The following is a 144,179-nucleotide window of genomic DNA, read 5'->3' as shown; positions in this document are numbered from 1 at the left end:
GTGAAGAAAAGCTTCCTTCACTTTTTTGTTCTCTCTTTGTTTGAAGGCAAAGTTCTATGATATCGTGTTTTACTTGATTCCCCTTTTGGAGAAATCCTCTGCAAATTCAGGAGTGAAACCATATTAAGTCCATCCTTCCAATGTTAGCACAAATCCCTTGTACCAGGTGTGAAAATCTGCAATCTGTTTAGCTCTCAAAACTTTCTTGAAGAGTGAGACATGAGTGTACGGATCCCTTGATCCATTGTACTTTATTTTGACACATTGGGACACTTGAAATGGTCTCGTTTGTTTTGGTTCAGTCACCCATCTGACCAATTTGTGGTCTCTTTCAAAGACACCTCTTGATCTCTCTTCTCATCTTGGAGAAAATCCTGGTGGAATCCTCTCTGACATATGCTATGGCCTTGTTTTTGGCTGAAAGTAAGTAGATATCAGAGTACCCTTGTATGTATTTCTTTCTAGGTCAATTGGATCAACAAGTTGGTACTCTCATCCATACTTATCTACCATCAAAAATTGCACTCCTTGTTCATCTGTATACGTGAATGCATAGAGGTACTCTCTAGCATTGGGTTCTACACACTTATAGAAAGTATATTGATCTCCATTCGTGACTCTATACAAGCCTTCATGAGCATAATCCATTGGAACTCTCATGCCTTGATTGGTTTTGATGAATCTCACATTTGGATTGTTGATCAAAGGATGCCTCTCATCTAGATATTCTCCCAATCCCACTTGTGGTTTCCATATATCTGAGCAGAAAACCCTGGTGGTGGATGATTGTCATGGTCAAGGCTGACACAAAACTCTCAAGAATGTATGTGGAAAGCCCACTTATCTAGTGAAACCTACCCAGTTTTGCCCCAAGTCAGGTCTCTCATAAGTCAGTTCTTTGTCACCTTTTGGTCTATGGAAACTGGTTTTGAGTACCCTAAAATTTACAGTTTGAAAACCTAAAAATTTTCAGCTTTAAAACCAAAACCAATATAGGTGTGTTCTATTGCTTGCAAGATTATTTCGTGGCTATACCTAACTCAATTTGGAGTTGTGTATCAAAAGCTAGAGCAATTTTGGTGAACTACACTTGAAACACCTCTCAAAACAGTCTCAAGACCAGGACACGGGAACTTTGGCTTGTATCTTGGTCTCTAAAAGGTACCTTTAGCTCAGACTTGAGATTTGGGATGTAATCAAGTAGTCTACAGATTCATCATGTTAGATACCCCCACTATGAAACATGGATCACAATCCATGTTCCTCTATCAAGTTTTGACTTCAAATTTTGACAGTAGCTAGACAAGGTCATGCACATGCTTTCTACCAATTTGTTACCATATACATGTGGTAGTGATGTGTGTGAACACATTAGTACTGCTAGGACATTTTTTCCCTCTTTAGGAGGTTTTTTCCCCCAAGCATTGTATATCCTATCTATCTTTCCATTGCACACTAAGTAATACACTCTCTACTATGTGCCTTGAGCTTCCTTTGTCTTCTCCAAGCTGTGTACGTTTCTTTGCAACCCTAATTCCAACAATTGGTATCATAGAAGGTTGCATCCTCCCGGGCTCAATCGCCAGTAGATCCAACATAGATCCCACTTACTGCTAACCCATCTACTAACTTAACCATGTATACACTTATTCTTTAATATAACAGAATAAGGAGCTGCAACAGGATAACGTTGCTATGCGCTCCACCCAAAGATGGTCTCTCTCTCTACTCTCGCACCTGCACTCGCACACGTTCCCTTGGCACCTTCAATTGGGATCAGAACAGGGTTTGTACTTGTCGTTTTTGGGTCCACGCGTGCGCACTTTCAAAAGTGCAAACAGGTTTCCAATTTTGGCATCAGCAAATTTAGGTTCCGAGAGCGTTTCCAATAGGAGTCCTTGGGTTTTACCCCCCTTTCGAAGCAGTTTGTGCAGTCGTAAGATTCATGTCAGAGCAAAGAGGATCTGCTTGTACACAAGAAAGCCAGATGATGGCTCAATGATCATTCTAGTTTTGTATGTTGATGACATGCTTATAGCTGGGAAATCCATTGCGGAAATTGCCAACTTGAAGAAAACACTTAGCAATAATTTTGCAATGAAAGATTTGGGGGATACTACACACTTTCTTGGCATGCAAATCAAAAGAGATTGCAAGCATCGTATTCTTGAGTTATCTCAGGAAACATACATTGAGAAAGTTTTGCATCGTTTCAATATGTAGGGGGGAAAGCATTGAGTACCCCAATGCAGGCATTCTTGAAACTCAGCAAGGAAGATGCACCCAAATCTGATGTTGAGCGAGCTGAAATGGCTAAGGTACCATATTCTTCAGCTGTGGCCAATCTCATGTATGCTATGGTGGCCACAAGACCAGACATTACTTTTGCAGTGGGAGTGGTGAGACGATATTATAGCAAATCCTGGTAGTAAGCATAAGGAAGCAGTGAAGCACATTCTTAGGTACCTCAAAGGTACAATCGGCAGGTGTTTACGCTTCGGGAACAGTGATGCATCCATTGTGGGTTATGCAGATGCAGACTATGTGGGTTGTGTCAACAATAGGAGATCGACATCTGGCTATGTCTTCATATTTTCTGGAGCAGCAGTATCTTGGAGGTCATGTCTTCAAGGTTGTACGTCGTCTTCCACTACGGAAGTAGAGTACGTTGAATTGTCGGATGCAAGTAAAGAGGCTGTATGCTTATCTCGCTTAGTAAAAAATCTTGGCATTGATGAGACTCTAGTGATATATTGTGATAGTCAAAGTGCTCTTGCATTGGCAAGGAATCTCGTGTTTCACTCGAAATCAAAATACATTGAAGTCAAGTATCATCTCGTGAGAGATTTCTTGGCCAAAAAGTTCATTGATTTGGTCAAGGTACACACTGAAGACAACCCAGCAGATGCTTTGACGAAAGGCTTAGCTTTGGAGTGGTTTACACATTGCAATGAGTTGATGGGTATAGGTTGAAGCCACTAGATTGCTTCACGGTTGTACATACCAAGTCACCTGGGCTATGTTGGCCTTCAAGTGGGAGTTTGTTGGGATTCAAGCCAACTGGCCAGACATCCCACTTACTACCAACCCATCTACTAACTTAACCATGTATACACTTATTCGTTAATACAACAAAATAAGGATCTACAATAGGATAACATTGATGTGCGCTCCACCCAAAGCAGGTCTCTCTCTTTCTCTCTCTCTCTCTCTCTCTCTCTCTCTCTCTCTCTCTCTCTGTCTCTCTCTCTGCTCTCGTACTTGCACTCGCACACGCTTCCCTTGGCACCTTCAATTACCTCACATCGTGAATTGTTTACCTCTCTCAAGTCTGTCCCTCATGGGAATTCAGTCACTTGTGCCAACAATGCCTCTTATCCTGTTCAAGGAGTTGGAAAGATTGTGCTTACTGCTGCAAATGGCAGTTCTTTCACACTTGTTGATTCACTTTATGTACCTGGGATCAAGAAGAATCTTGTCTATATCTGCACTTGCTACACTTGGACTTGTAGTCAAATTTGTGGATGATAGATGTATAGTTCGTGATCTCAGTTTTGATGATGAAATTGTTGCATCTGGGCTTTTGTGTCGTAGGCTGTATAAGCTCACTTTGTATGACAAGTGTGGACAAAATTTTGCAAATGCAGTTGTTGCAGATTCAAGGGCTATTTCAGATGCAAAACTTTGGCGTTTTGGTCATCTAAATTTTGCCAGTTTTCTACGTTTGCAAAAATCTGATATGGTTGCTTCTTTGCCGCCTCTTGAAGCACCTATCAAACATGTTTGTGAAGGCTGTATTTTGGGTAAGATGCAGCATTTCAAGTTTCCAAAGGATGGTTCAGTTAGGGCCACATGCAGATTGCAGCTTGTGTATAGTGATGTTTGTGGGCCCATGCAAACTCCGTCCTTGGGCAATTACCTTTACTTCATGACATTCATTGATGATTACTGCACGCATGCATGGGTATTTTTGCTTAAAGAAAAGTCCAAAGTTTTTACGTGCTTCAAACAATTTCTAGCTATGGCTGAAAATGTCTCGAAATGTACTATGGGCACCCTCCGTTCCAATCGAGGGGGGAAGTATATGTCTCATGAATTTAATGCATTTTTGGCTAATTGTGGGATAAAACGCCAATGTACAGCGCTTTATACACCTTAGCAAAATGGTGTTGCTGAGAGAAAAAATAGGTCACTTACAGAAATGGCACAATGTATGGTCAAAAGTCAAGCTTTGCCGCTTCTTTTTGGCTTGAGGCCATCATGTGTGCCACTTATGTACTTAACATGTGTCCTACAAAAGCTTTGTAGTCTATTACTCCATATGAAGCATGGCATGATAGAAAGCCTTCTATTGAGCACATGCGTGTTTTGGCTGTTTGGCATATGCTTTGTGCCACAAACATAGCGCAAAAAATTGGATGATATGTCTATCAAATGTATTTTTGTTGGTTATATTGCTGAAAGAAAAGGTTACAGGTTGTATCATCCACAAACAAAGCGTATTCTGGTTTCACGGTATGGAGTGTTCATGGAAGATTCTGTTCAGACCTTGCTGTCATGTGCTAGAGACAGTAATGTAAGCTCACAGGACATTTATGACACTTTGTTGTCTCTTTTCAGTGATGGGAATACGAATGTAAATTCCAATGAGGCAAATGTACAGCCTATGGGGGTTTTGAAAAATGTTACAGATCAGCCTATTACTAATGCAGATGTACATGATGTACTTGATGAGGAAAGGGCTAAAAATGAGCAGGCTAGAGGTATGCCAAAATGCCTGGTGCATACATTGCATGACAAAAAATTGGATGCACCTTTATCTAGTCGTACTCGTTCAGGCTCTTGCCATGCATCTTATGCATTAGATTGTCATGCTTTGGTTGTGTCTAGCTTACATGATATTGAGGAGCCGCTGTCTTTTGATGAAGCACAGAATTCAAAAAATTGGATAGCTGCCATGCAATCAGAATATGATGCACTTATAGAAAATGACACATGGACTTTATGTGATTTCCCTCCTGGCAAAAAGGCCATTGGTATGAAGTGGGTTTACAAGTTGAAATGCAAGCCGGATGGTGAGATCGATCACCATAAGGCTCGAATTGTTGCAAAGGGTTATGCACAACAAAAAGGGATAGATTATGAAGAGACTTTTTCTCCCACTTGTCATATGACTACTGTGCATTTTCTATGTGCATTGGCAGCTGATTTTGGTTGGGATGTACATCAATCAGACATTGTTACTGCTTTCTTGAATGGTGACATATTTGAGGAAGTTTATGTAAAGCAGCCTTGCGGTTTTGTCAAGAAAGGACAAGAGGAAAAAGTGTGTAGATGTAAGAAGGCTTTGTATGGGTTGAAGCAATCTCCTTGTGCTTGGTATGAGAAAGCTGACACTCATTTGGTCAAACAAGGCTTTCGTAACGATACAACACACTGTATGTAAAGCGTGAGGGTGATGTACTTCCTATCGTGGTTCTTTATGTCGATGATCTGCTGATCACTGGACCAAATGAGAGACATATTGATGAACTTAAGGCTGATTTGAATGCTACTTTCAAGATGAAATATTTGGGGTTGTTGCATCATTACTTGGGTATACAGTTTAAGCAGTGTGATGGCGGTATTGCCTTGTGTCAGAAAAGTTACATAGAGACACTGCTATGTAAGTTTGGACTTGAGGATTGCAAACCTATTGCTACTCCCATGGAAACAAGTTTGAAGTTGAGTCTACATGATGCTGGTGATCCTACTAATATCACTCTTTACCAAACTGTTGTTGACTGCCTCCTTTATGTATGCAACACGAGGCCGGATATTCAGTTTGCAGTCTCACAGGTCAGTAGATTAAAGCATACCCCAGGGTCTAAGCATCGGCAGGCTATCAAGAGTATTTTTTGCTTTTTTAGTGGCACTTTATATCTTGGCTTGTTTTATCCCAAGACTTATATGCTTTTTCGGACTCGGATTGGGCTAGTTGTTTTGACATGCGAGTGTCCACAAGTGGTTTTTGTTTCATGCTTGGCAGTTCATGTATATCATGGTTGAGCAAGAAGCAGCCTACTGTGGCCACTTTGAGTTGTGAGGTTGAGTACAGGGCAGTCTTCACAACTACAGTTGAGTGTGTATGGCTGAGACACCTTATGGCTGATTTGGGTGTTGGACAGGACATTGCCAATACTATCTACACTAACAGCCAGAGTGCATTGGCAGTTGCGAGGAACCCAGTTTTTCATGCTCACAAAAAGCACATTGAGGTGCATTACCACTATGTTAGGGTGAGGCTCTCAGCAGGTGAGATCAACTTGGATTATGTGCCAGCACAAGATAACCTTACAGATCTTTTCTCAAAGGCTTTGTCTCGTGAGAAGCTAGAAGCTTTCCGCAAAGCTTTGGGCTTACTCCCCTTTGTGGACTAATCATGTCCTCATGGCAGGGCACTTCCCTTTACTCCCCTTTGTGGACTAATCATGTCCTCATGGTAGGGCACTTCCCTTTACTCATGTACCCCTTACCTGGGCGACCACAGGGTTTATTACCATATACATGTGGTAGTGATGTGTGTGAACACACTAGGACCGCGGGGCATTTTTTTCCTCTTTAGGAGGTTTTTTCCCTCGAGCATTGTATATACACCCATCACTCTAGGTCTATCTATGTTTCCATTGCACACTAAGTAATACACTCTCTACTGTGTGCCTTGAGGTTTCTTTGTCTTCTGCAAGCTGTGTGCGTTTCTTTGCAACCCTAATTCCAACACAATTTTCACTCATTTCTGAGGTTGGGGTACATGGATCGTGATCCATGTTCAATCACATCTGGATTTGAACTCTGGCGAGCTTGTTGCACACTATGTCCACAAGTTATATCTCAAATCTTTTTGAATTTAGACTTGTTTTGCTAGGTCAAATGCCCAACCCTAGGTTTGTTTTGTGTTTTTCAGTCTATCTTCTATTTTGATGTCTTTTGACCTAATTTTGCTCAATCTTTTTCCAAAGCTAAACTTGGAGATATTTTTCCTTGTATATGCACTACAAATCTAGAAACCATAGGTACATGGATCGTGATCCATGTTTGGAGCCCACATTGACTTTTCTTAGTACCCTCAGGATTAATATGTGTTGGGGTATAAAGCCCAATGTGTCGCCCAGGTAAGTGGGCGGGCCGCCAGGTATGTACACATATTCTTTTGTAAAAACCTAATAAGAACTCACTATGCTCTACACATTACAGTAGAGCGAGTTCACCATATCGTCATGCTCTTCTTCTCGCACTCTCTCTCGCGTCGCACTTCCGCTTGTTCTCCTTCAACTAGTATCAGAGCTCAGATCGAGGCTCGGGGCAGCACTGCAGGTAGCCAGAGTCACCTGCTCATATTGGAGTGAGATTCTACAGGCGAAGACACGGCCCCGAATCCTGTGTGGCAGCCCAAAGGGCTTGGTGTTCTCACAATTTCATTCTGAGGTCATCTCGGCCACCGTTCGGCTTCGACAAAGTTCTGCGCAGGCCATTTTCGACTCCGTGGTCTCGGAGGGTGTAGATCCGACTCTGCAAATTTGGGGTTTCTGCCTAAAACTGTAGGTGCTGAGGATATCTGCACTTCCAGTGTGCTGATTTGTGGCTATCTACACATCGAAGGACGGCTCACAGTTCTTGGAGGCGTGTCACATACGACACGGGCGCATCTACGCACAGATTGTAGGCGACATCCACTAGTTCATCAGGTAGCTTGTGTTTGCTGCTTGATATTCCAGATTTCATCCTGACATTGCAGGTACTTCCACATGGGATGTATTGTCAGAGATGATGTATGTCTGTTGAGGGTTTGCTGGCTGTGAGTCACGCAGCAAACAACCGCCGCAGCGGTTACAACATACAGTGGGAAATTTGTGGATGTATGACTTTGTGGGAAGTCTATGTACTGTCAGATTTACTGCAGCCTTTATTGAGGGTCGAGTGAGGTTTTATTGAGCTGGGGGATTCTCGAATGTTGAGATCCTTTCGGTGATACAGGTCTTGGAGCGATCCCTTGAGCACCCTTAGATAGGCAGCTAGGATGTATTGACTGTGAGTTAGACAGTTGGGATTGCATCTTTGCTTTACTGCCGTTGAGGCATTGTCGCAGTCTATGCTTACAGGACAGTGACAGGACAATGAGAGACAATACAGGTGCAGGACAGGTTTACCCACAACCCACAGTGTTAGAGAGACAGTGGTTTTTTGAGCTGTTTTTGGTCTCTTTTTGAGTACACCAGAGCCATTTTACAAAGGAGACTTTGTCGAAATTTCTGCAGAATCTGAAGCTTATTGGTTCATTTGACAGGTTGATATTGGTTCAGAGGTCAGTTTACAGGAGAAACTCTGCCGAATTTTTCCCAGGAAAGTAAACTACTATGAAGCGTAGCTATGGCTGGATCACAGGACACTTCTCTTTACAATATCAAGAAGCTGGATGGAACCAATTTCCCATTGTGGAAGAAGCAGATTTGGCATGTGTTGGTACAAAAGAAGCAGATAAAACCTATAAAGCTCAAGGGGATAAAACCACAAGATATGGACGAAGATGAATGGAGCAAAATGGATGAATTGGCACTTTCTACCATTATGCTGACTTTGGCAGAAAGCGTTTACTTCAATGTAGCAGGCGAGATGTCGGCTTATCAAGCATGGAAAAAGCTGAGTGATCTTTATGAGAAGCAGAGTGCAGCTTCACAGGTATACTGGCTTAAGAAGCTTGTTGACTTGAAGATGAAAGAAGGGACACCTATGTCCAATCATCTGAATGAATTCAACACCATCTATAGTCAGTTTTCAGCTCAAGGTGTCAAGTTTGATGAACCTGTTAGAGCTATGTTCCTGTTGATCACATTGCCGGAAAGTTGGGACACTTTTCGCACAGCTTTGAGTAATTCTGCACCTCCAAATGTTTTGACCATAGCAGGTGTAGAAGGCAGTCTACTTACTGAAGAAACCAACAGAAAGACAATGGACAAAGGCAAAGGAACAACCTTAGTTGTCAGGGGAAGGACCAAAGAAAAGTACAAAGGTGGAAAGAGGGATCAATCTCGTAGTAAGTCCCGCAGTGCTAAAGGCAAGAGTGACATAGAATGCTACCATTGTGGCAAGAAGGGTCACATGAAAAGAGACAGCAGAGAATTGAAAGCAGAAAAAGGCAAAGAGAAAGCAGAAGACCATGGTGAGAAGAACAAGTCCTCAGTGAAGATTCAAGAAATAAATGTGACAAACACTGTTGCAGAGGATGACAGTCTAGTGTCAGGAGATATCTACTTCTTGAAAAATACAATGGACTTAGCTCTTCTTACAGCATCTGATGGAAATGCACTGAGTGACTGGATTATAGACTCAAGGGCATCACTTCATGTGTCTCCAAACAAGAAGTGGTTTACCTCTTATGTGACCACTAAAGATCATGTTCGGCTAGGCAATGGGCAGACATGTGAGATCTTAGGTGTTGGAGATGTTCAATTGAAGTTTCAAAATGGCTCTTCTTTCACGCTGAAGAATGTGAGACATGTTCCCGCAATTACAAAGAGCTTGATCAGCACAAGTTTACTTGATGATGCTGGCTACGTCACCACTTTTGGATAGAATATGTGGAAGATATCCAAGGGTTCTATGATAGTAGCACATGGAGTAAAGTCTGGAGGACTTTACATGATTTATGTATCAAATGTCTCTAAAAATGTAATCAATGTAACCGAGCAGCCGAACGTTTCTTTGTGGCATAGCCGGTTAGGACATTTGTACAAGAAGGGAATGGAAATCTTGTCTCGTTCTGGTTATTTGCCTGGCTTGTCATTTAATGATTTTGAATTCTGTGAACATTGTCTGTATGGTAAGCAAACACAGCAGCCACATAAGCATAGAAGCAGTAGAAGAGATACACAGTTGGCACTTGTTCATAGTGACTTGTGTGGACCTATGCCTAACCTATCTCTAGGGGGAGCTTCTTACTTTATGAAATTTATAGATGATTACTCGAGGAAAGTATGGGTTTACTTTCTCAAGCACAAGGATGAAGCGTTTAGTGTTTTCAAAATGTTTGCGACACTTGTGGAGAATCAGAGTGGCAAGAAGCTTAAATGCTTATGTACTGACAATGGTGGAGAGTCTGTTTCAAAGGCCTTTCAGGACTTTTGTGAGTCAAAAGGTATAAAACATGAACTTACTGATCCTTACAATCCTCCTCAAAATGGTGTTGCTGAGAGGATGAATAGGACCATACAAGAGAAGGTCAGAAGTATGTTGTCTAATGCACAACTGCCAAATGGGTTTTGGGCTGAAGCTGTATCAACAGTTGTTCATCTGATAAATAGATCTCCTAGCAAGGTTTTGCAGAAGGATTCAGTGGCAGAGATGGTATGGTCAGGCAAAATGCCCTCATACAAGCATCTCAGAGTCTTTGGCCAAGGTATGTCTTTACATTGGCTGGTGGAGCAGTATCATGGCGTTCTAGATTATAAGATTTTGTTACTCAATCTACTACAGAGGTTGAATATGTTGCAGCATCAGAGGCATGCAAAGAATCAATTTGGCTTAATCGACTAGTAACAGATTTGGGAATCAAAGAAGAGATGCCTGTGTTATATTGTGATAGTCAAAGTGCTATACAACTCGCTCGCAATCCAGTTTATCACTCAAAGACAAAGCATGTGGATGTGAAGTATCATTTCATCAGGGAAATGCTCGAGGATAAGCAACTTCAGCTTTTCAAAGTTCACACCATAGAAAATCCTGCTGATCTACTTACAAAAGGACTTCCCTCAGAGAGCTTTGCGCATTTTCGCAAGCAGTTAGGTGTAGGGTAGTACATCACTTCTCTACATCTCTTGTATATTAGCTTGTATAGTAGCTTCTCTCACACTTAAAGTACCACATTGGACTTTAAGTGGGAGGTTGTTGGGGTATAAAGCCCAATGTGGTCGCCCAGGTAAGTGGGCGGGCCGCCAGGTATATACACATATTCTTTTGTAAAAACCTAATAAGAACTCACTATGCTCTACACATTACAGTAGAGCGAGTTCACCATATCGTCTTGCTCTTCTTCTCGCACTCTCTCTCGCGTCACACTTCTGCTCGTACTCCTTCAATATGATCACTAGATGCTATGGTATGCGACTTTTTGGGTTTGGACCTTTGGTTTGGAAATTAGGTCAATTCTTGCACTTTCTCTGAGTACTTGGACAATTTTGTGATTTTGACTTGGGTTTTGATGTCCAAATGAGATGAAACCTTGGGGTTAGGCTAGAAATAGCTTGTAGAATACAAACAATGGTTAAGTTTTGGTTTCAAGATTTGCAATAGCTTTTGATCTCAAATTTGAACCACTTATAGATTAAATGTATTTCTAGGCTATCCCCAAAATCTTTTTGGATTTGGACAAGAAAAAGTCATCCGAAAGTGAAACCCTAGGTCCGTTTTGATAGGTTTCCACTTTGAACTGTTTTTTGCCGTTTTGATGAGTTTTTAAGACTTTTTTGACAACCCTCCTTTTGGAAGTTTTGTTCGCAATGGTCTCTGCTATAGGCTAATATAGTTTTTGTCAAAAAATTCACATGAAGTACATGGATTGCGATCCATGTTCCATCACTTTTGTATCTAAAATTTGGTGTGCTGATAGACTATGATGTTTGTAGCCTATCCCCCAAAATATTCTTGAAATTTAATCAGTTTTGCTCAACCAAAAGGGAAATATTCAGTCTGATGATGTGACAATTTTTGACAATGTTTTGTTTTTGGCTCTTTTGACCGTTTTTTACAATTTTTTTGTCAATGAGCCTTTTGAGAAAAGTATTTGTCTAGGTTTTAGCTACCTATTGTTCAAATCTCATCTAAATATCATGATGAGGCGTATGGATTGTGATCCATGTTCCATCAGATCTGGACACCAAATTTGGCATGTTGATTACTTACAGTGTCAGTAGTCTACTCCACAACTTTTTTTTGAATTTGAAAACAAATTGGTCAATCAAAAGAAAATTTTTGTGGCTGTCCTGCGGTTTTGACTAATTTTTTATGTTTGGCTTTGATCAACTTTTTGCAATATTTTGCTATTGTGCCTTTTGGGAAAGTCCTTCCAAATGATGTCAGCTACCCACTGGTCAAATCTTAGCCCCAAATGATGAAAAGGTACATGGATCACAATCCACGTTTGACAGCATTTTGGCATGAAATTTGGCCAGGTAGTTCTGTCTTATCCTGCATATTAAAAATCCCAGTTTTTTTGAATTTGGATCACAAATTCTCAAAATGTGCCAAATTTTGTGTCTAAAACCCTTATTTCTACTATTTTTGCCCTGTCAGCCAAATATGATGCGATTTTTGAATTTTTCTTGCAAACAAACTGTATCACAGCAAAGTTTTGTTGATACCAAGGGTCATTGACAACTTTTCTGCAAAAATGGCCTCTGAGGATCATGGATCATGATCCATGTCCCTCCAGAGATTCTGCTCAAACTTTCAAGATTGCCTATGATGAGTATTGTAAAGCCCTTGGTCAATATATATTTTTATTTGGATCACTTTTGAAGTGTCTACCATCAAATTTTCCCTTTTTCAAAGTGGCCATTTTTGCCAAAATATAGTTTTCACTCTTTTCTTCTCTAATATTTTTAGCCAAATTTGATTTTGATGGTTTCTATTTACCCTACTTCTATGTGCTAGAAAGAAAATAGGAAGAAAAAAAAGCAAAACAATGCAAATTAGAAGCAGTACAAAATACGGGACATCACTCTGGAAGTAATGAGAAAATCGGAGAGTAAAATTATTTTGGTTATCTCACTCTCACAACTCTCTTCACCTCTCAAGAATAGATCTAGCAAGTCTTCGACTTCTACACTATATTAAGCACCAAACCTCGTGTCTAGCTGCTTCACTACTAAGGTGTCAATGGAATGGAAAGAAAAATCTTCAAAAAAGAACGCTCTGAATATGCACTAGGTCACTCACCATCTAATAATCATTCCCCAAAAATGGTGCCAATGTTAGCAGGTCATGGCAACGGGCATCTGTAGCATGCTATCTGGCACTAATATAATGTCAACACTCAAGGAAGTGACTCGGATGGGGCACGAAGACTCTTTGAGGTTGTTAGTCCTCAAGAAGTGAACCTAACAAGCAATGCATCAGTTCAAGAAGCAAATAACCACTCTATGATTGAAAAATTTGCATAGGTCCTTTCTCTCACCGGTCTATGTCATCACACCATTTTGGCACTAGAACGGACTCGAAATGCAACAAAATTTTAAGAGGAGGTCTAGGAAGTCTAGGGCCACTATCCTGCCAAGTCTAGTTGCAATCAAACAAGGTACCAAAATCACAATTCATCATGATCACGGTCCTAAAAATTACAATAAAACTATCCAGAAAGATCACCCTATGGTCTAATAACACTGTCCTATGGTCAAAACGTTAAAAGCAATGATTTGAGCACTCAAATTTGAGCATTAATCGCACCAACACGTAGTCATCAAAACTGACAATGCTTACACTTGATTGAAAGATCAAGGAAAGAGAAACACAATGCAAGTTTTGGAATCAAAAAAAGATTACCCAGTCATTAGATCTATTGATTAAAAATTGTAGCTACTTGGCCTCTTGAGCGTGTGTACAACATAGCTCTTTTCTCTTCAAAAGCTAAGTCTGTTTTCACATTAAGGCTATTGGATTTTATACCTAGGTCTTTCTAAATGGCCAATGGCCGGCTCACATGGGCCTTTAAACATATCATGACAGAATTACAACTCAAGGAATCGACTTGCTACTCTAGAATCAAAATTTACACAAATGTACCTGCACTAGCTCGGAAAAATTATAAAGTACAAATGTGGTGTCTGGATAGGTGTCCGTTTAGTGAATCCGCAAACATCTATCCCACCCCTTTAGGGCACTATTGTACCTAGCCCTACTTGGCCTTCAAGGCTAAGACTCAGGTAGGCTGGTCAAGCTCCTGTCGAGAGTTCCTGGCTCGACTTTCCTTCGAACAATTTTTGTTACACTCCAGCCTTTGCCACTTTCAGTGACCGTACATCAAAACTTCCACCTTTTGCAAGCCTCTCTTCAAGACTTTACGACCTCTTCTTCACTACAATCTCCCTGGGATGACACCTTTGCTCTGATACCTCTTGTAGAGCTCACGCACGGAAGCAAACAATGTCTCGTATTAACATAGCTATGGGAGAGGGTGAGTCTTGCAGAGAAGAAGAGTGAGAGAGGTAAGATAAGGTTGCAGACCACTCGATCAAAATAAAAGGGAATTATCATTAAGTTTTATTAGACCTTTATAGGCTTTACAAATGTTCACACACTCTTGGATGTCCAAGTTTGGGCTAATCCTAATAGGGGTGTCCATGATTTTGATAGCATCTTTTGCAAGGTAGATAAGAAGTCTATTATGTGTAAATGCATCTAGCTTCTTACAACTTCATAGCTTCCTTTTACTTGATAAGGTGGAATCGAGTGAATGGCCATTTGTTAGCTATTGATCAAGATTCGCATGATGACATGAATAATCCTTATAGGACGCTTAAGGTGTGGTGTGGACCTTAGTTGTTGACTGTTCTTAGCATTTGAGGCAGTACTACAATAGGTGCAAGAGGACTTGGAGAATGAAGTTTACCTCAACCTCATTCTCCAAAATTTCTTTTCTAGGTGCTCTAGGACTTGGAGAATAAGATTGACCTCAACCTTCCTCCAAGATTTCTTTTCCAGTGCAACATATGAAAGGTAGTATGTTTTGCATGTACTATTTCCTTGTTTGTCATTGTCAGAAAATTTAAGTTTAATCTAAATGTTGGATTATACAAGTCTCTCAAAGAAAGGAGAAGGAGATTGTCTATGCAGAGATATATCATTACCAACTATTTTTGGTGCAGTGCAACTCCTAATTGAAGAAGGCGGCTCACACAAAGCAGCATGATGTTCTAAACCCCAATTCTATAACGAAGTTGTAGTTAGCATTTTTGTAATCGTTACTCATACAAAAATGAAATACAAGTTTTCTTGCAAACAAAGTCTGAGCACAAAAAAAAAAGTCCGAAGCAACTTGTCTTTACATTGGGTACAATCATGTACACTGTATTATCCAATCAATACATTGATTTTTAATTCTCGTTATACAATAGTGGGCAGATCCCTTCTTACCGTGATTATCATGACTAGAATGTAAAGGCTTGCTCAAGGAAGGAATAGATTGAGAGTTAGCAGGGATGGAAGGTGAGCGAGAAAGTGAATGAGCAGCCTTGGCAGCATGAGGGACTGAGGGTGTTGGGTCATGCTCAGGAGACGGTTTGGTTGTTAGATGATGGGCTGGGGTTTGAGAAGAGGATTGTACAGTGGTATTAGCATCCTCTATAAAGTTGGGTATACAAAAAGGCTAGAGCTGGACTCATTAGAGAGATGAGGCAAGGCAATTGTAGGTGCTTGTTGTGTTGCTTGAGGTACTACTTTGTACCTCTGAGGTGGAGGCCGTGGTTGTGACCGTGGTTGTGGAAAGACAAAGCGTTGGGGATCCTTCAAGATATGTCTCCACAAGGTTGAACATATTTTGGATCATCGTCATTCTGAATACCTCGACTTGGACATCGGAATAATCTTACCAGGTTCCTTGCCTGCAAACAAAATTCCTATCCTACGTAAATATAGTAGAAATCGCTTAAGGAGTGCAAAAGAAAAAGAGTACACTTACACTTCTACACTCCTCAACACAAGTGCACGCTAATAGAAGCTCTATATTTGCAAGAACTCTCCATCCAGAATAATAATCGTCGTCTTCTTTGGGCACCTTGAAACTCAAAATTAGCATGTCTTCCCAGATATTTTCCTAGGTCAACGCTTCCCAAGAAGCCACATAGACCTATAGGACATAGCAGATGGTGATAACATGCTGCATATAATTTGAAAAAGTGAATGATAGAAAACTACCTTCCGACATTCCCATGAAACCCGTGAGTAAAGTTTGCAAGGTAGCAACGCTTGCACTCGATGTTTAGTCCAAAAAGTCTCCAGTGTGAACTATTTGCACATATTTAGGAATTATGTTGTTATTCATCCTAGACAAAATATTGAAACAATGATAAAATAGAAAACACTTACTCTTCATTGTAAGCTAGAACTAAAACCTTCACTCTCTCCATGTTGATTGATTGAAATCAATCAATGACATTGATCAAGGATGTGGATTCCAAGATAAGCAACACTAAAAGCTGTGTATCTAACACAGCTACCTCGGATTGGAAATTCCATGGGAAATTAGAGGCAAGCATGATGTGAGTTGGAAAAAAAAATTAGTGAGTAGCCTAAACATGTTAGAAACACAAAATAATCTCTACAAAAAAAATTTCACGTACCAGAGACCAAAATTTATAATCTGGTCCATCAACTCCCTCATGCCATCTTACAATATGGTTATCTCTTAAGGGCCAAAGAAAAAATAGAAAATCTATCCCTAGACAAAAAGTGCAATGTCAAAATTGAGACATGGGAAAAGTAGGGTTTTGTTGTTAGCTTCATCAATAGCCACTAACATTTCCAAGTCATTTGACTCGGCCAAGACCACTTCCTCTTCCTCCACTTGTTCTTGGAGTCGTTCCACATTCAAGTGTGTTATATGTGTGCTGGGTGGTGCTCACATCCTTCACCTTGACTTTGTTGATTAATGGTAATGTCAAAATGCTATACATTCTCTTATCAAAAAGATGGATTGGTGCAAGTGTCTTGCCGTACCTCAAGCATAACAACCTAAAGGAACAGATATCCCAGGCCTTCATATTCACTCTAGTATGGGCATGAACTATAAGGACATAGCTATCTTGGAATAGCTCGATGAAAAATTCTTTGATTGCCTCATAAAGGCAACCCATCGTGCTTTTTTCCCATCAAAAATTCAGGTCCTCTCTCACAGATCTCGTGCACAACTCTCTAAAAAGGTAGCTTAGGGATAGCTAGGGATATATGCCTTTGGAGTTTGAGAAGCTCAAGTAGTGCACTTTGGTTTTGCTTGTACCTTTGACTCCACATAGTTGCCCGTAAATTGGATACGGTTTTTCCTGCAACTCATGAAGTTGAAGGTTGGCTACCTTGCAGGTATACCTTCCTAGCTAGCTGCTTTGTGTGAGCCATGAAAACCTGAATTTTTCATGGAAAAGGAAAGGTCGTAGAAAAAGAATAAGAACAAGAAATTAGACATCAAAATTGCAAATGCCGGCTTTGAGAGGTGAGAAGAGCGATCAAACAATAGTGGGCTCTACAAAAAATAAAAACGTTATATATTGGGGTAGACAGCATCATCATTAAATCATACGATATTAATTATGATGGCGCTCGCAATTAATTGCCTCGTTTATTGTCACTGGGAAGACTGAATCATCACATGAACAACAGGATCATGTTTGCCAAAGAAGCCATCGGGGTGCAAAAAGAACCTAGCTACTCAGCAAACTCGCATCACAACACGATATGAATGTGACTACGATCGGCATGCCTCCATATCATGTTGTGGTGCAACATAAAATGTCACGCCACAACATGATATGGAGGTGTACCTACAATTGACGTGTCTCTATATCGCTTTGTGATGTGAAATTTTTATGTCACACCACCATGCAATATGGAGGTGTGCCTACAATCGACATGCCTCTATCTCGCGTTGCAGTGTAATAGTTTTTCTATCCTGCCACAACATAAGATATAGGTACGTCGATCATAGCTGATATAGAGGCATGTCAATTGTAGGCACACCTCCATATCGGGTTGTGGGGCGTGACATAAAAATGTCACGCCAAAACGTGATATGGAAGTCTCACAAGAAGCCTCTTGCACTATTTGTGTTGTAGCATGACATTTACCTTTGTCAAGCCCCCTTATATCGTGATCTGGAGGTACCTCTCCCACAGGCAAAGTACATTCTTGCATTGTGGCACGGCACAAATAAGTGAAGTCTTCGTGTGCAAACCTTTTTTTTGTGTTGTGCCACAAAAATCTACAAGATGAGATAGTGAGGGGTGTGGCACGTAGACCTACTCCTCGCATTGTGGCATGACACATTTTGACAATAACTTTGGCATCACCACCAAGCATCAAAAAATGAAACACAGAGGTGCAAGTATAGAAACAAGATAATATGACAATTACGTAATTTCAAAGAAAAATCTACAATGAATCCTTCATTAGAAAAGTCCAGAGGTGATCGATGCACTGACTTGTTTATCCCTTCCTACTATTCTCCCTCTTTATCATTTGTGGTTTCTTATTTGCACTACTATCTACCACAGCCTTCGCCTTTTGGGTTGCTTTGTTTTTTTTTTCTTCAACTCCTTTGAATTGTTTTTGCCTCAACCAATGTTTTCTCAACCTCCTTCATGTCCACCATTGTCTTTCAAGGGAGAGCTTTGTTGTTGCCCTCTTCTTGTCCTTTATATCTATGATATGTAGATGTGGGTGAGTCCAAGATTGTGCACTCAAGGTGCTTTATATAACTACGATACTCACCCAACCTGGACACTTGTCATATGGTGTGGTTGAGCTTGCCTCGAGCTATGTCTTGCATTAAATGCATCAGTATTAATGAAATCATTATGGCGGCATAAATGACATCGTCAAATTCTTGAGGTGAAATTAAATACGAGATTATTCTTTTGCCTCTTCGTACTCCCCAGTCCTAGCCAAAGCCTTCTTACTCCCACCCTTACATTTGACAATTTTCTTGCCTCCTTCCACAAATGGATCCCTTCCAGATCGAGATAGACGTGGAGCTACCTTGCTCTAATGAGGCACCCAAGGATAAGCTCTTTCCCTTTCTCTACCAAATTGGCCTTCAGCAATGGGATCAAGAAATCAAGACAATTTGATGTAGCCGCATGTGCCGCGACACTCCTAGCGGAGTGAGTTCAAGACAATACAGGAAAGGCTTGGAATCGTAGGGCTGGGGAGAACTACTCCATCAATGACGTTTGTGCCATCCTCATCCTCTACAACCCGAGAGCACACTTGACTTATGGAACTGTGCATTCATCAAAGAAGATGAAAATCAAAAGGGACACTTCTATGTAAATAGATTTTTTCATCATGTTGCTAGTGCATAGATGAAGAGTTTCATGTGTATATACCAACGCTTAAATTTAATTTGTCATAGCTCATAGTCTATGATGATAAGTTCATTCTTTGTCCAAATGGACAAGGAAAGGCAGATTTGGGAATGAATTTCTCCCTTGGACAGTATTTAGAGAATTTGAGCATCCCAAACTTTCTTTGCTTTCATTTCAGCTTCTCCGAGGACAAGGCTAGATTTCCTCCTTTTGTATTGAAGACACTCTTAAGATATCTAGGAGGTGTGGCTATCAGATGAAACATAGACAAGGTCATGATGCTAGAGAATCAAGCAACAGTTTCAATGTTTGGTGTTGGATCAAGCATCTATGGCCTTTGCAGTCCCTATTTTTTGACACATGTTGCATATGGTCTAGATTTTGGAATTACAACTCCACACCAATTGCATCACAGTCAGATTGATTTCGTATCAAAATCTTCCAAAGTATTTTATTTTGTTGCAATCATCATTCACATAATGGACAATTGAAATAGCATAAAGTCGTCTAGATACATTAAGGTTTGTGTATGGAGTTCTGGCACAACTTGAAATGGTGTTGTCTAAACCCTTCCCTCGCATTGTTTCTATAGCCACCAATATGCATGTCGTCTTGCTGCAGAGGATAACTCCCATATCTCCCTCCACTGTTTTTTAGCTAATCTCATGCATGGCCAATCTGACTATCTTTGACTTGTTTCTTGCAATGTGACTTGTGCAATAGTTTTTTCTACATCCATTGATGTAGCTCCTCTAAGCTATTGTCTTTGTCTACACCACCTCCATGTCAAGTGTGGCTGAAATATCTAGTACAAGCTTGTTTGTGGGTTCTCTCCATGCCTTGTGTAGACCAAATACCCAAGCTTCCATATTCCCTTGCAAACTAAGGCATGTGATTATAGATAATGTGTTGCACACAAAGCAAGCACAAATATTATAAGGATACATATTTTCAATTCAAAAGATTAGCATATCATCAAACCAATTACATTACCATGTAGTGAGTGATATGTTGATTTGTCCACACACTTATGAATGTTTTTTGGAGTGTCTTTGTAGCTTTTTGGAAATTCGCATAGTCCTCTTTAGTCCATGATTTCAATTCACAAAACTTGAATATTGTATCCAAGGTTCATGTTGTGAGTCCTTGCTGCACCATTTTTTGCATGATCAACTATAGCATTGTGCAAATTTTTCCACATGTTGTATCTCCATGCTTGTTTTTCTAGTGCATTATGGCTTTTGCATTTTCTTCTAGTTGTAGACATTGACAGGAAGAGTCGGGATTTCACACCACCAATAGACAACCTCTTTGGAACATCCAACCATTCTTAGACCTCTTTTCATCTTGCTCTATCTCAACATGTCCTCCATGCAAACCCATCTCTGAGAAGGCTATCTCCAAAGCTGAGATTGCCCACTGCTCTGCAAAGAGGGGTTTAGTGGTCCAAGAAAAACAGATGTAGAAAAACATTAATTTTTTTATTATCCTACAAAGTGCATGCATTGTGCATATGTGCACTCTGGAAAGTGGGATATCCAAAATGGGTCGAAAGTTGGGGTCGCGAAGATGTCTGTCCAATGCTTTTCTCCAATATGGTTTTTCCATGATGCAAACACCTCCCGTGCAATATAAGAAATGGCTTTTTCTTGTTTCTCCTTCAGAAACGTTGTACGTGTATTTCAAGGTCTTTAAATATTCCGCCATGTGCCACTCCACTATGTAGGGGCACATGCCCTCCACATCCAGCTTATTTCCATTTCTTTGTTTGCTTATTATTTCTAGGATGCTAGTTTGATAAAAAGTCCAATTCAATATATCGAAGTTCTCAGCTGGCACACCTGAAAAGATAATTTTAAGCTTTTTGGAATGCATATTCTAAAGCATACAAGTAAAACATAACGTTAATTGAGCTTCAACATAACATTAGCTCACCTTGAAGGTTGCAAGAAGAAAAAATTTGTTCTAGATTGCACACTAAAGTTTCTGAGATCATCTGGTCCAATGCTTGCATCCAGAGCTCTATTCATGAGTATGATTGTGACTCGATCAACCTTCGTCTCCTTTACAAGCTCGCACTCATCTAGCTTGATGACAAACTTCAAGATGCCATTGCACTCTTCAAGAATAACATCGAGCATCAAATCATAAAAAATATTGTTATACTTGTCATATACCATTTCCTCCCCTTTCAGAGATATTTATTTTGAATCAATGTAAAAAGGACTTCCAAGAGTTTGAAGCACCTCCTCGTTCACTTCCCATCTTGTTTTTTGAATAGTGAAAGGGTTTGGAAGTAGGGTGTGCTTGATATGAATATTTTTAACACTAGGTTGGTAACCTAACAGGACATAAAAGTGTCCTTTCAGGGTTTTGAAAAAAACCTCCAAAACCATAATAGATCCACTCATTTTGTGAAATCCTTTCATGAGGTTATAGTTCAAGGAAGACTACACATGGAATAAATAAGAAACTTGTAAAGTTTCTCATATTTTGGTCACACCAAGCCTCCACAGTTGATGGACTGGTACATTTTCATCAAAACAGTCATTTCTTACGTTTTGTTGCATAAAAATAAGATTAGGGATTTTTTTTGACTTGAGATAAGTTCCCTAGTTAACTTCAATGGGTTGGTGATCAGAACATATGATTTCTTCTCACTCACTATTTTTTGTTTTGCCAAAAGAAATAGGTACAAAAAAGTTGATTTTTTAACATTCTGCAAATCTATCATCAAAGTTTCTATAGCCACGCTCAATACAAATAATATATGCATGTTTTCTTAGTTCCCTATTGTCCTTTAGGTTCATAAGGAGCCATGGAGAATGTCAAAAGAATAATACATCTCTTACCAAGGGGAATCTTGGGGACAAAGATGAAGTGCTAAATACAGCAAACATGAAAAAACTGGGTTCAACATTATGAGTTGTAGAATCCCATAGAAACTATTCAATAACTAGCCAAATTTGATTCTTATGACTAGATATGGTTACTACCTACAAAATGCATGTACTTGTCACAAGAAACTAACAATATTGAAAAAGTTATACTTGATATACTAGAATGTTTCGTTTTCTTCTATAATTGGAAAAATCAACCATCGTTGTCTACTATGCAAAATAGGGTATTAGGTGCCCCAAAACTCAAGGAATATTAGATTTATGTTACAATATGAGACATAGAAAATCAAAACTGCATTTGAATATCATGAAAGCCACCAAAAAAATCATAGAAGAGCTAAAATTGGCTAAAAAACAGGATTTGACAATTTTTGTAATTTGGTCATAACTTACAACTTTAACATTTATTTCTCCCTAGAAGTATCAGGACATGTTGAGGAGTACTAAAGATAGTTCTCTAGCATTATAGACCTCACAAACATGAATTCTAGAGTGGTATAGTTGGAAAAAGGTGAAAAAAGCCAAAAACAAGACCCGTTTTTTCACACAGTTTAGGTTGTGAAATGTTGTACAAGGACAAGGTTAAAGATGGAATTGATATTCCAAAAAAATGTCAAGTTTTTTTAAGCTCATGAGACAACTTTCTAGACAGATAGCACCTCAAAATCCATTTTGAAACTCTTGACATAATTCAAGGAAAATGGTCACTTAACAGGACATAAAAGTGTCCCATTACCAACCTAGTGTTAATTAACCTCTATCTTCATAGACCTAAGTACAAGGAGTATGGATGCTAAATCCTTTTCTAATAAAATGAAAATTGAAAATGACGCTACATACTTAGAAATTGTAGTATATCCCTTACTGGATATTACAGCTTCATCCAAAATTGACTCAACATCCCGTGCATGGGGTTGGTTCCCCTTTAAAAGACTGCCACAATGATTGGCAACCATCTTACCATAGCGCTTGTCATCCAAGAGGCCATTGATTTTTTTGTGATTCACTATGACATCGTAAGGTGCCAAGGACATGGTTATGTTCTGCTCCACTTCCTTGTTGGGGTGAATCAAAGATATGGGCATGCATTCCAAACGTAAGAGATATTTCTGAGAATTTAGGAGTATAAATCTAGCAAGGATAGATGCATAGATGCACTTACTTGATGGCTCGACTTGTTGCAAAGGGTTATGCACAACAAAAAGGCATAAATTATGAAGAGACCTTTGCTCCCACTTGACGTATGACTACTGTGCGTTTTCTATTAGCATTGGCACTTCATTTTGGTTGGGATGTACATCAATCAGACATTGTTATTGCTTTCTTGAATGGTGACATATTTGAGGAAGTTTATGTGACGCAGCCTTGCGGTTTTGTCAAGAGAGGACAAGAGGACAAAGTGTGCAAATGTAACAAGGCTTTGTATGTGTTGAAGCAATCTCCTCCTTCTTGGTATGAGAAATCTAACACTCATTTGGTCAAACAAGGCTTTCGTAACTGTCCAACAGAAAGCACATCGTATGTAAAGCGTGAGGGTGATGTACTTCTCATTGTGGTTCTTTATGTAGATGATCTGCTTATCACTAGACCAAATGAGAGACATATTGTTGAATTTAAGGCTGATTTGAATGCTACTTTCAAGATGAAAGATTGTTGCATCATTATTTGGGCATATAGTTTAAGCAGTGTGATGGTGGTATTGCCTTGTGTCAAAAAAGTTACATAGAGAGACATTGCTATGTAAGTTTGGACTTGAGGATTGCAAACCTATTGCCACTCCCATGGAAATAGGTTTGAAGTTGAGTCTACATGATGCTAGAGATCCTGCTGATGTCACTCTTTACCAAACTGTTGTTGGCTACCTCATTTATGTATGCAACACGAAGCCAGATATTCAGTTTGCAGTCTCATAGGTCAGCAGATTTATGCATAGCCTAGGGTTTAAGCATTGCAGGCTTTCAAGAGGATTTTTTGCTACCTTTGTGGCACTTTTCATCTTGGCTTGTTTTATCCCAAGGGGGGATCATTTCCGCCAGACTTACATGCTTTTTTGGACTCAGATTGGGCTGGTTGTTTTGACATGCGAGTGTCCACAAGTGGTTTTTGTTTCATGCTTGGCAGTTCATGTACATAATGGTTAAGCAAGAAGCAACCTATTGTGGCCACTTCGAGTTGTGAGGTTGAGTACATGGCAGTCTTCACTGCTACGGTTGAGTGTGTATGGCTCAGACGCCTTATGGCTGATTTGGGTGTTGGACATGACACTGCCAACACTATCTACACTAACAATCAGAGCGCATTGCCAGTTGCGAGGCCCAACGTTTCATGCTCGCACAAAGCACATTGAGGTGCATTACCACTATGTCAAGGAGAGGCTCTCAGTAGGAGAGATCAGCGTGGCTTATGTGCCACCACAGGACAACCTTGCAGATCTTTTCACAAAGGCATTGTCTCGTGAGAAGCTCGAAGCTTTCCGCAAAGCTTTGGGCTTACTCCCCTTTGTGGACTGATCATGTCCTCAGGGCATGGCACTTTCCTTTACTCATGTGCCAGCTCTCGTTCACCGCATCACTCTTGGGTGGATTTGTTACCATATACATGTGGTAGTGACATGTGTGAACACACTAGGACCGCCAGGGCATTGTCCCTCTTTAGGAGGTTTTTTCCCCCGCGCATTGTATATACGCCCATCACTCTAGGGCTATCTATCTTTCCATTGCACACCAAGTAACACACTCTCTATTGTGTGCCTTGAGCTTCCTTTGTCTTCTTCAAGCTGTGTGTGTTTCTCTGCAACCCTAATTCCAACAAAGTAAATAATTGTGATTATTTACTTTCAACTCAAAATTGACCAAGCTTGATACTAGTGACTCATTGCATGTGTACCAACAACTTTTGTAAAGGCACATTTGATTTGGATCACCAAACTGGTAAAAAGCAGATAGAAACTAAAGTTTTTACTGACTTTTCAGATATGATGAATAACATGCAAAAAACACCTATGAGGGGACCAGGGCATGGGATACCTCAACAGGGAAAACTAATTAGACCGTGGAAATGGTGTGTAATTGAGGGCAAATGGACCAACCATGCCTAATATGGACCCAGCTCAAAGACCACCTATGGGTATGGAAAGACCTCAACCCGTGTTGGGTCAGCAACCTCCGTATCCAGGACATAATGCAGTGCCTGTAAAGTACATGCATTCAAAGGCAGTCATAGATGAACCAGCACTAGTGCATGTTACACCCCATGATGAGCCGAGTCCATCTACAGTAATGGTAGAAGGAGATTGGTATAATTCACATCCACCACCAATGGAAGAACCTGTGACTTATACTCCACCAGAGCTTGCACCAATGTATTATGTGGCTAATCAAGGTGTTAGACCTCCTATGGTAGGACCCATGATTAAGCCAAGAACGGGAAAATGCCATAACTATGGTGCAGATGATCATTGGAAAATTGAATGCCCAGAGCTTGACAAAAACCTCAAGCTAGTTGAAGCTTAATGCATACAATGTTGCAAAAAGGGAGGACACTTTTCAAAAGATTGTCCAGAAAATCCTAAACAAGGATAAAACAGTAGTGAACGTAGTGTTGCGATTCAGGCCAATTGGCCGGACATCCCACTTACTACTAACCCATCTACTAACTTAACCCATGTATACACTTGCTCTTTAATACAAAAGAATAAGAAGCTGCAACAGGATAACGTTGTTGTGCGCTCCACCCAAAGCAGGTCTCTCTCTCTCTCTCTCTCTCTCTCTCTCTCTCTCTCTCTCTCTCTCTCTCTCTCTCTCTCTCTCTCTCTCTCTCTCTCTCTCTCTCTCTCTCTCTCTCTCTCTCTCTCTCTCTCATTTGCACTCGCACACGGTTCCCGTGTCGTTTGCAACATTTGCTTGTCGTTTTTGCGTCCGCGTGCCGCGTACTTTCAAAACTGCAAACAGGTTTTTGATTTTGGTATCAGCAAATTCAACGTTCCGAGAGCATTTCCATTAGGTGTCCTAGAGTTTCACCCCCCTTTCGAAGCTGTTCGTGCAGTCGAAAGCTTCATCCGAGCTACACTTCAGGAGTTGTATTTTTCATCTCCACTTTTGCTAGAGGTACAAGTAGAGGTACAGGACACAGGTGCAGGTTTTTTAGAGACTATTTTGGGATTGTATATAGCTGTTTTATGGCTATTATGTGCTATTGAGACGGTGTTTATGGGCTGATTAGGAGTACTTTTTGGCATCGACATTGTCTCGGGTTTTTCAGGCATCCATCTCCTCACAGGTTCTTGCATACATACAGTACATCCAGTTTTCTTACAGGTTGCAGTGTTTTGCATCAGCATAGATTTCAGTGGGAGTACTTGATGTGCATATGCATTGTTTGGCACTTTTGATAGTGCTTGAGCTCTTTTGAGAGCGATTCTACTCCCCGTTTACTGCTTGCACATTTTGTTTGGTGCTTGTTTGACCGTATATACTGCACCTTGCAGTATTGTTGACAGTGGATGTACGTTGAGTTGCAGAAACGGCCATATGTACCTTTTGTGGACGCGATTTGGCTTGTTTTTGGCAGTCCCAACCGTTTTTGAGACACGGTTCGGAGGCCCTTTCTGAGACTCGGTTGGTTTCTTGTCTGCATAACCTTTTGTGAGGGTCGATAGTGTGACGTTTTCTTGAGTTGGGGGATTCTCGAGAATGTTGAGATCCTTTTGGTGATACAGGTTGCTGGAGTACCCTTTTTTCATGGCCTTGCCATAGGACATGTATAGAGAGGGCTAGGAGAATTTGACGTCGTGTTGGTAGTCTTGGGTCAACTTTTGACTTTTTATGTACAGTTAGTGGTTGATGCGCCTGTCTTATGCTTTAAGAGCATTACTTTTGATGCGTTATTGATCTCTTGTGACAGTTTTGGATTGAGATTCTGTCAATTTTTTTGGGGAAACCCTACCGAATTTTTCCCAGAATTACAAGTGTTTATCACCATATTATCTTTAGCTTACAGCCATGTCATCCAGTGGTGAAAAGGATATTTACAATATCCAAAAATTTGATGGGATGAATTTTGCTATCTGGAAAGAGCAGATTCAAGATGTTCTTATACAAAAAGGCCAATTGGATCCTATCAAAGACGCCCAGAGGGCGATTATACAGATGTTGAGTGGGAGAAACTTGATGCTAAGGCCAAATCTACACTCTGTTTTCATTTGGCCGAATCTGTGTATTTTACTATAGTTGGAGAAAGGACTGCTAGAGATGTATGGGATAAGTTGTGTTCCAGTTACGAGAACAAAAGTGCCACTAATAAGGTTTTCTTGATGAAGAAGATGTTTGACCTTTCTATGAAGGAAGAGGGAACTATTTCAACTCACATTAATGAGTTCAATATCATTTTCACTCACTTGACCACTCAGGGTTTCGTCTTAGATGAGGAAATCAAATGTATATTCTTGCTATGCATTTTACCCTCATCTTGGGATACGTTTTGTACTGCAATTAGCAACTCATCACCTGGTGCCGGTCTAGTCTATAATGACATCCTTGGGAGCCTGTTTACCGAGGAGATTCGCAGGAAATCTATCGAAGGCAAGAAGGATGGTGATGTGTATGTTGCTAGTGATAGACAGAGGGGTCGCACTCAAAGTCGTGCCAAAAGCAAGGAACGTGGGGGCTCACGCAGTAAGTCTCAAGGTTCTATGCACAATGTCAAGTGCTATCGCTACTATAAAAAAGGGCATGTGAAGAAGGATTGCACAAAATGGAAGCAAAACAAGAAGGATAAACAATCCAGTGAAACTTCTAAGTCTGATGATTCAAACAAGGGCAAAGAAAAGTTAGAGGAGATCAATGTGCTATAGTCTTCAAATGCTCCTATTGTAGAGACTCTTCCAACAGTTGTTATGCCACTTACCTCTGACATATTGGTCTTCACAGTGATAGCCGTTTTTCGGCTCTCCGTAATTGCCATAGTGAGTTACTCCACCCTACCAAAATCACCTAAACACTGTGGCTATTTTTACCTTTTCATTGTACATAGGCGTGTGTGAGTTAGGAGGCTTTTCCCATATCTTCTTAAAACCCTCAGTTAGCTAGTCATTGGGCTAGTTGAGCAAAAAAATTAAAAAAAATAAGATATATTATGGCCCATTTGTGTGTAAATATTTCATTGTATATAGGGCCTAAATATAAGGAATTTTCATAATTATTTTGGTATTTATTTAAATATTTCTACCTAGGTGTGTTTATTTGCCTATGTATGCTATGTACATTGACTCACCATCACCACAATTTTCTTACCATTTTGCATGCTCTTTATTCCTTATAAAAATATCTTCACACAAGCTTCTCTTATTTTTTAGGTGAATCCACTCCTAAGAAAAAACCTCAAAAATACTTTCCACCATCAGTCATTGCCTTTCACTAAATTCCTATTTCTTACAGGTATTATTTCTTACCTCTTGTAAATAAATATACATTAAAAAAAAACAAATGAGGGCCCTCCTCATTTGATTCCCTATATTTTCATATATTTATTTTTTATATATTTATAGCCCACACTATTTTAGATTCCATAAATTGTTTATATATACTAGCCTGTCTTTTTTCATCATATCCATGTATTATATTTGTGCAAAATCCACAACCATGCACATTTTCAAACCCTTAGGAGACAATTATGTCATGCTCTCATGCAAGGAGGGGCTCCCCTTTGGAGCCATATGCAAATTCAACAAAAGGGGGGCCACTGAAGACTTTTTGTGAAGAAAAAACAGGTCTTTTGGTGGGATTTTTAATATCCATCTCCACTCTGAATTTGAAGCGGTGGTCAGAAGAGAAAATGTGTACCAAGAGCTGAGTAATCACCTCAAAAATTTTGGTGATTTTTGGAGCAACCACCAGTGAGCTATGATTTTTTGAGTGAACCCCAGTCTGCCCACTTTTCTCACAAGTAGCCCATAGTCTTCTCTCACCTCTTTCCACACTTCTACACACACACACACACATTCCTCTCAATCCCTCACTCAAACCTGCACCTTCAATGGTTTCCCTCACCTTATTCACCATTAACCTCTCCTCTTACTCCCATAGCTCTCATATGAGCTCCACATGTACATACACCATCTCTATGCCTCTCTCTATTATCTCCAAAGTACAATTCCATCTTACCCCTTCTCTATATACATGAAATTCAGCATGTAAACCATGCTTAAACTCTACAAATCAAGAGATCTCATCAACAAATTATCATTTTCATCGCGATAATCAACCTTGGCAACGGTGGCGTAAAGAAGAGAGACAAAGAAGAAGATCGATAGTCATTTTGAGAACCTACATAAGTAAATCCTTCTTCAAGCTTCACCATCACAAGGATTTCCTCACTTCATTCAACCATCCACCCCATTCTACCCATTGTAAATATAACTTTCTAGTGATTACTAACACTAACCACTAACATACTAACACAAAATAGCCATTGACCTAACCATAAAAGACACCTCACCTCAAGACATGTGTATAGTAACTCTCTCTCTCTCTCTCTCTCTCTCTCTCTCTCTCTCTCTCTCCTTACTTACTTTCACCTTATCTACCATCAATAATGCTCTCTTTTGAGCCCACACCCATGACTCAAGAAGACAAAGAAGGCCCGCAATGTTTTGATATTCAAAAAAATCATAATCTTGATTTGTTAGCTTGTAAATTAGGATTTCCAATAATCTTAATGAGGGGTCTCCAAACTATAAATAGGCCCCTCTCCTTCTTGTAAAACAACCTCCAATATCTCACATAGCACCCCAACACTCTATGCGTGAGGAGAGACTTAGGTGTAGCAACCACTTGTGAGCTTCACTCTTGGTGTGAGAGAAGCTTTCAAGCTACACATTGCAAGTGAGAGAGTGTGAGTTCCACAAATCTCAAAACCACTATTGTATATGCTCCTTCATCATCAATAAATTGAGGTTTGGTGCATCAAAGGCGTGATTCGACGTTCAAATCTTCGTCCTTCCATTTGTGCAATACGGTTTGATGAATTCAAGGTGACTTGTGTATTTTGAGTTTTTATCGGTTGATCTTGATTTTAGGAAGTGTTTTAGTGTGTTGTTCATTGCCAATTTTGTGTCCATTATAAGAGGGTATTGTGGTGAGAGGTCTCCCACACCCTAAGAGAGTGTGTGTGTCTTGGCAATGTTTAGCAATCACTAAGCATTGAGTGAGTTTTATGCAAGTTCTACGATAGCATCATAACGAACCATCTCCATTTGCAAGTCACAAATAAGGTATTACTCAAGATCCTTTCCTCTCTCTCTTCCCTTTGCTCTAGCTCTCTCTGGTCCATTTTATGTGTGTCTTGGTGTGAGGTTTCTTGTGTGTGTTGTGTGGTGCATCTTCTTGGTTGTGCCAAAATCTCTCTTGCGTCCTAGTTCGCATACCATAACTAGGTGGTGCCCTTTCACTTGTTTGGTTGTGGGTTTGTTGTTGTTGTTTCTGTGCTTGTGGTTGCCCCAGCCCCAATTGAGCAACACGGGAGCCTTGAGGGGTGTTTAGAGGTCGCCTCTCTTGTTGCCCGCCCCGGACAGCCTCAACAGCAGATCTACCTGTCGAGGCTCTTGTTACAAAAGATGCGCAGTATGCACAAAATTGGATAGTAGATTCTAGTGCGAGTTTCCATGTGACACCACATAGAGAGTGGTTCTCTACTTATTCTCACTCTTGTGGCAAAGTGAGACTTGGTGATGCTTATGAACTAGCCTGTTGAGGGTGTCGGAAATGTCAAATTGCATCTAAGGAATGGCACGCACATTACTTTATGTAATGTTAGACATGTGCCCAAGTTGACTAAGAGCTTGTTTTCTGTTGGCCAGCTTGATGATTTGGGCTATAACACCACATTTGGCAATGGTTTGTGGATAGTACTCAACGGTAATCTTGTTGTACTCAGAGGTCAGAAGCATGGTACCTTGTATTCCATGCATGTGTCATATGTTGGTCATGATTACATATCTATAGCCAAGCTGCCGTCTATTGAGTTGTGGCATTGCCGGCATGGGTCATATTAGCCAAAAAGGAATGAGAACTATGACTCATTTTGGCTACTTACATGTCTTGTCTTATGTTGACTTTCCTGTTTGTGAGCACTGTATTTATGGAAAACAGACTAGGTCTATGCACTTACCATTGGGTCAAAAGCAAGTTGAACCTCTAGATTTAGTACATAGTGATGTTTGTGGTCCTATGTCAACCAAATCTCTAAGGGGGGGGCAGCTATTTTGTGACATTCATAGATGACTCTACTTGAAAGGTGTGGGCATATCCTTTGAAACATAAGGATCAAGTTCTTCACCTGTTCCAAAAATTCTTAGCACTTGTTGAGAATCGGTCTCGCAAGAAACTCAAGAGGTTGCGGAATGACAACGGTGGAGAGTATGTCTCCAAGGAGATTGACAATTTATGTGCTAAAAGGAGGATTAAAAGGCGGTTTATTGCACCATACACACCAGCTCAGAATGGAGTTGTTGAGCACATGAATCATATGATTTAGGAAAGAGTCATATCCATGCTTTCTAGGGCAAATCTCACACAAGACTTTTTAGCAAAAGCCGTCTTGACCGCAGTGCACACTATAAATCGTTTGCCTAGTACGTCATTGAATTATGAGATTCCAAAAGGGTTATGGTCTAAAGTAAGCCCCACTATGACCATCTACGTGTTTTTGGTTGTGAAGCTTATGCTCACGTGCCTAAACAACTTCGACAAAAGTTAGAGCCAAAGTCACACAAATGTATTTTCATTGGATATGGTGCAGATGGAGAGATGGGATATTGTCTCTGGCACCAGGAATCTCGTCGAGTCATCTGTAGTTTAGATGTGATATTCAATGAGTCGAAGATGCATAAACAACCTATCAAGGAAATAGAGGTTTGGAGAGTCACTTTTGAGGATGTTGCCTCAGAGACAGTGAAAGCATTTCAGCGGGCTAGTGATGTACCTTCCACTACCAATGGTCCAGAAGGAGCGGATAGCAATGGTCAAGAAGTGAGACGGTCTACTAGAGTCTCTCCTCCACCTGCACGTTTTGAGCCAGGTCTTGATTACATCATTTTGATCGATTGAGGTGAGCCAAGATGCTACCAAGAAGCCATGATGACGGATGATGTGGTGAAGTGGGAGCAGACTATGGAATCTGAGTATAATTTGATTCTGGCTAATGACACTTGGGACTTGGTAGAACTGCCAAATGATGCAAAAGCTTTACCTTGCAAATGGGTTTAGAAGAAGAAATTTACCTCAGGTGATCCAAATCCAAAGTACAAGGCTAGACTTTAAAGGGTTCAAAGAGCAAAAGGGAGTCAATTTTGATGAAATCTTCTCACCTGTGGTCAAGATGACAGTGCTTAGAATCGTACTTGGTCTTGTAGCAATTGAGGACATGGAACTTGTCCAAATGGATGTGAAGACAACATTTCTTCATGGGGATCTCGATGAGGATGTTTACATGCAGCAGCCTAAAGGGTTTATTCAGGAGAACGCATCTCGTGAGGAGCTAGTATGTAAGCTCAAAAAGGCACTTTATGGCTTAAAGCAGGGTTCAAGGCAGTGGTATCATAAATTTGATGCATGTATGAGGTCTCAAGGGTATAAAAGGAGCAAAGAGGATCACTGCTTGTACACAAGAAAGCTAGATGATGGCTCGATGATCGTTCTAGTTATGTATGTTGATGACATGCTTATAGCTAGGAAATCCATTGCGGAGATTTCCAACTTGAAGAGAACACTTAGCAACAATTTTGCAATGAAAGATTTGGGGGATGCTACACACTTTCTTGGCATGCAAATCAAAAGAGATTGCAAACTTCGTATTCTTGAGTTATCTCAGGAAACATACATCGAGAAAGTTTTGTAGCATTTCAATATGCAAGGGGGGAAAGCATTGAGTACCCCAATGCAAGCATTCTTGAAACTCAGCAAGGAAGATGCACCCAAATCTGATGATGAGCGATCTGAAATGGCTAAGGTACCGTATTCTTTGGCAGTGGGCAGTCTCATGTATGCTATGGTAGCCACAAGGCCAGATATTACTTTTGCAGTGGGAGTGGTGAGCCAATATAAGGCAAATCTTGGCAGCAAGCATTGGGAAGCAATGAAGCACATTCTTAGGTACCTCAAAGGTACAATTGGCAGGTGTTTACTCTTTGGGAACAGTGATGCATCCATCGTGGGTTATGCGGATGCAGACTGTGCGGGTTGTGTCGACAATAGGAGATTGACAACCGGCTATGTTTTCATATTTGCTAGAGCAGCAGTATCTTGGAGGTCATGTCTTCAAGATTGTACGTCATCTTCCACTACGAAAGCAGAGTATGTTGCATTGTCGGATGCAAGTAAAGAGGTTGAATGGTTATCTTGCTTGGTCAAAAATATTGGCATTGATATGACTCGAGTGATATATTGTGATAGTCAGAGTGCTCTTGCATTGTCAAGGAATCCCGTGTTTCACTCCCAATTGAAACACATTGAAGTCAGGTATCATCTCGTGAGAGATTTCTTGGCCAAAAAGCTCATTGATTTGGTCAAGGTACACACTGATGACAACCCAGCAGATGCTTTGATAAAATGCTTAGCTTTGGAGCGGTTTACACATTGCAGTGAGTTGATGGGTATAGGTTGAAGCCACTAGATTGCTTCACGGTTGTACATACCAGGTCACTTGGGCTGCGTTGGCCTTCAAGTGTGAGTCTGTTGGGATTCAGGCTAATTGGCCGGACATCCCACTTACTACTAACCCATGTACTAACTTAACCCATGTATACACTTATTCTATAATTCAAAAGAATAAGGAGTTGCAACAGGATAACGTTGTTGTGCACTACACCCAAAGCAGGTCTCTCTCTCTCTCTCTCTCTCTCTCTCTCTCTCTCTCTCTCTCTCTCTCTCTCTCTCTCTCTCTCTCTCTCTCTCTCTCTCTCTCTCTCTCTCTCTCTCTCTCTCTCTCTCTCTCTCTCTGCTCTTGCACTTGCGTTTGCACACACTTCCCGCGGCAACTTCACGTAGTCCAAGTGATACCTAGTAGTTCATCGGAGAGTGAACCGATTTTTCCAATCAAGGTAATCACTAGAGCTCAAGGTAAAAAAAAGAAACATAACTCCTCTGATGATTCGAAGAATACAAAAATTTCCTCTCAAAAGACCAAAAGAAGCAAAAGCAAAAGGTATGAGATGAGAAAACAGAAACTGTTACCATATACATGTGGTAGTGATGTGTGAACACACTAGGACTTCCGGGGTTTTTTTTCCCTCTTATGGAGGTTTTTTCCCCCGAGCATTGTATATACACCCATCACTCTAGGGCTATCTATCTTTCCATTGCATACTAAGTAACACACTCTCTATTGTGTGCCTTGAGCTTCCTTCATCTTCTCCAAGCTGTGTGCGTTTCTCTGCAACCCTAATTCGAACAATTCGTATGAGAGTAGGTTGTATCTTCACAAGCTTAGTCACCAGCTGCTCCAGCACACGCTTGCTCAATTTCTCCAATTTCAGTGAGCTTTGGCAAGCGTTTGCAGGTCGAAATTTTTTTTGGGAGAACTCGTAGAGCTCAGTCTGCTCAGATTTTTTATTCGGGCTCATTTCGGCCTCCCTTTCCACTACAGGCAATACTGCACAGGTTTTGTCATTTTGTGCAGAATTTTTGTCAGTGGCATTTTTTGCATAACAAGTGCCGCATAGTCTTCTATGGTTTGTGCTATATAGCATGTGTTGTTCCCACTCCGTTTCTCCTATTTTTGGAAAGTTTTCACATCAGGTGCAGCATTTACCCTGGCTGACAACAACACAGATGTGTTCAAGATGTTTGCTGTTGTTGAGGACAGGTTGGATGGGGACAACTACCCTATGTGGGCTTATATGATGCAACATGTTCTTGTGTCAAAGGGAGTCTGGAACATTGTGCAGGGCATTGATGTATGTCCTGGTTCTGAGGATGTAGGCGATGTTGAGGATGTTGCAGGTCTTGCTGCAAGGATTGCTGCTATTAGAGTTGTTTTGCCTACAGCAGAACAAGCTCGTTGGGATGTAAAGGATGTGCAAGCTCATGCATTGATTGCGTTGTCTATGAAGTGCACCATTGTTTCTCACATTCGTTCAGTAAAATCTGCAAAAGAGGCTTGGGATACTCTAGCAGGTCTTTATGCAAGCCGCAATGAGGCTAAAATTGCTTTGCTACGTAAAGAGTTGGAGTCAAAGATTATGCATGAGGAAGATGATATGGACACTTTCCTTGCTGGTGTCAAGGATATCAATGAGCAACTTATTTCTGCAGGTGAATTCATTTTAGATAGTTCCCTTGTGCAGACTGTTCTTGATGCCTTACCAGATTCCTACCAGACTTTTGCTAGTACTTGGAGACTGATGACCCAAGGAAATTCTGAAGTTGTCAAGTTTGATGCATTATGCACGTTGTTGTTGCAAGAGTCACTTTCTAGAAAAAACAGAACTAGGCAGCGTGCAGTTGAACAGGCTTTTATTCCTTCTCAAAGAAAGGGTAGTAACAGCAATGCGGCCACTTCTTATGGTTCTTCTGCGAGTGGCAAAACTTCTGTTCCTAATGCTTCTGCTAGCAGCAATCGTCTGGAAATTTTGGTGATAAGGGCAAAAAGAAGATGCGTTGCCATTATTGTAAAGCTAATGATCACTTGATCAAGTCGTGTCCTAAGTTGAAGGCCAAAGAGGCTAAGAAGAAAGAGGGTGGTTCCACTGCAAATGTTGGTTCCACTACAAGTGCAGCCATTGTTGAGTCTTCTGTGAAAGGAGACTGTGTTGTTGATGTTGATGTAGAATGGGCTTTTAGCGCAGAGTGCACTTACAATCCTGCTGTCCATGATGCATGCTTGTTTTGCTGTAGATTCACATGTGTGGTATTTTGACAGTGGTGCTACAAAGCACAGTGGCTTTTAGCGCAGAGTGCACTTACAATCCTGTTGTCCATGATGCATGCTTGTTTTGCTGCAGATTCACATGTGTGGTATTTTGACAGTGGTGCTACAAAGCACATTACCTCACATCGTGAATTGTTTACCTCTCTCGAGTCTGTCCCTCATGGGAATTCGGTCACTTGTGCCAACAATGCCTCTTATCCGGTTCCAAAAGTTGGAAAGATTGTGCTTACTGCTGCAAATGGCAATTCCTTCACACTTGTTGATGCACTTTATGAACGTGGGATCAAGAAGAATCTCTTGTCTGTATCCGCACTTGCTAGACTTGGACTTGTAGTCAAATTTGTGGATGACAGATGTACAGTTCATGATCTTAGTTTCGGTGATGAAATTGTTGCATCTAGCCTTTTGTGCCATGGGTTGTATAAGCTCACTTTGTATGACAAGTGTGGACAAAATTTTGCAAATGCTGTTGCAGATTAAAGGGCAATTTCATATGCAAAATTTTGCATTGCATGTTTTGGACATCTGAATTTTTCCAGTTTGCTCTGTCTGCAGAGATTTGATATGGTTGCTTCTTTGCTGCGTCTTGAAGCAACTGTCAAACATGTTTGTGAAGGCTGTATTTTGGGTAAGATGCAGCGTTCTAAGTTTCCAAAGGATGGTTCAGTTCGGGCCACATGCAGGTTGCAGCTTGTGCATAGTGTTTGTGGGCCCATGCAAACTTCGTCCTTGGACAATTACGTTTACTTCGTGACTTTCATTGATGATTACTCCAGGCATGCATGGTTATTTCCGCTTAAAGCGAAGTCCGAAGTTTTTATGTGCTTCAAACAATTTCTGGCTATGGCTGCAAATGTCTCGAAATGTACTATGGGCACCCTCCGTTCCAATCGAGGGGGGAGTATATGTCTCATGAATTTAATGCATTTTTGGCTAGTCGTGGGATAAAACACCAATGTACAGTGCCTTATACACCTCAGCAAAATGGTGTTACTGAGAGGAAAATTAGGTCACTGACGAAAATGGCACGATGTATGGTCAAAAGTTAAGCTTTGCCGCATTCTTTTTGGCTTGAGGCCATCATGTGTGCCACTTATGTACTTAACAGGTGTCCTACGTAAGCTTTGCAGTCTATTACTCCATATGAAGCATGGCATGATAGAAAGCCTTCTATTGAGCACATGCGTGTTTTTGGTTGTGGTGCCACAAACACAATGCAGAAAATTGGATGATAAGGCTGTCAAACGTATTTTTGTTGGTTATAGGTTATATCATCCGCAAACAAAGTGTATTCTGGTTTCACGAAATGTAGTGTTTGTGGAAGATTCTGTTCAACCCTTGTTGTCATGTACTAGAGACAATAATGTAAGCTCACATGACATTTATGACACGTTGTTGCATCTCTTCAGTGATGGAAATACGAATGTAAGTTCCAATGAGGCAAATGTACAGCCTATGGGGGTTTCTGAAAATATTACAAATCAACCTATTACTGATGCAGATGTACATGATGTACTTGATGAGGAAAGGGCTGAAAATGAGCAGGCTAGAGGTATGCCAAAATGGTTGGTGCACACTTTGCGTGATAGTAAATTGGATGCACCTTTGTCTAGTCATACTCATTCAGGCTCTCGCCATGCATCTTATGCATCAGATTGTTATGCTTTGGCTATGTCTAGCTTACATGATGTTGAGGAGCCTCTATCTTTTGATGAAGCACAGAATTCAAAAAATTGGATGGTTGCCATGCCATCAGAATATGATGCACTTATAGAAAATGACACATGGACTTTATGTGATTTGCCTCCTGGAAAAAAGGCCATTGGTACGAAGTGGGTTTACAAGTTGAAACGCAAGCCGGATGGTGAGATCGATCGCCATAAGGCTCGACTTGTTGCAAAGGGTTATGCACAACAAAAAGGCATAAATTATGAAGAGACCTTTGCTCCCACTTGACGTATGACTACTGTGCGTTTTCTATTAGCATTGGCACTTCATTTTGGTTGGGATGTACATCAATCAGACATTGTTATTGCTTTCTTGAATGGTGACATATTTGAGGAAGTTTATGTGACGCAGCCTTGCGGTTTTGTCAAGAGAGGACAAGAGGACAAAGTGTGCAAATGTAACAAGGCTTTGTATGTGTTGAAGCAATCTCCTCCTTCTTGGTATGAGAAATCTAACACTCATTTGGTCAAACAAGGCTTTCGTAACTGTCCAACAGAAAGCACATCGTATGTAAAGCGTGAGGGTGATGTACTTCTCATTGTGGTTCTTTATGTAGATGATCTGCTTATCACTAGACCAAATGAGAGACATATTGTTGAATTTAAGGCTGATTTGAATGCTACTTTCAAGATGAAAGATTTGGGGCTATTGCATCATTACTTGGATATACAGTTTAAGCAGTATGATGGTGGTATTGCCTTGTGTCAGAAAAGTTACATAGAGACATTGCTATGTAAGTTTGGACTTGAGGATTGCAAACCTATTGCCACTCCCATGGAAACAGGTTTGAAGTTGAGTCTACATGATGCTGGCGATCCTACTGATGTCACTCTTTACCAAATTGCTGTTGGCTGCCTCATTTATGTATGCAACACGAGGCCATATATTCAGTTTGCAGTCTCACAGGTCAGCAAATTTATGCATAGCCTAGGGTCTAAGCATTGGCACGTTGTTAAGAGGATTTTTCGCTACCTTAGTGGTACTTTACATCTTGGCTTGTTTTATCCCAAGGGGGGATCATTGTCGCCAAACCTACATGCTATTTCGGACTCAGATTGGGGTGGTTTTTTTGACACGCGAGTGTCCACAAGTTGTTTTTGTTTCATGATTGGCAGTTCATGTATATCATGGTTGAGCAAGAAGCAACCTACTGTGGCCACTTCGAGTTGTGAGGTTGAGTACAGGGCAGTCTTCACAGCTACGGTTGAGTGTGTATGGCTCAGATGCCTTATGGATGATTTGGGTGTTGGACAGGACACTGCCAACACTATCTACACTAACAGTCAGAGCACATTGGCAGTTGCGAGGAACTCAGTTTTTCATGCTCGCACAAAGCACATTGAGGTGCATTACCACTATGTCAGGGAGAGGGTCTCAGCAGGAGAGATCAGCTTGTCTTATGTGCCAACACGGGACAACCTTGCAGATCTTTTCACAAAGGCATTGTCTCGTCAAAAGCTGGAAGATTTTCGTAATGATTTGGGCTTACTTTCCGTTGTGGAATGAGCATGTCCTCAGGGCATGGCACTTCCCTTTACTCATGTGCTAGCTCTCGTTCACCGCATCACTCCAGGGGGGATTTGTTACCATATACATATGGTAGTGATGTGTGAACACACTAGGACCGTCGGGGCATTTTTTCCCTCTTTAGGAGGTTTTTTTCCCCGAGCATTGTATATACGTCCATCACTCTAGGGCTATCTATCTTTCCATTGCATACTAAGTAACACACTCTCTATTTTGTGTCTTGAGCTTCCTTCGTCTTCTCCAAGCTATGTGCGTTTCTCTGCAACCCTAATTCCAATAGAAACAACAGGCTGAAATCGAGGAGAAATAAAAAAACCAATTCCAGGAAAAGGTGAAAGAAACGGGAAGTGAAGTCAAAAAAACAACCGTGAAATCTGGAGGATCAATTTTGGTTGATAAAATTTTTGAGCCTATTAATGTAATCTTGGAAGCCTACCAAGCTAAAACGCAAAAAAGGTAGATTTGGTTGATCTAGAAGAAGAGCCTAAACCTGCCTACATTGCAAATGACCTAACAGAAGAAGAAGAAGAGCTTTTGCTAAGCTTATTGAAAGAATACCGAGATATCTTTGCTTGGTCTTACAAGGATCTCAAGCTGTTGATCCAAAAATCTGTCAGCATACCATACCCATGAGAGATGATGCGAAACCAAGTAGACAAAGGCCATACACATACAATTGGAAGCACCACTCATCAAAGAGCAGATCATTTCTCTAGGAATGTTTCAGAGGAACTACCTAAAGGAGTAGACGATGATCTACCAGACGCATATCTATTCTCCGTGGAAATAATACCTCGATGGTCAGAAAATATGGTATCATTGATGACCATAGCCAAGTGGATTCGCAAATACCACTTCCAATTACAATAGGATTAATTGAGCAACCGCCTATGTAACGGTTACTAGCTGGTAGGCTATACAAAAGAAATCGAGATGGAATATTTCTCTTATGCATTTATCCTAAAGAGAAAACCCAACACCTAATCCAAGCACATATTACCATAGTAGGACTTCACTTTGCGAAAGACCAAACTATGCGACAAATCTTAAGACTTGGACTATTTTGGCCAACTATGAGGAGTGATGTTCTCTCTTTTGTAAAGGATTGTCCTCAATGTCAAAAACAAAACCCATACCTCACATAACATTGTTTCAAATGTCACCTATTCCTAAGTGGATTAACTATCTAGTTACTTACTTATCAAGCCGAACATTTCTTGAGGATATGAGTAAACGTCGTCAAAGAGCAATTGAAACAGAAGCAAGAGACTATGCTCTTATTGGAAACCAGTTGTATCGGAGAGGTAAGGATCAACATTTGCGTCTTTGTGCAAATGAAGACGAATATATTCCCATTATAGAACAAACACATGCTGGATTAGCTAGAGGTCACTTTTCTAGTGAGACCACTGCAAGAGCAATCTTAATGGTGGGCATATAGTGGCCAACACTTTTTGCAGATGCCAAAGAATATGTTTGGAGATGCTATGCTTGTCAACGAGAAAAAATGTCAATACGTGTAGATAGCATGCCCTTAAGACCACTCATGGGAGCTAGAGCTTTCGCAAAATGGGGTATAGACTTTACAGCCACCTGCTTATAGAACCCAAGTTCAATATATCATTGTATCTAGGGACTATGTGACTAAGTGGGCTAAGGCTAAGGCAACTCAAAAGAATGATGCCAGAACCACTGCCACATTCTTATATGAGTATGTATTCACAAGATATGGACTGCCAATAGAAATTTTCATTGATAGGGAAACTCATTTCCTTGATGAGGTAATCGAGTATCTTCTTAATGAATTTATGGTCATCCATAACAAATCAGCTCCCTATCACCGATAAGCAAACAGACAAGCTGAGGATATGAATAAAATTCTTAGCTTGGTATTGACTAAAGTGGTTAGTTCAGGAAGAGAAGACTAGGAAATGAATCTCCGTGCATCTCTATGGGCTTATCGAGTTTCATTCAAAATAGCTTTAAATGCTACACCCTTTGACCTTGTTTATGGTCTTGATTCCATACTGCCAATAGAATTTCTATTTCCGACACTAACGGTAGCTAAGGATCTTGAGTAGACTGGACATGAATTTAGAAAAGCTAGATGAGAAAAGGCTAACTACCATAGCTCACATCTATGCACAAAAGCAGAAACAACAAAAAAAAAATTTGATTCGCATCTAATTACAAAAATCTTCAAAAGAAGGGACTTAGTTTTAGTCTATTCCCTTAAGCAACACATTCGCAAGTTTAAGAAAAAGAGAAACGGACCGTTTATCATTGAAGATGTATCTCCAAGTGGAGCAGTTAAGTTGTCCACCCTAGATGGTGAACCAATGGCTATTAGATTAATGGATGTCGTTTAGAGAAGTACAATTTTCCACTAACCAATGAATTGCTAGAGAGAATGTATGCAGCCAAGCAAAGAAAGATAAAGCGACAGCAGGTTATTGATGAAGCCCAGAGAAAGATCAGCTTTGGGTACTCAAAAGGAAATATGCTCTCAAGAATAAAAAATACCTAATCCCATCAACACTCTAGACATAGTAACCGACAATGGGAATTACAAAAAGATGCAGTGTCAACAAATGATGAGTGGTTAGATGGAATGGACCTTCGCATTATAGTACAACTCAACAATCATAGCACAAATGCTTTGGTCGATACAGGAGCTAGAGTAAATGCAGTCAGTTATTCCACGTACAAGAAAGGAACAAGTCAGTCTCTGATAGTAGGAATAGCGACTATCAAAGAATGCAACAAGAACCCAACACCAACATTGGGAGTAGTTAGCTTGAATGTGATAGTACATGGATGTTCATGTCCTCATCAGTTTGTATGCTTACGAGATGAACACATGAATGAGACAATGGTTCTTGGAATTCCCTGGATACGGACATACAAGGCAGTACCAGATTGGGATACCAATCAGCTCAAGCTATCACCTAAAGGCGGACAACTCGTTGTTCCAATTTCACCAAGCAAGGAGGAATGGAAAGGCAATTACCAGCAAAGTAAATCACAAAGCAATCAACTTTTTCCATCCTATCGACAAGCAAAGGCTACAAGTAGCATGCAAGGAGTCAGGAAAATTTGGGTACCAAAAGCACAGCTTAAGGACAAGCCGATTCAAATATGGGTGCCCAAAACATCATCGACAATACCAAAGACGGTTCCGAAGGTCAAAACACAGAGACGAGCATCTTTGAGAAAGGAACCTAACACGAAATGCATTTGGAAGAAAAAGGAGCACTTATCTTCTCCGCAAACTGGAAAACCAATCAAGAAATGGAGAGTTAAGTCTCAAAAACCTCAACCACACCATTCTGACCAAGACAAACCAAGATATCAATGGCGGGTAAAAGCTCGACCACAGTCATTATTGATACCAACAGCTCAAAAAATTAGCGTGATAAAGCATCCTAATGGCACAATCGAGCAAAGAGCACACAAGCTACAAGATTTGCTCTTTGGAAGACAGCATCAGAAAGCCTCGACATAAGAAACCCTTGATTTAACTACTCAAGACCCAACTCTTGCACAGCATAATGGTTTGAATTGCATTGATCTTCAAAGCATGGTAGAGCCAACCAAGGCTATGCATAGACACGATTGTTCAACCCATGCACACAGTCGTCTTGGAGTACGCCATCTCCCGCAGGGGTGGAAGGGTACTAAGTAATTAAGGGCAATGTTTGAAGAGGGAGGAAGAATTTTGATGTTAACGTGTGAATTTTTTGCAAAATTACCTAATAATGCCCTTATAAATCATCAACAGGGAAAAATTAACTGATAGTATCTCCCCGATGAGTGTAAATAGTGTATATACTATCAGAAAATCATCAAAAAATAGTCCTTTTTGGTAATTATCATAATTTTTCTTGATATTGAGACTTTAAAATGGAGAAATACAACAAAAAACAATAAAGCTGTGTTTTTCAATGGATTTTCTTAATTATTGGATTTTCACTTTGCTTTTGTAGCGCATTTTGTTATTTTCGTTGATTTTTCCAATAAACAGATCAAAGATTAATAGTAAATAGCAAAGGAGCTTAGATGGAAAAACTGAAGACATGGTGGTGATAAAAAAGACAAGGCAAACAAGCACAAAAAATTTCAATCAAATCGGCAAATGGAAGCGGGAAGCCTAAATTAGGCGGTCGGACCTACTTTTGAAGAATTCTTGCAGAATGAGCTACAGGAATCCGTTTGGGAAAATTCGAGTCTAACATAGATTTCAAAACCTAATAGGACTAACAGGGGAATCTGGGGAAAAATGGTTCGGGAAGTCCGAGTATAGATACCCAAGGTAGGCTAAAATCACTTCATTTTCACTTGTTGCCTTCGGAGAGAGAGCTTTTCGACCCTCTTCGCGCATATTTTCCGGAGTCCACAGTCACCTGTTTTCAGCGTTGTCTCCCACGAGACACGAGGGGAGCCATGCAAGCTGCAGAAAAAGCCAAGAATAAGCTCTCATAAAAGGAGAAGCTGCAAGAGCTACCACTATACCAACTGGACCCCAGTTGAGTCAAAACTGCCAAAGCGACCTATCTGTCAAGAGAACAAAACCACAGTGTTCACAGGTAGATTCAAAAGCGAAGAAGGACATCGGGTAGAACTGCAACTTCTACCAAAAGAAGTATATGATGTCACCGCAAAGCCCGAGACAAAAGAAGCCAACCGAAGGCTAGGACTCAGAGAATTTTACGAACAAGAGCCGTGTAGAGTAAATTTCCAAAAAGCTTATGAGCTCTTTCCACAATCAAAGAAGATGGAACCGCCCAAATCTCTGACCAGCAAGGGAACAAAGTTGAAGTGGTGATTACAAAAGAGATAGTGGCAAAAGCTCTCAAATTGCCAACAGAAGGAATGACCATGAGGGCAAGAGATAGAAAGACGGCAGGAACATTCACCAAGGAAACCGCCACTGCGACATTTGCCAATCTCATCCAGAAACGGGTAGAAGAACCTGCAAGATTGTACCACCAACACTTCCACTTCCTCGCTAAGAGACCACCAAGGTATACACCCAATCATGCGGTTGACACAACATTTACACAAGTTCTCAATTCAACAACCAGGCAACCAATTGACCACGTGCAGTACGTGTTTTCCACATTGAAGGGGAAAAAGAAAGAGGAAAAAATAACATATCTGGGAGCACCAAAGGTTCTCACAAAAATTGCCTACCATGCTATTGGCGTGGCAGACAACTTGCCACCTGCCCCAGATTAGAACACTTGGATCATGTCTGCACAACCTTCCCCTCGAACCACAAGATCTACCAAGAGGACATACAAGTCTGATGAAGAGTCTGCTGAGAGCTCGCCAGAACGGCATAGTAGTGAAAGCTTTGATAATGAGGAAAGAAGAGCATGTATCAAGGAAATGAAAAGAAAAGTCGTGGCATCACATCAAGAGGAGCCGCAACATAAACATGCCAGGTTTGAAAGAGAAAAGCACTCCTATGAACGCAGCCGCCAAGCTCAAGACAAGGACCCGGCAAAGTGGGTACCCATTGAACTGTAAGGACCAAGAACAAAGTACCATGACAAGAAATAGGCCGAAGATCCCATAGAGTTATTGGAAAAAATGTATCAGGAGGCAGAAGCTTTGAAGCTGAAAGAAGGCCAAGAAGCAGAACAAAAAGCTAAAGAGGCGGAGGAGCAACAAAACAAGTAGAGGAAGCAACTGCACAAGGAGAAGCACAACATGAACAAGGTGACATGTCTCCCCGACCTTCTTCACCTGCTCCAGAACAGCATGATCACCCCATGCCAAGCCCACCACCATCACTAGTAGATAAAGCCATAGAAACAGAGCTGAACAAAGAGAAGTAGCAGAATTTGCACAATAGGCAGATACTACACAAGAGAAACACAAAGAGCAAGTACCAGAGCTGGAAAGGGCAGCAAGTCCTGCACCAGAGGATACCACAAGGTTTGAGCAAACACACGAACATGGAATAGAGGAAACACCTTCTACCTCCACACAGCACAAAACGGCTGAGGCATCCACGAAGCCTCAGGATGACCAAGCAAAGGAAGGCCAACCACAGCCTCAAGGGCAAGAACAACTAGCCGTCACGACGACACCGAGAGAGACACAAGAGACTGCCGAGACGTCTAGACAGCTAGCAAGGAATGAATATTGGCAATCAAATGATAAGGTAATCTTGCAAGTCAATGAATATGCAAAGCAAATGCAGGATATGACGGAAAGACTCCGATCAGCAGCACTTAGCCGCAGCACAAAGGCTAAAGAACTAGAGATGGTGATTGATGCTCTCCAAGGAGAGTTAGACAACAGATTAAATGTCATCACCGATCTACAAAATCAAGTGATGGAATTGAAAGCTGAAGCTGAACAACATCAGCTAGCAAGGGATAAACAGCCAAAGGAGATGGAGGAATTAGGTGAACTACTTATGAAGCTCATAGATGCTTGCAAAGCCAAAGATGAACAGCTGACAGAAGTTACCAACGAACTTCTAACTACAACTCTATCAGTTTAGAAGATTCAAGTGCAGTTAGATGTAGCGAAGGCCTCACTGCAATACTCAGAACAGAGAATAAATGATCACGCAACTTTTTTGCAGCAAATACAAGAAAATCTCGCAGCTGCCTTGATCAAAGGGACAGATGAAGTGTACAAAGCATTAAAGAAAAAGAACAGAGACCTCGAGCTAGAGCTAAAACTAGAGCAGTCTTAGTGCATAGACCTGGCTTTAATGCGGATGCAACAAGAAGAAGAGATGTGAAAAGAAATAGCCGAGCTTAAAAGAATCAACCAACTGCTGAGAGATAGACGGCCAGAAACGCAAGAAGAAGCAGGAACTGCAAAATAGCCACAGATAGATATTCCTTCAGTTTCTTTTGTTGAGATGGAAACATAGCCAACAGAAGGGCTAGGTGGCAAAGAGGAATTCCAGGTACAATTAACAAAAGTTGATATAGTGCCGATGTTCCAGCTGTCAAAAGCTGAGGAAGATGCACTCAAAGAGAAAGGAGGTGGCTGAGTAGTGGAAAGCAGCGATGGATTGGGGAGTTGATAGTTCTTCACTCTGTCAATGTTACTCAACTCACTCCCACTCAAATCAATGCACAATGGCATTAGAAATCCCTGCCATATTCTTTGATAAAGGTAGAGTTGCTCCAAGTCAAAGAGAGGCTTTACAAAGACATGCAAGTAGAAGGCACTCATGAAGACCACCCAAAGTGGAGGCTGAGCTGGTTAAACAAGAATCCAAGGTATCTGATTCTGTTCACAAGAGCACTTGCGGCACTTCAAAAGGATCCCACTTTTTGTCATGTACCACGAGTAAGGACCTGGCAAGCACATGAGGCAATAACCAAGAAGCAGCCAACCTAGCTGAACTACCCAAGATTGCATGCTCCAGAAAAGGAACCGCTGCCAGAAGAATACATGGTGAAAACCCTAACGGGTGCCATGTCATTCTTCAAAAGTCTACCTGATCGAGTAAGGACTTGGCAAGCACATGAGGCAATAACCAAGAAGCGACCAACCTAGTTGAACTACCCAATATTTCCTGCTCCAAAAAAGGGACCGTTGCCAGAAGAATACATCGTGAAAACCCTAACGGGCGCCATGTCATTCTTCAAAAGTCTACATGGTCTATCATGTGCGATGCTATATAAAATCTGTTGAATACTGCTCACCCGCATCAAAGTATTCCATGAGCCAGAGCATAGGCACCCTGTGGATGTCATTCCTAGAGGGTAATAAAGGTTTATGCTACGATCTCAATGGCCAACCTTCCGAACAAATCCTCTATGGCTTCTACGCCCGATGTATGTTCTTACCTTCTAACAATATGTTGACGTTTGAGGAAGAGTTCTACACAGGGTTCTTCACTTGGCAAACGAAGATTTTTGGGCCAATGATCAACAACCTAACTTCGAGATTTGTGGGCTACTCCGCTATTCAGCTTAAAAACAGAGTCACTATGCAGTTTTTGCAGGTGCCAGATAAAGAGAGAAAGATCAGATACGAAAAGGCTTAAAACGCACTTAAAGACCGCCTCGCCAGCCGTCAACCTGAAGACTATTCCAACCCATAAAGCTGTGTCAAGGGACGACATAGGCAAGGAGGGGGGGAATGTTAGCAGCAAGCTAACTTGGATACCATTTTTTCGAGCTCTCATTGTAAAAACACTTATTATTTTGATAAATCGAGAATACTGTAACTTCTATTTTACGGATAAACCTTGTAATAGATGAGCCAGGGCTACAAGCTTCCAGATTGTATCAACCTGTCACTACCCATCTTTAGTTAGAGCTCCTAGATTATTAGTTTTGACCACCAAAAACCTTGGCTAAGGTATAAAAGCCAATTTTTGTAAGTTAATTTTAAGTTTTGGATAATAAAATACACAACGTGAGATAACGGCGTTCACTTCTCTCCTTCTCGTGCTTCCTACTCCCTCTCCGGTTGTCACATTGCAGTCGCGTTTGTTGCATTGCAACCGCAAGTAAGAGCTCTACGCATTGACGTAAACACTTCACGGTATTTTGTAGCTTTTGGCGTCGCCGACCAACGGCCTAATTTCATCACAAGTAGGAATTTACACTTCAAAATCAAAAACTAAGCATAGGCGGGGTATTGGGGCATCATTGCTAAGCATTTAGGTGCATTCTGCGTTAAAACGACTAGGTCAAAATCCATTGCTGTTAATAATCGCGATTTTTTCACTTGACCTAAAGTGGGATTTGAGACCATAAGATGTGTGCTTAGGTCTTATAAACATGTCCTAGAAGTTCCGTTACGTTTGGATATCATTTGATGTTGTAACGGATGTAATTTGTTTGCCGATGAGTGATTGGCTTTTGGTAATTTCAGTCACTTGAGTGTAGCTTGAGTTAGATGTGAGTTGTTTGTTGTTTTCCAAGAGATTGATAACCTCTCGTAGCCTCTATGCACTAGTCGAGTCAGCTTCATCCCATGGATTGATAATTTATCGTGGCTCTCGCTAAATTTGCAATAAGATAAGAGTGAGGTTAGACACCCAGCCCATAGCATACCAAGAGGAACCTCAGCAGAAGAAGGCGAGATTTGAAAGAGAGAAACATACTTACGAAAGAAGCCGCCAAGCTGCAGGTGAGAACCTGGCAAGGTGGGTTCCAAGAGATATAAGAGGACCCTGAACCAAGAATCCTATCAGGAGAGAACCACAAGAGCCCAAGGATTCTCTTGAACGCATGTACGCAGAAGCAGAAGCCTTAAAGATAAAAGAATATCAAGAAGCTGAAAGAAAAGAAAAGGAAGATGCGGCGGAGCAGCAGAGACAAGATGAACCGACCCAACAAAGTGAAGCCCAGCACCAACAGGGTGAGATGTCTCCCAGACCATCATCACCATATACAGAACAGGAAGACCAACCGATGCCAAGCCCTCCACCTTCACCAACCATTAAATGTACTAAGGGCGAGGAAGCCAAAGAAAAAGAGTCTGAACCAGAGGAGGCAGAAAATTTTGAGCAACCAAGGACAATTGAACAAAGAGAGGCCACACCTTCTACCACCACCCAGCATCTTTGCAATATTCAGAGCAAAGGATCAATGATCAGGAAACTTTCTTGAGACAGATAAGGGAAACTCCCGCAGTTGCCTCGATCAAAGGTACAGACAAAGCATATAAGGCATTGGAAAAGAAGAATAAAGATCTTGAGCTAGAGCTAAATCTGGAGCAGTCACAAGGAAGAGATTTTGCACTGATGCGGGTACGACGAGAAGAACAGCTGCGAGACGGATAGCCAGAGACACAAGAAGAAGCTGGTACCTCAGAGCAACCAAAGGTTGAAATTCCATCACTCTCTTTTGCTGAGATGGAAACACAACCCACAAAAGGGCTAGGAGGAGAAGAAGAGTTTCAAGTACCACTAATAGATGATGAGCAAGTGCATGGCAAGCACATGAAGCACTGAATAAGAAGCGGCCTACATGGCTGAATTATCCAAGATTACCACTCCAAAGCACGGAACATCGACAGAGGAATACATATTGAAAACCCTAACGGACGCCATGACATTCTTCAAAAGTCTCCTTTATCTCTCATGTACCATGCTCTACAAAATTTTTCGAATGCTGCTCACATGCATTGAAGCTTTTCACGGGCCAAAGCAAGCAAGAGCATCGTGGATGTCATTCCTCGAGGGCAATAAGGGTCTTTGCTACGACCTAAGTGGCCAGCCTTCCGAAGAAGTTCTTTACGGCTTCTACGCGCGATGCATGTTCTTACCTTTTAGCAATATGTTGGTGTTTGAGGAAGCATTTTACACAGGGTTCTTCACTTGGCGAACAAAGATATTTGGGCCACTGATAAGCAACCTAACCTCCAGATTTGTTGGCTACTCAGCCATTGAGCTCCAAAACAGAGTCACCATGCAATTCTTGCAAGTTCCAGACAAAGAAAGAAAGATCAGATATGACAAAGCCTTACATGCACTGAAAGATCGCCTCGCCAGCCGTCAATCCAAAGATTACTTCAGTCCATAAAGCTGTGTCAAGGGATGACACATGCGAGGAGGGGTGGAATGTTAGCAGCAAGCTAACTCGGATACCATTTTTTGGAGCTCTCATTGTAAAAGCATTTGTTATTTTGATGAATCGAGAATATTGATGAATCGAGAACATTTATTATTTTGATGAATCGAGAATATTGTAACTCCTACTTTCTAAATAAACTTTGTAATTGATGAGCCAGAGCTACAAGTTTCTAGATTGTATCAACCTGTCTTTAGTTAGAGCTCGCAGATTATTAGTTTTGACCACCAAAAACCTTGGCTAAGGTATAAAAGCCAATTTTTGTAAGTTTTTGGATAATAGAAACACAGCGTGAGCTAACGGCGCTCACTTCTCTCCTTCTCGCGTTTCTTATTTCCTCTCCGGTTGTCACATTGCAGTCACGTCTGTTGCGTTGCAACCGCAGGTAAGAGCTCTACACATTGACGTAAGTATTTCACGGTATTTCGTAGCTTTTAGAGTTGCCGACCCGCAGCCTAATTTCATCATAAGTAGAAATTTACACTTTAAAATAAAAAACTAAGTATAGGCAGGGTATTGGGACATCATTGCTAAGCATTTAGATGCATCTTGGGTCAAAAACGACTAAGTCAAAAACTCACTGTTGTTAATAATCGTAATTTTTGGACTTGACCTAAAGTGAGATTTGAGACCATAAACATGTGTGCTTAGGTCTTATATAAACACGTCCTAAAAGTTTCGTGACATTTGGATGTCGTTTGATGCTGTAACGGATGTGATTTGTTTGTCGGATGAGTGATTAGCTTTTCGTGATTTCTGTCATTTGAGTGTAGCTTGAGTTAGATGCAAGTTGTTTGTTGTTCTCCAAAAGATTGACAACCTCTTGTAGCCTCTATGCACTAGTTGAGTCAGCTTCATCCCATGGATTGACAATTATATTTGTAGTTCTCGCTATGTCTGCAATAAGATAGAAGTGAGGTTAGACACCCGTCCCACAGTGTCATTTGAAGGATGACTCTGCTTTTCCTTTTTGAAGGCCATAAAGAAACTACAACCCTCAAATTTGACATTTGACTCTATTTTGCCTCTTGAAGTACATTTGAAGGGTAGCTCTACATTTCCTTTTGAAGGATTTAAAGAAATTGCCCTTTCCTTTTACACAAATCCACACTTATCCTTTAAATTTGAAGGGCAACTCTACTTTGATACTTTATTTTAAAGAGCTTTAGGGGATGAAAAGTACTTGATGCTTCCACACGTCATGCGATGTTGAGAGAGAGAGAGAGAGAGAGAGAGAGAGAGAGAGAGAAGAAGAAGAAGACGAAGAAGAAGAGAATTCCAACCCACCAAAAAAAAAAAAAAATTGAACATGCTTCAAAGACACACTTAACCAAGACATAGAGAGAGAGAGAGAGAAATAATTATGATCTTTTAGGAGTGCATGTGTGTGTGACCCAATGGCCATACTTTTCTTGGCTGCAGCAATCCATGGATCACACTAGTTATACCTAATGTGATGGTGATAAAAGCACTAAATTGAAAGCAAAGGTCGTATTATATTCAATGTGATGCTGACAATTTGAAAGGGAGAGGTGCAAAGAGGTTTGCACATTTTTGCAACCACTTATCAATACCCTTTTCGTGCCAGCAAGCTAGCACATTTTTGCAACCACGTGTCTATGGCCTTTTTCATGTCAACAAAGGCATCATTTGGGAATACATACCTCAACACGGTCAAAGACTATCAACAATGAGATTCCTTTCCTTGCATTTGCCAAGAGGAAATTTTTAAAAACATACGTTGTTTTTTGGGGTTTTTACACTATTTTTCTCTATTTTGGGACGGATTTTCTCCTCTTCCCCTTGCCCTCGATCGACATTTTGGAAATTGAAAACGGCACGATATTGAGCTTAGACACATTTTTCCCAAAAAGTGCTCCTTGCACATGGTGTTTGTGTTATTAGTCTAAAAGTCAACCTATCTCCTTCTCTTTTCTAATTGTTTAATGCTTGTATGTACTAAGATGGATGTATGACTATATACCTAGCATTTATGTATGTAAACATGTATAATAGATAGATATATGCATGCACGTATGATAGGTATATACATGTGATTATGCATATCTGTGTGTAAACATATGCATATGTGTAAATTTCCATGTCTAGAAACCAAGTTCTTATCTTTCCCAATTCCCTCTTTTTGGCTTTCTAAAACAAGAAACCAAGCTCCTTTCTCAATTCTTTCTTTAAGGTTAGCTTGGTTGGTTGAATACTCCACTTCCGTGATCCAAGTCATGGGTTCGAGTGCGACTGGATGACCTTGTGCGCTCATAAAGATGTTTGCTTTGACTTGCATGAGACGTGTACGATTGGAACAAAAAAAAGAAGGGAGTAAGACATACATTTCAAGTGAGGTATGGCTTTCTCAATTCTTTCTTTTTGGCTTGGTGAAGAAGGGAGTTAGGCATACACTTCATGTGAAGTATGACTGGTTGATATTATTCTCTTTTATATTTTAGTTTATGAAAAAGCATTTCCACTGTTTACTAGTTTATTCAAGAGTATTTATTAGTTTACCAGTATTTCATTAAATTATTATTCTTTTTTCGAAGAAGTAGAAGTTTGATTAAACAAGAAGAGGAAAAGATACATGGAACCCACACGTAGGGGGTGGGTTAGCCCCTTTCATTAAATTATTGTATCCATTAAGCATCCATTTAGATTCCCTATTTCCGTCAAAGAAAGTGAAAGGGGTGATTTTTATGTATCTTCTTATCCAAGGAATAAGAAATAGCGATTCTTTTATTTCTACACAATAAGAAATAAAACACTGTCCTTTGATAGTTGCCCCATTGGTGCGAGAAATCATGAATGTAATGAACACCTTATCCAATAATATTATATGGGAAAAAAAACACTTTCCTTTGATGTTGCCAAGATTCTCTTAAGAACTTAAAGAGGTTGCAACCAAGGCTAGAAAAATACATTTTTCATAAAGGGAAACTTGAAATTTTCTCGATTTTCAGGTCAAAATTTCAAGCTTTTGCCGGTAATTACACTAAAACTTTTGTAAATTTGCCGGTTTTCATGAAGTCAAGCTCAAAATCTAACCGAGATTTTATATTTTCAATCAGTTAAAATACAGTAGACCCCGGTTTTTTCTTTAACACTGATTGCAACTGCATTGTTAAACAAAAAAACGAGAGTCCAATGTATTTTAATCGGTTGAAATCGTAAAATTCCGGTTAGATTTTGAGCTTGCCTTGAAGAAAACAGGGAAATTTATGCAAATTTTAGTTTAATTACCAGCAAAAACTTTAAATTTTGACCTAAAAATCAAGAGAGTTTCAAATTTACCCTCATTTTCTTCGGCTAGGAAAAATGTTTTTTTTAAAGCCAGCTTGCAAGTCATAGGTTTTTATTTATTTGACTTCATGAGCATAATATTTAGAGTGTCCAGCTTGGTTTACTATTTAAGTCATTATCATTTAAATGTTAAATTCCCCTTCCTATGTCACCTTGATGATGATTATTAATGGCTTGTAGTGACCTTATGTGATTGAAAAATTTTATGTAAATAATGTCTCATGGGGCATCAAAACAGTAAGTGGCCCCTCAAAACAAAAAATTGGCGATGTTGAGATGTTTTTCCCAAATATTTTGGCAAACATTTAAATATTTTCTTAGTTAAGGTATCTAAATTTTTTATGTTTTCCTTGTGAAGTCTCCGATCCTAAAATTGGGTCTACGTTGCTCTTTTAAACGGAATCTCGCCAGATCCTTTCCTCCCTCCCTCCGCAAAACACGTAAAATATCTTGTCTCTCTCTCCTCTCTCTTCCCTCGGCCGTCGCCCGACGTGCTTCGCCATCGCTGCCCTGTTGGTAATCTAATGCTTCACATTAGCTACTTTTACCGTGGATTGCATCCACACACCCACACTTGTATGTCACTGGGGTTGAACCATAGCGGGCTTTAACCCAATAGATTTTCTTTGCAACAAAACAAAAATGGGCACTTGGTTAACTATAGCGCTTTCCATGGCTTAAACAAATTTTTTATAACTGGAGAAAAAAATGGTACACTTGAAACTTTCTTGGTTTTTAGGTTAAAACTGAAAGCTACAACAAAACTTCTAAAATTTTAATCGGGTTTCTTCAAGGAAAGCTCGGAATCTAGCCAAGATTTCGCAAAATCGTTCCCAAATGGATGTCAAAGCATGCAAATTAATTGAGGTAATTTTTGAAAAGATTTTCTTTTTTAATTGCCATACAATTTCGATCTTGCTCATTCTTCATAAGAAAATCTTTTCCTTTCTTTTCGAAAGCAGGAACATATCTTCTTATGAAGAATGAGCAAGATCGGAATTGCATAGATTGGGTATGTGATGCATGGTCTAGTGCAGTGTTAGAGAAAAACCGGGGTACAGTGTATTTTAACCGGCTAAAATCATAAAATCCCGATTAGATTTTGAGCTTTCCTTGAAGAAAACCTGCAAATTTACACAAGTTTTAGTGTAAATACCGGCAAAAGCTTCAAATTTTGACCTAAAAACCGGTAGAGTTTCAAGTTTGCCCTTATTTTCTTCGGCTAGGAAAAATGTATTTTTCTAGCCCTGGTGTAGTGATTAGTCAATATGTTCACATATGCCATGTTGTTATTTTTTAAAGCTAGAGAATCTAATTGATTTTTAGGTGTAGGGGTTCGTGCATATCTAGGAGAAGGAACACCACAAGATCTTGGAAGATTCCATTAAGAGTCTTCACATCGATGGGAGTGTAAGGCGTCCTCATTGGTTGCAAGGAATAGCGACCAAACGTCACCGCCCACTCCTATTGTATAGCCTCTTGAGAAGCCCAAAGGGTAACATAGCACTCCTTGGAATGAAGAGACACCTCGAGGCTCTCGTACGAGCTTGAGGCTGCTTTGTATAGCTCTTGATTTTAATACATTTACCCACGCACGGACCGTTATGAGTTTGGCCAAAATAAATAAGAAAAAGGAGAGAATCTATGGTGTATTTCTCTCTCGAATGAGAAGAAGGATCGTCCTAGAAACAAGTAGAAAGCACATGACAACGGCAAGGAAAAGGGCACATTGTAAACAATGTCCAATTTTGTCCTTTTAACAATGTCCACATAGATGCATCTATAAAACTGACCACATAGATGCATCTCTTGAGTGATGTTTGATTGCATTTGTGTGGCACGTAACAATGAGTCCTTGTGAGTTGGTTTGTAAGAGTGCTCATTAATGATGTGATATGCATAATTTTCTTAGCCATAAAGTAGTTTAAAAAATACATTATTAGCATGCATGATACATAGCTACATTGTCTCTTCAAGAAGTAGGGATACCAAGGATGTGAGGGCAAACAGATGAAGCATATTCCTCTAGCGTAGCATGGACTAGGTCCTTCATTGTATCATGACTACTTACAAAATTTGATTTCATTTATGCCTAATGATACATGTGTTGCTAATGGGAGAATCAAAATAGGTTCCCAAAACGTTTTTTTTCATTCCTTTTTAGAGGAGTCAGCGAAGATGCTTTTGCAAAAGTTTGGATGGAAGCTAAAAGGAAGGGGGGGGGGGGGGGGGGGGGGGGGGGGGGGGAGAGGGGGAGGGGGAGGGGGAGGGGGAGGGATACGGCACGTGGACGAGATAGAGAGAGGGAAAGAGAGCAATTTTCTCTGTGTTCAAAGGAGAAGCGACAATTTTTTTCCGAGGGACCAATGTTGCATGGCATTGATGCTATGAAAACAAATGAAAGGGTCACAACAGCTTTCAAAAACAATAAGAAAGTGATAAAATTGTTAGGTTGAATTAAACTAGTATCAGTGTTTGGGAAAGAATTGCCTCAGCTTAGTCCTGAGCCGATTGAAAATCGAGACTAGCTAGCTGCAAACCATGGTAAACGGAAGAAAAACCGTGAAATATGTGAGAAAGTTGTCCAAAAATTCTGCAAATCTCAAAATTTTTGCCAATATTTTCGGTTTTTCTTCTTTGTGAGGAGGAAACTCGATCAACATAGCCGCTTAATAAAACAGACTTTCTCGAACGTTAACACTGACTGGAATCAAGCTATAAAATGCAAGAAATGTAAAGCCATGTGAAGTTGTCAAATGAAAGGTGAAATAAAAAGAACTAATTAATATATATGTGTGTATAGAATTTATTAGAATTATGCAAGGTGAAGCTTCACTTTAGCATCAAAACAATAGAATGCCAAAAAAAAAAAAACATATATGTGTGTGTGTGTAAAATGTACTAAAATCATGCAAAGTGAAGCTTCATCATGTGAGGATCTGAAATGAAAGGGAAGTCTCCATCATGCACTGAAAACAATAAAAGTCTCCCTAACCCAACACAACACTAAGGGTTTCTTTTAGAAAGCCAAAAAGCAAGCCCGGTAATAAGTCCCTATATAGGCTTAGTGCTAAACAAGCTAAGGAGGTAGAAAGTTGGCTAGCTACCTCTAGTAAAATCTCATCAATCCTAGTGCCAAGACCCATTCTACTAGGGAAGAAAAGGGATGGGTCTACGACATAGACCATCTCACCTTAACTTTCTATCACAATAAGAAATAAGCTTCCACTAGTGAGGGGTGATGAACTCTTCAATAATTTGCAAATCATGTACTACCTCTTTAAGTTCTCTTCATGGGCATACCATCAAAAGGAAATGAAACCTTGCAATCTATACTATTAAAATAGAGGGAGGGATTCCTATCCCCCTGACACGTGGCAAGATTTCTTTCATTCGACGGTTGTGGTCTGCAATTCAGTCGAGAGAGAGACTCTCTCTCTCTCTCTCTCTCTCTCTCTCTCTCTCACACACACACACACACACACACACACACACAACCCAACAAGGTCGGAAACTTTGCAGACATAGCTTGCCACCGATTTGAACGATGGAAGGTAGACTTTGACGGGTTCAACAGGAGAAAAGGTGGGGGGCAGTTTACCAAAGGTGGCGAGCTGCAGAGCTTGGAAAAAGAATCGCCAACAAGCACAATGCAGAGGTGCAATAAATTCCATGTGATGTTTTTTAGTAGCCTGGAAGCAGTATTTGGAAAAAACCATATACAAGCCGCCCGCCGAAAAGGGGAGGCGGGGGCGGGGGGGGGTTACCTCTTAAATGAGGAAAAAAAGTACCTCAAATGTCCTCATTGTGTTCAAAAAAATCACTATCATAATACGGTAGAAAATCCCCTTTGGAGTGATGCAATGAACAGGGAAGTGCCATACCCTATGTGATCGTTCCACAAATGGAAGTAAGCGCAAAGCTTTGTGAAAAGCTTTGAGCTTATCACAAGGCAAAGCCTTGTAAAAACATCAATAGAGTTTTCCTACATAGGGACATAAGCCAACCGAAACTCTCTCTTGTAGAGAGTCTCTTCGTGACATGATTATAATGTACCTCAATGTGCTTTTACGTGAGCATGGATTGGGTTCCTTGCAACAGCCAAATCATTCTATGTTAGTAGCAACTAAAACACATGCGACACCGATTATGCATCAAGCTAGGGATGTGCTATGGATGTGCACAATATTTCCTATTCACATTGTATAAGGTCTTGGGCTCATTGGGAGTTCCAAATTGTATATGCTAACTAGAGGGCTCAACTTAATCACATAGTAGAAAGGATTGTGGTGCAAGCCTTTATAAGAAAGCCTTTATACAAGGAGGCTTCATTCTTGAGGATTCATTCTTGAGTTTCCTCCCGAGAGCTCACTCTTGAGTGTTCACTTTATGGATGGCTTAGCCTTGAGCTTAATGTCCATGCTTAGAAGGCTAGTGTTAATCCTTTGTAAATAGAGAAACATTTCTTAATCTAATCTCTACTTTCTTCATTAGTCTTAATTCTTCTATATTCCATTATGTCATGAAGTAGTTTCACCTCCTCATTATTCTAGATTTGAGTGTGTGTGATAACTTTTTGCTTATTGACCACTCTTATCCTTCTATGAGCACTCAATTTGTGATATTTAACATCTCTGATTAGGTTGATTAAATAGGTTCCTAATCTTGTGGTTAGAGTATGTGCCCTATTGTTTGCTCATGTGTGGATGGGTTTAATGAAACTCAAGCACCACTCATCTTGTGTGTGTAGCTTTTGATTAAGTACCTTGATTGGCATGTGGTGATTGGAGAGGCCAACACTAATGCAATTATATGTGCTTGTCAAGAGTGTGCTTTGAGATTCTAGTCTATGGAAAGTTGGACTTTGGTGGGCTTAATGTGTGTAGGTGATGCTTGATTGACAATTATGGTGTGATTAGAGTTAGTGATTCATGGCTAATCTCTATTGCATTGGAAGAGCATTCTTTTGAATCCTCTCATTTGATACATCCATGATGCTCATGCTTCCATGTCCCTAGCCGGGTTGTCGATCCTAGGATTGATAATTTTGTTGGTCTTGGATCGATTAGGTGATGCTACGATTACCCCCAACACTCTAGTTGTTAAGGTAGATCATGGTGGAGTTTGTTGTCCAACGCCCAAGCCAGACAAAAGGTCCCTCGGCCAAATCCACTCAACCATAGTTGTGGAAGATGCCTTGTACTCAAGTCTCACAACTAGAAATTTCCACTCTAGGCGGATTCTGCTCAATCAAAATATGCATGAGCTACCGAGCATGAGGAAAAAACCACTAGTAGACACTTGTATGTCATAACAATTAGCCCAATCCAAGTCTTAAAATAGATTTAAACATGGCAGCAATGATCCCCTTTTGGAATAAAACAACCCAAGCTGTATAATACCTCTCAAGGAGCAAAAAATCCGCTTAATTGCTTTCCAATGTGTAGACCCTAGCTATACACAAATCTACTCAGTTATGAGAGTGCATACTGAATATTTGGCCTTGTAATGCATACATAAATGAGGCAACCAACAACATGGTGATAGAGTGTGGCATCAAGTTAATCTCTAGCATTATGAAAACTAAGCTTCAAACCCGTCTCCATAGTAGCAATAGGCTTGCAATTCTCAAGGTTGAATCTATGCAACAATGTCTCAATATACTCTGTGTGACACAAAGCAATACCTGCATCAACCTACTTAAACTAAATGCCCAAACAATGATGCAAAAGCTCCAAATGTGACATCTCAAATGAAGCATTCAAATTAGCCTTAAAATCAGCAATATTTCCTTCATTTGGTCCAACAAGCAACATGTCACCTACATGGAGCATAAACATTAGAAATACATCATCCCATGCTTGGCATACAAAGTGCTTTCAATTGGACTATTCTAAAAACCATGTGCAATCAAATAAGCATAAATCTTATCATACCAAGCATGTGGAGCTTTTTGAAAACCATATAATGTCTTCTTAAGCCTACACACCTTGTTTAGCTGCCCTTTTTAAACAAAATCACGAGGATGTGATAGATAAACTTCCTCATGCAAATCACCATTCAAAAACATAGTCTTGATCTTCAACTATTGTACATTCCCAACATTATGAACTGCCAATGCACAAATGCTATGAATAATAGTTAAACAACAAGTGGGAGCAAAAGTCTCATCCAAATCAATGCATATCATTTTGCGAAAATTCTAGCCTTATATCGCTCAACACTCCTACCAGGCTTTCGTTTCAACTTAAAAACGCATTTAGTACCAATGGTCTATTGCAAGGAAGCAAGTCACATAAAGACCATGTACCATTCTTCACAATAGTATCATACTCATATTACATTGTAGCCAACCAAAATTCTGAATTTTATGCGTCATCAAATGACAGAGGTGCTTCTTCATTATAGATACTAAACACAACCAACACATAACAATCTAATGCACAAGATGCATGTTGAAAACATAAACAAGTACGGCCAGACAAATGCGTACCCAATTTACTATCACACAAGGTTTGCACGAGCCATCTTGGCATACTGTAAGGATTGATTAAAGCATAAAAACATAAGTTGCATTCATGGTAGTGAGAGTTCATAATTATTAGGAGAAACAAATTAGAGAGAGAGCACTCAATGAAATTAGACTCGCTTGATTGATTAGGATGAAAAAAACTAAATACAAGCTAAGCAATATGGCCTTATATAGGCTCAGAGTGGAAGGGTGGCATTTAATGCTAGAAGGTGATTTCCATCACATGTGGGAGAAGGGTCAAATATCATGTGGCATTTAATACTAGAAAGTGATTTCCATCACATATGAGAGAAGGGTAAAATATCATGTGTCTATAGTGAATAGCATGTGACTATAAAGAAGCATATAATTAGGGAAATCTATGTAGTGGGATGTATGTATGCACATAAGGGTGCATGGTTGGTATGCTTGGCTTTAGGGGTTGGTCATGCATTGAGTGTAAGCTAAATGGCTTACCCCAACATACACCTCCGAAAGTTGAAGCCAACATGAAGTGCATGGATTCTAACCAAGGCTAATATGGGTTACTTAGGATAACTGGATATGGCTCATAAGGTGGAATCCGATGCAAGAGAGGCTAGGTCTTACCTCCAAACATTGGGTTTGGGGCAGTGTCTAAAACCCATTACAATACATCCTCATAGTGTTGATATCCCTCTTCTTCTTCTTCTTCTTCTTCTTTTTCCACAATGTGTACTTTACCTCTAGAATCTCTAGAATTCTTTTTGTTCTTAGCATTATCTTTGAAGAAACACTGGTTGAATGCATGCCCATTCTTATTGGTGGACATAGTACGTAGGGCAGTCTTACCAAGCAATTTGGCAGTGTCTGAACCCTTTCACAAACGTTGAAGTGCAGCAGGTGAAGCCTGATAGCTCAAATGATGCATACACAATAGGCTTTGTTTAAATCACCAAAAGCTTGTGAGGGGGGGCTCTTTTAGGCCATGTGGCTCAAAAGGGGAGGGTCCCACACAGCTTTGAAGGCTTTTGCGTTAAATAGAGTATGAGTACATTTCACTGAATCATAGAAGGAGAGACTCATCCTCATGGGTTAAAGCCATGAAGCAAAGTCCACATTGAGCAAGGATGGGAGACCGTATCATTCACTATAAAAGGCATGATGCCTACATGGGAGAGAGAGTCAAGTGCAGAGAGAGAGAGAGAGAGAGAGAGAGAGAGAGAGAGAGAGAGAGAGAGAGATTGAAATACCCAGATAATCATTGCATCCACTCCTTCTGTGGTAGGGGAGTATCCCACCATGATAGTGCACAACTAAGGAGAGTCCCAAGTATCCCAAGGGTAAAATTCAACAAAAAAAAAATTAACCATCAAATTTGACTCGTGAATTGTCAGAGACTAGAGGTTGTGTCAAGCTGGTTTCATTGCGCATTTACACATTAGAACATTAAAACCATGCACAATATTCAAAGAGAATACCACAATTAAGAGTGACAACTTGATGATGATTTTCTTGGAGTGGTCCGCCCTTGCAAAATACCTTTGTATTATAATTCTCTCTCAAAGAGAGCTTTGATTACAAAACAACTTGTGCTCTTGCAGAGCATTAGGACTTGTTTGGGGTCTTCTTAGGCCCTTTAATATGCGCCAAGCCTAATGACAGGATTAAGTAGTGGAGCAATAGGAGGAAGTCATGTGGTCAAAAATGTTGGGTATGTCAACCCCTAATTTCTAGGTATCAAACTTAAAGTTAGTAGGATTTTCTTTTTTGTAAATGGACATGAAAAGTGAAAAGTTTGTAAAAAAAATTGGGCCTATTTTTTATTCTAAATTGTGCAGGCTGGAGTAAATGGGCCACCCTCAAAAAGTGGGCTAGCCCCAAAAACACCCCCCCCCCCAACATTAATTTGACATTCAATCCTACTTTTCCCTCCCTCCTCTCACTTCTTCCTTCTCTACATACCAAATCTGACCCAGAACTAAAAAATTTGGTTTTCACTCTCTCTTATTGGAAGATTACCTTTTTGGTCTCCTCTCTCTCCAATCTACCTTCCCCTTATCTCCAAGCCTAGTTCTGAGTTTTGGCTCATTTTTGGCTATGAAGAGCTTGTAATACATTCCATTTTCCCCTTCCTAAAGGCTTTCCTCTCGTGCTTGCACCCATTCTCCACTCTCATCTTGGGGACTCACATACATTTTGTAGAGCTTAGTAGCTTCAACTATCTAAGCTTAGGGTCTAAGGACCTCAGTTTGCAAAGATTTAGGGTAAGGGAACTTCAGCTTGCACAGTGCAAGAAGCTTGGATACCATGAGTCGTAGACCCCGTTCAAGGGTAGACTCATTTTGCTACAGCAACGAGCAAGATGGCAATGGCCATTGGGTAACCACAAGCTTTGTGACAAGCATGTGGGTGACAATGCGGCCAAGCACACAAAGGGAGCCCACAAAGTCTCTCATCAATTCATCGGACTGAAGTCCCATCACTGGAAGGGTCGTATATTGAAGATGAAGCAGGCGGCTAATGGAAGCAAGCAAGTGAAGATACAACACCTCTACAAAGATTCTCAACTAGAAATCAATGACGCCAATTGTAAGCGCTTTCCTACTAATTATAAGTATTTCTAGTGTTGTTTATAGCAAACGCTATGCTTTCGCATGAAGTCTCTAATGAGGAAACTCTATAGGCACTGTGTTTGACTTGTCCATATATTTTCCATCAACATTTATGGAATGGGAGCCTCTAGAGGCACTCTCCAAAACTTTCGAGGCTCACCACTTTGAGTTCGGTTCATTGCTATATTTTGGATGCACTGCATCGGAGCCTGCAGAATGGTCCATCTTCCTCTTTGATGCAGAGTATATAGTCACAATGACAAGATCCGAAAGCTCTTGATGAGGGCTTCACATGCATGCGTGTATATATAAGTACCGACTGTTATCAAGCAAGTCAAATGACAAGTAAAACAAAAGAAAACACACAATTAGAACTCAATTCAATTATTGATAATCATTAACAAGGGTAATGGCCGTGTAGACTTACCCAAAACCAATGATGGAGATGACTAGAATTGAGTTATACTAATCTAATCCTAAAAGAGTTATGAATCGATTTAGTGCTTAGGGAGAGAGAGCAGTAAGTGTGGCTTAGGGATCTAATTAACGTGATTAGGGAATACTAATTAGTTACAAGCTTTGATACCACTTGTAAGGATTGATTAAGGCAAAAAAAAATTAGTTGCATTCATGGTAGTGAGAGTTTCATAATAATTAGGAGCAAACAATTTAGAGAGAGAGAGAGCACTCAATGAAAATAGACTCGCTTGATTAGGATGAAAAGAGCCAAATACAAACTAAGCAATATGGCCTTATATAGGCTCAGAGTGGAAAGGTGGTATTTAATGTTAGAAAGTGATTTCCATCACATGTGGAAGAAGGGTCAAATATCATGTGGCATTGAATGCTAAAAAGTGAATTCCATGGGAGAAGGGTCAAATATCATGTGGATATCGTGAATAGCATGTGACTTTAAAGCAGCATATAAATAGAGAAATCTATATAGAGGATGTACCATGCACAAAAGGTTGCATTATTGGTATATTTGGCTTTAGGGATTGGTCATGCATCGAGTGTAAACTAAACACTTACCCCAACACATACCTCTCGCCTGCTCATTTTGAGCCCTATCCTCATCAAGTACATCATGTAAATTTGCATCAAAAAATGGCTAATCTACAACGTTATTTGAAACTTGCATAGACTAAAGTTGTGTCTTGTTATAACTTACATTTGTACTCCCACCGTATAATAGAGGGAACAATGTATCATGTACCTTTTGTGAGCTTGTATATGTCGCCTTGGTACCTGTTAACAAGGGTTGTACTGCATCTTCCACAAAAACAACCTGTTGGCTAACCAAGATACGCTCCATTTGCAAATGATGTAACCTTTGCTTTCTAAAAAATAACCATCAAAAAATCATTTAACGACCTTATCATCCAGTGTTGTTTCTCAGGCACAAAGCAGAAGCATGTTGGGATGTGGGATTTTGTTGCATTTCTTGTGAGAACAGACTCTCCACCTAAGATTATGATTTGTCAATGATCCATGTGATAAACCATGTGAAGGCCATGTATGTGTCTTATGTGTCGAGCTTTGTCATCAATACTAATTGACTTACTTGTGATGTCACCCATTGTGTGTGCAAAGATGCTTAGGTCAAAGCTATAAATTGACCATATGTATACATTCAATAATACCTCCAACAATCAAATGTTTCGAGTCAAATTTATGCCTCTTGCATTGAGTCATTCGTGTGTACTTCGTTTCTCTAATCACTCAGTGATGCTCCTATCATGAATGATACAATAGCTTGTCTGCCGTAGACATTGATGCCAACAATTGGTATCGATGCCATAGACTGGTTAATATGTCTTAATCACATCTAGATCTTGATTGCTTTTATGCTAATAACTTCTTCTCCAATATGAGACACACGCTCTTACAATGGAAACATGGCCTTCACGTTACCAAGCCCCAAGCTTGGGTGTCAACCCTATTGGCCCTATGAGTAAGAAGTGAGCTCAATGTCCAACTATGCTTTTTATATGTGCTTGTTTGACATGTGGCTTGTCACATGTCAGACCTCTTATTTTCCTCCACGTCCTCCCCACAACATGTACTAGAGATGGTGAAGGAGTATTCTCCTATTTCTTTACCACTTCTATCCAATGTGCTTTTTCCTACACCTACTCTGCATTTCTCACAAATGATCACCATATACTAGCATGTTGAACAAGCAGGGCCTGATTTGGGGCGTCTCTTGCATATCCCCTGTTCTCATCTTAGTTCAACTCTATGGCTCAATTATTTGCAGCTCACACACTTTACACGTACAAATGTCTCTCTTTACTCTCCATGCACTGCCGAAGTGCATGAATGTAGAGAATTCAGCAAAGTTTCAAAAGCTTTTTGAGTGCTTTTTGTGCCATTTGCAAGGTTTCGATGCACTCCACTCGTGTACACTCGTTTTATTTTTATTTTTTACAAAGAAATTGTTTATGCTGGTCTTTTCCTCAAGTCTTTCTGATGATGGCCGTGCCATTGGACTGAGGGAGGACAATTACCTAATAGAGAGAGAGAGAGAGAGAGAGAGAGAGAGAGAGAGAGAGAGAGAGCATATGCGCCCATGCCTCAAATTCCATGTGTTTAATATCAAATTACACAATTTCATGCTCATCATTGCTTGCTTACTCATGGGTCTCTTAGTCGATATTGCTCAATACCCAATGGCACTTCAAGTGGCCCTTGCTAAAACAAGATTGCAGAGGAGCACCTTCTCAAACATAACACACAATGCTCCTCCAAAAAAGAATCTTGAAACCAAAGCAGCTAAACATAGGTAAGTACATGCATGGACCTTGGTCCTTGCAAGATTCCAAAGATATAAACAATTTGGAGGAGCCATGCACTTCGCAGGTAATTCAATCTTGTGGGTTGGGGGCGGCGGCGGCGATAGCACCCATTATCGCCCCAAAATTAAGCAAGAAAATTCGACAAGCTGTACCTTGTCTTTGCTACCAACACATCCAGCCTGGCATACACAAAGGACTGTCCTATCATCTTCATGGGGTAATCCCAAGGTCATGTGATACACAAGGTCACATAATAATACAATGTGACAATGGGAGTAGCCGTACAAAATGGGGCAGAGACTATTAATGATGAATACAAAGCCTCCACCGATATGTACCTTGTTCCCTCCTACACATTAGATTGGAAGCATCAGTTGGCCCTTCTCTTAGAGCCATAGGTGTCCTCATCTCCATCACTTACTCTTTGCCTCCTTGCAGCAATCATCTCAGTGTAAGCCTGCACACCAAACACATATGAGCTTTTTGGAGTAAATGTGTAGAACGCACTTCGGAGTAAATAGTACCTGAGGGTACGAGTATAGGAAAATGTACCACCATGCACTGATGGCTGCTGTTACAAAAGCGGTAGCAATTATTGAATGCAAAGCAAGCCATGATATCAAGATAACCATGCAACCAGTGAGCACAATCGTCCAGGGCTGGCACCTGCACCTTAATAAAATCATCAAAATGCACTCGGAAGGCTGCATAACTAGACAAATCCACTTCCCACAGTTAAGGATCAATTAAAAAATGACGGCTTGAATGTGATTTTTAACATGACAGAATTTCAGAACTTCTGAGATTTGCTGCTGCCAAAAATGCTCAAGACCTGATGTGAGGTAAAGGGTTCTATAGAATCTCTAAACCTGCCTTGCCAGCCATCGCCACTGCTAAAATTGTCGCAAAAGTGATTACATGGCCGCCCTGTGAAAACAATCCTGCAAAATGCACCGCGATTTACGGGAGCTGACGTGGCAAATGTAGCTGCTAGACAGGAGTTGCTTTTGGGCGTTATTTTTTAGCTAGTGCTTTTGGGAAGCAGTGCTTTGTATCTAATGCTTTTCAAGCTAGTGGCCTTTAAATATGAGCCTTAGGGGAGGCTCCTCTCAGACTAGCAGTCGCATATTGAAGAGAGGGCTCGTCCCGACACTTGTATCTTTTCAAGATCGATATGAAAGAAATACTGAAAGGGGAAAACCCAATGTTTATTCTGGAGTGCTTACCTTAATTAAGGCCTCTCTTAATCCCCAATGGCTTGCTGATCATCCCTCAGGTAGGGGATCCATTTTCTTGATAGATTCTCCTTGGGGTCCTCTCACTCTCCTTAATGTATATGCTGATAATAATCCCAGATTAACAATTGTTAGGTAGAAAGACGAAGAATCACAGAGATTAGTTGGAGCTCGCTGCTGCTGCCCGCAACCCCCTCGCCATCGCCAAGCTCCCCAGTCCCCTCTCGCGCAGCTCCTCCCTGCCCACTGTCCGCCCGCCGCCCACTGCCCCTTGCTCACAGCGCACTGCCCACTGCTCGGCCCCTGTTCGCTACCTTGCCCGCCGCCCACTGCCCCTTGCTCACAGCGCACTGCCCACTGCTCGGCCCCTGTTCGCTACCTTGCCCGCACCCCCCCCCCCCCCCCCCCCCCCGCGCCATTCGCTTTGTTCCATGCATAGCCCTTTCATGCACCCTATACCACCCCCTCCCCGCAAACCACCTTTTCATTCCCAACCCTCGCTCATTTTCGGCTCCCCCCTTCCCGCTGGGCCCGGCTCAGGCCTGTTCCTCGACCGACGTTTCAGCACGAGTTCGCCCCTTTCGCCTTCCCCCACGGTAGCAGACACAGATGCAGGCTTGTGCTTCGCCTCAGAGGGACTCAGATGAAGTCCCCTTGCCCGACCCCGTCGAGCCCACTATCCGACTTGCTCTGTCGCCAGGCAGAGCAAGCGAGACTTGCAGCAGAGGTGGAGCGCCTTCAGGCCACCTTTGTCATCTGCAAGATTATTGGCAGCCGTGGCCCGTCCTAGCCGAGGAGAGGTACGCAACCTTCTGCAGGCCAGCAGCCTTTTAGCCGAGGTGGGGAAGATCAGCTTTTCGGCGGGGATACTATCAGATAGAGTTCGAGACTCCCAAGATGGCAGCCAAGGTCATCTCGATGAGCCCATTGGCCATCCGAGCAGTCAAAGCTCACTTCCGACAGTGGCGCTGTGGGTTCGATCCCGCATCGGATGTTCTTGTAGAGGAGGCAAACTTGCTTATTTCGGTATGCTTCCCCGGCCTTACGCGGGAATACTTGCCGCTTCTTTCCAGGATTGGTTCCGAGATCGGGACAGTCTTGGAGACCCCGCGTACGGCAGCTTCAGTTGCAGCCAAGGCTGCCGGTGTGCCTTCGGTACGCGTTCTGGTTCGTGACACTCACTCTCTCCCGAAGGTGGTGGTCCTACCTAGGTGAGTAGGGGGTGGTTATGCCAGAGGGTGGAGTATTCGAGACTCCCGGACCAGTGCTTCATTTTCAGGAAAATGGGCCACTTAGCGAAGGCCTGTCCTCACAGGCGATCTCGACCCGCAGCGCATGCGCAGCCTCCCAAGGCTGACCATGCCTAGCAGACAGGTACCCAGGACACATAGGCTGGTACCTCGACAGAGGCCAGCAATCAGCCAGCTAATGGTTGGCCCGGCCGCCGTCGACAGGGACCGGCTCGCCACAATGCCCCCCCCCCCCCCCCCCCCCCCCCCCCCCCCGTGGCCGACCTCCTACAGCTCAGCAGCATTGGGTTCTGACAGAGACCGTTTTGACCCCCTCCAACAGGAGTTCCCTATGGAGGGCCCCTCCATTTCAGCTCCGCCGCCTCCCCCCCCCTCCACCTACAGACTCCTCCGTTCTGCCTCCTCCTCCCCCACCTCTCGCTCCTCCTCTCTCCCCGGTGGGGCCCTCAACCTCATCACCCGACCCATCCGACACTCCTCAGACGCAGGGGACTGGACACACATCCGCAACGAGATGATCTCTTCGTAGTGCTTTCGCTATGAGTCGCATTGCTCGAGAGGGACAGCCCCACCTAAGGACGCCTCTTCTAGTTCATACCTCTCCTTTTGCAGCAATCCCTCGAGGTTTGACTAGCTTTGACATTCACACACGATGGGACTTCTTCGACTACAGCTTCACACGCTTCCTTGGTGACCCTTCTCCTGACCTGGAGGAAGCTTGCTTTCCTCTTTCTAGCAACCCGAGGCATTGAGGCTGTGGATACAGCGGTAGGTTTCTCCTTTCCGTTGTGCGGCAGGGATCATACAGAGTGGACCTTGCGCACAGTTCTTGATTGGCTCCAGATCCAGGCTATTGAGTTCTCACACCACACAGGGGACCTGGGGGTGACACATCTGGTACAAACACTTTGGCCTTCAGCCAAGTTTAGTGTGATGCCACCGGATGCAACAGGGTGCAGGCACATTGTGGTGCACTTGTTTGCTGACACTCAAGAGTCCCCCCTGCTATGTATTTGTACATGAGGATTCTTGGACAGAGGATGTAGCCCTACGTACTGCATGCTCAGCTGGGCCTAAGTAGGTTTTGCTAAATTGGCTTTATCTTACAGAAAAATAATTCTGAATGAATTATTGGATTTATAAGTGAGAGGGTTTTCTCGCTTGGAACACGAGGAAAAATAATTCTAAATGAATTATTGGAATTTTAAGTGAGAGGGTTTTTCTCACTGGAGTCATCCGAGTTCAGAGTATCCCTAGTGCGTCATTCCAAGTAATGACAGGAGCACTGTGAAAGGGAATATCTATAAGGCCACCAGAAACGGGGACTTCTGATGCGTCACAACGGATGGGTGACAGGGAAAGAAGTATCCGACCATCCGGGAACGGACATCTCTGATGCGTCATAGGCTGGGTGACATAGAGCATCGTGAAGGGGATTGTACCGTAAGTTCGATAGGAAAGGACTAGGTGATGGGTATTCCTGATGCGTCACAAGGTGGGTGACGGGTGCATCAGAAAGGGGATATCCATAGTCCAGAGGAAATCCAAACTGGAAAGAGGAATACGCGTAAAGACGGAAGCACAAGAATAAAGATGGGTTCTGAGAAGCTTTTCTTAAAAAGCGAAAAATTTGAACGAGTTTTCCGGGAAGAGCAAACGCTTTCCCGCGAGGAATCTATGTTTGCATTGCATTCGTGCATGTGATTGCATCCAAGGACACCTGGGAAGTGCTGTGAAAGCATTGTTTTTAACTTATAAGGTTTTATTGAGTTTTTGGGCAGATTCATACTATTTTTAAAATACGCCGGCCGCCCATTTAATAAGTGGGCAGCCATCTGATAAATAAGGCAACACATCAGCCAGCGAATTCTCTCTCCCTATTTCGGGTAGAACAAGGGGGAAAAAAAAAAAAAAAAAAAACCGGCCGCGATCTCTACGCGAGCAGCTATTCATGCCGTGGTCAAGGAGCTATAAAAGCACCACATGTCCTCACTAAAAAGGAGTTACCAATGCCAGCAAGAGAAGACTCTGCCGGGCCGGAAGAAGCGAGAGATCGTGCGAGACTACGAAGCACGGAAGTAGCTTTTCCCGTGCAAGAGCGACAGGTATCTACTGTGGATTCGCCATACGAATTGTTGTCACGTGTTTGCATGTGTGTTTGCAGGTACTTCATCGCGAAGGAGAAGCGAGAAGGCTTTGGCCTACGCTTGGGAATTCCGGGAACGGAATTCGGAAATTGTCTACGGAGTCTTGACTCTGAGTACAGACGGAAAAAGGATTGAGAGCTCGTCTCTCGGATTTCCCTTACGGGAAGGAACGACCATCGAGTCAAAGATTTAGAACCAAGGGGTTTTTCTCCGGTTCTTGTGCTTGTAAAAAGATTCTCCCTAATAAAGAATTCTCTTTAAGGGGGGGGACCAGCCCATCTTTTGGTCCCCAGTACTGTGTCGATCTTCTCACTCTCTATCTCTCTATTTATTTCTCTCTATATATCCTTTGGCTTCGGTATTAAGTGATAAATTCTATTTATCCAAGTATATTTTATATTGTTATGCGCTCCCATTTGTGACAGTGGGACAGTCACTCTAGATGCGTTTGGATCGCTCGGATGCGGATTACTCCCATCCAAGCCGCCTCAAAGATAGTGAGGTTGGTTGCTGCTGCAGCATCTATTTTTTCTCATCGACTCCATGAGGATCGTCTCATGGAATGTGCAGGGATTAGGAGACCCCCAGTTTCAATGTCAGAGGGACCGATTGCGTCAACTTTCAAGAGCTTCAGCGATTCCTTGTGGGTGGTGAGATTGATATTCTTATGCTACAGGAGTATCATCTCTGTGAGGGACGCATTAGACGATGTGGTCAAATTTTGTGTGATCGCTATGAGACATTTTGGTCAGCTGCATTTGGACTTGGAGGTATCCAGGGAGGACTCATGGCATTGGCAGCACTCACGCTTTGTGAGGCCCCCAGACTGCTTGTCTTTCTCTCGTTGAGACCGCAAAGTAGGAGGAGTGAATCTATCTCGGATAGATCGCTTCTACCCTAGTGACCACATCTGTGACATGGGAGGGATCTATTTGCATCCTAGCAAGGACTACGTTAAAACTTTTTCCGACCATGCACCCTCCACGAGTCTACAGCTCGCTTGGCTGCAGCCAAGGAGGAGAAGAAGCGTCTCCGACGAGGCATTGGTTTCTTGTAGAGGATGAAGGAGCAACATCCACACAGTCCTTGGTTGGAGGAGCACATGCAGCAGGCTAGACAGGAGTTGGCTAGCATTGAGGAGCGGCATCGCAAGCATCTCAGTGGACCCAAGTGGGTGACAGAGTTACTAGGGAGTTTTCTAAAATGGTGGGGCCACGCCATGCGCACACCAGAATCAGCCAGTTGGGGAGACCGGACAGGTCAGTTGCTTCAGAGCCTAAGATTATGCGTGCAGATGCTACTGACTTTTACCGTGTTTTGTCGTCAGTTGAGCCTCAGTCAAAGCGTAGGATACATGCAGAGAGCAAGTTTGGACACAAATGCCTTGCCTTGTTATTAAGGAGATGCAACAGAGACTTGAGCTTCCTCTCCAGCTAGAGGAGTTCCATAAGGCCCTCAGAGCACTCCCCCGAGGTAGTTGTCCAAGGGAAGATGGTTAGACTCCCAGCTTTTTTTTGGAGTACTGGGATTTGCTTGGTTCAAACCTTTGTAGCACATTCCAGTACGTTTTGCACACTAGCAAGATGCCTCACAGCATGAGTGAGAGCATGATCTACCTTATTCCCAAGGAGAGTGGCTCCTTGGATGAGATTTGAAAATGGTGACCCATCACTATCCTTGTAAGGTGCAACGGAATGAATGTTGTTTTTTCTCAAGATTAGTGATCTTTATTGCTCAAGGTTCCTTTTAGTTCTTAGGGAAAGAAAGAGCTTTCCGTCTTATGGAGTGCTATGGTCACGAACAAGAAGAGTGGATATTGTGCGTGCAAGTGAATGAGACTGAGAGAAGGAGAGAGAAGAGATACGACACCCGAGAGGTTGTAAAACCCTCCTCCGAAGGCCCCACTCTCGTCGGCGAGAGTGGTCTACTTGATTGCAGAAAGGTGTACAATGCGAATGCAATGGACTGATGCAATGGGACTATGCCGATGACGACGGGGGTGGTGACGACGACGACTTGATGGCTGAAATCTGGGATCTTCTAATCGCTGAATTCGGGGACAGTTTCAGTGGCTGCAAATGACTGTTTTGGCTGTGTTTTCTTGGCTAAACTTTGGGGGACTTCTGCAACCGGTCTTGGGGGCTGATCAGCTCTGTGTCTAGGTTGAAAACTACGTTCTCTTCAAGGCTGAAATCTGCTAATCAAAAACGCTGAGAAGCTGAAAACAAAACGCTGAGATCTGTTGTTGGGCTGGCGTTTTCGTGAGAAAAATGCTGGCTGATTTGGTGGCGTTTTTGATAGCCAAAACGCTACGCTTTGGGCTGAACTGCCGGGGTACTATCGCCACAAGGGGGAAACTGCAAGGCGATGGGAGATCTGTGAAAAACGCTGAAGAAGTGGGAGGTATGACGATGGGTCTGATGCTGTGGAGGGTACTGCTGAGAAGTTGCCTGTTGAGCGGGAAGCTTCTGCTGCCTCTTCTGCCAGAAAGTGCTGACTTGGGTATGCTTATATATTAACTTAGCAAAATTGCCCTACCTACTTTTGTTGGAAAGTCACTTAAAAATAATAAGTAAAAATAACCAATAAATAGGAAAATAGGCTAAATGCACTGGAAAATTCCCCTAACTGATGCTAATGGATTCTGATGGGAATTCTGATGATCATGTTGTGTGCAACCGGAGGATATGCATCTATGCTCAGTGACCGGACATGCACGATCTACGAATAGACTCACAAAAGTGTCAGATCACTGCTAATCTAGACTTGACTTGACTTGACTGAATCCTGCTGTGGTGTAGCTTGTCCACGAACACATAGGGTTGGGATGTGTCACGTGACATCCCCTCCTTTTCAAAGTGAGGTACTGATACCAAACTGTATGGCATCGAGGGAGATCGCCAACAGCATCTAGAATCCTAGAAGGGACTCTTCGCCGGCCCACTCTGATGTGTGGGTAGTGCGGTACTTGAACTTCATAAAGGTCTGCAACACTTGCTTCTTTGGGCCGCGCCGAAAGCGACTCAGTCTTCTGTGGCTCCTTCGATTCTTCAACTTCGTCTAGAGTCCTGCTTCTTTCGTCTTCAAGAATCTCCATGGCTGAAAATTCCTGAAACCATCTCCAACACAAAACCATGAACATACCCATTCCATGTAAAGTGAAGGAAAAAAATCTAGTCTTCTTTAAAGACTGTGTATGCAATGTAGATGAACATAGAGACGGAGTGACAACCCGTTCATCAAACACATGCAAACAATGCGCTCGAATCTTTTCTGTTCGATCGAAATCAATCAACTGTGGAAAATCACAATGGAAATGCCAATGCTGGGTGCTCATACTATCATGTGATCTTTCGGAAACTGTGTCATGCCAAGGAAGAGACATGGAATGCGACTTCCGTACATACATACTTTTCAACTTTTCATGAACAATCCGCATACATTCGTGCTCATCCATGAGAGAAACGTGCTCAACATACAGTATGTCATGCCTAGGAAAAGGGATCACATAACCATGCTGACTAAAATACAAGAAACGATCACGAATGGAACATTCGAACAATGCGTGCATATCAATCATGCGAACACGTAATACTTCCTATGATGGTTCTTTGGACCAAGGCTCGAGAGCCAAGATCGCTTCTTCGGGATCTATCGAATCTTCTTGTGGGGGATCTGTGGACCTCGACTCGAAAGCCAAGATCGATTCTTGGTGATTGATCGATTCTACAACGAGGTTAGCTTCGCTAGAAAAAGCATCAACTAACACATCATCCTTGTGAACAATCACATCATCTTCATGCAATTCATCAGGTTTGTCTTTTTCATCCAAATCATCCTTCAAATCATCATGCTTCTCATAATCATGCAAGGTCTGTGTGTCATGCTGTGGAGAAAAAGAGACTGAAAGAGTCTCCTTATCTCGAATCCTTTCAACCTTGTCCTGCATATTAGCAATGAGAGATGGAGAAGGAGAAGTGTCCACTCCATGAAAGACAGTAAGAGAATCAATTTTGGCATTGAGAGTTAAAGTGCTAGCCTCCCAATCAACCAGAGGGTTTAGTTCACGAAACCATTTCATGCCTAAAATCATATCACATCCTGATAGAGGAGAAACAACAAGTCTTCTAGTGAAGGCAGTTTGTTGAATTGCAAACAACACATCAAGGCACTCCTTCGTGATGAGAGCATCCATACCAGAACGAAAGCCAGTGACCTCGATAGGAGATCTCGGACTAACTTCGAGGCGGGCTCTCTCAACAAGAGAGGAACTGATCACATCATGCATACTACCTGGGTCAAACAATATGACAAAACGGTGCCCCGATGTACGACCATAACATTTAATGAGAGAATCATCAATGGGAGGGTCCTGAGAAACTTTGGGCACAATCGTGTTATCATTCATTGCATTGACAGATGTAGTGGGTGCTGTGGGTTCTTTAGATTCATTCGATTCAAGCTTAGGATATGTTCTTTTTATGTGACCCTTAATGTGACAATGAAAACAACGACCTTCCTTAGAATACGTGCTTTGTTCTTCCGACGTGATGTATCCTCCTACAATTCCTTGTGCTACCTTTCCATCTGGAGTAAGCTTAGGTTTAGCAGGTGTGTTAGCCTTACCCTTAGATTCATTGGAAGAATTCTTTGATGAGATACTGTTGGTAGATTGGTTAGAAGAGGTACATTCTTACCATTCTTACCGTTCTTACCGTTCTGAGGGTTCTGAGAAGTCTGCGAGGTACTTGTGGAAGTCTTGTTCTCCTTAGGCTTTCCCATGTTGTGCTTCATCTCCTGTGCGAGAGCAATCGCTACCGATTGAATCGAGTACCTCGACATCGTACTTGATATACTCGTCCAATCCAAAGAGAAAAGCCTCTTTGCACTCTTCATCCGACATGCGTAATTGGGTTCCTAGCTACAAAACACGATCAGAAAAAGACATTACCGGCATACCAATTTGCTTGAGAGCGCGCCAATCGTCCTTCAATCGTGCGAGGTACTGAGGTGGCATAAACCATGCCTTGAGCTTGTCTTGGAAATCAGCCCAACTAAAAGAGAGGGGCGTGCCATCGTCGACTGCCTCTAGGTGCGCGGCTAGCTGTGCCTCTTGCCATGCATGGTACCAATTAATGGCATCACCGGCAAGGTACATAGCTGAAAAATAAGCATTAAATTGATGCAACCAAGAATGAATAACAATAGCATCCATCTTACCGTCATACTTACTGAAAATCAACTTTTCTATAATTGGATGGTTGGAATCCGCATCGTGGCTTGTGCCACTTGACGAACTTCCACGATCTTTGGGTGGTTCGGTCTTCGAAGCTAGGACTTGGGCAATCAATTCTTGAGTACGTAGCTCTCGTCGAGCTTCACACTCGGCCTCCAAAGCCAATCTACGAGCTTCACGCTCGGTCTCCAAAGCCAATCTATGAGCGACACGATCGGCATCCAATGCTGCGTTTCTTGCTGCCGCTTCTTCCTTCCTTAGTTCTTTTCTTGCGTCGCGCTCGCGTTCTAAAGCAAGGCGCTTGTCTTCCTGTCTATCCATCATGGCCATCATCTGCTTCATCATTGCCTCCATAGGGTCTGGCGTAGATGGCGAAGGGGGAGGGTTGAAGAAATCATCTCCGGGTGGAGAATAGTCTCCGTCGCCTCTCTCATGCTCATCACCTGTATGCGAAGTATCCATTCCGCTTTGGGTGACGACCATGCACTATGATCTTGGGGTCTTAAGCTCGCGAGGAACTTGGGTTCTTGAGGGTCTTGAGGTTCTTGAGGTCCTTGATTCGTGAGAATCTTGGGTTCTTGAGATTCTTGAGGTTCTTGAGTCTTGAGGGTCTTGGGTTCTTGGGGTTCTTGAGGTTTTCTTTTGCTTGCAAATCGCGTTGAGAAGGATCTTCTCTTTCACCCGAGTTCTACTCCTTTCTGCGGGCGCACCCCTTGGCGGCCTTGCGCTCACACCAAGGTTGCTTTTTCCCACCTCACGTCGATTGGCCGGCCGCTAAGTACACGGTCCGCTCTCAATGAGTGAAAAGAGACACAAGGGGAGGCTGGACAAGCCCTTCTTTCTTGGGATTCCTGTCACTCTTCAACAAAACACGATTAGGAATCGCCACGCCCAAGTAAACTTGGGTTCGTGCGACCTCAACAAGCAAAAAAAAATTATTGTGGTTCTTGTGGTTCTTTCCTTGAGTAATGCAGAATACTTCCAAAGCTCTGATACCAATGTAAGGTGCAGCGGAATGAATGTTGTTTTTTCTCAAGATTAGTTATCTTTATTGCTCAAGGTTCCTTTTAGTTCTTAGGAAAAGAGAGAGCCTTCTGTCTGTAACAGACTTGGACACTCCAAGTCAAGAATCAACCGCGACAGCACCAAATAACCACTTCAAAACAAATCACAGATCACAATAGATGTACACTGACCCGGCGGAGTTCCGTGCCTAGAGATATTGGCCCCAAAGACTGGCGCCCCTTTCGGTATTTCTTTTTATATTAATCAAATCAAAGTACAAGAGAGCGGTTAGGGTTTCACTCTCAGACTCTGCGTCCAGATGCTCAAAGAAGTGAGGCCCTCACCACTAATTTAAAGGTTACAAGGGATGCCCAAAAGCAGAGCCCCAAAAGCTTTTAAAATAAAAAGCATCAGTTCTCTCTCTTAGGGAGTCTTTTTTCTCTTTTTTTTATTAAAAAAAGCAAAATTCGCATCGCTCATCATTTTCCCAAAAAAAAAAAAGCCTTCGCGATTTCCGAAAATTAGGGTTTCTGGCAAAAATTAGGGTTTGCAAGAATTTTAGGGTTTCTGATGTCCGCCACGTCATCACTTTGTGACATACCCCCCTCTTGAAAGCATTGTAATCGACCGCGATTACGCTTGCAAAACCGACAAAAGCCATAAACCGTCTTAGCAGACACTGACTGTTAGTACCTACGTACTAGGAACACACATCTAGCACATGTACAAAATCGACAGTCACATCACACAACATCACAGGACATCACCGGACATCACATGACATTCAACATTCATTCGGATCTTAGAGCATGATTTATCGACAATGTAGCTAGCAATCACATCTAGGTCCAATCGGGACCTCATCGATGTCCGATTGACTAATCCCTATTGCAACCACGTCTATTCGAGATCAAGTAGACCAAAATGTTGCAGTCATTTCGTCTATCAGTTCCTGCACTCACAAGAAGTCAAGAACAAAACAGTATCATTATCAGGAATTCCATTTCATAAGTCATACAACAGAATACTGTCAGCTCTCAGTATCCCTGAAGCTCAAAGAGACATCAATGACTCTAGTATCTAAATCAAGGCATCCTTTGACAAAGGAGTGGAGTGACTCCAGAGTTACCGGGGAACGCCCCCTAGCCCCCGTTCCGGCGTTCCGAGGGGCAATTCCCTTCCCGAACATTCCGAAACGTCCCGAAACGTCTGACGTTCCAGGTGGCCAGTGCAAACCGGAATAGCCGTTCCGGAACGTCCCCGGAATGTTCCGGAATGCCCCTGGAACGGCCAACGGCTACAAACAAATTTGGCAAAAATTGGAAAAATTGAAGTAAATGTTTGGGCTTCTTTTTGAAGTGTGCAAAAAGAAGTGTGCAAGGCCTCAAGGACTCATAAAATGCACCCCCCTCCCCCTTTCTCTCCCCAAGCTAATCCTCAAGGGTCAAGCTCTCTCCCTCTCACACTCTCAAGATCTCTCCCTCTCAAGACTCACTCTCTCAAGGCTCAAGGCTTCAAGCCTTCAAGCTCTCTTCCTCTCCCTCCCACTCTCTCAAATCTCTCCCTTTCCCTCTCACTCTCTCGAGTCTCTCCCTCTCACTCTCTCAAGCTCTCTCTCTCTCTCTCTCTCATCTTCATCTAGTCATAGCAAGGTTGAATGGTCTTCAAAACGAGTTTTTTGTGAGTATTAGAGTCAAAGCACTCTAATACTCCTTGTATTTAAACACAAGGAGCTAAAAAATGCACTATTTGGGTGTTTTTTAACCTCCCGTTCCGCGCCGTTCCCGTTCCGGACCCCTAGCCGTTCCCCCGTTCCGCGGGGATCCCGTCGCCGTTCCCGTTACGCGTTCCGGGTAACTATGAGTGACTCCCCTCTTGTGCATCCCACTGGACCAGATCTCCAGCCAAGCTGAATTCTGGGTTCCGTTTGGAGTAGACTATGCTAAACCAAAACATCGAGGTAAAGTTTCACAATCCGAGGAGTATCTGCTAGGTCCTCCTCCTCCATCCACTTCTCATCAAATGCAGGAAACTTCTTGAAGTTAACCAAGAACCGCCTTCGGACTTTACCTTTCTTCGTATCGTATGTGCCAAAATCTGTTCAGGAACAAGGATCTCCTTGTTTTCTTCCACTTCGGGTTGCTCATCAAGCTCCCCATCATCAGACACATCACCCTTAACAGGTTTCAAGAGACTCACATGCAATGCATTGTGAATCCTCCAAGTATCTGGCAGTTTCAATCGGAAGGAGACATCATTTATCTTTTCAGTGTTCTAGAAAGGTCCGTAGTATCGCATACTAAGCTTTGAAAAAAAAGCCTCTCCTTTCCCTTTTTCTTTCGTAGGCGTGCCTTCTCAAAACGTAAGAGCACCCAATCATCCTCCTTCAATTTCAAATCGTGACGATGGCGATCCGCTGCCTTTTTCTGTCGTTCTTGAGACTCCTGCAAAGTCTTGCAAACCTTGGCAAAAGCCGTATCCAAATCTCACGAATATTCATCCGCTTCAAATATCTAATATTTCGTGCTCAGGAAGGATGAACCTTCGCAACGCTTTCAACAATCTCACATGGCGTCTTCCCCCTCGAAGAGTGTATCGTGTTATTGTAGGCAAATTCCACCAAAGGTAAGTTCTTTTCCCATTGAGTCTTCTGATCCGAGATACAAGACTTCAATAAATCTAAAATCACTGAATTAGCAATCTCAAATTGCCCGTCAGTCTACAAGTGGAACGCTGACGAGAACTGCAACTGCGTGCCAATGTTCTCCCAAATTGCCTTCCAAAACAAACTCATAAATCTGGGGTCCCTGTCGGAGACAATCGTCTCAGACGTGCCATGTAATCTGAAAATCATCGTGATCATTCTGTGTTCTTGGGAGATCAAAAATGAAATCCATTGCAATACTTTCCCAGGGGTGGGTGGGTACGGGTAAAGGCTGGAACAATCCCTGTGCCTTATGCCTGTCAAACTTGACCTTCTGGCATCCAAGCAACTGCGCACAAACTCTTCCACATCCTTTTTGAGTCTCGGCCCAAAGAAGTATTTCTCTACCCCCTTCATGGTGGTAGAAATGCCGCGGTGACTCATAAAAGGTGGACAGTGGCATTCAGTCATAACCTTTTCCCTCAAAGGCTGTGTAACAAAGCAACATAGTCTTTTTTATCAAGTAGCCTTCCCGAAGGGAGTATCCAGCTACTGTCTCCCCATCCCGTATCCGTGTGAAAATATCTGCAAAATCTATATCTGTGGCATACTGATCGACCATGTCCTCGAAGCTCCTATGATGTATCGCGGAAATAGCCACAACCAACGGTTTTCGAGACAAAGCATCTGCCACCACATTCTTCTGTCCCTGCACATGGACAATCTGGAAGTGGAACTGTGACAAGATGTTTGCCCACCGCATCTGCTTTTCCGAAAGCTGCTTCTGTGACAAGAAGTAGCGCAAACTCTGATGGTCTGTAAAGACAGTAAAATCCGCTCCGAGCAGGTAATACCGCCACTGAGTAAGAGCATGGATAACCGCCAATAGCTCTTTCTCATAAATCTGTGTCATCTCCGGCCTAGAGAACAAACGGTTCTCGTAAGCTATGACATGGCCTTCTTGCATCAAGACCGCACCCAGACTACGACCACAAGCATCACAATATACTTCAAATGACTTCTGCAAGTCCGGCAAAGTCAAAATAGGTCCCGTAGTCAATTTCTCTTTCAATGTCCGAAAGGCAGTCACCTCTGTGGGTCCCCACGAAAAAGGTACTCCTTTCTGTGTCAAGGTATGCACAGGGGAAGCAACCTCTGCAAACTTTCGTATGATCCGCCTGTAGTACGAACACAGTCCCAAGAAGCTTCTAACTTCATGGACATTCCTCAAATCGGGCCAATCACGGATAGTCTCTACCTTGGCCGGGTCCATTTGCACTCATGTTGCTGCTGACACAATGTGTCCCAAAAAAGTGTATCTTTGGTAAGAAAAATTCACTTTTCTTTTTGCATTAATCACTAACGTGTGATCTCGTAATGCCTGAAAGACTTGAAGCAGATGATCTCTGTGTTCTGTCTCATTCTTGGAGAAAACAATGATGTCGTCAAAGAAAGTGCCAACAAATAGCATGTACTCTCGAAAAATCATGTCCATCATCCGCTTAAATGTCGCAGGAGCATTGGTTAAGCCAAAAGGCATCACCAAAAACTCAAATAACCCAAAAGTCGTCCAAAAAGCAGTCTTGTAGACATCTCCTGGCACTATCCTGATCTGATGATATCCACTCTTCAAGTCAATCCTGCTAAAGCACGAGGATCCCTGTAACTTGTCGAGTATATCATCGATCCTAGAAATCGGAAATCTGTTCTTGATGGTGATTTCGTTGAGAGTGCTATAATCGATGCACATTGTCCAAGATCCGTCTTTCTTCAAAACCAACAACACTGGAGAGCAATACGATGAAGTACTAGGCTGGACAAGACCCTTTTCCAAGAGGTCTTTCACTAGGTTCATAATCTTTTCAGTCTGTACTCGGCTCACATGGTAAGGTGGCCGATTCGGTCGCGTGCTTCCAGGTATCATATCACTGGTTTGATCTTCAGGCCCTCTGAAAATCAATCGGCATGAGTGTGGAGAAAAATCTTGGCGTTCTTTTCATCAGGTCAAAACATATTTAACCTTTATCCATCGTTCAGTTCTCTCCCAAAAGAATGAGTAAGAAACTGAAGTTCATCAAGTACAATCTCTAAGCCCTTCATTTAGCAAAGTTGCTTTCTCGGCCCGGTAGTCAACCACGGCATAGTTCTTGTGGTACCAAGGGATCCTGAGTAGAACGTCACTCGCGTGCCCTGAACACCCCTGTCATTGCAAACGAAGTTTGCAATGCTCGGTGTAATGGCAACATGCCATCCGGGTGCCAGTCGAACTACCTCCGTCTGTGGCGTCAGTCTGTCGGGCGTAATTCCAAATCGAGCCGCCAATTCCAAGTGAAAAGAAGTTGGCCTTGGCTCCTTCAAAAGAGCTTCCTGATCCTTCACTTTGCCCCAAAAAGCAGTAAAGTTTGTACCTTCATTCATTTGATTCGATGCAAGTCCCACGCCATGTGGTTCCAGTTCTGCTTTTCTATCTGCCTTTTCTGCCACGTTCCTCAGCTGCTCTCCAACTCTGAGGCCTGTCGTCGTCTTTATCATTATGTTCTTTCTGTGCCTTTTTAGGACACTTCACGGAGATATGTCCATGTTCCCCGCATCCAAATCACTTCCCCTCTCTGATGAAGCGAGCTCTCTCCTCAGGAGTAAGCTTGGGTCGTGCATCTTTTTTTCTCTGGGTTGCTCTTTTTCTTTCTACTTTCATTCCCAGAAGTCTGTTCGGCTCGTTGTGTCATGGCCTTATCTGTGGGGTAGGTCAAACTGCCAGAGTGAATGGCAAAGCCCCGCTTCGCATGACTCATCAACTCCTAAAGAAGCTGACTTCTGTTCCAAGCAGTGATCTCGGAACTCTGTAGGTAGACCCAAGGTAAACCGCTCAATCTGTTCTCTGAACGAGATCTTCTTGAATGAAGAGGCAGGTAGAAAAGAGCTCCAGAATCTTTCACAATAAAAATTCACTGTATCGCTCTTGGTCAACCGGAGATGGTTCCAAGCAGCTCGTATATCTCGCTCAAACTCTTGAGTCAACCAAGAAGAAATAAAAAGCCTCTTGAATTTCAGCCATGTAACTGGCACAGTCTTGCTTAATAGAAGCGTGGACCACCAAGTACGAGCATTCCCCTTAAAGTAAGAGGCAGCTCTCTGAATCTTGGAGTGCTCTGAATAGCGTCCTGCCGCGAAAGCGATGTCAAACTGCTGAAAAAAGACAAAGCCTTCGAAGCATCCAAGTATCCTGAAAAAGTATCAAACTTGATCGAGTGGCCACCTTCCTTAAACTGTCGGACTTTCTTGCTTTCATCTTCGAGAAAGTCATACTGGTTGGCTTTGTGAAAAATTCTTCTTGTTCGCATAAAAGTTTCCATCATCGGAATCTAAGCTGTCTGTAGACGAGTCCTCAGTAGAACTGTCAATCTCTGGGCAAGATGTAGCCTTCTTTGCCTTTTTTCTTGCCCTTTCCGAACCTTTGTTTCTTGCTTTGCTTTTTACCTTTTTTGTCTTCTTCGCTCGAATCTGAAGAGCTAGAAGAACTGTCAGAAGAAGAAGAAGAAGAAGAAGAACTAGGTACTCCTTCAAATCAAACACGCTTCTTTTGTTTCTTTGCCTTGTCAAAAGTCGATTGACGACCCAAATATCCCGGGAAGTCAACGCTTTTCTTCTGCTTTTTTTTGCGGTGCTTTTTGGCTTTCTTTTGCGCGTCAAAAAGCTGAGCAATCCGTGCATCAACCACGTTCTCCAGTTCCTTCTCCGTATATTTCTTGGAGGCAGAAGGTTTCTTGAGAGCGGGTTTCGGGAGTGGTGTTGTGGTTCTTTGCCACTCCATCTGTACCTCTTCCAAAGAGGTCTGGTTCATATATTTTGCCATCTTCGGGTCCTTGGCAAAACTGAGCATCATCTTCGTTGCATCGCCGATCAATTGACGACGCGTCATCTCTCTTTGCTCCGCTTGAGTAGGCCGAGGCGGGCCATACTCTCTACCAGAATCTTCGTTGTGATCCCAGCCCGCATCTCCAGATGCAGAGGGAGTCGACTGATCATTCCCTGAAGCCATAGGTGCCGCGGAAAAAAAATTCCGGGATCGGATTTCCCGTAGAAGAGAAATCGGCCGTGCTCTGATACCACTGTAACAGACTTGGACACTCCAAGTCAAGAATCAACCGCGACAGCACCAAATAACCACTTCAAAACAAATCACAGATCACAATAGATGTACACTGGCCCGGCGGAGTTCCGTGCCTAGAGATATTGGCCCCAAAGACTGGCGCCCCTTTCGGTATTTCTTTTTATATTAATCAAATCAAAGTACAAGAGAGCGGTTAGGGTTTCACTCTCAGACTCTGCGTCCAGATGCTCTGAGAAGTGAGGCCCTCACCACTAATTTAAAGGTTACAAGGGATGCCCAAAAGCAGAGCCCCAAAAGCTTTTAAAATAAAAAGCATCAGTTCTCTCTCTCTTAGAGAATCTTTAAAAAAAAGCAAAATTCGCGTCGCTCATCATTTTCCCAAAAAAAAAAAAAAAAGCCTCCACGATTTCCGGAAGTTAGGGTTTCTTGCAGAAATTAGGGTTTGAAGGAATTTTAGGGTTTCTGGCAGAAATTAGGGTTTCTGTTGTCCGCCACATCATCACTTTGTGACACCGTCTTATGGAGTACTGTGGTCACGAACAAGAAGAGTGGATATTGTGCGTGCAAGTGAATGAGACTGAGAGAAGGAGAGAGAAGAGATACGACACCCGAGAGGTTGTAAAACCCTCCTCCGAAGGCCCCACTCTCGTCGGCGAGAGTGGTCTACTTGATTGCAGAAAGGTGTACAATGCGAATGCAATGGACTGATGCAATGGAACTATGCCGATGACGACGACGGTGGTGACGACGACGACTTGATGGCTGAAATCTGGGATCTTCTAATCACTGAATTCGGGGACTGTTTCGGTGGCTGAAAATGACTGTTTTGGCTGCGTTTTCTTGGCTAAACTTGGGGGGGCTTCTGCAACCGGTCTTGGGGGCTGATCTGCTCTGTGTCTAGGCTGAAAACTGCGTTCTCTTCAAGGCTGAAATCTGCTGATCAAAAACGCTGAGAGGCTGAAAACAAAACGCTGAGATCTGTTGTTGGGCTGGCGTTTTTGTGAGAAAAACGCTGGCTGATTTGGTGGCGTTTTTGCGAGCCAAAACGCTAGGCCTTGGGCTGAACTGCCGGGGTACTATCGCCACAAGGGGGAAACTGCAAGGCAATGAGAGATCTGTGAAAAACGCTGAAGAAGTGGGAGGTATGGCGATGGGTCTGATGTTATGGGGGGTACTGCTGAGAAGTTGCCTGTTGAGCGGGAAGCTCCTGCTGCCTCTTCTGCCAGAAAGTGCTCACTTGGGTTTGCTTATATATTAACTTAGCAAAATTGCCCTACCTACTTTTGTTGGAAAGTCACTTAAAAATAATAAGTGAAAATAACCAATAAATAGGAAAATAAGCTAAATGCACTGGAAAATTCCCCTAACTGATGCTAATGGATTCTGATGGGAATTCCGATGATCATGATGTGTGCAACCGGAGGATATGCATCTATGCTAAGTGACTGGACATGCACGGTCTACGAATAGACTCACAAAAGTGCCAGATCACTACTAATCTAGACTTGACTTGACTTGACTGAACCCTGCTGTGGTGTAGCTTGTCCACGGACACATAGGGTTGGGATGTGTCACGTGACAATCCCCAACTCATCCTACAAAATTATGGCAAAGGCTCTGAGCTTGAGCATTCAGACACTACTAGAGAGCATTATACATGGGACCCACAGGTTTTTTCAAGGAGCGTAGTATCCTTGACAACAACTTCACTTTTTGGGAGGCGTCTAACCCTTGCGCGTCTCCGAGGAGAGGATCTGGTGATACTCCTCGATTTTGAGAAGGTCTACGACAGAGTTGACTAGGACTTCTTAGACGGCACTATACGCAGATGGGTTTCTCAGATGCTTGGATGAAAGGCGTGTGAGCTCTCTACAGGCGTGCGCACAGCCAAATGCTCTTGGCAGGGGAAAGAGGGGAACGCTTCATGCTCACGCATTCGGTTAGATAGGGTTTCCCTCTAGCCTTTATGTTCTATGCTGAGGCGATGAGCAGATTTTTGACTTCTCAGCAGGTTGGCTTGCGTGGCCTCAAGTTCCCTATTAGGGCAGATGAGGTCCTTGACGCTGAGTTTGTTGATGACTCAGCCTTGTACTTGGAGGGCCAAGAGGCCAATCTGCACGAGTGTGAGCAGGCTCTTGAGGTGTTTTGTTGTGCATCGGGCACACAGATCAACTGGAGGAAGACAGTAGCTTTTTGGGTTGGCAATGCTCCTACGTCCGATTGGTCGCCAGGTGAGGGTTTAAGAAATTCCCCCAAGGACTGCAGTTCGTTACTTGGGTTGTCAGGTTGGCCTAGACTTGTCCCCTAGGCAACAAATTGCTCCCCTCCTCCTGTCCATTAGGAGGGCTGCATTAGTTCGGCATGGCTCTCTTTGGCAGGCAGAGTTATAGTGGCCAACCAGGTGTTGTTGGCTACTATGTGGTAGCTGATCAGGAACTTTCTTTGATCAGGGCGCAACATCCAATTAGCCCAAGCCAAAGTAGCCTAGGAGGTCATTACCTTCCCATGTTCTCGGGGGGCTGGGGATCATAGACCCAGCACAGCAAAGCAGAGCCCTTCTTGGGAAGTTTTACAGCCTTTGAGGGAAAAGGTCTCGACAAAGTGCCATTGTCCACCTTTTACGGGTCATCGCGGCATAGATACCACCTAGAAGGGTGTGGAGCGTTACTTCTATTGGCCGAGACTCAAAAAGGATGTGGATGACTTTGTTCACAGTTGTTTAGTATGCCAAAAGGTCAAGTTTGACAGGCATAAGGCACAGGGACTTCTACAGCCTTTACCCATTCCCACCCGCCCCTGGGAAAGCATTGACCTCCCCAAGACTCAAAGTGGACACGATGGCATTTGGATAGTCATTGACAGAATTAGCAAGCAAGCTCATTTTATTCCAGTAAAGAAAACGGTCAAACCTGATCATTTAGCGACATTGTTCATTGCTCAGATTTTTCAGTTACTTGGTATGCCTGAGACGATAATTTCGGACAGAGATCCCCGATTCACTAGTTTGTTTTGCAAGGCAATTTGGGAGAACATTGGCACGCGGTCTGTGATAGCCAATTCAATGGTTTTGGATTTATTGCAGTCTTACATCTCTGATCAGAAGACTTAATGGGACAAATATTTTCCTTTGGTGAAATTTGCTTACATTAACACGGTTCACTCTTCAACGGGGAAGGCGTCATTTTAGGTAATCGAAGGTGTTAAGTAGGTCCCTCCATTTCTAAGCACCAAAGACAAGATTTTTGAAGCAGATCAGTACACGAGGGATTTGGACACTGCTTTTGCCAAGATTTGCAAGGCTCTAGCAAGCACGGCACAAGAAAGCAGCAAATAGACATAGACGCGACTTAAATTTGAAGGAAGATGGTTGGGTGCTTTTACATTTTGAGAAGGCACACCTAAGGAAACGAAAGGGAAAAGAGCGGCTTTTTCCAAAGCTTAGCATGAATGTATTATGGCCCTTTCCAGATACAAGAAAAGATAAATGATGTATCCTTCAAACTCAAGTTGCCAGACACTTGGAATATTCACAATGCTTTTCATGTGAGTCTCTTGAAACCTTTTAAGGGTGAGGTGCCAGTTGACGGGGAGCCTGATGAGCAACCTGAAGTGGAAGAGAGCAAGGAGATACTCGTTTTAGAACAGATACTGGCCCATAAAGAAAGAAAAGTGAAAGGTAAAATGATTCAGCGGTTCTTAGTGAAATTCAAGAACTATCCGGCATTGGATGCAAAGTGGATGGACGAGGAGGACCTAGCAGATACTCCTCGGATTTTGGAACTTTATCTTGAGGCTTTCGGCTTAGCTGCGACTATTTTGAAAGATCCTGTAGATCAACAGGGTTGAATTTGGTGCAAACGGGACTGCACGAGAGGAGAGTCACTCCGTTCCTTTGTCACAGATTACTTGGATGGAATAAAGTCCTGATTTCCCTTTGGAATTCAGGGATACTGCTATGCTGACAATATTCTTTTGTATGACTTTACGAATAAAGAAAAAAAAAATTCCGAGAAAAAGATCCTTCTATTAGTTAATGAAAACTGCCCATAGGGCTACAACCACCTCTGCAAGAGAGGGCTACAACAAGCATGATGGGGAGACTCTCCCAATGAAAAAACAGCATATATACAATGGGGCTAAATCAAGAGATGGGAGGAGGGAAAAGCCACACAGGTGGACAGTAGTGCCATCTGAGCACCCCCTAGACTATGGTGTAGAAAGGCCCAGGGCGCCAGAGTCGAAGGAAAGCCTCGCGGCACTCCCGCATGCGGTTGAAGCTGCCCTGTAGTCCCTCAAGCTGTCCTTTGAGAGTATGGATCAGCTCTAGCCAAAAGTCACGAACAGTCTCTGCTGGTGGCACAGGGCGAGCCTCAAAGATGCAGAAACAACGGGCCCACCAGATGAACCAAAGTGTCAGGCCACTGATGAGCTCCCAACACTCCTCTCTCTCACTGCACCACTCCAGTGGAGTAAGCTCTGTAGCAGGCTGAAGTGTAGGTTGCCCCCCCCTGTATCACTATCATCCTGCTGGTGGAAGATAGCTCAAACTGAAGTGCCGGGCCCGTGAGGGTGGACCAAGCCGCTGCCCCCCAAGTGTACTGTCGAGCCGTGGAGAGAGCAAGCATCAGCCGAAGAACTTGTAGCCACACCTGCTGGGCCGAGGGACAGTCCCAAAGACAGTGACGCTGACTCTCCACCAAATGGTCACAAGCTACACATGTGGCCGAGAGACCACTATGCACAAGCCAGCTCCCTACTGCTGTGGCTCTATGTGCGACCAGCCACTGAAACAAGGTGACTCGCCTCGGCTGTCTGGAGTCCCACAGCCTCTGCCAAAAAGCTGCCAAGAACTCGACTGTGAGGCCCTCCTCCTGCCAATGACGTGCTGCAGCGGGGCGGGCCTCTCTCTGTGCTGCAAGTATATGACGTCCAAGCCAAACAGTGTACTGAAAGAAGGGGACTTCTGGGCGGTCTGCAGAAGAGAAGGGGTCCCTCCATAGCCACTCACCAGGATCCCACTGTACTCGTGCCAGTGGACAACACTCCCAAGCCCATAGCCTCCAGTGTCCTGTCTCAAGAGCTGCTGGGACAGGGTCTATGACGCAAGTCCTCCCACAGATGCCCACAACTCGGATCCTCTGGAAACAGCACTCTGCTACCTGCAGGGCCTCTACTACAACTCGCTGTAATCGTCCCCCACCCTGAAGCTCGAAGAACAGGGCTGGGACAGTCTCTGAGCAAGCCCTGACTGAAATGAGAACCTCCAATCGTGTGAAGGCTCCCATCCACCGGGGTGCTACTGGCTCGAGAGGCGTGAGCCACTCAGCTGGAACTGACTCTGAGATGTCCTGACACATGCTCTGCACCCCTCTCATGCCCTGTAGCTGGACAGCCTGCACCTCCTCCGACAAACCTGTGAACTCTAGCCAGTCACCTAGAGAGCGCGCTGGACCAGTTGCCATGGGACCCCAAGAAACATGAGGCCGACTCCCAACCAAGTGGCCTCTCTGAGTGCTAACCATGGGGTTCCAGACGAGGGGCTGTCGTAGGCGCTCCTCCGTGCACGTCGGCGGTCTCTGCTCTAGGCCACGCCGTAAGAGCACCCAAGATCGAAGCAAACTCACAGCAAATCGGTCCTCCAATCTCCTGCTCAAACCAACTCGACGCAGCTCTGTAAAGATCCATCTGGTCGAAGGTTGCCAAGGGCCTTCTGACTGAGGCACCCTGGCACGAAGCCTCTGCAGCAAGAACTCCTTCCAGGGCTCCTCACCTGGAAGAAGTCCTCTGACGACGAACTTCCCAAGAAGGGCTCTGCTCTACTGTGTTGGATCAATGATCCCAAGCCCTCCCTGAGAACAAGGAAGTGTGATGACCGACCAAGCCACCTTGCCTCGGGCAATCTGAGTGTCGCGACCTGACCAAAGGAAGTTCCTGATCAGCCTCTCTACCTCGATGATACAAGAACTCGAGAAGATCCAGTAAGAAGTGATGTACCACATAGTCGCCAACAACACCTAGTTGGCAACTACTACTCTACCAGCCAACGAAAGTCGTGTTGAGCTCCAATGTTACAGCTTTCTCCTGATGGACAGGAGAAGAGGAGCAATCTGCTGCTCGCGGGACAAGTCCAAACCAGCCTGACAACCCAAGTCCCAAACTGCAATCCCTGGAGGAATCCATATGAAACCCTCTCCTGGCATCCAATCTGGCACAGGAGCACTGCCAACCGAGAAAGCCACTGTCTTTCTCCAGTTGATCAGTGCGCCCGATGCACAACAGAAGGTCTCCAAAGCCTGCTCACATCTGTGTAAATTGGCCTCCTGGCCCTCTAAGTACAAGGCCGAGTCGTCGGCAAACTCAGCGTCCAGAAGCTCATCTCCCCGTATAGGGAGTGCTAAGCCCCTCAGACCAACCTGCTGTGACACCAAAAATCTGCTCATCGCCTCCGCATAGAACAGAAAGAGAAAGGGGGCAAGAGGACAACCCTGTCTGACCGATCGTGTGAGCATGAAGCGCTCACCTCTACCGCCTACCAAAAGCACCTGACTGTGAGCCTGTCTGTACAAAGCTGACACCCCTCTGATCCAAGCATCTGAGAAGCCCATCCTGCGTAGCGTGCCCTCTAGAAAGTCCCAGTCAACTCTGTCGTATGCCTTCTCAAAATCGAGAAGAAGAATCACAAGGTCCTCCCCACGGAGTCGTGCCAGGGCAAAAGCCTCCCACCCCTCTGATCCAAGCATCTGAGAAGCCCATCCTGCGTAGCGTGCCCTCTAGAAAGTCCCAGTCAACTCTGTCGTATGCCTTCTCAAAATCGAGAAGAAGAATCACAAGGTCCTCCCCACGGAGTCGTGCCAGGGCAAAAGCCTCCCAGAAGGTGAAGATGTTGTCAAGGATACTGCGTTCCTTGACAAAACCTGTCGGAGTCCCATGTATAAGGCTCTCCAAAAGTGGCTGAATCCTCAAACTCAGAGCCTTGGCAAGAATTTTGTAGGCTGAGTTTAGGATGGTGATGGGGCGGCACTGTCGAATCTCATCCAAGGAGCCATCCTCCTTTGGAATGAGGTAAATCAGGCCCTCACTCATGCTATCCGGCATCACTCCTGTGTGCAGAATGTACTGAAAGGCACTACAAAGATCTGGGCCAAGCAGGTCCCAGTACTCCAAGAAGAAACTGGGAGTCAGCCCATCCTCACCTGAACAACTACCACGAGGGAGGACCCTAAGAGCCGTGTGCAGCTCCTCAAGCTGAAGAGGTATCTCTAGCCTCTGGCGCATCTCCTCGGTAACAAGACAAGGCATCTGTGCCCAAACCTGCTTCCTGCATGCATCCTGTCTCTCTGACTGAGGCTCAGCCGACAGTAACTCACGGTAAAATTCAATAGCAACTGCACGCATATCCTCGGGCTCACAAACAACTGACCCATCGGGTCTCCTCAACTGATTGACCTTGGCATGCGAGGGCCCAGGTCCCACTGTCTCAAAATAAGCACCTGTCACTCTGTCACCCACCTGAGTCCATTGAGCTGCCTGTCGGTGAAAGGCAAACTCATGGCGCCTCTCCTCTGTGCAAGCAAGCTCCTGTCGAGCCTGCTGTAACTGCTCCTCCAACCATGGACTGTCTGGATACCGCTCCTGCATCCTCTGTAGTGAAGCAATGCCTCGTCTGAGACGCTGCTCCTCCTCTCGCTGCAGCCCGTCGAGCCAAAGACTCCTGGAGAAAAAAGTGGCTAAGCTGAGCTAGGCCTAAGGCCACTCTGTCTGCAGGTAGAGCCTGGCTGTCCATGCCCTCTGTCCAGAGAGCCTCTACCCTCTCTCTGAGTGATGAGTCCAACAAGACCCGCTCTGGGATGCGAAGCATCATGCTCCCACTCCTCTGCCTGTCTGCCACTGTGAGGATCACTGGTGCATGGTCCGAGAAGGATGTCCCTGCCAGGATGCCCACTGAGCCCCCCAAGTCACTGAAGTGGTCACTAGTGTAGAAGCGATCTATCCGCGATAGATTCACTCCTCCCACTCTGCGGTCCGATCTAGAGAAGGCAAGACTCTCTGGAGACCTCACAAAGCCAGAATGCTGCCATGTATCCGAGACCCTCAAAGTCATACACAACCTCTCCCAAGCTGCTAACTCGACTCCATGCACAGTAGCATGGCTGCCTCCGATCCTGTCAGAAGGGTCCTCCAACATGTTGAAGTCCCCTCCTACACACCAATGGTCAACCTGTGGCAAAGACTCCACAATCTGTGACCAAAACTCTGCACGAGCACTCGCCACATTGGGCGCATAGATGTTCAGGAAGCCCACAAGGCCACCCTGAAGCTGCATAGTAATCCACTGAGCCCTGCCTGGCACAATAATCCCTCTGCCCACAATGGCCTACTGCAATGAGTCCGCAATAGTCATACATACCCCACCCTGGATGCCTCCAGGTCCAAAAGCAGCTGACCAAAAGGTATCATACCGTCCACGCAAAATCTGACCACATCGCCGAATGCGGCTCTCAGACAAATGGTGCTCCTGAAGCATAAGGAGATCAATCTCTCCTCCCACAAGGCAACGTTGAAGCTCCTGACGCAATCAGCCCCGCTGTCGCTGAAACTGGGGCCCACCTAGTCCTTGCACGTTCCACGAGACGATCCTCATAGGGAGCAAGAGAGAACAGATGCTGCCGCAGCAGCAAGACGGGCTATCTTCGAGGCTGGCTTGGATGGGGAGTAATCCGCATCCGAGCGTCCTCTAGATAGGCGAGACTGCAGTGAGTGCCTGGCCCAAGCCCAAGCAGAGCGAGCCGTGCGTAAAGCAACCTCCTCTGTCCAGGAGTCCTCATGAATGTATACATAGCAAGGCAAACACTGCGTATCAGCAAAAAGGTACACCACAATGTGCCTACATCCTGCTGAGTCTGGGAGTGTCACCGCAAACTTGGCCAGTGGCCACAAAGTCTGCAGCAAATCTGTAACTCAAAGTTCTCCCATGTGGTGAGAAAACTCGAGAACCTGTGTATGCAACCATCCCACCACTGAGTCTAGGGACCACTCTGTCTTGGTCCTACCACAGAGGGGAAAGGAGAAACCAACTGCTGAGTCCAAGGCCTTTGTTCCCCTAGCGGCGAGGAACAAAGCGTGGACCCTGAAGCAGGCTGCCTCGTGGTCTGCTACGGAATCGCCGAGGAAGCGAGTGAACCCGTAGTCGAAGAAATCCCAGCGGCGTCAGAGGTCAATGCTCGTCAGACCACGAGGGATAGCTGCAAGGGAAGAAGTCTGAATCTGCAGAGGGGGCCGCAAGAAGGGCTGACCCTCTCTCGCTAGGCGACTTGTGGCAAAGGCGCTGCCAAGAGATCTCCTAGCCGTCGGCGAGGGACCAGTCTCCTGAGTCAACTGTGGTACTGGAGCAGGAGGAGGAGGAGAAGGAGCTAGGGGGGGCGAAGGAGAAGAGAAGCGGGGTGGGGCGACAGAGACAGGTGGGCAAGGAGGGGAGTAGGCGGGAGCAGAGGGCGGGGGAGGGGATGTGGAGGAGGAGGGGAAATCTGAAGGTGGGGCGGCTGGCGAGGGTGAAGCTGAGGTGGAGGCTGGCGTAGGGGGCTCCTCTTGCTCAAGAGGACCAAAGCGGTTCCCCGTGGGAACCCACTGCTGCTGAGTAGGCACCTGAGGGCCACTCTGAGTGCCAGGCTGTCGCTGTGGCCCCTGGCGTCGACGGCCACGGGCCTGCTACCACCCCTCCTCCGCTGGAGCCCCAAGCTCGGAGGGTGGCTCTGAATCTGTGCGCTGTGCCGCTAGCTATGGCTGCGGCCCAGCCTTGGCAGGCTGGGGCTGAGGCTGAGGTGCAGGTGCAGGTCGTGGCCTCCTCCGTGGACAGGCCTTCGCTAGGTGGCCCATCTGTCTGCAAATGAAGCACTGGTTCGGGAGACCCGAGTACTCCACACTCTGTCTAAACCAACCCCCACTCACCCGAGGCAGAAGGATGACCTTCGGGAGCGTGTGGGTATCTCTAACCAAAACTCGAACTGAAGGGATACCAGCCGCCTTGGCAGCTACTGATGCTGCCGTACGAGGTGACTCCAGGACAGTCCCGATGGCGGAGCCAATCCTGGAGAGAAATAGAAGGTACTCCCTCCGTAAACCCGGAAAGCAGACTGAGATGGGGATGTCTGCCTCCTCTACTAGCACATCCGAGGTTGGGTCAAAACCATGTCGCCACTGTCGAAAGTGGGCCCGTGATGCTCGGATGGCCAGTGGACTCATAGCTATGACCTTGGAGGCCATCTCGGAAGTCACGAACTCGATCTAGTAGTACCCCCGTCCGAGAATCTGGACATCCAAGATCTTGCCCACCTCTGCGAGAAGGCGGGCCTGGAGAAGGTCTCGCAGCTCTCCTCTGCTAGGACGGGTGCCGAGAACCTTGCAGATGACAGAAGTCACCTGCAAGCGCTCTACCTCTGCGGCAAGGCTCGCTTGCTCTGTCGGCGAAAGAGCAAGTCGAATGGTGGGCTCAACGGGGTCGGGCGAGGGGGCTTCAGGTGAGTCCCTCTGTGGCGGAGCTGGAGCCTCCATCTGTGTCTACTGCTGAGTCGAAGAAGCGGACGGTGAGGAAAATCGGCAACCGAGCACTCCAAGCACTTGTCCGAAGAAGAAATGTTGCAGAGCCAGGTGCAGAAGACCTTAGGGAACGAAGAGGGCGGGGGGGGGGGGGGGGGGGGAACGGATAAAGCGGCGAGCGAGAGTTCAAAAGGCTGCGGGGGGGCCGGGGGGGGGGGGAAGAGAAGCGGCCAGGGAAAGGGGGGCAGCGGCGGGCTTGGGGGCAGCTAGGGGCGCGGGCGGCGGGTAGCAGAGGGCGAGGGTGGCGGGCAGGGCTGGGCGAAGGAGGCAGCGCGAGGGCGAGGAGGGCAGCGCGTGGGCGAGGGGGCAGTGCTGAGGGGGCTGGAGGCAGCGCGAGGGCGAGAGAGAGGGAGGGGGAGCGTGCAGCAGCAGCGAGCCGTATTTGCACGAATAAAGAAATTGAAAATGGGAATTCTCGAACTTGAATCTGAATGATGTGTACTCTCTCATGTGATTTTGTTTGAGTACAAGATTGAAAGATGAAATGTTTGTAGTATTACGGTCTTGAGAATCTATAGACATGATCGCAATAAGTATTAGCTAATCCGACATGAGTGAGGTCCGGTGTGGATCTAGATGCGATTGCTAAATACGTTGCCAGGAATCATGGTCTTAGATCTGAAATTAAATTTTATGTGATAGATATGATGTGAATGTGCACTGACCGAGTTGTCTTTGTGCAAGGCTAGATTTGTGTTTGTTTAGTGTGTCAGTATTTAGAGTCAGTGTCTGGTTTATGGTCTCTGTCTGTTTTACAGGCATAATCGAGGGCGATCACAATTCTTTCAAGAGGGGGGTATGTCACAAAAGTGGCATGTCTAATAAGTGTCCCAACTTATGGGCACCTGCCGAAAGGGCCCTTGGGACACTAGAACTAACTAAAAGGGCGAGCGATTGGCTGTATGAAACCCCGCAAATCACGCTGAAGTGCTAACGTGGCTGGTCGTACGAAATTCCGCAGAAAGCGTTGGCTGACTTGGCACTAGCTTTTGGAGCCAATTGCTTTTGAGTTTGGCAACTTTTCATGTATTGCTTTTCCCATGGCCAAGGGCCTTTAAATAAGTCACCTGGGCTCTCTCTGGCTCACAAGTGCTGACGAGCCAGTGAGCAGAGGAGACTCGCGAGCAAGTGTACTTTGCTCAAGCATTAATACAAAAAGAAATACCGAAAGGGGCGCCAGTCTTTGGAACCAATCTCTCTGGGCACGGAACTACGCCAGGCCGTGTCGACTCAATTGAACTATGAATTAAGTGTGAAGTATTTTAAAGTGATTCTCTCTTGTGTGTCGTTCCAAATTCCAGACTTGGGGTGTCCAAGTTTGTTAGCGATTACAATTCTTTCAAGAGGGGGGAATGTCACGAAGTGATGACGTGGCATACCCAACTGAAAAAAGCTTTTGGCGAGAGCTTTTGGCAGCAAATGCTTTTGGGGGGTTGTGCTTTTAAACTAAATGCTTTTGGGGCTCTACTCTTAGGCATCCCTTGTACTGTTTATAAGTGCCCTTTTGTGCCACTCTTCCGTAGAGCATCTAGACACAGAGCCTCAAAGAGAGGTGGACCCTCGAGAGTTGTACCTTGCGAGCATAATAATAAAGAAGTACCAGAAGGGGCGTCAGTCTTTGGGGCCAGTGCGTCTTGGCTCAGAACTCCGCCATGCTCTCTCTCTCTCTCTCTCTCTCTCTCTCTCTCTCTCTCTCTCTCTCTCTCTCTCTCTCTCTCTCTCTCAAATTTCAATGTTTTTGCAGTTTTTGTTCGTGTGTTGCTATTGATTTCTCGCTTAGAGTGTCCAAGCATGTAACAATGCCCAAGAGAGCGTCGCAATTGCCTAACTTCATTATGTGATAATCTGCCTTTCCATGGTATCCTTGGATGGTTACTGGAAGGGCACCAATGAGAGGTACCACCTTCTGAGTTTGCCAAGCGGCTAGCTCGGCTTCAAGTTCTCCACCTTGGGAGTCGTAGTCAAAGTCCATCTACTCGAAGAAGTCAAGATAAATGAAATGCTCAGTAGCGCTCGGGTCAAAGAAGATTAGGGCTTTCAAGCCGTTAATTTTTCCATATGCTTTGCATAAAACATCTGCCTTCTTGTAATAAAATGTCTCGTTGTTGAGGCGTCAAACAAGGCCTTTGAGGTTGACTTTCACGAGAATCTCGAGGAGTTGTTTGTTGGGGCCGAGGATTCTGATTTGTTGAGTTTCTTCTATAGTAAACTCTAGCTTTCCTTTCATAAGCTTATAATGGACCGCAGCATGGCCCATAAGATCTTGCATTAATGATACTTGCTTGGAAAGACAATACTCCTGTAACGGTGATGGCAATCCAAATGTGTATCGCTCGCACTGGTCCTCCCTCCAAGGGAATCATCTTTAAGAAAGACACCGGAAGGTAAACATCAAGAAACCTTTGGTTGTAGTCTTCCATAGCCTTTGTGGCAAGCATTCTCAAGTTTCCCCGTTCTGACAAAATTTGGATTTCGAACAGGAAGGTCATGTAACTACAGGCAAAAGTAGTCTTGAAAGCTTGGCAAGTCCTTGGAGCATGCGGTTGGGTCGCGATTGAACTCCACCATTGCATAGCATTATCTTTGAGAAATCCCGCAACTCGAGAAATCTTTGATTCTTTGGTGTAGTTCCTGTCACAAATTGCTGACGTGTCAAGCCACTGAAGAACGGAGCCTAAACCCTAAGTGAAGAAGCAATAGTAGCATAAGAAGTTAAGCCAACTTGCAAAGTCTTGCCGAGAGGCCTATTTTTAAAGAGAAGTTCGCGCCAACGTATGGGACCCCATCTGATAGGGCCCAAGTAACCCAAAGACATTAAAATAAAGCGAGACCAACACTCCCACACAAAGAATTGCGTAGCAGTTCATGACGTGGCAGCAGTACAGACGCTCCGCAAATTGCATTGACATGCTGACGTGGCAATCTGTACGGATTTACGCTGTTGGTGTGGCAGTTGTACGAATTTCTGCAGAATGCACTACTTGTTTTTGGGCGCCAGCTTTTGAGCCAGTTGCTTTTGAATTTCAAGCTTTTCATGTCAACTGCTTTTCAACGCCAAGAGCCTTTAAATATGTACAAACAGCTCAGTCTCTGGCACGCTTCGGTGAGAAGGTGCAAAGTGCGAGTAACGGCATTGTACTAAGTTCAAGTAATATAAAGAAATACCAAAAGGGACGCCAAGGTTTGGGGCCAATACTCTCTGGGGTGGAATTCCGCCACTCCGTGTTGCGTGTGCTCCCGCTCTCTTTTAGTTCAGTTGTTATTTGAAGTGCTAAAGTCAATTCAGTCTGTTCTTTTCCATTGGCACGTGGTGCCAGTCTCATGACAATGGTACCAAAGCATCAGGCGTGTGCTTTTTTGAAAGCATACCGGTCCTACAAAAGAGCAAACACAACAAACCGGCGCTTCCAAAAGCTACTTGAATTTTATTTGAAGAATCTTCGCACTCCAACTTGAAGAATCTGCGTGCTGCGACCCTGGACTTATTAGCGACTCTCACCCTTACTTCATCGCGCATCGGGCGCGCTCCCGTCCGGCATTTTCATCGCTCTGTCTAACAGGGCATAAACCAAAAAGATCACTTGCAAGAGAAGGATCCAAGATTTATTTTTCGCGTCACTGTTTTTCTCAGAAGCAGTGCCATACAGAGGTTGATGTCTATGGCTACCAAGCCATACACTCCAAGAACTTGGAGTGGGGTATCCTGAAATGCTTGCCACAAAAACCCTAAGCAGATTACGACTTGAAATTTTTGGACATCTCTCACCAGGTGTCTCTTCTCAAGCCGATAACCTTGGAAGTCCAGTGCGATTGCTATGTCTTGCAACTACCATTGCCACCAGAGGAACACTGTCTGTCCAAGAGCTGATGGACCATGTTGTGGTCGGCTACGACCTTATGGAAGAAATCTAACCCTAATTTTTGGTGCAGGTTTCAGGATGGAAAGTCGGTCAACTTTTCGAGCTCGACTAATGTCGAGATTGCTTTTTAAGTTTGAATTTTGTTTGAGAATCTGTTTTGAGAACTTGTTTGGTGATCCTGTTTGGAATTTGTTTGAAATGGATGGTATCTATTTTGAACCTATCTTGGTGCCGATTTGAGCTGTTTGACTTTGGTTTGAATACTAGTTTCAATGATTGGTAAATTTTACTCCCGCGTGGAGTAGTGAGAAATGATGTTTGAGAATGCTTGTTCATACTCATGGCCCGGACCCTTGTGGTTATTTACGGGGGGAGTATTAAGAAATCTGAACACTGGTTACTCCAAACGACGCAAGCTGCGGTCTAGGGGACGTTTGGTTGGACCGTTTTAGGTTATTTGCAAGAGGAGTGATGAGGGAGTCGTTGAACAGCTCATGGCCTGGACCAAGATGGTTATTTACGGGGGGAGTGTTCATCGGCGACTTGATGTTTCTATGTCTTGTAACATACATATGTGAGCATTTGTGTTGCATTGTGATGTGCCAATCACTGAATATTACTTTTTGGGTATGATATTTCTTAAAAGTCAACGACCCAGGATATCAAGAGTTCCGATCTGGAATGAGACTCCTTATTGGATGAGATTCTTCTAGGAAGCCAACGGCCTAAGAAATCAAGAGCTCCGATTTGGATTGAGAAACTGATTGTCCCTCGAAATGACCCTCGAAAATTTTTGAGCTAACTTGAGTTGTTTTGCAAATATGTTGTAGCGCGGACGATTATTTTCTTTCAAGAAGGAGGGATGTCACAAATTGCTGATGTGTCAAGCCACTGAAGAACGGAGCCGACTTGCACATCCCAGCCGAGGAGCCTAAACCCTAAGTGAAGAAGCACTAACAGCATAAGAAGTTTTGCCAACTTGGAAAGTCTTGCCGAGAGGCCTATTTTTAAAGAGAAGTTCCCGCCAACTTAGAAACCCTAATTTCTGCCAAAAACCCTAAAAATCCTGCAAACCCTAACTTCTGCCAAAAACCCTAATTTGCAAAAACCCTAAATTCTGGAAACCCTAACTGCTGGCTGAAACCCTAAGTGGCTGGAAACCCTAAAACAGGCGCCAATGCCACGTGGCAACAGTGTACGGACTTGCGGGTTTTTCGGGACTGAAAAAACAGCAGCTAGCGACGCTATTGCAGCTTTTTGGCTATGCAAATGGCCAGGGGGGAGAGAGAGAGAGAGAGAGAGAGAGAGAGAGAGAGAGAGAGAGAGAGAGAAGATGATTTGCTTTAAGAAATACCGATAGGGGCGCCAGTCTTTGGGGCCAATATCTCTAGGCACGGAACTCTGTCGGGCCAGTGCAAATCTATTGTGATCTGTGAATTGTTTTGAAGGTGCTGTGGTGATTGATTCTTGACTTAAGAGTGTCCAAGTCTGTTACAGAGAGAACCCTTTGCTTTAATTTGATAATCTCAAGAGAGAAAGAGCTTTTGCTTTTATTTTTAAGCTTTTGGGGCTCTGCTGTTGGCATCCCTTCTAAATAAATATGTGGTCTGGGCTCCCACTCTGTAGGCATCTGGACGCAGAGTCTGAGAGTGAGACCCAACCACTCTTGTACTTTGAACTCAGATTAATACAAAAAGAAATATCGAAAGGGGCGCCAGTCTTTGGTGCCAATATCTCTAGCCACGGAACTTTGTTGGGCCAGTGTAAATCTATCGTGAACTGTGAACTGTTTTGAAGTGGTTATTTGGTGCTATCACGATTGATTCTTGACTTGGAGTGTCCAAGTCTATTACACAAGGCATCAAGAACAGTTTGCACATGGGAACCGTCTAAAATGACTTCACCTGCAGAAATAAGCTACTCATTGATATCCTTGACACCAGCAAGGAAAGTGTCCGTATCATCTTTCTCATGCATAATCTTCGATTCTAGCTCTTTACGCAGCAATGCAATTTTAGCCTCATTGCGACTTGCATAAAGACCAAATCCCAAGCCATTTTTGCAGATTTCGTTGAACGAATGTGGGGAGTAATAGTGCGCTTCACAAACAACGCAATCAATGCATGAGCCTGCGCATCTTTTACATCCCAACGAGCTTGTTCTGTCGTAGGCAAAACAACTCTAACAGCAGCAATCCTTGCAGCAAGACCTGAAACATCCTTAACATCGCCTACATCCTCAGAACCAGGACGTACATCTATGCCCTTCACAATATTCTAGACACCCTTTGACACAAGAACATGTTGCATCATGTAAGCCCACATAGGGTAATTGTCCCCATCCAATCCATATGTAACAGACTTGGACACTTCAAGTCAAGAATCTACCGTGACAGCACAAATAAACAGTTCACAGTTCACAATTGATTTGACACTAGCCCGGCGGAGTTCCGTGCCTAGAGATATTGGCCCCAAAGACTGGCACCCCTTTCGGTATTTCTTTTTGTATTAATCTTTGTTCAAAGTACAAGAGTGCGGGCAAGCGCTCACACTCAGACTCTGCGTCCAGATGCTCTGCGTTATGAGAGGCCCTGCCCACGTACAAGGGATGCCAAAAGCAGAGCCCCAAAAGCTGGAATCAAAAGCTGTCCCAAAAGCTGAAAATTAAAAGCTTTGGAAAAATAAAGCAAAGGCTCTTTCTCTCTCTCTTGCTCTCTTGTGTAAAAATAAAGCAGAGTCTTTTACGTAGCTTTCAGCCCTTCATTTCGAGTAGCCAAAAGCTGTCCCCCAAAAGCTGTCCATGTTGGCCGTACGCTGCTGCCATGTGTCAACAGCCCCGCCAAACGCGAGCGTCCGTACAACAAGCCACGCCAGCATTTCCGCCGTACAGGGCCTTCCGAAAACAGCCAACGAGTGTGTGCGAGTATGGGGCAGCCACGTCATCATCAGCAGAGAGTGTATGTGTGTGTGTGTTGTGGCACGCCACGTCACCAGTTTGTGACATACCCCCCTCTTGAAATCATTGTAATCGCCCTCGATTACGCCTGCAAAACAAACAGAGGCCATAAACTCTCTTAGCAGACACTGACTGTTAGTACCAACGCACTAGGAACACACATCTAGCACATGTACCAATCGACAGTCACATCACACGACATCACAGGACATCACATGACAAATCACATTCAACATTCATTCGGATCTTAGACCATGATTTATCGGCAATGCAGTTAGCAATCGCATCTAGATCCACTCAGGACCTCATAGATGCCCGATTGACTAACCCCTATTGCAACCATCTCTATTCGAGATCATTCAAACAAAATGTTGCAATCATTTCGTCTATCAATTCCTGTACTTAAAAACAAGTCAAGAACAAATCAGTTTCATATTCCGGAATTCCATTTCATAAAGTCATACAGCAGAATACTCTCAGCTCTCAGTATCCCTGAAGCTCAAAGAGACATCAGTGACTCTAGTATTCAAAAATTCGAGACATCTGTTGACAAAGGAGCGGAGTAACTCCCCTCTTGTGCAACCCATTGCACCAGATCTCCGGCCAAGCTGAATTTTGGGTTCCATTTGGAGTAGACTATGCTAAACCAAAAGCTTCAAGGTAAAGTTTCACAATCTGAGAAGTATCTGCTAGGTCCTCCTCCTTCATCCACTTCGCATCCAATGTAGGATAGTTCTTGAATTTAACCAAGAACCGCCTTTTTACTTTACCCTTATTCTTTGTGTCCTTATGTGCCAAAATCTATTCAGGAACAAGGATCTTCTTGTTTTCTTCCACTTCGGGTTGCTCATCAGGCTCCCCATCTTCGGGCACATCACCTTTAAAAGGTTTCAAGAGACTCACATGAAATGCATTGTGAATCCTCCGAGTGTCAGGCAGTTTCAGTCGGAAGGAGACATCATTGATCTTTTCAAAGATCTGGAAAAGCCCGTAGTATCGTATACTAAGCTTTGGAAAAAGCCTCTACTTTCCCTTCTTCTTTCTCAGGCGTGCCTTCTCAAAACGTAAGAGCACCCAGTCATCCTCCTTCAATTTCAAATCACGATGATGGCAATCCGCTGCCTTTTTCTCTCTTTCCTGAGATTTCTGCAAAACCTCGCGGACCTTGGCAAAAGCCGTGTCTAACTCGCGCGTATACTCATCCGCTTCAAAAATCTTATCTTTCGTGCTTAGAAAGGGTGGAACCTTCATAGCACCTTCAACAATCTCAAATGGCACCTTCCCCGTCGATGAGTGTATCATGTTCTTGTAGGCAAATTCCACCAAAGATAGATACTTTTCCCATTGAGTCTTCTGATCTGAGATATAAGACTTCAATAAATTTAAAACCACTGAATTGGCAATCTCAAATTGCCCGTAAGTCAGCGGGTGGAAAGATGACGAGAACTGCAACCGCGAATCGCCTTTCAAAACAAACTCGTGAATCTGGGGTCCCTGTCGGAGACAATCGTCTCAGGTATGCCATGTAATCTGAAAATCTGGGCCACAAACAGTCTCGCTAAGTGATCCGGCTTGATTGTTTTCTTCACTGGAATGAAATGAGCCTGCTTGCTAAATCTGTCAATAACAATCGAGATACCATCGTGACCACTCTATGTTCTCGGGAGATCAAAAATGAAATCCATCGCAATACTTCCCAAGGGCGGGTGGGTATGGGCAAAGGCTGTAACAATCCCTATGCTTTATGCCTGTCAAACTTGACCTTCTGGCATACCAAGCAACTGCGCACAAACTCGTCCACATCCTTCTTGAGTCTCGGCCAAAAGAAGTATCTTTGTACCCCTTTCATGGTGGTAGCAATGCCGCGGTGACCCGTAAAAGGCGGACAGTGGAATTCAGTCATAACTTTTCCCTCAACGGTTGTGTAACACACAACATGGTTTTCCTCATCAAGTAGCCATCCCGAATGGAATATCCCGCTATTGTCTCCCCATCCCGTATCCGTGTGAGGAGTTAGAACGTCTACAAAATCTATATCCGTGGCATACTACTCGACCATATCCTCGAAGCTCCTATGGTGTATCGTGGAAATAGCCAAAACCAACAGCTTCCGAGACAAAGCATCTGCCACCAAATTCTTTTGTCCATGCACATGGACAATCTGGAAGTGGAACTGTAAAGACAGTAAAATCTGCTCCGAGTAGGTAGTGCCGCCACTGAGTAAGAGCATGGATAACCGCCAAAAGCTCTTCCTCATACATCTGTGCTGTCAATTCCGGCCTTCAGAACAATCGGCTCTCTTACGCAATGACATGGCCTTCTTGCATTAAGACCGCACCCAGACTACGACCACAAGCATCACAAAATACTTCAAATGACTTCTACAAGTCCTGTTGGGTTAAAGGCCTAAATAACCCCTTTTCGTACATTTTTTTACTTCGTGCAGGTTCATATTGAACCTGGACACATTTTTTTAAAGTCACTTATAATAAAAGTGGGAAAACCCAAAAGTTTTTCCCAAAAACGTGAGCTCTCTCTCTCTCCCTGCTTCGATCCCTAGCGCTTCCTCTCTGCTGCACTCCGCCTTTGCTTCTTGCCCCAATCCTGCACTACATCGCGACGTGCACCTCTACCGGTACCTTCTACTTCGCGCTTTCAACTAGTATCAAAGCCCTAGGGTTTCAAAACAGCCATGCGCAGTCTGCTGGACAGGGAGTTAAAATTGCTCTCCCACGATCAATTTCGCTTCCATCGCGAAGCCCCTTGCTTCCGGAGTCGAAAAGGTCACCAAAACAGACAAAACAGCACAAAACAGGTGATTTACAGGTTAGAACAAGTCAAAACAGCAATACGCAGGTGTACCAAAGTTATGGGATTACATGTGTTGATGTTTGTCGCGACAAACTGAGTGAAAATCTGAGTACAGGTGCTTGAAATTGCACTTTTCAGCTAAAATTTCAGATTTGGACAGTTTCATGTAAAGAAATTGTGGTCTATCGTATGCAAAGTCTTGTGGTTGCTCCTATTTGCTTAAATTTTCAGCCTATTGAATCTTTCTTGTATACACACTCGTGGTTGAATTAAAATGGCTTCTTCCTCTTCCGCATCTAACACTAAAAATTTGATGGAAATCAAACGGATCGATGGTCAAGGCTTCGACCTCTCGCAAAAACGCATGTAAAGTATCCTTTTCTTAAAGGATTGTGAAGATGCACTGGAAGAGAATAAGCCGCCAGGTTTGTCTGACGAAGAGTGGGCCAGGTTGAATAAGAAGGCTATGGCATACATCAAAATGGCTATCAATGATGACATTTTAACGGACATCAAGCGTTTGGACTCTGCTTATGCAATATGGCAAAAGCTAAAATCCAATTATGAAAACACCACGCCTGTGAACCAGGTGCATTTGATGTGAAAGTTGGTGAATATGCAGCTTGATGACTCGAAGTCAGCTTCTGAGCATCTGAGTGATTTTATAGGTGTGTTGAGTCAGTTGCAGGACAGTGGGCTTCAGCAATTCGATGATAAGTTGAAAGCGATCTTCTTGCTTATGACATTGCCAGATACTTGGGAAACCTTGGTTGTCTCCTTAAGCAACAGTCCCACTCTCACGTATGACAGTGTGAGAGGGTCTATTCTCAATGAAGAGATTAGACGCAAGTCTAGTGGGGAAGGTGGCAGTTCTGCCTACAATGCAAGAGGTAGAAATCAAAAGCGTGATGCGGGCAACAGGACTCAAGAGAGAAGTAAGAGCAAGACAAAGGATAAGGATGTCACTTGTTATCAATGTGGCAGAAAGGGTCACAAGAAACCCGATTGCAGGTATTTCAAGAAAGAGCAGGAAAGGAAGAAGGAAACGCAAGATGAGAAGAAGAAAGATGAGAAGAAAGGGAAAAAATCAACAGGTGATTCCTCGAGGGATGCTGAGAATGCAAATGTATCCTCTAGTGTGGTCATTGAGGAGTTGTCAGACGTTGAGGAAATCTTGGTTGCGGCTTCATGCCCCTCAGATTTGGTGATAGCTAATGCAGAAGACATGCTTATCTCGAAGAAAGATGTCATTGATGTATTGCTCAATGCTAATGATGGCCTATCTCAATCATGGATAGTGGATTCTGGTGCTTCATTCCATGTGACTTCATCTTTGGAGTGTTTTGCTACATATGCTGCAAGCAATTATGGCAAGGTGTACCTTGGTGATAATTTTTCTTGCAATATTGAGGGAATGGGTACTATGCTTTTGGTTCTTAACAATGGTCAAGAGCTTGTGTTGAATGATGTCAAGTTTGTACCAGGCATTAAGAAAAGTTTGCTATCTGTTGGCCAGTTAGATGCACATGGTTATACTACCATCTTTGCTGGGGGTTCATGGAAGTTGCTTAAGGACTCTATGCTTGTTGCAAAAGGGTCTAAAAGAGGTACTTTGTACTATCTTTGATGCAAAGCTTTGCCTGGCAAGTTTCTTGTTGTTGCTGAAGTTGCTCAACACACGGAATTGTGGCATAAGAGACTTGGCCATATGAACCAAAAGGGTATTGATGTGCTTTCCTCTCTGAAGAGGGTTGATGTAAAAGGCAAAAACTTGGATTTTTGTAACGATTGTCTTTATGGAAAGCAAAAGAAATCTTCTTATTACTCTGGTGTCTCTCGCAAAGCTAATCCTCTTGATCTTATTCACTCCGATGTATACACTATGCCTGTTAAGTCTTTTGGTGGTGCATTGTATTTTGTTACATTCATTGATGACTGTACGAGGAAAGGATGGGTACATTTGTTGAAAAGTAAGAGTGAGATTTTTAATGCTTTTAAGAAGTTTCATGCTTTTTTCACTACGCAAAAGAGTACTAAGCTTAAATGTCTCAGATCTGATAATGGAGGAGAGTATGTATCTGCTGAATTTCAACGTTTTTGTGATGAAAATGCGATTAAAAGGGAGTTGACAACCCCTTATAATCCGTCTTCTAATGGTGTGGCTGAGAGGTATAATCGTACTTTATGTGAGACAGTGCGTTGCATGTTGTCCACCGCTAATCTTTCCCAAGAGTTTGGGGGGGAGGCATTGAAAACTGCAGTTCATATTTGCAATCGCTCTCCTAATAGTACGCTGAAAAGTGACATTCCAGGGGAGGTTTGGTCTGGCAAACCTGCCTCTTATGATCATTTGAGAGTATTTGGCTGCGAAGCTTTTGTTCATGTACGCAATGACTTGAGAACAACGCTTGATATGAAGTCCATTAAAGGAGTCTTCCTAGGTTATGGGAAAGAAGGTGAAATGGGCTATAGAGTGTGGTTACCACAGTTTAGAAAGATAATACGCAGCCAAGATGTAGTGTTCAATGAGGCAAAACTGCTTAAGAATGCTACAAAATCTGATACTGACAAGAAAACAGTCAGATTTCAACCTTCCGTGCCACCAATTGATGTTGAAAAAGAGCCTCATGATACATTACCGCAAGCTGAAATTGATAATCAGCCGGTTAACCTTGAGCCAGAAGAGGTAGGACATGATTTCGATGCTCCTAATGAGGATGGACAGCCACCTGAATTGGCTGAAAATGATTTTCAGCAGCATGATAGAGTTGAAAATGAATTGCCTTATGATGTAGAACCGTTGTCTGAGATTGTAGATCATTGGGTACGCAGGTCAATTCGATTGAGAAGGCAACCGCAAAGATTTAACCCCTCTTTGGATCATGTAATGTTGACAGATGAGGGTGAACCTCTTACATATAAAGAGGCCAAATCATGTGAGTCAAGCAGTAAGTGGGAGCTTGCGATGCAAGAGGAAATCAAATCCTCGTATGCAAATGATACTTGGGATCTTGTGCCATTGCCTAAAGGGAGAAAGGCTCTTCCTAACAAATGGGTATACAAGATTAAGATAGTGGATGAAAAACCCAAGTACAAGGCTTTACGTGTCCTTTTTGCTCTCATTGCGGTACTTGATTTGGAATTGAATCAAATGGATGTAAAGACAGTGTTTTTGCATGGTGACATTGAAGAGGACATATACATGAAACAACCTGAAGGTTTTGTAGTTCCTACACACAAGGAACGTGTATGCAAACTGAAAAGGGCTCTGTATGGTTTGAGACAATCATCACGACAGTGGTATAAGAAGTTTGACACTTTTATGCTGTCTCAAGGTTTTAAACGCAGCCAAGCAGATCATTATTTATACACGAAAAGGGATGAAGACGGTAGTCCCATCATACTTGTTCTCTATGTTGATGACATACTGCTTGTCGGGAAACATAAGACTAGTCTTGATGCTCTGAAACGTAAGCTAAATTCAGCATTTTCTATGAAGGATTTGGGTGATGCAAAGCATATTTTGGGCATGCGTATTAAAAGAGATAGAAAGCTGAAATTGTTGTTTTTATCTCAAGAAAGGTACATTGCAAAAGTACTTGACAGATTTAATATGGCTGATGCTAAGTCTCTTGGGGGTACCTTTACCTCCGTACACTAAGCTTAGCAAAGCAGATTGCCCAAAGGATGAGGTGGCATTGAAATCAATGAAGGGAATCCCTTATGCATCAGCTTGTGGTTCTCTTATGTATGCTATGGTTGCCACTCGTCTCGACATTGCTTATGCAGTGGGAGTTGTTAGCCGATACATGTCGAATCCTGGCAAAGCGCATTGGGAAGCTGTCAAATGCATTCTGAGATATTTGAAAGGTACACAATCAAAGTGTATCTGTTATGGCAAAAGCGACTTAAAGTTGCAAGGATATTGTGATGCAGACATGGCAGGTGACATGGATATCAGGAAATCTACCAGTGGATATGTATTTGCCATTGTTGGTGATGCAGTCTCTTGGTGTTCTAGGTTACAGAAAATTGTGGCATTGAGTACTACTGAGGCTGAATATATTTTAGCCACAGAGGCTTCAAAAGAGGCCATTTGGTTGGACAGACTTGCAAAAGAACTTAGCATGCCTGCTCAGACACCCGTGTTGGGTTGTGATAGCCACAGTGCTGTCCATTTAGTCAAAAATGCCATGTTTCATACGCGTACCAAACACATAGATGTGTGGTACCACTTTATACGACGAGTATTGGAGGATGGTCTAGTAACCTTGACTAAGATCCATACACAAGATAACCCTACAGATGTTCTCACCAAGAGTCTTGCTAAGGCTCAACATGAGCATTGCATACAACTGGTGGAGTTAGTTAACTTAAAGGCGTCATTTATGCCTTTAAGTGAGAGGTTGGCCTAAATAACCCCTTTTTGTACATTTTTATACTTTGTCCAGGTTCATATTGAACCTGGACACATTTTTTTAAAGTCACTTATAATAAAAGTGAGAAAACCCAAAACTCGCTTAGAGTTTTCCCCAAAAACGTGAGCTCTCTCTCTCCCTGCTTAGATCCCTAGCGCTTCCTCTCTGCTGCACTCTGCCTCCTGCTTCTTGCCCCAATCCTGCACTACATCACGACGCGCACCTACCGGTACCTTCTACTTCGCGCTCTAGTAGGAAAAATTCACTTTTCTTCGCATTAATCACTAACTTGTGATCTCGCAATGCCTGAAAGACTTGAAGCAGATGATCTCTATGTTCTGCCTCATCCTTGGAGAAAACAATGATATCGTCAAAGAAAGTGCCAACAAATAGCCTGTACTCTCGAAAAATCCTGTCCATCATCCGGTTAAATGTCGCAAGAGCATTGGTTAGGCCAAAAGGCATCACCAAAAACTCAAATAACCCAAAAATCGCCAGAAAGGCTGTCTTGTAACGTCTCCGGGCGCGATTCGAATCTGATAATATCCACTTTTCAAGTCGATCCTGCTAAAGCACGAGGATCCCTGAAGTCGGTCAAGTATATCATTGATTCTAGGAATCAGAAATCTGTTCTTGATGATGATTTTGTTGAGAGCTCTATAATCGATGCACATTCTCCAAGATCCGTCTTTCTTCAAAACCAACAACACTAGAGAGCAATACGGTGAAGTACTATGTCACAAGACGGGCACCACGTGCCAATAGAAAAGAATAGACTGAACAGACTTTTAGCACTTTAATAACAACTGAACTGAAAGAGAGAGACGACACACGACATGGAGTGGCGGAATTCCACCCCAGAGAGTATTGGCCCCAAACCTTGGCGCCCCTTTCGGTATTTCTTTATATTGCATCAACAAAATAACAAGCCGGTACTCCAAACTTTGCACCTTCTCCAGGAAGCATGCCACAGAATAAGCCCTAACCTCATATTTAAAGGCCCTAGGCCCCAAAAGCAGTTATACATGAAAAGCCTTCAAACTCAAAAGCTTATGGTCCAAAAGCAATTGTGACAGGGTACCACGTGCCAATAGAAAAGAATAAACTGAACAGACTTTTAGCACTTTAATAACAATTGAACTGAAAGAGAGAGACGACACGCGACACGGAGTGGCAGAATTCTACCCCAAAAAGTATTGGCCCCAAACCTTGGCGCCCCTTTCGGTATTTCTTTATATTGCATCAATACAATACAAGCCGATACTCTAGACTCTGCACCTTCTCCAGGAAGCATGCCAGAGAATGAGCCCTAACCTCATATTTAAAGGCCCTAGGCCCCAAAAGCAGTTATACATGAAAAGCCTTCAAACTCAAAAGCTTCTGGTCCAAAAGCAATGCAAAAAAGTTGCCAACGTAAATCACGGAAATCCGTACAACCTGCCACGTCATCAACCAACGCAAAACATGGAAATCCGTACAGCATGCCACGTCATCAACCAACATGATTTTCGGAAATCTGCCATGTCATCAATAGCTACGCAATTTCTGGTGTGTGCGTGTATGTGGGTCCTGCTTTATTTCCTTTACGTCACTTGGGGCGCCATTGGACGGGGTCCCCATAAGTTGGTAGGACTTCTTCTTCTGTTACTCGTTCTTCTTAGGGTTTAGGCCCCTCGGTCAGCATCTGTAAGTTTGCTCTATTCTTTAGGCTTTGACACGTCAGCAGTTCGTTACATCTCCCCTTCTTAAGAGAGAGTAATCGTCCGCGACAAGCATATCTGCAAAACAACTCAAGTTAGCTCAAAAATTTCTGAGGGACAATCAATTTGCTCTTTTTGTTAAGGAGTTAGGTTCTCCTTTCGGCTCTTTTGATCAAGGAGTTAGCTTCTCCTTTCGTCCTGATCGGAACTCTCCATATTCCGGCTAGTAAAATTAGCCATCACACCCAGACCAGACTGATCTTCCACGGGTGTCTTGATCCACTAAAATTACATACCCAGGCAATCTCATCCAATTAGGAATATTCAGTGGTTGGCACATCACAATGCAACACAAATGCTCACATATGCATGTTCCAAGACATAGAAACATAAAGCCGCCAATGAACCATAGTTACCCGGGACGGGAACGGGAACGGGAAACGAGAACGGGAGGGTCCGGAACGAGACGGGTAGGAGGAGGGGGGGCCGGAACGGGAACGGGGTTGGAACGGTCCACCTAAATTAAGGATTGAACTACCTCCATTTAGCTTAGTCCCAAATAAACTCCTAAACAACCCCAAAACTGCCCCCAAATTTGCCCCCTAACCTGACCTTAAACTGCACCAAACATGTTCCCCGAACAGCCCTAAATCTATCCCCAAAAGCCCACTTTTTCCCCCCAAAATGCCTACTTTTGCCCGTTCCGCCCTGCATTTTGCAGTTCCGCCTCATGTTCTGCCCATTCCAGTTACACCCCGTTCCGGAACAGCGTTCCGTTTCCATCTCTGTTTCGGGAATAGAACTCGTCCGGAACACCGTTCCGAAACGTTTGGGCTGTGTTCCCCCCATTCCTTGTTACAATGCGATGAACACTCCTCCCGCATAACCTAACAAGGTCCGTGAAACGAACAAGGAGAAAAGATCTCCCGGCTACACAGACCGCCTACAGATACGCGTCGGACGAACCACCTGACCATAGCCACCATCCGGTAGCTCCCCCGTGCTGGGACCAACGTCCGAGGACGTAGGCGTGCACCTGTAAGACCGAGCGTCCCTATCACGTGACACATCCAACCCTATGTGTACGTGGACAAGCTACAGCATGATCAGGGTTCAGTCAGTCCAGTCAGTCTAGATTTAGCAGTGATCTAGCACTTTTGTGAGTCTATTCGTAGACCGTGCATGCCCAGTCACTTAGCATAAATGCATATCCTCTGGTTGCACACTGCATGATCATCAGTATTCCCTTCAGAATCCATCAGATTCAGTCAAGGGAATTTTTCAATGCATTTAGCCTATTTTCCCTATTTTTTGTATTTTCACTTATTATTTTTAAGTGACTTTCCAACAAAAGTAGGTAGGGCAATTTTGCTAAGTTAATATATAAGCAAACCCAAGTTAGCACTTTCTGGCAGAAGAGGCAGCAGGAGCTTCCCGCTCAATAGGCAACTTCTCAGCAGTAACTCCTCAGCACCCCCAGTGTTTTGGATCCCCATCCTCCTCGGGCATTTTCAGATCTCGGGCGTTTCCATCCCTTGCATGATCGCCAACATCTCCCAGTCCCCTAGCGGTTGCAGATCCACCCAATCGCCAGCAGAAGCATCAGTTTGCTAGCGTTTTCCTATCTCAGCCATCAGCGTTTTTGGAGTTCATCAACGCCAGCGGTTTTGCTAGCTCAGCAAGCAGATCAACGTTAGTGATTTTCAGCCAAAATGCAGCAGAATAGGCAGCGATTTCAGCATGCTTGATCAACAGCAGATTCAGCCCTAGAAGCATTGCAGATACCCCCATCTTCAGCCTCGAAAACGCAGCCAAAACAGAGATTTTCAGCCACCAAAACAGCCCCGAAATTCAACAGATAGAAGACCACAGATTTCAGCCCTAAAGTCGTCGTCGTCGTCACCGTTGTCGTCATCGGCATAGTCCCAATTGCATCAGTCCATTGCATCGTCATTGTACCACTTTGTACAATCATAAGTAGACCACTCTCGCCAACGAGAGTGGGGCCTTCGGAGGAGGGTTTTACAACATCTCTGGTGTCGTATCTCTCTTCTCTCTCTATCTCTCAATCTCATACACTTGCACGCACAGTGTCCATTCACCTCCTTGTGATCATAGCACTTTCCATTAAGAAACGGAAGGCTCTCCCTTCCGTAAGAACAAAAGGAACCTTGAGCACAGTTCGGAGCACTCATCTTGAGCAAAGCGCAAACAATCATTCCGCTGCACCTAACATTGGTATCAGAGCTTTGGCAGTGTTCGGTATCACTCAAGGAAAGAACGACAAGAACCACAAGAATTGTTTTTGCTTGTTAAGGTCACACGAACCCAAGTTCGCTTGGGCGTGTCGATTCCTAATCGTGTTTTGTTGAAGAGTGAAAGGAATCCCAAGAAAGAAGGGCTTGTCCAGCCTCCCCTTGTGTCTCTTTTCACTCATTGAGAGCAGATCGTGCACTTAGCGGCCGGCCAATCGACGTGAGGTGGGAAAAAGCAACCTTGGTGTGAGCGCAAGGCCGCCAAGGGGTGCACCCGCAGAAAGGAGTAGAACTCGGGTAAAGAGAAGATCCTTCTCCAACGCGATTTGCAAGCGAAAGAACACCTCAAGAACCTCAAGAACCCAAGAACCAAGACCCTCAAGAACCCAAGTTCCTCGTGAACTTAAGCACCAAAGATCATAGTGCATGGTCGTCACCCGAAGCGGAATGGATACTTCGCATACAGGTGATGAGCATGAGAGAGGCGACAAAGATTTTTCCCCACCAGGAGATTTTTTCGACCCTCCCCTTTCGCCATCTACGCCACGAGTTGTACTCACTGAAAGAAAAAAAAAGAACTAAGAAAGAAGGAAGCGGCAGCACAAAGCGCGACCTTGGAGGCCGAGCGTGAAGCTCGAAGGGAGCTACGCACTCAAAAATTGATTGCCCAAGTCCTAGGCTCGAAGACCGAACCACCCAAAGATCGTGGGAGTTCCTCAAGTGGTGCAAGCCACGACGTGGATTCCAACCATCCAGTCCACAGAGAAGTTGACTTTCAGTAAGTATGACGATAAGATGGATGCTACGGTTATTCATTCTTAGTTGCATCAATTTAATGCTTATTTTGCGACAACTAAGAAGACAAGAAATAGCAAAGTTTTGACGGCAGATATGTACCTTGCCGGTGATGCCATCAATTGGTACCACGCATGGCAAGAGGCACAGCTAGCCGCGCACCTAGAGGAAGCCGATGGATTCACGCCCCTTTCCTTCGATTGGGCTGATTTCCAAAACAAGCTCAAGGCGCGGTTTATGCCACCTCAGTATTTCGCACGATTGAAAGACAATTGGCGCTCTCTCAAGCAAAATGGTATGCCAGTCATGTCTTTTTCTAATCGTGTTTTGCAGCTAGGCACTCAATTACGAAAATCGGATGATGAGCGCAAAGAGGCTTTTCTCTTTGGATTAGACGAGTATATCAAGTACGATGTCGAGGTACTCGATCCAATCGATCTCAACAAGGCGGTAGCGATTGCTCTCGCACAGGAGATGAAGCACAACAAGGGAAAGCCTAAGGAGAACAAGACTTCCACAAGTACCTCGCAGACTTCTCAGAACCCTCAGAACGGTAAGAACGGTAACAATGGTGAGAATGATAACTCTTCTAACCAATCTTCCAACAGTCTCTCAATGAATCTAAGGGTAAGGCTAACACAATTGCTAAACCTAAGCTTACTCCAGATGAAAAGGTAGCACAAGGAATTGTAGGAGGATATATCACGTCGGAAGAACAAAGCACTTATTCTAAGGAAGGTCGTTGTTTTCATTGTCACATTAAGGGTCACATAAAACGAACATGTCCTAAGCTTGAATCGAATGAATCTAAAGAACCCACAGCACCCACTTCGTCTCTCAATGCAAGGAATGATAACACGAGTGTGCCCCAAGTTTCTCACGACCCTCCCATTGATGATTCTCTCATTAAATGTTATGGTCGTACGTCGGGGCACCGTTTTGTCATATTGTTTGACCCAGGTAGTATGCATGATGTGATCAGTTCCTCTCTTGTTGAGAGAGCCCGCCTCGAAGTTAGTCCGAGATCTCCTATCGAGGTCGTCCCGGTATGGACGCTCTCATCACGGAGGAGTGCCTTGATGTGTTGTTTGCAATTCAACAGACTGCCTTCACTAGAAGATTTGTTGTTTCTCCTCTCTCAAGATGTAATATGATTTTGGGCATTCGATGGTTTCGTGATAATGACGCTCTCATGGATTTTAAGACTAACACTATAACTCTCAATGCCACAAGTGATTCTCCAATTGTCATTCATGGAGAGGACATTGCTCATTCTCCATCTCTCATTGCTAATATGCAGGACAAGATTGAAAGGATTCAGGAGAAGGAGACTCTTTCAGTCTCTTCTTCTCCACAGCATGCCACACAGAATTTGCATGATTATGAGAAGCATGAAGATTTGAATGATAATGATTTACATGATGATTTGGATGACAAAGATAAGCATGATGATTTGCATGATCAAGATGTGATTTCTCACAAGCATGATGAGTTGCATGAAGATGATGTGATTGTTCACAAGGATGATGTGTTAGTGGATGCTTCTTCTAGCGAAGCTAACCTCGTTGTAGATTCGATCAATCACGAAGAACCAATCTTGGCTTTCGAGTCGAGGTCCAAAGAGCCCCCACAAGACGATTCGATCCCTCAAGAAGGATCGATCTTGGCTCTCAAGCCTAGGTCCACAGAACCCTCACAGGAAGTATTATGTGTTAGCATGATTGACACGCACCCATTGTTCGAGTGTTTCATTCGTGACGATTTCCTGTATTTTAGTCAACATCGTTATGTGATCCCTTTTCCTAGGCATGACATATTGTATGTTGAGCACGTTTCTCTCATGGATGCCACGAATGTATGCGGATTTTTCATGAAAAGCTGAAAAGTATGTATGTCAGGAAGTCACATTCTATGTCTCTTCCTTAACATGAGACAGTTTCCAAACGAGCACATGATAGTATGAGCACCAAGCATGGGCATTTCCATTGTGATTTGCCACAGTTGATTGATTTCGATCAAACATAAAAGATTCGACCTCATTGTTTGCATATGTTTGATGAACGGGGTGGTCACTCCGTCTCTATGTTCATCTACATTGCATACATAGTCTTTAGAGAAGACAAGATTTTTTTCCTTCACTTTACATGGAATAGGTATGTTCATGGTTTTTGTGTTGGAAGTGGTTTCAGGAATTTTCAGCCATGGAGATTCTTGAAGAAGAAAGAAGCAGGTCTCTAGACAAAGTTGAAGCAAGGAAGTAGCCACAAAAGACTTTGTGTCGCTTTCGGCGCGGCCCAAAGAAGCAAGCGTTGCAGACCTTTATGAAGTTCAAGTACCGCACGACCCACACCTCGGAGTGGGCCGGCGAAGAGTCCCTTCCAAGATTCCGGATGCTATAGGCGATCTCCCTCGATGCCATACAGTTCAGTACCAGTACCTCACTTTGAAAAGGAGGGGATGTCACATGACACATCCAACCCTATGTGTCCGTGGACAAGCTACAGCATGATCAGGGTTCAGTCAGTCCAGTCAGTCTAGATTTAGCAGTGATCTGGCACTTTTGTGAGTCTATTCGTAGACCGTGCATGCCCAGTCACTTAGCATAGATGCATATCCTCTGGTTGCACACAACATGTTCATCAGTATTCCCTTCAAAATCCATCAGATTTAGTCAGGGGAATGTTCCAGTGCATTTAGCCTATTTTTCCTATTTTTGGTATTTTCACTTATTTATTTTTAAGTGACTTTCCAACAAAAGTAGGTAGGGCAATTTTGCTAAGTTAATACATAAGCAAACCCAAGTTAGCACTTTCTGGCAGAAGAGGCAACAGGAGCTTCCCGCTCAACAGGCAACTTCTCAGCAGGAACCCCTCAGCACCCCCAGCGTTTTGGATCCCCATCCTCGCCGGGCATTTTCAGATCTCTGGCGTTTCCATCCCTTGCATGATCGCCATCATCTCCCAGTCCCCTAGCGGTTGCAGATCCACCCAATCGCCAGAAGAAGCATCAGTTTGCTAGCGTTTTCCAATCTCAGCCATCAGCGTTTTTGGAGTTCATCAAGGCCAGTGCAGATCAGCGTTAGTGATTTTCAGCCAAAATGCAGCAGAATAGGCAGCGATTTCAGCATGCTTGATCAACAGCAGATTCAGCCCTAGTAGCATTGCAGATACCCCCATTTTCAGCCTCGAAAAACGCAGCCAAAACAGAGATTTTCAGCCACCGAAACAGCCCCGAAATTCAGCAAATAGAAGACCACAGATTTCAGCCCTAAAGTCGTCGTCGTCATCGGCATAGTCCCAGATTGCATCAGTCCATTGCATCATCATTGTACCACTTTGTGCAATCATAAGTAGACCACTCTCGCCGACGAGAGTGGAGCCTTCGGAGGAGGGTTTTACAACGTCTCTGGTGTCGTATCTCTCTTCTCTCTCTATCTCTCAGTCTCATACACTTGCACGCACAATGTCCATTCACTTTCTTGTGATCATAGCACTTTCCATTAAGAAACGGAAGGCTCTCCCTTCCATAAGAACAAAAGGAACCTTGAGCACAGTTTGGAGCACTCATCTTGAGCAAAGCGCAAACAATCATTCCGCTGCACCTAACAGTCCCATACCACCCGGCCTCACCTCCTCGAGGTGACCTCGCGCACTCCTAGCCTCGCGGGCTCACCATTGGCACTCTGCTAGTGGGGGTCGATAACTATAAATGAGGCCTTGGCCTCCCTTTTATAATAATGGCCGGCCACACTGGCCATGTTCACACTACGTCCACCCGAACACTGGACGGCCATCCCGACGGCATCTGGGCTAGATCCCCTCTCCTGTGAGCGGGACATAGCATACTTCCCCCCTTAAGAACCATTGATTTCCTCATCAATGAAGTGGGGATACTGAGCCTTCAAAGCTCGAACAGGTTCCCAAGTAGCAAACCTTTCAGATTGACCCTTCCATTTAATTAAGTACTCGTCATAAGCCTTTTGGCGCGAATGACGGGTACGATGATCTAAAACTGCTTCTGGTTCTCGAGGAATATACTCAATTTGCATATCTTGCCATACATTTTCCTCGATAGGCACAACAACGTCGGCTTCGCCCAATTTCACTTTAAGGCGGCTGACATGAAACATTGGATGTACACTAACATCCGAAGGAAGAGCCAGTTTGTAGGCCAGTTTGTAGAACAGACCACAATATCTAGCTGAAAGCTTATAATGCTTTCCTGTTCGCATAGTCTTGGAATCCTTGGGTATCTTCAGATAGACCCATTGTCCCACATCTAGAGTCCTTGGAGACCTCTTTTGATTAGCATAAGTAGTGACTCGATCACGAGCCGTTCTTATACTATCCTTAGCCAATTCGAGCATTTCTTGCATGTCATACAGGAAATCACGAGCTTGGCGTTCCTTGACTTTCTCTAAGCCAATAGCAATTGGGGATTTAGGCTCAAATCCATACATCAGCATGAACGGGCTAAATCCAGTAGCAAAATGCTTGCTACTATTATAGGCAAACTCTAACTGTGGAAGATACCTTTCCCAATCAGATTGCCTGTGAGAGACATAGGCTCTCAACATGTCCTCTAATGTTTGATTCATCCTCTCAGTTTGTTCGTCGGACTCAAGATGGTCAGAAGACGACATACTCAACTTCGTCTGAAGATGAGCAAACACATCTCGCCAAAATCGGCAAGTGAACTTAGTATCTCGATCACTGACGATATCCTCTGGGAGACCATACAACTTATAAAGCTGATCGACAAATAAAACCGCCAACTCATGGTTTTTTACTGCCAACTTCGTTGGCCATTTTTGTGATTCTATCGACCTCAACCCAAATAGCGTCATTGCCCCGACTAGTATTTGGCAAACAACGATAAAGTCCATGGAAATACTCTGCCACTTGGCATCTGGGATTTCCAATGGATGTAGCAGGCCAGCTTTCCTAAGGCGCTCTGCCTTATTGACCTGACACTGAACGCATCTCTTCACATAGCTCTCTATGTAAGAGCGCATCCTTGGCCAATAGAAATATCGCTTGACCAAAGCCAAAGTTCTCTGGATGCCTGGGTGCCCAGCGCTAGGAACATCGTGGCATTCGCACAAAATCCTTTGTCGAATCTCATCGATTTCCGGCACGCAGACTTTACCATTTCTGAACAATCGTCCACCTCTAATGGAATATTGTCGCTGTCTCGTCTCTCCAGCATGACTCACTTGGGTCTCCGGATCACCCAAGCTTGTATGCGAGTCATGCCCCGCTTCGACCTCATTCCATATCTTGCCAAAATGGCCATCGGAACGGCATAGCCCTCGGAGAGAGAGAGAGAGAGAGAGAGAGAGAGAGAGAGAGAGAGAGAGAGAGAAATCCGTCGAGATTTCAGCCATAGACAAGGCATTAACCTCAGGAATCCTACTGAGTGCATCGGCAACTCAATTGCTGGATCCTAACAGGACGTCCATCCTGATATAATGCCGCACCAATAGCTAGTGATCCGTTTCAACCACAAACGGTTTGCTAGGATCCACAATTTGCAATATTGGCGCAATAGTCACCAAGTGCTTTAGTGTCCGAAAGCTCTCGTCGAGACGCTCATTCCAAACAACAGGGGGATTACTCCTACAGTGAGGACCCGAAGTCTTCGGCCCTTTCACCCCTCCTTTTAAAAGTTGCGTAAGCAGAGTAGCAACTTTAGAGTAATCCTTGATAAACTTACGAAAGAATCCAATAAAGCCTAAAAAGGACTTTACTTGGCATACATTCTTTAGAATGGGCCAATTTCGCACTTTATCCAATTTTTCAGGGTCGACGCGAATTCCATCGCGAGTAATGATGTGACCCAAGTACAGAAGCTCTTTCTTAAAGAATTCACACTTAGAAGCCTTAGCATAAAGCTTCTCAGTTCTCAGTACTTCGAGAACAGTGCGTAAATGCGCTAGGTGCTCAGGCAAACTTCAGCTGTACATCAAGATATCATCGAGAAATACAACAACGAAGTTGCCTAAAAATGGTCTCAGCAGATCATTTATCATCTGCTGAAACGTAGCGGGAGCATTGGTCAAACCAAAAGGCAAGACCAAAAACTCGTAGTGACCATAACGCGTATGGAAGCCTGTCTGTGGAATATCTTCCAGTTTGATCCGTATCTGATGATAGCCTGATCGCAGGTCTATCTTCGTAAAATACAACGCTCCATGGAGCCGATCTATCAGATCGTCCATGCGCGGGAGCGGATACTTGATCTTGACAGTGAGCTTATTCAACCCCTTGTAATCCACGCGGAAGCGCATAGTGTTATCCTTCTTTCGAGAAAGTAGCATTGGCGCTCCCCACGGGGATTTGCTAGGCCGAACAAAACCCCTGTCGAGATAATCCTTCAGCTGTCGCTGAATCTCGTCCTCCTCGGTTTTACTAAACCGATAGGGTTGCTTTGAGAAGGGCTGACTACCAACCACCAACTCAATGCCATGATCTACTCCTCTCAAAGGCGGCAAGCCAGGATGTAGATCATCAGGAAAAACATCCTTGAAATCAGTCATGATTTCGCGGATAAGATTGGATTCATTGGAATCCCCAAGTTCAACAGAAGAACATGAAACATTTGTCACAAAGTGATGACGTGGCGAACAGCAGAAACCCTAATTTCTGCCAGAAACCCTACTTTCCGAAAATCGCGGAGGCTTTTTTTTTTTTTAATTTAATGATGAGCGGCGCGAATCTTGCTTTTTCTCTACGCAATGAGAAAGAGAGACAGAGAATGCTTTTGCTTTCAAGTTTTGACTCTCTGTGAGAGAGAGATAACAGTTGCTTTTGATTTGAAGCTTTTGGGGCTCTGCTTTTGGGCATCCCTTGTAACCTTTAAATTAGTAGTGAGGGCCTCACTTCTTAGAGCATCTGGACGCAGAGTCTGAGAGTGAAACCGACCCACTCTCTTGTACTTTGAACTGATTAATACAAAAAGGAATACCGAAAGGGACGCCAGTCTTTGGGGCCAATATCTCTAGGCACGGAACTCCGTCGGGCCAGTGCAAATCTATTGTGATCTGTGAATTGTTTGAAGTGGTTATTTGGTGCTGTCGCGATTGATTATTGACTTGGAGTGTCCAAGTCTGTTACAGTGGTATCAGAGCACGGCCGATTTCTCTTCTATGGGAAATCCGATCCCCAATTTTTTCCGCGGCACCTATGGCTTCAAGCAATGATCAATCGACTCCCTCTACATCTGGAGATGCGAGTAGGGATCACAATGAAGATTCCGGCAAGAGTATGGCCCGCCTAGGCCTACTCAGGCGGAGCAGCAAGAGATGGAGCGTCGTCAATTGATTGGCGATGCAACAAAGATGATGCTCAATTTTGCCAAGGACCCCAAGATGGCAAAATATATGAATCAGACCTCTTTGGAAGAGGTACAGACAGAGTGGCAGAGAACCACAACACCACCCACGAAACCCGCTCTCAAGAAACCTTCTGCTCACAAGAAATATTCAGAGAAGGAATTAGAAAAGGTGGTTGATGCGCGGATTGCTCAGCTTTTTGACCCACAAAAGAAAGCCAAAAAGCACGGCAAAAACCAGAAGAAAAGCATTGACTTCCCTGGATATTTGGGTCGTCAGTCGACTTTTGACAAGGCAAAGAAACAGAAGAAGCGTGTTCGATTTGAAGGAGTACCCAGTTCTTCTTCTTCTTCTTCTGACAGTTCTTCTAGCTCTTCAGATTCGAGCGAAGAAGACAAAAAACGTAAAAAGCGAAGCAAGAAACAACGCTTCGGAAAGGGCAAGAAAAAGGCAAAGAAAGCTAAATCTCGCCCAGAGACTGACAGTTCTACTGAGGACTCGTCTACAGACAGCTCAGATTCTGATGACGGAAACTTTTATGCGAACAAGAAGACTTTTTATAAAGCCAACCAGTATGACTTTCTGGAAGATAAAAGCAAGAAAGTCTGAGAGTTTAAGGAAGGTGGACACTCGATCAAATTTGATACTTTTTCAGGATACTCAGATGCTTCGAAGGCTTTGTCTTTTATACAGCAGTTTGACATCGCTTTCGCGGGAGGACGCTACTCAGAGCACTCCACGATTCCGAGAGCTGCCTCTTATTTTAAGGGGAATGCTCTCACTTGGTGGTCCACTCTTCTCTTAAACAAGACTGCGCCAGTTAAATGGCTGAAATTTAAGAAGCTTTTTATTTCTTCTTGGTTGACGCAAGAATATGAACGAGATTACGAGCTGCTTGGAACCATCTTCGGATGACCAAGAAAGACACAATCGATGCTTATTGTGAAAGATTCTGGAACTCTTTTCTACCCGCCTCTTCATTCAAGAAGATCTCGTTAAGAGAACAGATTGAGCGGTTTACCTTGGGTCTACCTACAGAGATCCGAGATCACTGCTTGGAACAAAAGTCAGCTTCTATTCAGGAGTTGATGAGTCATGCGAAGCGGGGCTTTGCCATTCATTCTGGCAATCTGACCTAACCCACAGATGAGGCCATGACACAACGAGCCGAGCAGACTTCTGGGAATGAAAGTAGAAAGAAAAAGAGCAAACCAGAGAAAAAGGATGCACGACCCAAGCTTACTCCTGAGGAGAGAGCTCGCTTCATCAGAGAGGGGAAGTGCTTTGGATGTGGCGAACATGGACATATCTCCGCGAAGTGCCCTCAACAGGCACCGAAAGAACAGAATGATAAGAACGACAACAGGCCTGAGAGTTCGAGAGCAGCTGAGGAACGTGGCAGAAAAGGCAGATAAAAAGCAGAACTGGTACCACATGGCGTGGGACATGAACCGAATTAAATGAATGAAAGTACAAACCTTGCCGGTTTTGGGGCAAAGTGAAGGATCAGGAAGCTCTTTTGAAGGAGCCAAGGCCAACTTCTTTTTACTTGGAATTGGCGGCTCGATTTGGAATTACGTCCGACAGACTGACGCCATATGCGAAGGTAGTTCGACTGGCACCCGGATGGGATGTTGCCATTACATTGAGCATTGGCAAACTTCGTTTGCAATGACAGGGGTGTTCAGGGCCTGGACTGACGTTCTACTCGGAATCCCTTGGTACCACCAGAACTACGCCGTGGTTGACTACCGGGCCGAGAAAGCGATTTTGACAAATGAAAGGCTCAGAGATTGTACTTGATGAACTTCAGTTTCTTTACTCATTCTTTTGGGAGAGAATTGAACGATGGATAAAGGTTGAATATGTTTTGACCTGAACAAAAGAACGCCAAGATTTTTCTCCACACTCATGCCGGTTGCTTTCTAGAGGGTCTGAAGATCATACCATTGACTTGATACCTAGAAGCACGTCACCGAACTGGCACCTTACCGTGTGAGCCGAGTAAAGATTGAAAAGATTATGAACCAAGTGAACGACCTCTTGAAAAAGGGTCTTGTCCAACCTGGTACTTCATCATACTGCTCTCCACTCTTGTTGGATTTGAAGAAAGATGGATCTTGGAGAATGTGCATTGATTATAGAGCTCTCAACAAAATCACCATCAAGAACAGATTTTCGATTCCTAGGATCGATGATATACTCGACAGGTTACAGGAATCCTCGTGCTTTAGCAGGATTGACTTGAAGAGTGGATATCATCAGATCCGAATCGCGTCGGAAGACGTCTACAAGACAGCTTTTCGGACGACTTTTGGGTTATTTGAGTTTTTGGTGATGCCTTTTGGTTTAACCAATGCTCCTGCGACATTTAACCGGATGATGGACAGGATTTTTCGAGAGCACAGGCTATTTGTTGGCACTTTCTTTGATGATATCATTGTTTTCTCCAAGAATGAGGCAGAACACAAAGATCATCTGCTTCAGAGATAAACTTTTTGGGACACTTTGTCTCAGCAGCAGGAGTGCAAGTGGATTCGGACAAGATAGAGACTATACGTGATTGGCCCGATTGGAAGAATGTCCATGAAGTTGGAAGCTTCTTAGGACTGTGTTCGTACTGCACACGGTTCATACGAAAGTTTGCAGACGTTGCTTCCCCTTTGCATATCTTGACACAGAAAGGAGTACCTTTCTCGTGGGGATCCACAGAGGTGACTGCCTTTCATACCTTGAAAGTGAAATTGACTATAGGACCTGTTTTGACTGTGCCGGACTTGCAGAAGTCATTTGAAGTATATTGTGATGCTTGTGGTCGTAGTCTGTGCGGTCTTGATGCAAGAAGGCCATGTCATAGCTTATGAGAGCCGATAGTTCTCTAGGCCGGAGATGACAGCACAGATATATGAGAAAGAGATTTTGGCGGTTATCCATGCTCTTACTCAGTGGCGACATTACCTACTCGGAGCGGATTTTACTGTCTTTGCAGACCATCAGAGTTTACGCTACTTCTTGTCATAGAAGCAGCTTTCGGAAAAGCAGATGCGGTGGGCAAACATCTTGTCACAGTTTCACTTCCAGATTGTCCACGTGCAGGGACAGAAGAATGTGGTGGCAGATGCTTTGTCTCGGAAGCCGTTGGTTCTCGCTATTTCCACGATACATCATAGGAGCTTCGAGGATATGGTCGATCAGTATGCCACAGACATAGATTTTGCAGATATTTTCACACGGATACGGGATGGGGAGACAGTAGCTGGATACTCCCTTCAGGAAGGCCACTTGATGAAAAAAGACTGTTGTGCGTTACACAACCGTTGAGGGCAAAGGTTATGACTGAATGCCACTGTCCACCTTCTACGGGTCACTGCGGCATTGCTACCACCATGAAGGGGGTAGAGAGATACTTCTTTTGGGCCGAGACTCAAAAAAGATGTGGAAGAGTTTGTGCGCAGTTGCTTAGTACGCCAGAAGGTCAATTTTGACAGGCATAAGGCACAGGGATTGTTAAAGCCTTTACCCATACCCACCTACCCCTAGAAAAGTATTGAAATGGATTTCATTTTTTATCTCCCGGGAACACAGAATGATCACGATGATTTTCCGATTACATGGCACGTCTGAGACGATTGTCTCAGACAGAGACCCCAGATTTATGAGTTTGTTTTGGTAGGTAATTTGGGAGAACATTGGCACGCAGTTGCAATTCTCGTCATCGTTCCACTTGCAGACTGACGGGCAATTTGAGATTGCCAATTCAGTGATTTTAGATTTATTGAAGTCTTGTATCTCGGATCAGAAGACTCAATGGGAAAAGAACTTACCTTTGGTGGAATTTGCCTACAATAACACGATACACTCTTCGAGGGGGAAGACGCCATGTGAGATTGTTGAAAGCGTTGCAAAGGTTCATCCTTCCTGAGCACGAAAGATTAGATATTTGAAGCGGATGAATATTCGCGAGATTTGGATACGGCTTTTGCCAAGGTTCGCGAGACTTTGCAAGAGTCTCAAGAACGACAGAAAAAGGCAGTGGATCGCCATCGTCACGATTTGAAATTGAAGGAGGATGATTGGGCGCTCTTACGTTTTGAGAAGGCACGCCTACGAAAGAAAAAGGGAAAGGAGAGGCTTTTTTTTCAAAGCTTAGTATGCGATACTACGGACCTTTCCAGAACACTGAAAAGATAAATGATGTCTCCTTCCGATTGAAACTGCCAGATACTTGGAGGATTCACAATGCATTGCATGTGAGTCTCTTGAAACCTGTTAAGGGTGATGTGTCTGATGATGGGGAGCTTGATGAGCAACCCGAAGTGGAAGAAAACAAGGAGATCCTTGTTCCTGAACAGATTTTGGCACATACGATACGAAGAAAGGTAAAGTCTGAAGGCGGTTCTTGGTTAACTTCAAGAACTTTCCTACATTTGATGCGAAGTGGATGGAGGAGGAGGACCTAGCAGATACTCCTCGGATTGTGAAACTTTACCTCGATGTTTTGGTTTAGCATAGTCTACTCCAAACGGAACCCAGAATTCAGCTTGGCTGGAGATCTGGTGCAGTGGGATGCACAAGAGGGAAGTCACTCCACTCCTTTGTCAAAGGATGCCCTTATTTAGATGCTAGAGTCACTGATGTCTCTTTGAGCTTCAGGGATACTGAGAGCTGACAGTATTCTGCTGTATGACTTTATGAAATGGAATTCCTGATAATGATACTGATTTGTTCTTGACTTCTTGTGAGTGTAAGAATTGATAGACGAAATGACTGCAACATTTTGGTCTACTTGATCTCGAATAGACATGGTTGCAATAGGGATTAGTCAATCGGACATCGATGACGTCCCGATTGGACCTAGATGTGATTGCTAGCTACATTGCCGATAAATCATGCTCTAAGATCCGAATGAATGTTGAATGTCATGTGATGTCCTGTGATGTCTGGTGATGTCGTGTGATGTGACTGTCGATTTTGTACATGTGCTAGATGTGTGTTCCTAGTACGTAGGTACTAACAGTCAGTGTCTGCTAAGACGGTTTATGGCTTTTGTCAGTTTTGCAAGCGTAATCGCGGTCGATTACAATGCTTTCAAGAGGGGGGTATGTCACAAAGTGATGATGTGGCGGACAGCAGAAACCCTAATTTCTGCCAGAAACCTAAAAATTCCTGCAAACCCTAATTTCTACCAAAAACACTAATTTTTGAAAATCGCGGAGGCTTTTTTTTTTTTTTTAAATAAATGATGAGCGACGCGAATCTTGCTTTTTCTCTACGCAATGAGAAAGAGAGAGAGAATGCTTTTGCTTTCAAGTTTTGACTCTCTGTGAGAGAGAGAGAACAGTTGCTTTTGATTTGAAGCTTTTGGGGCTCTGCTTTTGGGCATCCCTCATAACCTTTAAATTAGTGGTGAGGGCCTCACTTCTCAGAGCATCTGGACGCAGAGTCTGAGAGTGAAACCCGACCCACTCTCTTGTACTTTGAACTGATTAATACAAAAAGAAATACCGAAAGGGGTGCCAGTCTTTGCGGCCAATATCTCTAGGCACGGAACTCCGCCGGGCCAATGCAAATCTATTGTGATCTGTGAATTGTTTGAAGCGGTTATTTGGTGCTGTCGGGATTGATTATTGCCTTGGAGTGTCCAAGTCTGTTACAACATTTTTACGAAATTCAATGACAGAAGTACCAATACTAATGAATCAAACCAAGTAGATGGTACACATTGATAAAAGTCAACATCATAAGACTTTATTTCTTTATACATTTCCAAAGCAGTAACAACTGGTATTGCAAAACTATTATTAACAAACTTCTGATTACAAAGCGACACAGATACATGAGGCATGTTCTGCTTAACAAAAACAAGAGAGTGATGTACATAGTCTATATACAATGAGTCTTGTTTATCATAAAACCATGGAATTCCTAAAATAACATCTGCTCTGTCCAAGCGCATGATGTGGAAATCCAGGTTCTCTTTGTAATCAGCCAGCTCAAGCGACAAGTCTGGAACAATCCGATTCCATACATCCGTATCCACATCACGAGCCATCTTCACGCGATACTCACGGTCACTGTCCCGCGTCCGCAGGCTCAGTTTCTGCACCAATTTTGCATCCACAAAATTGTGTGAGCTTCCATTATCAAGGAGAACGGTCACGTTGTGACCATTGATCTTCTCGAGGAAACGGAGAAGATCGTGCTTATCAAACACTTTGGTGCTAAAAGTACAATTAGTGCATAAACTGTGCGCTAAATAATGGATTTCAACTTGAACAACATCAGAGTTACCTGAGATCTCGTGAATCTGAACCGAAGGACGACCTTGCGGTTTCGTGTCTTCTTCCTCTTGGGGCAATCCTTGATTTGGTGACCTGTCTGGCCACATCCGAAACAAGCCCCCTTCTTCATTGCATCAGCAACTGAAGCATTTCTGGCTTTCTTCTTCTCCTGAGAAGATCTCGGCGGTGATTTGGACTTATGCTGGAATCGGGGTCGCTTCCTCGAAGCACCCTCACTGGATTGATGGTCTGCAGTTCTTTTCTTCTCATAGTTTGCTCCATTTATCAAATGAAACGTCCTCGCCTTTGCCACTGCATCCTCGACGTCAGTCGGGGCTTTATCCTTAATTAAGGCCCAACGGTAATCCTCATGCAATCCTAGCAGATACATGTGCACAACGTGCGTAGAATCCACCTTGCAGAAGGTGAGCGCCTCTTTGAAAGCTGTCGTATACTTATCAAAAGACAAAGTTTTCATCGAAAGACTCTACAGTTTGGCATAAGCTTTCAAAGGGTCTATTTTGGCGAAATCCCTCTTGAATTTCACACAAAAGTAAACCCACGTCATAGGCTTCTCTGTCATGTCGCGCCACCAGGTAAGCGCCTTACTGCACAGATAGAGAGGAATCGTCTGAATCCTCCGTTCATCATGCTCCCCATGGAGATCAAAGTATATGGTCCACTGGTGCAGCCAATTATTTATGGCCAGTTCCGTACACTCTTCCCCTGAGAAAGTTGTAGTTTTGTACGGAATCGTGGCAGTCGGACCACCCTGTGAGTGAATGCCCAAAAGCAGCAATCTGCGTCCGCAATTGCTGGAGATGGGTTTCGTCCGCGGAAATACGCGCAATCGTCGACTGAGCCATATTTTCGAGAGTAGAGAGTCTGGAACTGAGCCCCTGCACGACCCCTTCGAGAGAGGCCAAGCGAAGGTTCGTCTGAACATTCGCGTTTTCCAGAGCAATAGCACGCTGGTCGAAACTCTGGAGAGTACTTGTAATCCATGTGTAAAGAGCATGCGTGAATGGAATTTGGATATTACCTAGCGCGTCGTCAGGCTGCACATCTGAGCTGGAGGAATCCATGGCGAAGTGCGTGAAAAACTGGAAGTTTCACGTGAAACCGGGCCTTTTCTCCACTTTTCGGTCGCGAAAAGTTGAAGTACGAGGAGCTCCACGCATCGACGTGAGCGTCTGAAGGCGAGCAGGTGATGGCGGGAGCGCGAGAGCACGGGCAGGTGAGAGAGAGGAAGCGCGAGAGAGAAGTAGAAGACTTGAGAAATGAATTCTCTGTAAGCTCTGCAAATGTCTCTAAGTGAGTTTTTTAGTGAAGTACAGGTTTCAGACCTATTTATAAAAAAAAAGGTCCAAATTTAAAAGGGCCTGGCCATGACTTAAAATAAGGGTGTCTCCCCCTTCTTTTAAAAATCCAGCGCTAACTCAATCAGCAACGTAAAATAAACCAACGCAAGGTCTCCAGCGAAGGCTAATAGAAATCCAGCGTTGGGCTGCCGTACAGAGGCCGCGTGGAGGTGGAGAGCAAGCGCACGCGTGTAGAGTTGGGGAAAAAAAAAACTTGCTCGTACCCGCGTATGCTGTACATGCGATGAACTGCTAACCAAGCACACACGCTGGAAAAACGAACCTCCACGCTGGCTCTTCCTCTGCAGCAGGTCTTTCGCTTACTCACAAACGAATCCACTTTGTGCTTACAGAGAGAGGTATCCCCTCTCTCTCTCTCTCTCTCTCTCTCTCTCTCTCTCTCTCTCTCTCTCTCTTCGCACAGAGGAGAAGGAGATTACGGAGAGAGTTTAAAGAGGATACTACATGCTGAATTTTAATCTAAAATCAGCCACTTAATGAGTAATTTACCGATTTCATCAAAAACCAGTAAAATCAATAAGTAATCCTCCAATTTTCAATAGTTTCACCTGCCAATTTGCTGATTTTTATCAAAAATCAGCAGCATAGTATTGATTTACGCCTGCAAACATACTCATGAGAAGAAAATAATCAATTAAACAATTATATCATCAAAAATTGCATGAAATAAAGATTATCCGACTCGAACCTATCCGTAGGTGTGCACACAGTCCCTCGTGCAGCCAAGCCGGCTCTGATACCATGAAACGAACAAGGAGAAAAGATCTCCCGGCTACACAGACCGCCTACAAATACGCGTCGGACGAACCACCCAACCATAGCCACCATACGGCAGTTCCCCCGTGCTGGGGCCAACGTCCGAGGATGTAGACGTGCAACTGTAAGACCGAGCGTCCCATACCACCCGGCCTCACCTCCTCGAGGTGACCTCGCGCACTCCTAGCCTCACGGGCTCACCACTGGCACTCTGCCAGTGGGGGTCGATAACTGTAAATGAGGCCTTGGCCTCCCTTTTATAATAATGGCCGGCCACACTAGCCATGTTCACACTACGTCCGCCCGGACACTGGACGGCCATCCCGACGGCATCTGGGCTAGATCTCCTCTCCTGTGAGCGGGACATAACAGTCCGGGCTGGGAGATATTCAACGACTCCCTCATCACTCCTCTCACATAACCTAAAAAGGTCCGAGCCGGGAGATATAGAGACCTTTTACAACCAAATGCCCCCCAGACCGCAGCCTACGTTGTTTGGAGGTACTGAGAGTAACCACTGCTCAGACTTCTTAATACTCCTCCCGCATAACCATCGAGGTCCGGGCCGGGAGTCACAATAACAATACTCTCCCCATAAAATAACCACAAGGGTCCAGGCCATGAGTAAAAACGATACTTTTCAATCATCATTTCTCACTACTCCACCCGGGAGTAAAATCACCAATCATTGAAACCAGCATTAAAACCAGAGTCAAACAATTTAAATCGGCACCAAAACAAGTTCAAAACAGATACCATCCATTTCAAACATATTTTAACAAACAATACTTTCTAGCCATAAAGAAAAACAAGTAGAGAGAGTTTATTCGAGGTTTTGTTCAGACGACTGGCTTGTCCTTCTACATCACGGTGATGGTTCGGTTCATGACATCATTCTTGTCGTGCCAAGGCATGCCCAAGAGAACGTCGCAATTGCCGAACTTCATGATGTGGAAGTCAGCTTTTCCATGATAATCTTGAAAAGTCACTGGAAGAGCACCAATGAGCGGTACTACTTTCTAAGTTTGCCCTGTGGCTAGCTCAGCTTCAATTTCTCAACCCTCTCGATCATAATCAAAGTGCATCTGCTTTAAGAATTCTTGATGGATGAAGTTCTCTGTAGCTCCGGGGTCAAAGAAAATAAGGGCTTTGAAGCTATTGACTTTGCCATATGCTCGACACAATTCATTTGTACTCTCAAGGCGTATGCCATAAATATCAGGACCTAGTCCAATAGCGGGTCTAGCTCTCTTAGCAGGAGGTGGCGCTGGGGTTCTGTCGACCGTTGGTGCGGGCGTCGGCTCTTCTGGTCTATCACTGCGTTTGGGACAATTAGAATGATTATGCCCTATTTGAAAGCATCCAAAGCATTGGCATTCTTGTAGTAAGGTGTCTCGTTGTTGAGGCGTCAAACGAGGCCTTTGCGGTTGATTTTTCACGAGACTCTCGAGAATTTGTTCATTGTTGCCGAGAGTTGTGGTTAGTGGCCGGAGATTCTTCTGTGGTAAACTCTAGCTTTCCCTTCATCAGTTTGTAGCCGACCGCGGCATGGTCCATAAGTTCTTGCATGGTGGAGACCTGCTTGGATAGACAATATTCTTGCAATGGTGATGGTAGTCCAATGGTATATCGCTCGCATTGGGCCTCCAAGGGAACAGATCTAAAGAAGGACACCAGAAGATACACGTCGAGAAACCTTTGGTTATATTCGTCCATGGTTTCGGTGACAAGCATTTTCAAGTTGCCCCACTTTGCCAAAATCCGGACTTCAAACATAGAGGTCATGTAACTACGTGCAAAAACTGTCTTGAAAGCTTGCCAGGTCCTTGGAGCATGCGGTTGCGTCGCGATTGAACTCCACCATTGCATAGCATTATCTTTAACAACTCCTGCTGCTCGAGAAATCTTGGATTCTTCTGTATAGTTCCCTAAAGCATAGATGCGTCGAATTGTTGTAGGAACTGCAATGCTTTCTTGCGATCTTTCACCCCGGAAAATGTGAAAAATTTGACTATCGTGCCGCCATCTTTGAAATCTTTGGGTTGGTTAGGCGCATATCCCAGGTATGGATAATAAGGGTATCCATATGGGCTCCAACCATTGTAGCATGGTGGCGGTGGTGGGTGGTGGTGGTGGAGGTGGGGGCAATGGCGGCAGCAAAGACGGTTTGTAAGGTGCAACAGAATGATTGTTTGCGCTTTGCTCAAGATGAGTGCTCCGAACTGTGCTCAAGGTTCCTTTTGTTCTTATGGAAGGGAGAGCCTTCCGTTCTTCATGAGAGAATGCTACGATCACAACAAAGTGAATGGACACTGTGCGTGCAAGTGTATGAGACTGAGAGATAGAGAGAGAAGAGAGGTATGCCACCAGAGACGTAAAACCCTCCTCCGAAGGCCCCACTCTCGTCGGCGATAGTGGTCTACTTATGATTGCACAATCTGGTACAAATGGTATGCATGAAACTGATGCAAGTCTAGGCTATGTCGACGGTGACGACAAAGTCGACCTAAGGGCTGAAATCTGCAATCTTTCTACTGCTGTCCAAAAACGCTATGGGCTAAAAACTGCTAATCTTCTATCTGCTGAATTCTGACTCTATGTCGATGACGACGATGCGACGACGACGCGCTGAAAACGCAGATGCTGAAATCTGCGTTTTCTGGGCTGAAACTGTAAACCAGGCGAAAACTGACAGTACGGCAAGGAACTGCTGCGGGAAGGTGAGATCTGCGAGGTTCGGGACTTGATCTACAGGTGCTAACTGCTGAAAACTGAAAACGCTAATGGTTCTTGACTTTTGCGTCGCAATGAAATTGCAAAACGCTAGGATGTGTAGCAGATGCAAAAACGCTAGGGCTGAAAATCTGTGCTTCTGTCGCCGTGGCTCTGCAATTGCAAAAACACTAGGCTGATCTGAGGTGCTACTGTTGCCGGGATCCGCAAAGGCAAAACGCTGGCTGATCTTGTGATGAAACGCTAGGTGATGCTGGATCTGCAAAACGCTAGGTCTCCTTTGGGGGGGGGGAGGGGGTGTCTGCTGAGAAGTTGCCTGTCGAGCGTGGAGCTCCTGCTGCCTCTTCTGCCAAATAGTGCTAGCTCTAGTTTGCTTATATACAAACTTAGCAAAATTACCCTACCTACTTTTGTTGGAAAGTCACTTAAATTAATAAGTGAAAAATGCCAAAAATAGGTAAATTAGGCTAAATGCACTGGAAAATTCCCCTGATGGAATCTGATGGATTCTGAAGGGAATACTGATGATCATGCTGTGTGCAACCAGAGGATATGCATCTACACTAGTGACTAGGCATGCACGGTCTACGAATAGACTCACAAAAGTACCAGATCACTTCTAAATCTAGACTGACTGGACTGACTGAACACTTGTCGTGTTGTAGCTTGTCCACGGACACATAAGGTAGGATGTGTCACGTGACATCCCCTCCTTTTCAAAGTGAGGTACTAGTACCGAACTGTATGGCGTCGAGGGAGATCGCCAATAGCATCCGGAATCCTAGAAGGGACTCTTCGCCGGCCCACTCTGATGTGTGGGTCATGCGGTACTTGAACTTCATAAAGGTCTGCAACACTTGCTTCTTTGGGCCACGTCGAAAGCAAGAGTCTTCTGTGGCTCCTTCGATGCTTCAACTTCGTCTAGAGTCCGGCTTCTTTCTTCTTCAAGAATCTCCATGGCTGAAAATTCCCAACACAAAAACATGAACATATCCATTCCATGTAAAGTGAATGGAAAAAATCTTGTCTTCCTCAAAGACTATGCATGCAATGTAGATGAACCAATAGACAGAGTGCTAAACCGTTCACCACATACACGCAAACAATGAGATCGAATCTTTCTCTTATGATCTAGAGCAATCAACTTTACCAATTCACAACGGAAATGCTCATGCTTCGTGCTTTTACTTTTATGTGCTCTTTCTACAACTGTGTCATGCCAAGGAAGAGACATGGAATGTGACTTCCTTACATACATACTTTTCAGCTTTTCAGGAACAATCCGCATACATTCGTGCTCATTCATGAGTGAAACGTGCTCAACGTACAATATGTCATGCCTAGTAAAAGGGATCACATAAAGACGCTTACTAAAATACAGGAAACGATCACAAATGAAACACTCGATCAATGCGTGCTGACTAATCATGCGAACACATAATACTTCCTGTGAGGGTTCTTTGGACCTAGGCTCAAGAGCCAAGATCGGTTCTTCCTGAATAATCGAATCGTCCTGTGGGGGTTCTTTGAACCTCGACTCGAAAGCCAAGATTGGTTCTTCGTGATTGGTCAAATCTACAACGAGGTTAGCTTCGCTAGAAAAAGCATCAACTAACTCATCATCCTTGTGAACAATCACATCATCTTCATGCAACTCATCATGCTTGTGAGAAATCACATCTTGATCATGCAAATCATCATGCTTATCAGTGTCATCCAAATCATCATGCTCATCATTATCATTCAAAACACCATGCTTATCATCATGCAAATCATTGTCATTCAAATCATCATGCTTCTCACAATCATGCAAATCCTGTGTGTCATGCTTTGGAGAAGAAGAGACTGAGAGAGTCTTCTTTTCCCGATCCTGTTGCATCTATGCCTACATTTGAGAAAAGAATCGCAACATCTCTTGCATTCTTGCTTTGGTCTCGCGATCAAATCTTGCTTGACTTTCTTTTTCTTCCAAGTTGTACTGACGCTCTATGGCTGCCATTTCTTCTTCGTAGGCCTTTCTGTCTGCTTCTCTTGCTTGGTCCAACTCCTCCATAGGAGTTAGCGCAATCTTTGACGTAGATGGGGAAGGGGGAGGGTCGGAAAAACCTCCTGGTGGGGAGAATTCTTCTTCGCCTCTCTCATGCTCATCACCTCCAAGCGAAGTATCCATTCCGCTTTGAGTGATGACCATTCTGAAGTCATGGATGTGTGTACGAGTATGGAACAGCCATGTCATCATCAGCAAAGAGTGTATGTGTGTGTGTTGTGGCACGCCACGCCACCAGTTTGTGACACTATCCTCACCAACAAACATCTTTAACACATGTGTTGTTGTCAGCCATATTAAAAGATGCACCTGATGTGAAAACTGCCTGAAAAGAGGAGAAACGAAGCAGGAACAACATGTGCTATATAGCACAAACCGTAGAAGACTGTAAGGGACCTGCTATGCAAAAAACGGGCACTGACAGAAATTCTGCACAAAATGACGAAATAGCCTGTGCAGTAATGCATGTAGTGAAAACGAAGGCCGAAATGAGCCCGAATCAGAAATCTGAGCAGACTGAGCTCTTTGAGCCTTCCCGAAATTTTCGTTGACCTACGAATGCAAAGGTCATAGAAATCGGAGAAAGTGAGGAGGCGTGTGCTCGAGCTGCTGGCGACTAAGCTCGGGAGGACACAACCTACTCTGATACCAATGTTGGAATTAGGGTTGCAGGAAAACACACAGCTTGGAGAAGACGAAGGAAGTTCAAGGCACACAACAGAGAGTATATTACTTCGTGTGCAATGGAAAGATAGATAGCCCTAGAATGATGGGCGTATATACAATGCACGGGGCAAAAAACCTCCTAGTGAGGGTAAAAATGCCCCGGCGGTCCTAAGTGTGTTCACACACATCACTACCACATGTATATGGTGATAGTATGCTTGATTAAAATGTGAAAAGAAAATATATGAATCTCATAGTAGCAATATTTTTGATAGATCATGACATCCATGAAAAGATCAGTGCAGTCTGGATGTGATTGCTAAATACATACAATGATCATGATTTGTATCTGAGACCCTCAACAAATGTGACTGATGTCTTTGTAGAAGTGCTTGATTGGAGGACATGAATACATAGAGTCAATGTCTACTGAAGGAAGTTTTTGTCCTAAGCTATTTTGCAGGCTTAATCAAGGGCGATCACAATTTTTTCAAGAGGGGGAAATATCACAAAGTGATGACGTGGCGTGCCCAACTAGAAAGAAATGGCCAAAGAACAGAGGAAGTTCTAAACCTAGAAAGAATAGACAAGGGGCCTAAACTGAAAAGAATGAGGGATTTCTATTGAACCCGAAGAGCAGAGGAAGTTCTAAACCTGAGGAGCCTAAACTGAAAAGAATGAGGGATTCCTAAAATCCTAGTCCCACCCAACTTATGAAGCACCGGCCGAGGGTGCCTAAAACTCTAAAAGAAAGCTTAATCTCTGAGCCGTAAAACGTGCTGACTGATGACGTGGCAAGGTTGTACCATCGCTGACGTGATAGACTGTACAAAAATTCCGATTTTTGCATTGTGTACTTTGCGAGCATAATAATAAAGAAATACCGAAAGGGGCGCCAGTCTTTGGGGCCAGTATGTCTTGGCTCGGAACTCCGCCGTGCTGTGTTGACTCTCCCTTTCTCTCTCTCTCTCTCGTCAAGTTAAGTGATTTTGCAGTTTTTGTTCGTGTGTTGCTATTAAGTTCTCGCTTGGAGTGCTTGTAAGAGCCAGCCAGTGCAATTTATGAAAATCAGCGTTTTAGGCCCCTCAGCCCGTGCTCATAAGTTGGTAGGGGGTTAGGATTCTAATCCCTAACCCCTTGGGACCCTCGACCCATATTCCCGGTTCGATGCCTCTGAGTTTTTACACTCTAACCCCCTGTCCTCTCGGCAAGTTCCTTCCAATTGGGCATGCCATATCACCAACTTGTGACACAACAAGTGCAGATCATAGAAATTTTTGGACTCTCTCAAGAAGGCTCAACAGCAAGACACTCAAGGAAACAAGGACAAGATGCCTAAGAAACCAACAAGTCTCAAGAGCGAAGTGCTCAAAACAACCTAGACAATGCACTCAATTCCAACCATTCGCTCTCTCTTCTTAAAACACTCATTAAGGATCTATTCCATCTTCATCATACTCTCCAAGCATCTTCTCAAAGACAAAAAAAAAAAATTGCATTTGATCTATTGAAAGATAATAAGGTAATATTGTGAAAGAGAACACGAAGGGAACTATGTATACATAGCAATTGATATATAAATTTTGACACAACCTCTCATAGATGACAGCCTCACACACCCTAGCCCCTTGGAGGCTCCTCGCTCATGGCGTTTTGAATAAAACATTCAAAACCGTGTCATTTCGGCAAGATAAGCTCTTATAGACCATAGACTTCCACACCCTAGCCTCCTAGAGGCTTCTGCTCACCCATGCGTGATTCAAGCCTGGCCAACAAACATGAAGCATAAAAAAGACTTCATCCATCAATGAAGGCCATGCAAGATCACTCATGGACACCACAAAGCAAGCAGGTACGTGGTCTTTTCCAAGCAGGCACTTGGTCTTTGCCAAGCCGCCACGTCTCGGGTTGTCTCCTCTGAATTTTCAACTGAAGGTCTAGTGATTGAAAGTGTAGGTAGGGCATTCCAAATGCGCTTTCGGTTGTGCGTGAATGAAGCAATTTGCAATGGTAGTGATAATTATGAAAAAAAAAGCCCAGAATTCATACCACACAGGCTTCGTGTCCCAAACACTCTCGTATTCCAAGGAGAGTTCGTTTAGAAAAACCTCCATATCCTGTACAGTGGTTCCATCATCGTCCAAGTTGGGAGGAGGGGATGGCGAGGCGAAAGGGGTGATGTGCGGCCTGCTACTAGCATTCACATTCCCTCTTCTTCTTCTGCAGCTGCTGCTGCACGGCAAGAATGAAGAAGACAATGAAATGGGCACTGTAAGCGAGCACGCCTTCCGCGAAACAAATGCTAGAGGTTTACTTGAAAACACATCCACTGCATGACTCGAGGTCGCCATGACTGATGATGGTACTTTTATTAAAGAATTTTCTTTCTTAAGAATTTTCTCTCACTGATACTACTGGGAGAGAGAGTAGACAACCTCCCAGTAGAATTTTCTTTATCATGGCAACCTACTACTTGCTCTACTTTCAATTTTCAATACATAGTATCTTCCCAAGATGCTTCTAACATCTTGAATTAGCTTCAAAAGCACCATTAATCCTTAGGATTTGACCTCAGCCCGTAGACACTGAAAAGACAAGCTTAACCACTAGGCTATTCGCCTTGGCTGCCCTTAGGGCTCCCTTAAGCACTAAAAAAAACAAATTACGCCCCCGCCCCCCCACCTACCCTACCTTACCCTACCCCCCCCCCCCCCCCCCTTTCTCCTTTCGCTTTTTTTCCCCAGCCTTCCCTTTTCCTTTCTTTCCCCCCCCCCCCCCTTTCTCCTTTCGCTTTTTTTCCCCAGCCTTCCCTTTTCCTTTCTTTCCCCCCCCACCCCCCCCCCCCAAACTAATTAATTAATGGTTTGCAAAAAACTCGTTTTGGCTACCTACTGGGAGAGTAGAAAAGAAATTCATTACTTCGAAGATGCCTTGGCATCTACATAAAGTGAAACGTATTCGAGGGTAAAAGCGAAGTAAGAGGCGGTTTCCATGTGTATCGGACACCCACAAGGAAAAAGCACAACCAGGAAAAGTGGTTCATAACGGAAGACATATCCATTAATTTATTGGTAAGAAATAACCCACGCCATAGACCATCTTCGGAAAGCATCGCAAACACAGAGTGTTGAATGAAACAAGAGCAGAGTAGAAGATTACAAGTTGCGACAAACACAGCTGCAAAGAGTGTCAACGGTAAAATTTATTGGTAACATTATTTAATCTGGTTACAATTGCATTGAGCCTGTTAAGCTGCACCTTCAATGATGTGACCTCAGTGCGCAAGCATTGTATCTGCTCTTGCAATTGGGAAATTTGTACGTCTGTTACATTCACTTCGTTCTCGCTAATCATATTTTTTAAGTTATCTACAGAATTATGAATGAAAGTGCAGAGAGTAGTCGAGTCTTCGGGAGTGTCTCCACACAGCCGCCGCCACATTTGTAGGAGCACATCATGCAGTCTGTCGAGTGTTCCATCATCCTCCAATGTTGGTGGCTCCGGTGCATGTGTGTCTGCACTATCCCGAGGGCTAGACTGCTCCATCGACCCTGCAAAAAATGAAGAAATGTTTTAGAGGAAAATGCAACAACAGTAGCTGTCGGGGAAGCGATTCTAATATGTTATATACATCATTTTAGCTAGCAATAGTAGTGACTCCGCGTCTAGTGAGGAGTGGGATGAACTCTGCGCCGAGAGCTGCATCCTCTTCGTCCTCACTATCCAGCACAACTATTTTTTCTTTGCCTTTTACAGTTGAACAGTTGCGATGAATCCCTCGCAAGCATCTGCGCGAAGAGATGTGTCCTCTTCCTCCTCACTGTCCAACACAACAACTTTCTCTTTCCCTTTAAAAGTTGAAGGATTGCCGACTAGTCCTTCATGAGCATCTGTCCGATAGACAACTGCAGTTTTCCCTTCATCGCTGACAACAGGTTGCAAATCATTAACAAAGTTAGCAGTCACATTCATCATTACAACACAACTAATGTTAACGAGAACAGATCAATCTACCTATGGGTTTCTTGCCATCTTCTCAGGAACCAATCGATGCGAGGTTTTGCGTTCGTGTAAGCCTCGTCAAGAACAAAAATATCAATCACATCTTGATATGTTGTAGAAGAAGGGAAAATCATGGTTTGCCATAATGCTTTGATCTTTTTCAACGGCATTCCACGGCCGTGAAAAGGTGTTATCCACGAGGAAGACGGATAGTACTTGCCAGACTTTAGCATATGGTGCAACGTTGATAAAAAGTTGTTAGCAATTTGGTGCCTCAAGTGGAATTTCCAATACATAAGTGCACGATAAAAAATATTCGCATGCGTTAGACAGACTCTATTTTTTAACTCATCTGCACCATACTGTGTGTATAGTTCAATTCCTTTGTTGATGTCATCAACTGTTACATTATGCGAGAAGTTCTGATAATGTGGTTGATCCATATCTTTCATACAATACCCCAGCATACCATGAAAGGTGTGCATGTTCTTTTGCTTGAGGGCACGACAGAGAATATTCGCTCCGATGGGACTATGAATATCCCATCTTAGGTACTGCTTTATTTTCTTGCTTACTGCAATAATCGAAGTCGCCATGATCCGAACAACCATCTGAAAGTGGAGGTGGAAGACGGTGCCACCACGCTCGATCGAGCACATGCCAGCGACTGCCTCCTCCTCCACAAAGGCTTTCAACCTTGGAAAAATAGCAACATCCACATCACTACCCCCTGTACACACCGTTATGCTCAACTCGAGCATCTTCCTGGGTTTGCTGCCTTCGGTACGCGCCATTCTCTCTTCTTCCGAGAGCCTAGGCCTCCCTCGAGATCTCTTTTAACTAGAGGGTTGTACATCTCCTGACCTCGCAAGATTCTTCATCCTTCCCATTTCACAACAATCCTAAAGATACAACCCACTGAACTACGACATGTAAACGTACACACACACGGCAACAACGAAAGCTTACAAAGAGCAGTTCGATATACCATTTGTAACATTTAATGGCCTAATAACTTATGTGTAGCGGAAATTAGCATGAACATAGTGGGCATTTCATTAGAATAGATTCCTAATGAGAATTACAAGAGTGCTTGGGTGGAGAGAGCAACAAAAAGCATAACACCTAGTTAGATAGCATCAACAATACTTTCAAAAGAGAGAGAAATTAAGCTAATGACAACAGTTGAGGACCGGATTTGCATGGAGCCGGTCCCCCCTCCAAAAGGCTTTGTATTATGGTTTCTCCCATCAAGAGAGACATTGTACAATACAATTCTTTGTGTTCCTTCAAGACTAGCTAGTGCAATGAAGATGAAAGCTTCATGCACTAAGCAAAACACTTAACAAACACAACTTTAATTATCCCCGTTCTCAGACCCAAGACCTCACACACCTTCGAAGATGGTGAGAGCTAGCAGGGTATGAGAGTAGATTGAGAGGAAGAAGGAGTATCTTACGAGAAAGATGTACATCTCCTCACATAATCACTCATATTAGCATAGCTTAGCTTAGTAATTAGCTTGGTAGAGGAGATGAGCATGCATTGAAGCTTGGCTCTTGGTTGAATTTGCATCCACATGCCAAGAGAGTGTTGATGTAGGCTTCTATCTCACAAGCTTGGAGTAGGTGATGAGCTCTCCATTAAAGCTTGGGAAGAGATAGTCTTCTTAGCTTCACGCATAGACTGTGTGTGAGTATGTGAGTGATAATGCCTTGCAAAAATCAGCCCCCTCTCTCTCTTGGGCGAGCCCTCTTGCTAAATGCTCTTGCTCTCATCCCATTGGACCTCCCCAGGGCTAGCCTATCACCATTAAGCAGCATAAGTGATAGCCTTTTGACATGTGTCCCCCTTTCCCCTTTTGTGAGAGCTTTAGGTAATTAAATAATTAAACTAAACTCTCATTAGACCCCTTTGCCTCCTGGCCAATAGGAATCAGGCAAGCCATTGGGCTCCTGAATGCTCATTGGACCCCTTGGGAGACTGCCCAATAGTCTTCTAGGAGACTTAATTCTCATTGGTTCTTTTATTAAGTGTTTTTTTTAATTAATTAAACTAGATTTACTCTAGTTTAAATTTCATTGGTCCACCTCCAAGGCCATCCAATAGGAATTGGGCACACCTTGTGGGAATCTGGGCTAGGGAGTTGACATGTGTCCCTAATTCCCTTTGTGTAAAGGGAGCCTGTGTGTGTGTGTGTGTGTGTGTGACTTTCTCTCTCATCCCCTAGAAAAAGGGCTCACCCCCTCCCATGTAGGGATTGCAAAGACTTTTTTGGTACACACAAAGCATCCAATTTCTCCTAGGTTTGACCTTTGGACACAACCTTTGAATTTTGGAACCTTAGCATTTTGGAAGTCTTAATGGGCTGAACCTTAGGGTCTTTTTAGCCCATTGTTGCACATGGCTCTTTTCAGATGGCCCCCCCCTTTGGATCCCTATTTTCCCTCCTTTGGATCCCTACTGTGGCCGGTTTGCTAGCTTAACCAATATTCTAGCTTTTTCTCCCTTGGAACTTTCCCACATTAAATGATCAGTTTAATATGAGAAAATCATTTAGGAGAATTAGATATTGATTATTATGACATTACCTCTCTCTTGAAATTATAGTTGTCCTCGACTATGGTGTAGAGAAGATAAAGCATGTTCATGAGTCCTTTTCTTAGCGGGTAGAGGATCCCTATGTTACCCTACGACATCATTCCACAATGGATGACTAGTCCATTTGGCACTTGAGAGCCTGAGGCTGCCGCAAGCATGTCTGCACATTAGTCCTATCAGTCTTCCATAGTAGAGTGACAAGCTCTACTTGGTGTTTGGGAGACGTCGTCTCCGCAAACTTGATCTAAGCATGCATACTACTTCATTTTTGTGCACAAATAAAGAAAAAGAGAGTCTTATAAGACAAAAACTTTGTTCATTTTTAACATTTTGTACATTTGCTTACTCTCGGGAAGCATTGTAAGCATTGACAAGGTTTAGGTTATCCTTTAATTGTATGCCTTGCATCCATCCAGCATCTTCAAAAGGATAATTCTTAAACTTAATAAGATATCATCGGATAGTCTTACCGCCTCTTAATACCTTGTCTTCATGTCGGAGAATGGACTCGGGCTGCAGCACCTCCTCTTGGTCCTCGATCTCCGGTGGGTCTTCAATAGTTGGTTCTTGAGGTGGCTTTCCTTTTTAAGGCTTTAATAGGCTCACATGGAAAGCATTGTGTATGAGCCAATGATTGGGCAACTTGAGTTGATAGGCCATCTCGTTGATTGGCCTAAGAATCTGGAAGGGACCATAGTACCTTTTTGCTAGTTTAGCATAGTACTTTTGGTGGCCCGTAGGATTCTTGCCCGTCGTGTGCCTTAATCGAGCCTTGGGAAACTTTAACAAGACCCAATCGTTTTCTTTAAAGGCTTGGGCTCTTTTGTGCTTGTCAGCAGCAGTCTTTTGCCTTTGCTGTGAGATAGAGATAGCATCCTTAATCTTTTGAAAAGATTCTTGTAGGTCTCGGCTATACTCATCTGCAGCGAAGATCTTCCCATGTACCTTAAGTAGCAAGGGACTTTTTAATCTTCCCTCAATTACCTTGAAAGGTGCTTTTCCCGTGGAAGTATGTACAGTGTTATTGTAAGCATACTCCACTAAGGGTAAGTACTTCTCCCATTGGGATCTTTGATCTACTTCCGTTACATAGGCTTTTAGTAGATCGAAAATGGTTAGGTTAGCTATTTCACTTTGGCCATCCGTTTGTGGATGATAGGCCGAAGAGAAGTTTAGCCTTGTCCCTAAATTCTCAAAGAGACCCTTCCAGAAATTACTGGTCATTCTAGGATCTCTATCCGACACTATGGACATTGGCAAGCCATGGTACTTGAAGATTTGTGAAATGAAGAGGGTTGCCATTTGATGGGCTTTGATAGTCTTTTTGATACGTATAAAATGAGCTTGTTTACTGAACCTGTCTACTATCGTCCATATTCCCTTATTCCCATGGATAGACTTAGGCAATCCAAAGATAAAGTCCATGGATATGCTCTCCCATGGTGAATTAGGGATTGGCAAGGGTTGAAGCAATCCAAGTTGCTTCCCTCTATCAAATTTTGTCTTTTGGCATACCACACATTTAGAAACATACTCTTGTATGTTCACTTTCATGGTAGGCCAATAGAAATATGTTTCAATTCCCTTTAAGGTAGACTAAATCCCTCTATGCCCCGCATAAGGTGGAGCATGAGATTCATACATTACTTTCTCACGTAGTGAGTTAGTAACGCATAGTCTATTGCCATAAAGAAGATAACCATATTGTAAAGTAAATGGTTCTTCTTTCTTCCCTAATGCAAGGGCTGAAATCACATCTTTAAAATCGGGATCAATAGCATACTCATCTATCATTGAAGGAAGATCATTGTGAGTTGCTATGGAAACCGCATTCACTCTCGGCCGTCTTGAGAGTGCATCAGCTACTTGATTATGCTTGCTAGCAATGTGAGCAATATGAAAATGAAATTGCGAAAGGAAATTTGCCCACCTCATTTGTTTGTCGGAGAGCTTGGTCTGCGTTATGAAGTACTTAAGACTTTGGTGATCCGTTCGCAGAATGAAAGGAGTCCCCAATAAATAGTGCTTCCATGAGTCTAAGGCATGTAGAACTGCAAGGAGTTCCTTTTCGTATATGTCTAGAGCTTGCTCAACAGGGTCGAGCCTTCGACTCTCATAGCCTATGGCGTGCCCTTCTTGAAGCAAAACAGCTCCAAGGCAATCACCACAAGCATCACATTGGACCTCAAATGGTTTTGAGAGATCCGGTAGTGTAAGCACAGGTTGAGAGATAAGCTGTTCGAAAGCATTGTTCTCCTGAGCAGACCATGTATACCTAACGCTTTTCTTTGTTAGGTCATGTAATGGTCCCGCAATTTGTGAGAACTTTTCTATGAAGCGTCTATAGTATGCACACATACCTATAAAGCTTCTTAGTTCATGAAGATTCCTTGGTTTAGGCCATCCTTTTATTACCTCTAACTTTGATGGATCCATTTGGATGCCATCTTGAGAGATAATATGACCTAAATACTGAATTTCTTGCAAGAAAAATTCACTTTTCTTTCGATTAACATAAAGTTTATTCTCTCTCAAAACTTGAAATATTACCTGGAGGTGTTGCTTGTGTTCCTCCAATGAATTAGAGTAGATGATAATATCATCAAAGAACACTCCAGTGAAGGTTCGATGAGGCCTGAACAGCTTCTCCATCAAGTGGTTGAATGTGGCTGGTGCATTGGTCAAGCCAAAAGGCATGACAATGTATTCGTAAAGACCAAATGTGGTGCGAAATGCGGTCTTTACAATGTCTTGATCAACTACCCTTATTTGATGATAGCCACTTTTTAGGTCAATCCTACTGAAGTAGGTCGATCCTTGTAGCTTATCAAATAGGTCTTCTACCCGTGGAATGGGAAACCTATTTTTGATAGTGATCCTATTTAGTGCTCTATAGTCGACACACATACGATATGTGCCGTCTTTCTTCTGCACTAATAGCACAGGTGAGCAAAATGGAGATGAGCTTGGCCTAACCATACCCTTCTCAACTAACTCATGCACTTGCCGCATAATCTCCTCTTGTTGAGCTTGAGAAACTCTATAAGGAGGTTTGTTAGGCGGTGAACTTCCTGGAAGAAGTTCAATTGCATGGTCATCATTACCTCGTTTAGGAGGTAGCTCACAAGGGATGTCGTCAATAAAAACATCTTGAAACCCCTTGAGAAAATTGGATAACTCTAATTCCTTTTGGTTGCTTTTATTTTCTTTTGCTAAAGCATTAGGTTCATTTTGAGAATCTTTAACAAAAATCATGTACACGAAAATAGAGCTCTTTATTGACTTGTTGAAAGCTGGTGTATGTACAATGGGGATAGTGTTACCCATTTCCTTAGCATCTATATACATGTCTTTTTCCCTGAACTTAAAGGAGATTCTCCTTTCAGGAAATTTAACATCGGCAGCCAGGCGGTCAAACCATGGTGCCCCTAGGATTACATCCTCATGCTTGAGAGGAGAGATAAAGAAATCCTCTTTTTCCACATAGCCTTGGACATGAAGCCTCAATTTCCCGATTAAGGGAGTGACTGAAGCTTCTTGCCTCTTGAAGGCACTGTCTGCGGGTAGGACAACTCCCATCTCGTAGGATTGTATGCCTAGCTTGGTGGCCAACTCTATACATATCAAATTGTGAGTAGAACCAAGGTCAAAGAGAATAAAGCATCATGTTCTCTTACCTTTCCCCAAGCATGGCATAGAGGAGATCCTTTGTGGTGAGTTTGGTGAGTCTCCTCCTCTTGGATTTCAACCAAGGAAGCTTTAGGAGGATCTTGGCGGTTGTTCTTTTGGGGACAAGCGTGGTACGCATGCCCTTGTTCGCCCCACTTGAAACACCGGTTATCCTTACGATAATGCTCAAGCTCTTCAGGAGAGAGTTTATTCTTACCTTTGTAAACTCCCTTCTCTTTAGCTTTGTTGGAGTTGACCTTAGGAGACTTTTGGACATTGTCCTTCCCCTTAGGCTCATTGGAACCCTTGTTTTCTAGGGGCTTATTATTTCTTTTAGCCCCCGTTTGGAAATTGATTCGAGAGGCCACCATAGTGTGGTGTATTACCGCCGATATGGTTCGTGGCCTTTGGGAGTTGACATACTCCACCGTTGGATGTATGCTCATCTCCCAAAACGTGTCTACATATTTGTGGATGGATTCATTGGGAGAGAGCTTTAAGCTTCGCCATTCGGTGAGTACTTTGTCTTTGGCATCGGTGGCCAAAAACTGCTTCATAATGGAAGCTCTTAAAGTTTTCCATGTTCATGGAGCTTCACCGTTCGCTCGTAGGCTAGACCACCATTGTCTGGCGGACTTTTGAGAGTGCATAGCTACATGGTGTAGCTTAGAGGACTCCGTGAAGCCCTCATCTCCAAACGCCGCATCAAATTGTTGGATAAAGGCCAAGACTTTGT

General features: G+C 43.6%; 1 protein-coding gene and 1 pseudogene across 1 annotated transcript; both read right to left on the bottom strand.

Moving 5' to 3' along the window:
• Window positions 1-64,818: 64,818 nt before the first annotated feature.
• LOC147463937 (spindle pole body-associated protein) lies at window positions 64,819-135,587 on the bottom strand. Its single transcript, XM_086529770.1, has 3 exons — window positions 135,221-135,587; window positions 65,483-65,624; window positions 64,819-65,415 (listed from the first exon to the last, which is right to left on the bottom strand). Exons 1-3 carry the CDS (start codon window positions 135,520-135,522, stop codon window positions 65,329-65,331), a joined length of 531 nt encoding a protein of 176 aa, XP_086385896.1. The 5' UTR covers window positions 135,523-135,587; the 3' UTR covers window positions 64,819-65,328.
• A 739-nt stretch (window positions 135,588-136,326) lies between these two features.
• Window positions 136,327-138,054, bottom strand: LOC147463936 (uncharacterized; annotated as a pseudogene).
• Between the last annotated feature and the right edge of the window lie 6,125 nt (window positions 138,055-144,179).

This window comes from Adiantum capillus-veneris, chromosome 2, assembly GCF_014529385.1.
Source record: "Adiantum capillus-veneris isolate H3 chromosome 2, ASM1452938v2, whole genome shotgun sequence".
Classification (NCBI taxonomy): domain Eukaryota; kingdom Viridiplantae; phylum Streptophyta; class Polypodiopsida; order Polypodiales; family Pteridaceae; genus Adiantum; species Adiantum capillus-veneris.
Note: the sequence above shows the minus strand (reverse complement) of the source record. Positions and strands in the feature narration are given on the sequence as shown.

Coding starts and splice junctions, on each gene's coding strand:
- LOC147463937 (XM_086529770.1), bottom strand. CDS start 135,522: ATGGCGACCTCGAGTCATGCAGTGGATGTGTTTTCAAGTAAACCTCTA. Junction 65,625..135,220: donor TGGGACACGAAGCCTGTGTG/GTATGAATTCTG, acceptor ATTAAGGTGCAG/GTGCCAGCCCTGGACGATTG. Junction 65,416..65,482: donor TCCTATACTCGTACCCTCAG/GTACTATTTACT, acceptor TTTGGTGTGCAG/GCTTACACTGAGATGATTGC.